Source organism: Lacerta agilis, chromosome 9, assembly GCF_009819535.1.
Source record: "Lacerta agilis isolate rLacAgi1 chromosome 9, rLacAgi1.pri, whole genome shotgun sequence".
NCBI lineage: Eukaryota > Metazoa > Chordata > Lepidosauria > Squamata > Lacertidae > Lacerta > Lacerta agilis.
Genome location: NC_046320.1, coordinates 46,779,222 through 46,923,400, shown reverse-complemented (window position 1 = coordinate 46,923,400; position 144,179 = coordinate 46,779,222). Strand labels below are relative to the sequence as shown.

Here is a 144,179-nt window from a genome sequence, read left to right as displayed (position 1 = left end):
AGACAAATTGTTTCTTTGGTGGTTACAGCATATGGAGATCTTTTTGTGAACTGATATTTTCTTTGGTCACCAAAGGCTAACATCGCTTTGCATTTTCATTAAGTGAGGGATATCAAAAGCCCCAAAATAAACAAGGTGAAATGTTGCAAAGCAATAGAGGCTTCTTTGGGAGAGGATAATTTGAAAATAAAATCAGAATGTAATAGCTCCGCAGGCAAGAGGGATGGTGGTGGAATCAAGCTGGTGTTTTTGCAAAAATGATTTTTTTTTTTAAAAAAAAATCCCTTCCTTCTTCCTCTCTACTGATGTAGCTTATTATTTTCTTGAAGAGCAGTCGCTAGGGAAGTTCTCACATTCTCTCAATGAGGTTGCTGCACACTTAGCTGTGGGAGCACTCCTGAGTTGTTTGTTTCATTAAACAGGAGAAGGTACTCCTGTTTAATCTGCGTCCCACATGCTGACAAAGAATTGTGCTGTATTTTGATTCTTTCCAGAATAACAGGCAGGCTTATATTAAGAAAATATATGGCGATAAATCTTAGAGAGAACGTTAGCCAACGCCTGTGACATCCTCAGAACCTGACCAGACTGAGATTTGAATCTTACAGTGCCCCACACCACACTTGAAGGCAGAAGGTTAGCTTAGGCATGCAGAGATAGGCATCATGGCACACAATTTTGTCCTCCATCATCTGACTGCGCCCCTAGTACCTGTCACCTGAAGCAGTTGCCTCATTATTCCTAATGCAGGGCAGACCTGTCCGTACTGTAGATTGGCCACCCAAGTTTTAGATCAATTTTTAGCCTAAACAGAACTAGAAAACTAGAATTCATATGGTCAGTTTCTCTAGAGCAGGCACATCCAACAGGTAGATCGTGATCTACCGGTAGATCACTGGATGTCTGTGGTAGATCACTGGTAGATCACTGGCTCCCCCCAAAGAAGCTCAACAACTTTGGCTCCCCTAAAAAATGCTAAACATTTTAGCCCTTCTCCCTCCCCCCAAAAAGGGCTTTCCCCCCATGTTAGAAAAGCTCAACAACTCTGACCTGAACCCCTAAAAAATGGGCCTTCCTCCTTCTTAAAAGAATCTCAACAACTCTGACCTGAACCCCACAAAAGGGGGTAGATCACTGCCAGTTTTTAACTCTGTGAGTAGATCGCAGTCTTTTTGGAGTTGGCCACCCCTGCTCTAGAGTGTGTGCCAATTCAAAGTTGAAACTTACTTTTGCATAATACAATTGTCTTTTGAAGCAATGCAAATACCCAGAGGCAACACAGTTTTTATCGCGCAGAAGCACGATAGGTCTCTCTCTCTCTCCTCCCCTCCCTTTCTCGCATGCCACTTTCAACAGCCAGACATTATTTCTCTGGATCTTTTTTAATATAAACCCACAAGACCCCTTCAGATCCTGAGCCCTCAGTGACTGCATTTTGCCCATTATTTCTTGAGGTACATTAGCATCTGAGTGAAAATTTGGTAAAATGAGTTGCAGATTTATTTGCCTGAAGGAATACTAGTGCTTTCAAATGTCAAAGGGATGTCTTTGTTCTTGACACACATTAAACGCCCATCTGATATTGGGTGTCATCAAAATATTACTCACATCTGAAACTATTTTGGAACTGGGTTAGGGATGGTGATGTTTGATAAATGGAGCTGAATGATGAAAAATTTCAGCCTTTTTGGAACGTAGCAAAAATATGACAGCAGATAAGTCTTCAAAGAGATTTATTTTGCTCTTAGCTGCTGGGTGTCCAGAGCTTGCTGTTTGGGGAGGAATCCAAGAAACTTTTGTGATTGCTGGAACTATGACTGACTAATGGCTCAGGCCACAACAGTTAAACCAGAGTATTTAGATTTTGTCTCATTTTCCACTGCTTTCAAAGGGAATGAATTATCTAAAAATGTAGCTGGGGTGTACAATTCCACTCTTCCCGACACTGTGCTGCACAGTGTGCTATCACATGTGAAGCAAGCAGCTGGATCATTTGGTCCTCATGATGGAGGAGAAATTTGATTCAGTTCAGAACATTTAAAGGTGAGCCCCTCTGATCTGCACTTTCCAGAACAATATGCAAACTGAAACATGGCCAGCCTTCCAAATATTTGCAGTGCAATTCTCCAGCCATGTAATGTGTACAAAATTGCATATACTAGTGTATTTTAATATGCATTAAAATACAAAAAATGCTTATTAAAGGAAATTGCTATGTGGAAATGTACATATTAGCCATAAATGCATACAAAAATGTTTCTCTTAAGAGAAATTGACAATTATCTGGTGATGAATTTTCATGAAGATCTTTAAAATTGCAAACTGATGTAGAAAAATGAGGGACAGTGGGAAACTGAAAGTGATTGTAACCCAGCCCTGTTTGGTGTAAATAATTCATTTCAGCTCACCTTCTTGTAGGGACAATGATGTGAAATGTCCAAGGCTGGTTCCATGTAGGAGTGGCCCTATGATGAGGCAAGGTGAAGCAACTGCCTCAGGCTGAACACTGTTTGGGGCAATAGGGTACTCTCACAATTTGATCTCCTGTGTCTTTATTTTTTAATTAAGTTACCTCCTTTTCTCTTGGCATTGCAGTCTGTTCTGATGCAACTGAGTCAGGCCCCTGTGACTGCTTTTTAGATGGTTTTAAGGATCAGGGACCCTAATTTGGTTCTCAGATAGAGCTGAGATTTACCTGCATGCATTGAAAGGAACAGGTGGCTTATAGCCATTTCAATGATTGGGCCCTATTTTAATTAGTGGGAGGTGAGGCTGATGCCTCGGGCTGCCAAATGTCTTGAGTGAGTGAGCCAGCTGTTGTATTTGAGGCTGTGGGCACCTCCACCCCCACTTTGAAGAAACAGCTTGCTGAGTACAAGAAAAAATATTATTGCAAATGCTTTTGCCCAGGGCCAGCAACACTGACAAAGTTGTTGCCACCAGCTGAGGATCTTAATTGGCAAAGTTGGCCATTTGAACTAATCTGCAGAATTGTGTGTTGCCTCTTACACTTGGCCATTTGAACTAATCTGCAGAATTGTGTGTTGCCTCTTACACTTGGCATGCTAAACAATAAGTGGCACACTTTATTTGTTCAATCTTTCTGTGGACAGAAGCTGGTAGCAAAGAAATCTGGTAATCATTTGCCACAGGCCACTGCTTAGATCATATTCCAAAAAGGATTTGCACCCATATAAATAAGAACACTGGGAATGTACAGAAGGCTAGCAAGATGATGTGATAATGTGCCATTTCCTCAACAATCAAGGGCATCTTCCCCCAATGGAGGAGGTATAGCAGCTGAACAAGTAGATAAAGCAGGTAAAGTTAAAGAAATCAATACACAGCCTTCCATCTTCCGTTCTCTGATTGACCTAGTTTTAAAGATGCTGTGGCTTAGGATCCATCTTTCCCTTGAGAATGCCCTGTCACCTTTTAAATGTCTTGGATCAAATTACTACTTGTAATAAATCACCTTTCTGCTATAGGCAAGCTCATTAATCTAGTTGACATATGAGCAGAAACTGGCTTGATCCTTAGCATTGTTCAATAGATATACACATCCAATCCAAAAAGTTTAATGATCCCTTTTTCGCCGGGGTATTTTAGGCAGGACTATAGTAGTTGTGAATCACTCCCTAGGAACAGGGAGTTTTGAAATCATCTGAACTGATTATTAATATGTAAAGTTTTTATTGTCTAGGATATCTTTTAAAAACTACATGCATTTTTTTAAAGGTTGTGGTCCATACTGAATTACTCTGAAATATACCAAATGTTTAAACAAATCTATTTTCATCATTTCTTTATTTATTCATCCCTCTAGAGATAAAGGCAAGATAATATATATCCTGCCAAGTACTAATGTAAGCAACAAACAGGCATAGGTCACAGGAGGATTCTTCCAATGATATAGTAGAGGCTCAGATGGTTGTAAGCCAAGATCTAATCAGGTCCCAGACACTCCATCCTCCCCATCTGGGTTTGGGCAGTTGTTTTTTTTATTATCCCTGTATATACCTTGGGCCCTGAACACATGCTTTAGGATTTCAGCTCCATATCCTCCAAATATTCCTATTACCAAGAACCACCCTTATTTTCTGAATTCAGTCCCAGGTAAATCACTGTCTCCATTTTGTCCCGTTTGGGGATTTTTGAGGCTGCCTTGCTCAAATTTGGTTAGTGTGGGTGAGTGCCATGCTCTTGGGTTCAGCTTTTTCTCCAAAGTTTTCTAGAAGTTAAATCCCTGAGTGGAGAATGTACACGCCTCGTCTGTCCAGTACATTTGGGCAAATGCTTGTGCAGGACACAAAGGTGAAATGCAGTAAGCAGGCCTGTGATTTCACTTACCTTCAGCTGCTGAGTTCTCTTTTTAACCTGCTGTAGAACAATGAAATATTTCAAGTATATCTCTAATCAAAAGAGCAGGTGCCTCTCTTGGCTCCTAAATTAGTGCTGTAGAGACTATGGTATAGTTAATGAGTACAAGCTTCAAAGGAGAGCCCTCAGCCATTTGTTGGGGAGTATGGGTTGGTGGTGATCCTCGGTATGACATCTGAGTGCTACAGCTGTGAAATCTTGGAATTTATGGAACTAGGAACTATAAGACTATGGCAGGTGTTGTTTAGAACTCTTGGAGAAGGGCTGCAAGTCAGTAGCAGATTATCTGCTTTATAAGCTGGTACTCAGGTTTAGTCCTCTGTGGCATCTCCAGGTATGACTGGGAAGATTCCCTAAACTGCAGAGACACTGCCTGAAGAGCAAGGAGATGCTTTGTGGCCTCGTTCCCTTCATCGGAATCCCAATTGTCCATTACTCCACCTTTCATATGTTTGATAGGGGAGTTCTAAGGAAGCTGCCTTAATACCATATCAGACCACTCTAGCTCAGATTTGTTTCTACTGACTGGCAGCAACTCTTCAGGGTTCCAGATAGGGATCTCTCTCAGTCCTACATAGAGATGCTAGAGATTGAATCTGGCACCTGCATGCAAAACAGATGAGCTAACACCCTTCTCCATGAGTTACAACTATTCCCACATATTCTTACATTGTGGGATAAATCAGCCTCATAAAACCAACATGCTTAACTCTAATTAATGATGGGGGTTGAGACCATTAACATTGGGAGAAAGGGTTACCAAATTATTTGCTTTCTCATTTTGACCATGTGAGCCCTACCTGTTAAGGAGGTCTAAGCTGGATGCTCCAAGCTTAGGCCGCATGGCTTCATTCCATCTTTGTTTTCTATACAAATAACTTAGAAACATTTACTATTCATGAACCTAAGTTACACTGCCTGTCTTTCATTGCTGCTGTATGGAAAAGCACATGAATCTGACTTTTGAAGTGTTTGTAAGTAAACCATTTTTAACTTACCAAAGGTCTGGTCTCTTTCTATGTTAAGGGAAGTGGGGAACGTTGGGAACAATTTGGATGTGGGTATTTTAAAGACAATCAAGTTTTCTTCAGAACAAGAAGAACAAAGTATATAACATGGAAATCTAGTAGCAGCCACATTGTGGAGTTGAAATTGATAGCTCTATGTAAGGGAGTTCACCTTACCTCTGTACAAGGGATGTGGAACCTGTGGTAATACAGAAGTTGTTGGACTCTAAGTCTCATCAGCCCCAGCCAGCATTGTCAAGGATCAGGAGCTATGGGAATTTTAGTTCCACAACACCTGGAGGGCCACAAGTTCACAATTTCCCCCCTGTGCAGTGACAATGATTTTCTTTGTACAGGTGCACTGAGGAAGGTTTTTAAAATATTTTCCTTTGTGGAAGGAAAAAAAATGTGTAATTTATAATTTCTCTTTCCCAATAGAGCTTGCTCTGCTCACTGTAAAATCACATATTTCAGAAGGGCTAAAATGGACATCTGCTTCTTGTGGAGTAATTTGCACCTTAACTCAAGCAAAATCAGTTTTGAAATAATCTCAGATCGCATGACACCTGTATCCTATTAGAAGTGACACATGGAAACACCTTCAACTTGCTGAGTTTAGCTCTGTGTCAACAGTTGAAAAGTAATAGGAGCAAAATACTAAAACCATTGCTTCCCTTAGGGCATTTGCAGATGATTCTAACCACAGGGATTGGAAGATCTGTTTCTGAACTCCACAGGGATACTTCTGTAGGATGCTTTTGATTGCCCTGATCCTGTCAGTCAACACAGGTGGGTCTTACAACATCCAACCAGGGATGCAGGAAGTTGACACTCATAGGACCAATTTGGACTTTTACATTTATAGATGCAGGTATCACTCGTGCCTCTATATAACATGTACATAAGCCAAAACATATTATTTCAACTTTGGTCAGATGTGTGTGTGTTGACTTGAATTCTGTATACGGAGCTGTTTACAGGCCAGAATTGTGTTGCTGGTTCATATATTACATTTTAGACATAAACAAGCATTGGTGATGCTACTGACCACAAGCCCCGCAGGCTCTCCCCTTTGCTAACACTGAACCAGTTCTCTCATTTTGTTTCTCAGCCACAGGTCGGCTTGATATAAATGATTGCTTCAGTTTAACAAATATGCTTTGAGTCCACAACCCTTTTGAAATCTTTTTTAGTTTACACAGAGAGGGGAGTTAAATCCAGAAGAGTACAGAAGTACAGATTTTCCTTTAAAGATAAGTAACATCCAAATGTTTGTGTGAATTTCTCATGTGAGTGCTAGATGAGAAGGGTCTGCTCTTCTTTGCAAAGCTCCCCTGACAATTGACAGCTCTCTGATTAGGCAGTGGACTCCTCCAGCCTTCCTTTTTGTTGTGCATTCATGAATAACTTTTGCTCGTGATGCCATTGGGATGATGACATGAGATCTCACTTTCCTGTGTGCACCTGGAAAAGGTTTGGGACAGTCACATGACTTCATTTCCACTCCGTGCATCCACCTATCCAGTGGTCAAGGTCAAGTGTCTGGGGTATTTTAAATTTTCAGTAGTATACAACAGTGTGCAATGTTTTCCATGTTAATGGGGATTTCATTGGTTAAGTGTTATTGACCTAAGCTATTTGAATAAAGCTTGGTAGATTACTTAAAAAAAATGAAACTCCAAACTATGACCAATATTTTAAATTTACAGGAAATGACTAGGTTGATTAGAATCTGAATATAGGGTTGACATGCAATTTCCAGGGGGAATTTCCAAAAGGCGGCATTTTGTCCTGGATCTCAGGCAATTCAATCGTTTTGGTGTTTTGGTTAAAAAAAAAAAATCAACAATTTTGGGGTCTTTCTAAAAAAGGTGCAACAACTTTTGGGGGTGTCCTGCTTTTTACTTTTTGAAATATGGCAACCCTATCTGAATACAGATGCTTTGGACCTTCTTAGCAAGAGGAGCCTGCTGATGTTTCCTTTTTGACCTCTCCATCAGTATCTTTTCCAGTCTAGTTTTTTTTTTATAAAGACTAACTAACAATAATTCCAATTCTGTGTTTGATATCCACAAAGCATTCTCCACATTTCCAGACATCTGGCCTTGCAGATTCTGCTTTGAAAAAAGGTATGCAATGTTGGCAAAAGCCAGTAAACCTTACAGAGTAGGACAAAAAGATGTTATTTGATTTATAAACCATAAAGAACACTGAGCAGACAACGTGTGTTTGCTACTATTTCATTCTCCATTTCCTTGAGATACTGTAAGGGAAAGGTGATTCTTTCCCCTACTCCCTACCATGGCAGTGGCCCAACAAAATATGTAGGAGCCAACCTATTGAATCATTGACCACAAGGATCACAGAGACTCCATTTCAAAGTAAATCCACAACAGTTCCCCATAATAATCAACACAGATAGAGGGGCAAAAATTGTCATAATTAGATAGTAATGAGATAGTGTAATGTGCCTCTTTCTTTGTTTAAGACAAATTAATTTCATGTAAAGTGGCATGGGGAAAACAGTGGCCCCTCAATAGCTGCCTGAGGTTGCCACCTTCTGACTTAGAGCTTGAGGACTAGTGAAGGGGTCAGACTCTTCAGCCAAATAACTTACAAATCCTGGGCCTTTGCCTGAAGACTGCAATAATATATGCTTTGACTGTGCCAGTTGCCTACTAGTGACTGGGGCGGGGAGTACTCATGTGTTGAGATACAGAGTAGTAGCTTACTTTAAAAATAGTTTGAACCAAGTATATAGATGAAATAAGGACTTTTTATAAATGCAAATGCTGTTTAGCCCAGAGGCCAGAAAATCAGGTGCCTCTGCTGCTGTTGAGATGTGAAATACAATAGTAGGGAGAAGGACTATAAAATATGTGTCCAGGGCCATGTGTATTTTTACCGTTAACAAACAATAAAACCTAACTCCTCATTTATACATTTAGTAAGAAATATATGGGTTAAGGTCAAAGTCGTTTAAAAAACCTTAAAATCCAGGATTGATCTATGTCTCTCTTCCATCATCTTAACAATGTAATATATCAAAATCAGTTTAACAACATCCCCAGATGTCTTCTAACATATTTTTGCGTGTGGACTTTCTGCCAGCCTTCTGCCAGAAAGAAAGGGAAAGAAGAGAACTGTGATCATTTTACATCAGAAGGAAATAATTAAATTAAATGTGTATTAAACAAGTGAATTGTTGTGGAGTGGGGAAACATAAAAGTGGTGTTTATCCAGCAACAACAATGATATTGCATACAAAACACACACACAATTTTTAAGAACTCAAAGCTGGATATAAAACAAATTCTAGGTAGAATTAAACAGAGATAAAATTGTGACTAATGCGGAAAAGCGTTATTTAGCATCTTTCTATATCATATTTTCCTCTTCTCTTCCTAGAAAATATATTTTTGTGTTATTATAAGGCCGATCAACTAGAAAGTGACTCCAGCCCTCCATGACCTAGCCTTTGATTTCAGCGGGACTTAAGTATCCTAGCAGTGTGTTGGATTGTCTATAAGACGGAAATGCTCAGTGTGCAAAATACATGCACAAATTCTCTTCATCTCAGAAGTAAATAGAAAGCACATTCAATTGGGTTCTGGATCACACCCAAATTGCATTTTGAAGACCAATCTGAAAACAAAGAAATGCAGATAAAGTAATAAATCTATTCACTTTGAAAGTTGCATAGATTAATAGAAACTGGAACTTACGAAATATGAGGAACTCCATCTACTTAGACTGTGATCTATGAACTCTTAAGCTCGCTTTGGCCTATTGACTTCAAGCGATGTGAAAAGTGACCGGTGAGAAGTTGCTGGTTTGAGACTGCAATTCTAAACACTGTTAGTAGAAACTGAATGACCCCAATGGACTGACTTAAAACACGCTTAGAACTGCACATGTTAAATTCACATTCCAAAGCTCTAGTAGATGTGTAATTGATTTTTCATATGTAAGTGTATGGCTTTAATTAATTATTTGAATGGGATGTTAAGATGTAACCATTCATTTTGGAATTGCAACTGAGAATGTGGCTTGGGGCAACACAGACTTGATCTATCTGTGTATATTCTGATAGAAAATAATTCTTTTCCTGATGGTTTTAATTGTAGTAGTCCTTCCTTTCTCATACTATAGCAGCTTGAAGACAATTTCCAGTTAAATCCCAGTTCCAAAGCTATCACTTTCTCTGTCTGCTTGTCAGACCTCATGGTGAGATAATGGATTGACATCATTAATGTTCACGCCTACAAACTGTTGGAAGAGTGTTCAAGGTTATCATGACTTGCTTTGGTGTCTGTGGGGAGATAGTAATGTGCAATTGCACTGATGGGTACATTGTTCTTATAAGGCAGTGACCAAAGCTAAACAGCTGGCTGTGAAACTGTTTCATCTTGGTGGGGAATAATGCCTGCCCTGATAGACAAACTACCCCTGAGAAGATTTATAGGTAAATATACAACTAAGTCTGGCCTCCATTGTGTTCTCTGAGGCAGCCTATGTAAGTTCCTATATATTGTTTTACAGATAACTGTAACAATCGTCAATCAAAATCACTTTAAATCTGAAGCTACTTCATGTATTAAGTCATGAGCTGCACAATTCTAAGCATATTTATTAAGAAGAAAGTTCCCTTAAGTTTAATGAAATTTACTCCAAGCATTTGCTTGAGATCCTGCTTTGGTATAGCTTTCTTGAATACAGCTGCACCCAGAACTTTTGCTGGTGGCAGAATATATATATTTAACTAAAGCTAGAATTGGATGGTGAGGCCTTCTATTCTGGAAGACTTTCCCCTGAAGCCCAGCTATGTGGGGTCCAGTTGTTGTTAATTAGTGGTGCAAGAAAGACACTCTTTATATATACCAGTCTAGGATTAAACTCTGGGGACCTTTAAAAGTCATTTAGCGGATTGCCTGAAGGGAAACACAAAACATTTCCAGCGTTTATGCAGAAACCATTATAGATCACCTTGCACACACATGACTGGAGAGAATGAAAAACAAGTTTTAAAATAAATGCTTTATTTATATAGTATTTATCCTGTTTTTCATCCAATGAAACCAGGAGCGTACATGATTCAGTCTCCACAATTCCTCACTCACGATCACATGTGGGAAGTTAAGCTGAGATCCTTCACCCAAGTTCATTCAGTGAGAGCTTCATGGCTAAGTGGGCATATGAACCTGGATCTTAGCATCCCAAACCTGGAATTCTGTTTAATGTACTGCACTGGCTCTCTCTCTCTCTCTCTCTGCTGAAATAAATGTGTGCAGCACTGGAAAGTTGCTTGTGGCTTAGCTGTGTTTAAGGACTAGCACCTTTAACAACTAGTGCCCATTTTTGTATTTGGGAAGACCTAACCCAGGACAAAATGCATGCACAATCCATCAAATGTGAATGCAGGATGAATTAGAAACCCATCTCTTTTATTTTATTTTTTAAAAAACCCTCACAGATATGAGACTACTTCGATAAACTGCTTTTCAGAATTGATACCATGCACATACATACTATGTAATCAAAATTCAAGTGAAAATACACCCTATGTGTGACACTACAAATGTAGGTCAATGGATTTGTCAAAAATACATGTTTTTTCTGGCTTTTGGGGGCTGAAAAGATGATTGGCTGTGCCTTCTCTACAGCTCTTATTTTGTAATGGAACTGAAATAAACTAATGATTGCACTGTTGATTTTATGTTGTAATACATTATTGTATTATTTTTACTGCCCTTGAGAAATCTGGCAGAAGGGCAATCTAAGAATATAAACAATAAATTGGTAGGATAACAATATTCTGTCAAAAAATGAAATACGAGGCCTGTCAGGAAAGTTCAGGTGGCTCCACAAGATCACTTTTGTAGGAGTGTGTTCTCTGCTGCAGGCTGACAACCCAACTGGAATCGCAAGGAGGCACTACTGTACTTGGTAATTTTGACAATGGGGGTCAAACTGGACCCAGAGTGCTTAATGGGATGGAGTGTTTCACTGGTTTCAAGGCTTGGGCAAATGCAGTCCCTGAAGATTGTAATAATCTTTGGGATTCTCTGTAATTCATTAATTTATGGAGGGAGGGTGTTACTCTTATTTAAAATGAGGTAGCAGAGGGTGTTGTGTTGTCTCCTCTTCTCAATGACCCAGTAGGAGAAATTCTATGTAATGATGTAGCATAATTTCTAGGACATTCTTAGAGGAGAGAGAAATGGATGGCTGTCATTATGGTGCATTAACTAAAGGTGTTCATATAAATCTTTGGGGGTCTAAGGCTGCAGTCAGATGTGCACTTACTTGCCTGGAACTAAAACCCATCAAATTCAGTGGGGTCTACTTCTGAGTAAATAAGCATAGGCATGATCTGGTAGATATTATACTTGAAGTTCAATCCTATCTTCATCTTTCTTGAGTCCTCAAAGAATTTGGGTGGTGAGACTTTCCTTTGCAAGAAAGATTATTGATTTTCAAGACCTACATATTTAAGTATCTATAATACTTTCTACCAATTTATGTGGAACAGAAATTACCAAGGGGCCTGTAATTTCAGTTGACGCAACCCTAGAATTCTATGATAAGGCTTTGTGAAAAGTTGTGCTCATGTTCCCTTGATTGATTTGCTGAATAGCCAAGCTAAGATTTACAGTTGCTAACACCATATATATTCAAGAAGGTGAGTTTTAGGCACACAGTTTTCACACAAGCAGATGTGTAATTAATAGACTCTAATGAATAGTCGGTGTCGGAGGGAAGTTGGAGTCAATTAGTGTCACTCCAATAAAGGAATTCAATCAAGTAATTCCAGCTTATTTTTCATTATTATTGAAATAAAATTCAGGGCACTGTCACAAAACAGCAGCAGAGATTATGAGTTTAGCATACAATTACAGGTCCACTAAATCAACACATCACTTTGTGCTTTGTCACTTTGTGGCTATAGAAATCAGATTGTGAAACACTTCTGCAAATAAAAGAAAGAGCTCATTTATTATAGCTGAGATGTTAGGGAGAGGGAAGCAGACTAGATAAATAAATGGTCCAGAATTAATTGTATGTAAATGAGAACAAAGAAAAGATAACGTCTTTCATACTTTACATGAATTATTTTAACTGTTAAGTTATATAATTGACTACTGGAGATTTAAGAAAGGTCTATTCCATGTCAATAATAACAAAATGTTGTTTTAGTGCAAAAGAGGGAGTACTAATGACATCTTAAGAATGGTTATTATGAAAAGCACTTATCAGCCAAAAAAACATGCACATATTTCAGCCAGCTCTCTTCCACCATGAATGCTTTGAATTCTATGCTGAAGGATGAAGTCTGAATGTGTTTCTGTTAGCTAAGAATTAAATACCTACATGGTGACAAAGGCCTAATTATTCATGTTTATTTTGACAGCTAGGTCTTTTAAACAGGAGATACTTTTGCAATATGTGTCTAGGTAAGGGGGAGAAATTTTACTCTGTTCACATTTTAATGAAAAGCTACCTAATTCACACTTCTCAAAGCAATATGCAAGCCAAACAGCTATCCTTTGAAAGGTGTACTTCTCCAAATTTTGCAGTTCTGCAACAGAAGTGTACAAAAACGCATATCTATTGGAAAACTGCATTTAAAAAATAATTATTAGTGAAAATAACGTGCCAAAATGCAATGTATTATGGGGAACATGTTTTCGAAATGCTTGTGTTAGTCAAAACTGCATACACAAATGTGTTTGTTAGAAGAATTCACACTAAAATGCTGGTGAATTTTCATGAGGATTATAGATACTTAAATATGTAGGTCTTGAGGAAAGAAATCAATAATGTTCTGCAAATTAACATGCAATTGTGGAGTACTGAATTTAAGATTGGGAGACTGAGATACAGTGAAATCAATTATTTGTCCATCTCTACAAGTTTCCTATTTCTGAAGCTGTTTTTCAAATAAATGTTACAGCAAAAGATAAATGTTACAAACAATCTCTATAGTTCCAGGTTCTGCTGATTTTTTTTTTTTACAGGTACATCATTCCAGTGTTTCTGTTTCACCATGACTGGAAGAACAGCCAGACTCTATTTTAAGTGCCAATCTTAAATAAACAAAGACTCTTCTAACTTGGTTAATGGCTACCATTAACAAGATGTTGACCCCCAACCTCGCCAGTGTTGTACGACAGCAGTATCCCCCTTAAAAGACAATGAATGCTTCACCTCATTAACTTGTGACTTACTTCTTTATAGAACTGTCAGAAAGCGTTTGCATTTTATACATCACATGACACGTGGCATTAAAACATACAGATGGAGATTATGTGCAGTTTTAGCTCAGGGAAGTAATGCTACTGAAGACCTGAGGGACTGGGGTGAATTTGAAAGGGTAGTGTGCAGAAGCTTGAGCTCTTCTGTCAGGTTTTTGTTGTTGTTGTTGTTGGTAAGAATTTCGCCAGAACTTGTATTGGAATTAAAAATCAGACTTTGGATAGTTGCTGTATGAAAAGAAATTTACATCAAGTGTGAGATCCCAGAGACCTTACTTCAGGATAAGTTAAGTATTAGACCAGGAGTAGTCAATATGGTGCCCTCCTAATGTTTTGGACCACAGCTCCCATCATCTTTGACTATTGGCAACAGTCAAACAAAATCTAGAGGGCACCATATTGGCTACTTCCGTGTTAGAGGAAGTCCAGTTTGAAATTTGTTTCAGTATCCTTTCCTTTAAAACAGTCTTTAATTGAAACGCATAGCATTTTAATGGGGAATGTGCAGTAGTAAGAAACCAAAAATAGATTTTCTGTAGCAGAATAAAGGAGCCCCCCCCTACAACTAACTGTCCCTGAATGACATAAACCCATTGCCTTCAAAGTGGGTCTTATGTAGAACTAGAAAGAGTAAAACCAGAGACTAGCAATCAAAGCAGATAATAGAACCCTAAAATGAGTGTGGAAACTAATTGTGTTAATGCACAATATCAGCCCCTCTGTGGCTAATCAGCTAGCATGTTGTGAGTACTACAGAGGGTAAATTCATAAACACATCTGGCCACATCTGCTGTACAGGTATTTCCTTCACACTTTTTCCTAGATGGCAAAATCTTGAAATTTAAACAGGGATGGAAAAAATAGAAGGCAAATTTGCTACGGAGTAGGGTAAATATTACATCAGTGCCCCTAAACTTCAGCAATGTGTTCAGAGTCTCAACTACACCTAGTCTTAAATTTTCTCTTAAAATTATTACAAAACTCTCACTATTTAAATCTGGTTGGGCTTAGAAAGGCAAGTTTATGTCTGTCATTGACCCCTTTCTTCTTAGTACCTGCTGGATGTCCTGTTAGGAATGTAGGAAACAGTCTTGTTGTTGTTTAGTCATTTAGTTGTGTCCGACGATTCGTGACCCCATGGACCAGAGCATGCCAGGCACTCCTGTCTTCCACTGCCTCCCGCAGTTTAGTCAGACTCATGTTGGTAGCTTCGAGAAAACTGTCCAACCATCTCATCCTCTGTCATCCCCTTCTCCTTGTGCCCTCCACCTTTCCCAATCTTTTCCAGGGAGTCTTCTCTTCTCATGAGGTGGCCAAAGTATTGGAGCCTCAGCTTCAGGATCTGTCCTTCCAGTGAGCACTCAGGGCTGATTTCCTTAAGAATGGATAGGTTTGATCTTCTTGCAGTCCATGGAACTCTTATACTGAGTCAATGGTCCACCTAGCTCAGTATTGTTCGTCTACACTAATTGTCTGATGCTCTGCAGGATTTCAGACAGGAGGTTCATCCAGCCCTACCTGGAGCTGCTGGAAATTAAACATGCAAACCTGGAACCTTTGGCATCCAAAGTAGATGCTCAGCCACTGAGCTTCATAACTTTCTGTTGCTGCTGCTACATGCAGTTTCACTTCCATTGAATTATTTTTAATAGCAAAGAACTCCACACATCTCCTGTATTGTAGGTTAATATATAATCAGCCCTTCTCCAAAATGGCAAAAGAACAATGACTCTTTTTCTTTTTCTTGTTTTTGTTTTTTTTTCTTTTTGTTAAGAAGCCCTGCATCTCACATATTTAATATTTGAACCAGCTGAAAGTACCAAGTATTTCCAAAGTTTTGGGGGCAAATGTGAAATTAATGCTGAAACCCAAAATCACTTCAGAAAGTCGGGGCTTCCGGTTTGGTGCCGGATAATGGCGGAGCGGAGCTGAGTCAGTTCCAGTCCCCGGGGGTTTTAGGGGTCTCCTTGTCTGCGCCAAGGGCCCCTTAAAGCCACGGGAAGAGCGTCCCGTGGACCGCGGCCTCGTGGGTCCCAGACGTGCCGTCTCTGCTCTTGATTGACCCTCGTAAGGGGGAAAATCAAGCGAGCGGAGCTACCGACACGGGACTGGAGAGGCGGATGCACCCCCCCGGGAGATCAAAGCAGCAATTCTGCCAGACCTGAGCACCAAGCTTTTCCTGCTAACTTCAAAGAAAAAGAAGAACCCCGGCTGCTGTAAGTGTGGGACTAATTGGATTTACATTTGAATAATTGACAACCGGGAGGGATGTTAAAAGGAAGCCCGTCCCTCTCCTTTGTTGTGCAGAGGAGGTAATTAAGCTCCAAGCGGCTGCAGCTGCATTACTAGACACAATGTTGCTACGAAGCACTTTGACAGAGAAGATGGATTAAATCCCAATTTGAGGGATTGAAGATTTTGGAAATATCTCTTCTGTGGCTTTTGGAATTAATTTTGGCACCCTGTCTCAGGGAAAATGGCGCTGGAAAACTAATACGCAGGATGGAAAATTACTGACATTTGACACCCTTTGTCTTCTCCAACCATGCTTGCTTTCGCTTTTAAACTGATTCTAGATCCGGGTATTACCCAGGAACAAAGAACAATCCTTCTGCAATTGGAGTTTGTGAATCGGAAAATGGACTGGTTAGGTCGTAATTTCAAAGAAATTTGTGGGAGCAGGAGAGACCAGCCAGATCTGGGAAAATTTTGATAATTTGGAAGCAGACTTCTTCAGGGAATTGGGGGAGGTGCTGGAGAAATGGGACGAATTGATTCAGCAACCCCAAGTAAATGGACGGCCCTGGTGTAGTGAGAAACATAGGGCTGATGTTTTGACTGGAGCTACGAGATTCAGTCTCTGGAGTGGGAGTCCAGAGATGAAGCTGAGAAGATTTTTGAAGACACAAGTGGAAGGAAACCAAAATTGCGAAATGGAGTTGCGGGGAGAGGAGCTGGTGCCTCTTGAGGCGCCCAAGGAGGAGATTTATAAATTTTAAGATGATACTGAACAAGGACAACAGAGGGAAATGTAAAGATGAATGGTGGGGGGGCATGGGAAGAGCAGAAAAATGGTGAGAAGGGGAATAGGGTGAAAATGATAAAAATTGAATTAGGATGGATTTATGGTACCCTGAAGATAGTGTGTTAAGATTTTAGGATTTTGATGTTAAGTTTTAAGATTTTGATGTTACGATTTTGGGAATTTTGAATTAGTGAAGAGATATGTAACTGATTAATAGCAGCAGCTTAAGTGAAAAGAAGTATAAGATTGATTTAAGAATTATTTCATGATACTATAAGATGTTAAGTTTTTATGATATTATAAAAGGTTGGATAATGAATTGTAATGTTAAAAATGGATGTTACCAAAGTATATTAGTATTGAAGGCAGAGGAGGGAAAGCGGGGGAGGTCCCTTTAGAAGATCAGAAACTAGATTTTGTTAAGTAGTAAGAGAAAGATTGGTGTTCCAGTTTAGGTATGTATTGGTTTTGGTTTTGTTTTAATTGTTTTCTTTGTTGATTGTATTTATGTGTTTTTTATTGTGTTAATGTTGGTGTTTATGTTATGTTATGTGTTTCTCTTGTTTTATTGGAAAATAATAAAAATCTTATATATAAAAAAAAAAAAATCACTTCAGAAAGTCATGTAAGCTGAATCTCTTAAAATATTTTGAGAAAGTTTACGGCTCTGAAGCAGAAATTGGAACCAACCTCACACTCCAGGGGTTAGAGTAATAAGGCATTGAGGTTATGAATTAAAAAACTCAGTTGTTAGATTACTGTATCAGTCATCTGTGGTCAAATACACCTAATATTCATTCCTAAGAGGGTATTAAATACATTCTTGAAAAACCTCTCAAGTTTTTAAATGATCAATTAGGGTCTAATAATGTGCTACTAAAACCAAGAAGTAGGAGCAAGGAACAGATTAAACCTTGACCGTTTTAAAAACAAGGACACATTTAATACATTGTCATGGACAATAACTGAGATAAATAACAGGCTTACAGTTTCTGATATTCCACAAGCACTAATGATCCATTTATAAATTTATCCTGATGCTTAAAAAAAAACAACCATGTGAAAATGAGGACTAATGAATCAATTAGCTGGTTTAGAAAAGATGATGGCTTAGGTCTCTTCACTACATTCTTCAAAGCTGCAGCTGTAATCCAACACTGGTTGGGCTCCTGGAGAACAAGAAAGGCATCCTAACTAGAGTAACCCGAAGCTTAGACCCGGGGAACTGAGGAGTAGCGGCCTGAGATGTGAGGTTGGAACCCAGTAGGTTGGGGGGAAGTTTATCAGGCATGGTGCCTTAAGGGGACCCTGATAGACATGGATTGATGGCATAAGTAAAAAAAGGTAAAGGTAAAGGACCCCTAGACAGTTAAGTCCAGTCAAAGGCGACTATGGGGTTGTGGCACTCATCTCACTTTCAGGCCGAGGGAGCTGGTGTTTGTCCACAGACAGCTTTCCAGGTCATGTGGCCAGCATGACGAAACCGCTTCTGGCGCAACAAAACACTGTGATGGAAGCCAAAGCACACGGAAATACCATTGACCTTCCGGCTGCAGCGGTACCTATTTAGCTGCTTGCACTTTGACATGCTTTTGAACTGCTAGGTTGGCTGGAGTTGGAACAGAACAATGGGAGCTCACCCCGCTGCGGGGATTCGAACCGCTGACCTTCTGATTGGCAAGCCCAAGAGGCTCAGTGGTTTAGACCACAGCGCCACCCACGCTCAACCAAAGCACAAAGCAGCATGACCTCTTGTTTCTGGCACCACCCTGAGAAGGTATGCCTTCCCCTGGAAGTCATAAGAAAATCGAGCTCCAGGCCTTGGCAGAATAATATGTAAATTTGTCATCAAAATATGGCTTCAGATGACTATTTTAGATGGTGACCAAAGTAGCAAAGCTATCACAGAGTGATTTTGGGATGTATTTTGACCATTTCATTTGAATGGCCTCATTTATTTTAGGGTGTGTACACTTTACCGTTTCCTCTGGCTTCAGTGCACTCTCACCACAGGTGTTTGAAGTGGAGTGCGCAGGGCGTTAGCTAGAAACCGTTTGTATCCTGTAGTTCCTTGCTATTTGATGTGTTTCCCTCAAACCATTTCCCCATCCAGTTTGAAAAGCAATGCTGCAGTTAAGCCAAGGTGTTTATATTTGAGAAGGCACCTTAGCACATAGAAGTCAACTCCTGGGGGCCGCAGGGGTTTTGGCCCCTGAAATAAAACATTGAGGGGGCTGGACTCCCCCCCCCCCAAGTTCATGGGCATTGCCATCCAAATGGTGTGTGTGCAGTGTGTCATGTGATTGATGCAGGGCGGGCTTACTTGGCCCCCCACAATATTTTATTCAAGTTGGCACCCTTGCATGTGCAGACGACAGTTTCATTGGAGTTTGGGAGGGTTGCAGGCACATGGAAACAAATCAGGGGATGTGCTTTGGGTGAAGACAGCCCTGCCCTTTCTCTCTCTTTTTTTACAGCAATATAAAAAATGCAATTTGAAACAGTGCATTGTCATGGTGGGGATGAACTCACTGTGTTTTAAGCTGCTAATATGTACATAGCCTTAGATGTGCCAAAAAGCTTAGTCTGTTGATTTGTGGAAAACTTTAAACAAGAGCATTCACATGATCAGTTAGCTATATTATTATTTTAAAATCCCATTGTCACATCACCACAGTTACATGACCACAGAAAGTGTATTTCAGCAGGAGAAAATAGTACATGGTAGGTGTTCCTCAAGGGATAAGTCCTCCACAGAATGGCACTGAGGTCAAAGTGTTTTCTCAAATTTAAACTGAATTGGAATTGTGATTACATAAAGGAGTATGTGGTCGTAGTGCTAATAAAATCTGTGTTCTTGGCAGCTGGGTCTCAAATTTGGCTGGTGTTCCCCTTTCACTGGTATTGCCCATGTGCTGCCAGATGCTGCCAGAAAGCACAACTCTTTCTTCAAAGGGAACCACCCAGGGAGTTGGAGAGGACTGAAATCTACCGTTTATTTGTTGTACAAGAGCTAAAACTCCTAGCAGTATGGCCTCCTCCCTTCTGAGTGGTTGAAACTAACACTGCACGACAAGAAGGGCTTCTTCCCATCACCCTCATCATCAGTCTCTCTCACCTCATTACGTTCCCAATTGCACAATCATATACTTAAGGAGTTTCAAAAGAAGATGATTGTTGCACAGTGGTTGCAGACAGAGGTAATGCAGTTGAGGCATTTCTTTCCCTTTTAACTTCAGAGGCCAACAGTAGAGACTGTCCTAGGGGATAACAGTCTTTCCATGTCCTCTTACATATGCCATACCACATGTGAATCCAACACCTGTCCCACAGGCCCACAAAATCCTCACTTCTTGTCACTGAATAAAGCACATAAGGTCTTCACTTGGTGCTTGAAAGCAGGCAAGTCTCTCTGTGGGTTGGGAGGTCATTCCATAAATAGGGTGCCACCATGGAAAAGACCCTTTCTTTACTAACCACCCCACAGCAACCTGGAGAAGCTATTTTAGTTCACTCCTTGCCCTAAAACAAGTGTCAGTTTTCTCTCTCTCTCTCTCTCTCTCTCTCTCTCCTCTCTCTCTCTCCCTCTCTCTCTCTCCTATAATTTCTTTAGTTTATTCTTCCACTGAGCTTTCAACCTAATTAGGAAATTCTCAAGACCATTTAACCCCACTCTTAACTTCCTGTTAATTGCATTCATTGCATCTTGTCCCATTATCACCAGATTGGGAATAAGTCTTTTCTGTCTGGGTTCCTTTAAGTAACTGAAAATTCTCTTCTGAATCCTAATTCATTTAGGCTAAAAATACTCACTTCCTTCAGCTGTCCCATCTTGTTTGACCAAAGGGATTGTGGGAGGGTACTTGGAGTAGGTAGGCAGAATTGGCAATAGTTTTTAAAGAAACATTCTATGCACCGATAGCAGAGCCAGGTCAGGAGCAGCTACACAACTTTAACAAAAAGGTAATATATCAAGTAATGCAAAGAAGGACATTTTCACTTCTTAAAGACAAAATGCTATTTTAGGTGTCAGGGTACTGTAGCTTTGTGCCTCAGCAGATCAAAACAGTCCACAGAGCTGCATGGTGTCTTTCTAAGTTAGTCACATTGATTAATTTCAGTGGGTTTACTCTGGGTAGGACTAGAATGCATCTCATATATTCTAGCTTGGTGGAAACTTCATGAAATCCATTTAGAGGAAGAGAATATTCAAGCAGAAATAGACAAGTTACGTATGAGACTTAAAGGATTGCTATTTTTATTTCCTGGGAGAGCATCTTGAAAGGGTTGTGTTTATTTGTCTGTACCAAAGAAGGGTTATTAGACTCTTAACCTTTCAATCAAATTGGTATTCTTCCTACCAAGTCCAGCATGGTATCCTTTAGCTGTAACATGATTATCTTAAGAAATAAAACTCACCCCCTGGGGGGGAAAATACAATCTAGTTGGTAATACACTGAACCAAAATCTTGGATATTTAAATTCTATTGTGTTTGTGTACAATAATAGCCAAGGATGAAGTCTCTCTGAAATGTCAGGCCAACGCTAGTTTTCTTTTATTTCAGAGGAATACGTCAGTGCAGATCTCACCTCTCTTATTTATCCATTGTGGCTACTTTCAGTACAGAAGAGGCAAGTTGTTTAACATTAGCTCTCCAATTTGGCCAGTTTTCTGATCTATTCCCTGACAAAGCTGAATTCTCTGTCGCTTGGAATTGCTATTATATACAATGGATTTCATTCTGGTTGGCTCAGAACCAGCCCGTATCTTCAGAGAACGTGGGAATTGGAAACTCTGTTAAGCAACTAGTTGCCCTCTTCTTTGGTGTTCGGCCGGTGTTCACATCATGATTCGCTGGTTGTCATCCTTCCTGGATTAGATCACAGCTTTGCTGGCTGGGACTGATGGGAGTTAAGGTCCAGAACATCTGGAGGCAGCTATAAAAGCTCCACCATGAGAGCAGCTTATGGCATTATTCAAAAGGTTTGAAGTTGCACAGCCAATCTGAGACATTTTAGGATAATGGGCTGTTGTGTGTAATAAATGTGATAGCTCACTGCAATGTTTGTTGGTTTGATCAGAAATGAATATTTCCATTCGCTTCTGATCAAACCAAAACCTACTGAAGGGAAATGATACACTGTGGAGTACTGTACTATGTTTATATGCTCTACCATTTTATTTTTTATCTAATTTGTATACCTTTCTATAGCACATCTCCGAATGGTTTACAATAAAGCACAAAGCAGCAGAACAAGGAATAAAATTGAGGAAATGCCATGTCATATCAAAACAAAGAAGAACAAGGTCAAAAACTCCAGTTTAAAAGTTAACTTGGTTAAAAGTTTTTGGGGGGAGCAGATCACCTTCTGCTTACAAGTCAGTAGGGATGGAACTGGTTGTTTTATTTATTTATTTTTTGCATTTGTGGACTGTTGGGGCACTGCCACTGAGAAGGCTTTAGATCAGCAGTGGCTAACCCCCAGTTTGGGAGCCTAATCTAGTTCTCACAAGTAAATTTCTGATTTTCCCAGGACCCCACTGATTTTGGTAGTGGAAGCAAAAAGAATAAAAAAAACAATAGACACTGCCCAGCATCCTGATAAAAATGTGTCAAAATGGCAGGGTTTTTGCAGTGCGTAGTCAACTGCCTCATCGTGACACTCTCAAAAGAATATGGTTTATTGGAATAAAATTGACATAGGCATGATATTGACTGCAGTTTTCTCTGACTGATTCTGTTGTATAGGCTGTGGGTTGTTAGCTACTAAAGACTCAACAGAGTACGCTTCAAAACAGGAGTCCCTCCCAGGACACTGCTGTAATACTTAAATAACAGACCTTATTTGGCAAAGAGCACATTAGAAAGTTTAACTTGGCATAGCTTCCCATAGATGGCTGGACATTAAAAAGGACAGATACATTATTTTCCTTGCCTTGATCTGCATGCATTCCCCTTTGGCAAAGATTATGTATTTATGACTTAAATGAGAAAAGAGGCAATACTGTGCAGTTTCAGTACGTCCAACTGGGTATTTAAAACACTCAGCAATGCTTTCGATATTATTGCCAACATTCATGCAGTGCAACTGATGCATACAAACCCCAACATTGCCTCAGATTTGGAGGAGGTCATTTATTACTGCCCCCACTTCCAAATACTGAAGCAGTCGAGCCTTGAGTAATGAAAGTGGGTCACAAAAATAATGACCACTGAAGTTGAAGAAACCTGGCTTTCACTTATCTGAGAAACTGGATTTGGAGTGCAGTTTGCAAACTGATTTTGAACCAGTCCCTGCTGACTTTGTCAAGACTTTCCTGAAATAAACAGATCGTGGATTAGAGCAATTTGCATGTGCTAGGCGATGTGTGCAAATTTTAGACAGTAATTTCTAAAAATGGAAAAGCTAGGTCTCAACTTTACACACACACCCCTAATCCTAGGAGCATGGAAACCAATCAGGATTGGCTGCTAGGTAGCCACACTGTACATGCTCAGAAAAACTTTTTTAATATTAGTACAGTATTACTTTGCATGCTCCTTTGTAGCTCAAGCTAATTTCTGAGGCTGAGGCTTAGCTCTGATCAAGAGCTGCCTTTAGTTTATACAGTGGTACCTCGGGTTACATACGCTTCAGGTTACAGACTCTGCTAACCCAGAAATAACGCTTCAGGTTAAGAACTTTGCTTCAGGATAAGAAAGAAATTGTGCTCTGGCGGCACAGCGGCAGCAGGAGGTCCTATTAGCTAAAGTGGTGCTTCAAGTTAAGAACAGTTTCAGGTTAAGAACGGACCTCCGGAATGAATTAAGTACGTAACCCGAGGTACCACTGTATTCATCCTTCAGTAGGATGTCTGGAAAGCTTCACTATGATTATATTATTGTGTTAATTTTTGTATTAATATCTTCTATTAACAACCTGGGTGCAAGATACATCAGGGAACACCTGATCTGGTTGCTCTATCAACGAGGTATCTAGGATTGTCACTGTTAGTAATCTGCCATGGTTCAAATTCATTGACTGTATGCACAAGAAGCCACACATTCAGTATCTGTGGAACTCCCTGCCAGTTGAGGGCAGGCACACTCCTTCCAGTTGGACTTAACAGTGCTTATTTGGGACTTTCTTTTGTTCTAGCAGGCTTTGTACGTGAATTCTGGTCTTATAGTTTAAACTCATGTGTGCACATTTTTGCAAGGAATATCCTCTAATATAATGACTTTTTCCTATTATATTTTCACTAATATCTTCATTTTTATGCACGCTTTCCCCTATTTATTTTTTTAATCATTGGTTGGAGAACTGCATTGAAAAATTCTGAAACCGAAGGATAACTGTGTTGTGGTTCAGGGTTCCCTGTTAAAGGGGTATTTGGGGGAGGCATTGTCCATATGCTGAGAGGTTGTCATTGCTCTCCCCCCCAGTAGCGGCAAATGGGGGGCGGGCTATCTGCTTCAACATGTGTTCTCCAGAGCTAGTCCAATCCCCACACATTCTGGATAACCCTGAAGTTTCCCAGATCCCTGGATGGGGGCTAGGAAGGATAAATGCCCAATGCCTGAGCCAAGGTCTCCCTACATCTGAATCTTAATAACGTTGTGGCCAATTTTAATCCCATAGCATGTTGTCTTGTGTCATTCTTCCGCTAGGGGGTCACCTGGGGTTTGGGGGACTCCACCTGTCTACGCAATGTGTACTAAATCAAAGCTTTCCTCCAGTCCTACATTTTTTGGGGGAAATGCTTTCAATGTGCATTGAATGTGCTTTAAATGAATGGCATGTACCTGCCTAAGCCTAATTTGAAATCCTTTGGGTCCATAGTTCCCCTATTTGGGCTAAAATATCTTATCTGGTTTTGGTTCCAATCCTGATAACAGTGTTCTGGCTCTGAATAAGCTCTGTTGAAAGTTCTTGGAGCCTGGTCCTGTTTCCTCTCTGCTTCATCCAGGCCCAATTCAACATCCATTTCTGCAGTACAGCCTCCGTTCATTTTAATCATTCATTTAATCATTCATTATAGCAGCAGTGGTTTAAGGGTTGCACCCTATATTATTGAAAGGCAGTGGCGCACAGTAACATATCTAAAGCACACTGAAAGATTTATGACATACTGACTTTTTATTTTATTTTGTGAAAAGGTCACTTTTTCCAAGGAACATGAGTAGGATTTTATACTACATATAAAAGGAGTTTATTACCATTTTGGCTGGCCTCTGCTGCCCCTTTTAATTAGCACAAGTCACAATGCACCACAGTGGAAATGTAACGCTGAACCTTTGGCTCCACTCACACGCATAATTTCCATCTCTCTAGTGTTAGTTTTAGGTGGCAGATTTCCCCAGACTAATTCCCCTCTTTTTTTAAAAAAATCCCATGTTTTTATAGGTGGATGAAATTCCACGCCCCATTTTCACCTGTTATTTCTTCCAGAATGGATGGCAGCTTTTGCTAGCCTGGTGCCCCGATACACTGCCGTGATGGCTGGGGCTGATTGGAGCCAGAGTCCAAATAATCGGGAGGGGGGAGCACGGACCAGGTTGGCGATGGCTGATCTGCGGTATAAGCCCTGCTCTAAGTAAGCAGTGAAGGAGGAGGACTTCAGCAGCATAATTAACTGCACACAGGTACATTGAATCAGCGAAAGGTTTACAAGTTTCATAAAAAGCAGGGGTTGTTAAATAATGAAATAATTTTTAAAGGGAAATGGAGTAATGTTTAAGCCAGCTGAATGTACAGTACAGTGAATATATTATGTTGCTGAAAAAAAGCCAAATGACTGGCACTCATAGTTCTTGGGTCTATTCACTTCAACACTGCTCTGTTGGGTACCACTGATGTAAAAGCTACTCCCCCTTTCTTAATTGAAAGGACTTGCTAAGTAGCTCCACGTGAAATTGGATGGAGTTCATACTTGTGGGCTGCCCACACATGTGGCTTGTTATGACCAAGAGAGGTTCCATGGCCTTCCTCAAACTCAAGGGCTATATAAAGGAACTCAGATCTTCCATTAATACCGAATGCACTGTAGACTGTTGTAAATCAAAATGGTTCCTGTGTGTCCATGAATGGGTTTATGACCCTAAGCATGTAGCCTGCTATCTTCTATATAACACGAGCAATTTCTTTTAGGAGTCCTGGATCCTCTGTGAATTTTCTCAGTGGATTGGCATGAAGCTATTTAACCCAGATGTTTCTGTAATTCATATGCATTGGGAGGTTTGTGGCGCATTGGCCAAGTGTTAACATTGTGAGCTGTAATGTAAAACATGTTAGGACTGGAGACTGGCTGTGAAAATGCTTAGAAGGTCTTTCTTGTATTAACTAAATGTCCAGATAGATTTCTGTTAGACCTGTATTTCTATCGCAGCACAGCTCACTTCATATAGGTAAGTGCCACTGAATGATTTTGGACACTCAGAGAATACTCTGTAAAAGGTGGAATGAGGGGAAGTACCTGCCTGAGCAGCAAGGCGAGCCTTCAGGTCGAATGACCTTGCTGGGGTGTGCCAGCAATCCGCACAGGTGGAGGCCACATGAGCAGGTGAAAATTGTGCTTGTGAAAAGTTTGCTGACAATTTTGTGTGGCTAATATTGCTCCATGAGCGGCAGGGCTAACCTGTGCATCTGTTATGCATTTAACCACTTTAATGGTAGTTTTAAGGATATTTAAGCAAGTGCCATATCTTACATTTAAAGAATCTAATAAAAGTAGGAAGGTAGGTAAAAGGACCACAAGACCAAAATGTTTCTCATATATTTTATTTCAGGGTCCAACCCCCCCCCCCATTGCCTTCAAATAATGTTAGCCAGTTTTCCTTTCTGAATGTACCTCCTTTTTGTCAATGTCCTTTTCCCCTTACATGGATACCATTCATTTAGTCCATTGGTGATGCATTGACCATCCTTCTTGACAAAGATGATGATAGCAACAACACATATTTTTTCAGTGTAGTTTGCTACAAATTCAATTTTTCACCTTTTTGCAGATGTTGCACATTAGCTTCAAGAGTCTGAACCATGTTTTTCTCTTTCTATAAAGTATGTCCAGCATCCTTTCATACTGGTTTTTATATTATTTCACATCCTTAGTACCCCCTTGAAGTCCCAAGTCTGCATTCCACCACAAGGGGAATTAGCCAACAGTTTAATAGTAAGATACCGGTACCGTATTTCTGCTTGGCTAATACATTTTTCTCTAAAAATAAATGTTTTCCTTCTAACATTCACATTCTTTGATTACAGAAGAAAGTACTTCTTCACACAGCACATAGTCAAACCATGGAGCTCATCATTCTCATAAGATACAGTGTTACCCACTAACTTGGATGGCTTCAAAAGAGAATTAGACAGATTCGTGGAGGAGAGGGCTACAACAATGTTTTCCCTCCCCTGTCAAAGGCAACCAGTTGTTGGGAATCACAAGTGGGGACTCCTGCTTGCAGGCCTTTCGTAGGCATCTGATTGGCCTCTGCAAGAACAGGAAGCTGGTTAGATGGGCCTTTGGCCTAATGCGTCAGGGCTGTTTTTAAATATATGGAAAATACAAATAGATTGTTGTGATGTGCTGAGGAGTGATGTTAAAGGCTCAGCAAGTTCATTCCTATCAAATGCCTACTAAGCATGACATAATGTGGTTGAGATAATAGGGCAATCTTTTTTTCTTTTAAAAAATTATTAAAGATTTTCATGAAATACAAAAGAACGTGCAACCTCTCTCTTTTTTTGTACAGAGGTAGGGAGAGGGAGTAGTGGGTGGACGATAAGCTTACTGTTTCTTCATTTTTTCCAACTTGGTATATGTGTGAGGGCAGTCTTTTTTCATGTTTCACATGTGCCTAAGAGGCCCCACATGCACACCAGAATGTTGGCTTCAGAATAAATAGCAGTTGCTATTTGTGGCAATCCCACCCCCACCCCACCCCGGCCCAATTTTGCACAAATTTATCCATCCATTTCAGCTTCATTGTTGCTATAATCTCTCCTTTTTGCTATCCATATTTTATTAAGTTTTAAAGGGTGGTTAATAAATATGTTCCCAGTCAGAAACTGGAGAAGAGAAAGGTTTGGTTGTCTGTCAAGTTAGCAAATAGTATGCCACTGGGATAGCTTTTGCCAATCAGTGCAGCCAATGAAAAACAGGGTTACAGTATAATTATTTCAAGAAAAAGATAGGCCATATTCATCAAAGCTGTCACATCAACCTCTACATATAAATATTGTATCCCCATTGTGGAGGCATTTGCAAGATGGGGATCACATATTAGGGCTTAGCAGCCTGGAGGTATATGAAAAAGTTCATATAATAGAGTTTTACAAATTATGGCACTGAAAGCATGAACGTGCTGTAACAGCTAGACTCAAATTAATACGGTACTACATGAATTAGAAATAAATACCACTTGAAAGATATATCCATTAATTTTGTTCATGTAATTTTTTTTTTATGGACAGAATGTGAGTATTACTATCTATTCATTGTTTTAAATTAACATTGTGAAAAACGACCTAGAATAAATAAAACAAACAGCACAAAAATGAAAAAAGGACTGCAAGAGCTGATGGATTCTGCTGGCAATTTTGTCCTCCACAATTCTCTATCACTCCCAGAATAGCATGTAATTCTTCCACCTTTGAGAAGCAATTCAGGCTGGCACTTGTTAGTATTTGTACTGCCACCAGCCATTTTTTATAGAGCGCCCAAGATTATTTTTTGATGGATTAGCTGTAATATTAAATTATCACCGGAATAAGCGAAGTTTACAAAACCACAATTCCGCTGTGGTTCTACTGCAGACTTGTTACAATTATGGCTTTCAGTTCCATTAGGGAGCTGAGATTATGATCTACTAGTGATTAGAAGTGGGAATAAATGTTTGAAAGGCAGCATTTGACCAATTTATTTTTCCCACGTGCACTTGCTGACAGAGCAGTGTGATAAAGTAGCTTTTCTCCCCCTTAACAAATCTATAATGTTTTCTTTAAAGAAAAACATCAGAACGTAAAATATGGGGCTCTCCGTTGAATGTGAATGCCAAATATGTAAATGTTTTCTTTTGTCCATCACATTCTCTCATTTCTGCTCCTCAAACTACAAGAGAGCTAGGTAGATCCCTGAAGAATCTATTAGCGAATCCATGAGCAAATCCATACCCATGAAAACTGGATGATTATGGGAAAACCTAAAAGCAGAACAAGCTGTACATGACCCTTCACTTTAGATGTTATCTTTTTCCTACAGGGATATTATTGTTCTTGTTAAGAACAGCATGTACAAAGTATGAATTGATAGATTCCATTCAATGGATGGATTCCTTATTAAAGGCACACTAAATGTGCATAATGTTTACTTGCAGAAAATAACCTAACCTTCTTTACATGTTACAGTGCATATGTGCTAGGGCAGGCTTCCTCAAACTTGGCCCTCCAGATGTTTTTAGCCTACAACTCCCATGATCCCTAGCGAGCAGGATCAGCGTGGTGTAACGGGTTAAGAGTCGTGGACTCGTATCTGGTGAAACGGGTTCGCGTCCCTGCTCCTCCACATGCAGCTGCTGGGTGACCTTGGGCTAGTCACACTTCTCTCTGAAGTCTCTCAGCCTCACTCACCACACAGAGTGTTTGTTGTGGGGGGAGGAAGGGAAAGGAGAATGTTAGCCGCTTTGAGACTCCTTAGGGTAGTGATAAAGAAGGATATCAAATCCAAACTCCTCTTCTTCTTCTTCTTCTTCTCTTCTTTTCTTCTTCTTCTTCTTCTATAATGGGAATTGTAGTCTCAAAACATCTGGAGGGCTGAGTTTTAGGAAGTCTGTGCTAGGGATTGACAAATCTGCCAATTTCAATATCTTTGTTTCTCATCTTTCATTTCTTAGATTTAGTTCTCTGCATTTCCACATCAATTTGCTATTTTTTCTATTTTAAAAAAATCCTCATAAAAATTCATCAGAATTTCAGCACAAATTTCTCCCAGTATAACTATTTCTGCAAGCAATTTGCTGTAATAAAATGTAGTGTGTGTGTGTGTGTGTTCTTTTCAGTCAAATACGCATCCCCCTGATATATGTATGCATTTTGGTAAAGTCCGTGGGCTGGAGAACTGCATCACAAAATTTGGAGACATGGATTTTGATGCTTAAATTGTACTTGGATTTTGTATTGGTTTGAGAACTGTGGATTAGGTAGTTTCTCATAAAAATACATAGAAACCTGAATTTATTCCTAATATGCACACACTTTCATGGTTTTCATAGGAGAAAAATGCAGTGTCCTCACACAGTGCTCTTAAAAATGCACTGCCCTGATTATCAAGTAGATATTCTCACAAGTACTTCTTATTTCATTTCAGTATCTGCCTGAATCTGCATGTCAGGCCCTACATTTTTCTGCTACAAATATTTGTGTTTTACTTATGGATATTTATGTTTACTTACTGGGGTGTATGGTGTGTTAGGGGAGGGGCAGGGCAAGGGACACGCCATGCTCCTTCTGGGGTAGTTTGTCCATCTTTGGTCCCCACCCTGCACTCTCACCTGTGGCTCCTAGAAGCTGTCAGCATGTGACAGTGGCCACACATCGGACTGGCTTTGACAGGCCAGCTAAACCAAGTGAGGTAGCCGATAGGTCTCAAACCCTCTGTGAATTAGGGACTTTCCCTGCATGAGAAGGCAATAGTGGGTCCAAGAAGGCAGTTTCTGCATGTGCTGTAGAGGGGCAGATGGGGCTCATAAATCTGTGAAGGTAGATCACCTAGCAGAAGGAAAACTCGGTTCTAAACATCTGCAGCCTTACAGGATATCTTTGGGAGAAGAAAAGGCCTAAGGAGTAGACCTTACACAAATTTGGAGTAGAATCCCTCAGATGGTTGGATGGCACCTTATATGCCTCCTTTTGGCAACTTCTGCAGCCAAGCTGGTGCCAGACGTCTTGCTATGCTTTCCTCTGGACCACATCAGTGAGGTCGACTGGGGGGGGGGTCTTGTCGTCTGGGCAGCCCAGGACCTCCATAACACTACCTAGGTTTGTGCCCTAGGGAGATCACTATGGTGCTGCTAACACTGCAGTTTGACTTCATCCCAAAGGCACACTCCATTGTCTCTCAAGATCGATGGATGCCAACAATTTATGGATAGCCTCCTTTCTGAAGGAGGCTCTGATTTTTAAAATTCTAGTAAGTAATATTGGATTTGCGGCACTCCACTCATGCCTATAGTTATAAAAGGAGATAAATACTATCTGTCAATCTTCAACTACATATTGGCACAAAGGGTTTTATGTTTTAGATAGGAATTGTTTAGGTCAAAAAAGGGGGGTGAATAAAGAAAATGACTGCTCTCACAAATTCATCAAATTTGATAAATTATCCCTACTGGGAATCGTTTGCCTTTGCAAAATTACTTCTATGTGACATTTGTCTCTCTAAAACTGTGTACTTTATTTATGGTAGATTACATTTTTAAAATGCTAATGGCATAAATCCTATTTTAATAACCAAAAGTTCTGAATGCTTGTGGGCATCATAAGGAATGTAAGCAGGAGGCCAAACGGTCAAATCAATGATACATAATCTCTGAGTAGCATTTATTTAAATGAATATTTACCACTGCTCTATTTAAACATAGATAGCCACTGTAGCAAGTCATGTAGCGAAACACACAAACAATGTCTGTGTAAGGTTGCATTCAGTAGCTCCATGTAAGGTTGCATTCAGTAGCTCCAGTAGGGCCTAGGGCCCTTTCTTTTCTTTATAGCTTGTACTTTCTGAACCTTGACTTCAATTTCCAGTAAACTTGCTAAGCATATTGCACAAGCATTTATGCAGTATGTTGGAAAAGTCAGAACAATGGTTTATTACTGCTCATTGCAATGCAATTCCATTAGCCATTCCATCAACTTTGGCAGTTTATTGTTAAATGTGACATTTTTGGACACAGTAAACAATCAGTTATGACCTTTAAAGCTGGTGTTTCTAGGTAAGGTAACATAATTAGGGGTTAATGAAATGTGGTATTTCGGGATGAGAACTCAAGCTTCCATGTCCAATGGCAACATACTTCTGTAATAGCCTGGTCATAGGACTACTACAGCATTCACCTTTTGTTAAACAACCATAGTTTGGAAATTTCCCTGGGAATAAGACCCATTGAACTCATGCTTACTGTTGAGTAAGCATGTGGCATATGGACTGCACACAAGCATTCATTTAATACTAGGAGCGTTTCACCCAACTTTGCTTGGGGATTCTAAGAAATCAAAAGAACAGTACTGTACACTTTTGAAATCCATTGTTAAAACAGGTGCTGTTTTGAAAGATTCAGGCTGCCATCTTGATTCAAAATGGCATTCAGTTGTCTCCAGACACAGATCAAAACAACAACAACAACCCTGCTTTGATCTCAGGAACCACCATGCAAAACTTGGTTATGATATCTCAAGAGCTCTGCAAATGTATAGCAAACAGAGAAACACGTTTTCAAAATATATAGCAGGCTAGATATTTACATATATTGCTTGAGAATGTTAATCAGTGTAGTTTTGAAAGGTTCGGTCCACCATATTGATTCATAGTGGCATACAATTGTATCCAAACAAAGACCAAAAAAAAAAAAAAACCCTCTACAGTCTCAGGAACCGTTGTGCAAAATTTAGTTACTATTCTGCTTCAGATGAAACCAAATCCAGCAGTCCCAAGTCCACTCACAGAGGCATCTCCTCCCCAAAAAAATGTGCAAAAAAGAACTCAGAACTTGGCCTCAGTCCAAATTGGATTGGAGTCAAAATATGCAAAGTTATTTGGGAGGAAGTAGCTTAGCCTATTTCTGTGTCAATCCTATGTGAACTGTGTGGAGTTCACCCTTTACTATATAGTAGAATTCTCCAATTGGTGCTGCGGCCCTCCACGTTGAGAGCATGTGCCCCTGAATTTATGTATTTCCTTTCAACACCTTGGCATATTTAGGTATTCTAACATGCACTTGTTTTCATGGAGGGCTTACAAAGTCTTTAAAGGCGCTGAGCACATACTCTAGGCTGCACAAGACTTTCAGAGGTGATGGTGACGAAAAAATGAATGTCACAGGAACTGTTATCAGTTGCAGGTGTAGGTATATTCCAAACTTTTTTTAAAAAAAATTAAGTTCTCACAGCACATAAAACATTAGTCGTGGAAACTTTTTCTGTTCCAGTGTCTTAATCTGTTGGAAAATCTCCCTTTGTTTTAACCTTGTAGCATTTGAGGCTGGTTGGATCTTCAAGGCCTGGTAACATTTCCAATTCCATGTGACTAGAAAGGAACCCACTTTTATGGCCAATCGGAAGCTATTGTCTCACATTCCTTCAAGCATGGACATCAATTGGTTGTTTGGCTTATCTCTGCTTTGGGTGCTTAATGCTTCTAGGACCCACAATTTGACATCATGTTTTGGGTTGAGTTTCTGAATGGATGTCTACATTCTTCAGGAGTTAGAATTCTACTCCTGACTACAGTAGTTACTATCAGTAGTTTTCCGGAGGCAACATAAAGGGTTTGGGCGCATATGTGATAGAAAAGGCAGGGAACACAGAAGGGGACTGTGGCCTTTAAGTGACACAATGGGATCAATAATAGGTACCTTGCAAACAATTGTGCCACAGGCTACGCCTCTTAGTAAACTATGTCTGTGTTTAGACCACTGGGTTTTGACCACTGAGCCTCTTGGGCTTGCTGATCAGAAGGTTGGTGGTTCGAATCTATGCAATGGGGTGAGCTTCCGTTGCTCTGTCCCAGCTTCTGACAATCTAGCGGTTCAAAAGCATGCCAGTGCAAGTAGATAAATAGGTACCACTGTGGCAGGAAGGTAAACGGCGTTTCTCTGCACTCTGGCTTCCGTCATGGTGTTCTGTTGCACCAGAAGTAGTTTAGTTGTGCTGGCCACATGACCTGGAAAGCTGTCTGTAGACAAACGCTGGCTCAGTTTACATGGAAATTGTTCGATTTGGTTGTGTACTTTCTAATGTTTTATTTGTTGTTTGTGGCTACTTTTGTTATGTTTGTAATTATGTAATTTTTTATATGTTGTAAGCTGCCTTGAGCATGGTTTTAACTTTGGAAAGCCGGTGTACAAATAAAATGATTGAATGATTGATGTTTCAGAATTGTAGTCTAATATAGCAATATAGCCACATTCATGTTTCTATCTCTCTCCCCCCTCACAAATGTGATGCTATGTAAAATGTTTCTATAATTCATTTGCCAGATTTTTTTATTCTTTGCAGGTGTAAAATACTTTGCACTTGTAAAAATTATCTGTCACATGATAAGAAAAAGAGAGCATATATTACCTAGGGCTGGTCAAAGAGTTTGTGTAAATATTATTTACACCAACTGTTTCTGGTTAATGGAAATCCAGACTTTATATACAATCTTTTAAAATGTTTGGTGCTTCAATTTTACTGGAAGTAAGGGAAGGATAATTGATGCCAAATGCTCTTTTATTGTCTCCCACATGGCAGAATCAAGCTATTCAGTGGATCATTGAAGTGTGCCCAGGCATTGCGCCAGATCATCAGGAAGCAAGGTCATATGCGATGAACACACAGTGCTTGAAACAGGAATAGCATGTATCAGGACTTTGAAAATGGCTTTCATTCCAGTTTCATCAGATTAAATCAAGAAACTGGATTTTCATTGGGGGGTGGGTGGGTGCTGAGCCTCCAAAATATATACAAATCTCTCCATCCTTGCAAAGAACACAAATGAGATTTATGAATATGCAGCACTAGATAACATGATTACAGGCTGGTATCATTTCAAAGAGCTTCCCAGCTCTTGTATAAACCAAAGATTATCGCAAGCACCAGCTCAGCTATTTGATTCCCCGTGGAGCACTAATGTCATTTATACATGTCAGATTCCAGGAAGAACCTAGCCATTATAGAAGAAACTGTATCTTTTGCACCTTAACTACATCAACTCTTGTCATATTATTTTCTGGTCAGTAAATCCAGACCAGTAACCTATTATTCAGCTTTCACAAACATCTGCTTTGCAAAGCCAATGTTGAAAGATTTTAAGATGGGGGGGGGGGAATGGCCACTATTGCAATAGCCGAAGCATGGGATTGGGAAAAGAACATGCCAATGGTCCATCTAGTCCAGCATCTTCTTCTCACAGTGGCCACCAGATGCCTGTGGGTAACCCACTAAGCAGGATTTGAGCACAAGAGCCCCATCTGTTGGTTTCCAGCAACTGGTTTTCAGAAGCATTACTGTCTCTGATCATGGAGGCAAATAATGGCCACCATGGCTAGTAGCCATTGATAGTCCTCTCCTCCATGAATCTGTTTAATCTTCTTTTAAAGCCATCTAGGTTGGTGGCCCATCACTGCCTCCTTTGGGGACGTGTTCCATAGTTTGACTATGTGCTGCATGAAGATTTACTGTAGGTGCTTTCATGCTTCTATGAATTTTATGAATTATTGTTATCTGTGCCACACTGATAATATGAAACTACTTTGTGGTGTTAAGAGTTTTTATAGGCACTATGTGATGCATGTTTCAGAACAACTGGGGATTTAGAATGAGCAGGTGGCATTTGTTTCCACCAATTGCTATTGTTTCCTTCCATCAAAACACCCACAAAAGAATCTCCCAAGCAAAGTATTTATACTTTTGCCATGGTGTTCCATTTGCAAGCTCTTTAAAACAATTGCTGCAAAGATTTTATGAATGGAGACCATTTGTCGAATCACCAAAGTCATTTGTCAGAACCATGTCACTTATATAATTGTGACACATTTCTCCTTTCTCCAGGCTTCGGGGAATGAGGACAGTATACTGGAATGCACTGGGTGGTTGCATCTTAGCCCCCTAGCAATTACGCTGTGGGGTACAAAAGGCCCCATCTTGTCTGCAAGTCTCTGTAACATCTTGCTAAAGTCATTGAGAGTAAGCTATTAAGGGATTCAGAGTATAGTGTTGTCAATATGCTGATGGCACCCAGGTCTACTTCACTGATAGATCTAAATCAGGTGTGGCTGTGCAATTCCTGGATCAGTGCCTGATAGCAGTGGAGGGATGATGAGGGCTAGCATTGCATGTTGACAAGATGGATGCTCTGTGGTCATTTCCTGATTCCAGGACTTAAGCAGCCTGCTTGTTCTGGGTGCTTCTCTGCATTCCTTCTGAAGGATCGGGTGGGGTGTTGTTGGAGGAGCAGGTAGCTGCATTGGCCAAGGGTGTCTATTAGCATTTGCCTAATACCTTATGGCTGTTTCTGGACAGGGAGAGTCTGGCCATAGCAGCCCCAGGCACTGGTGACCTTGAAACTGGACTACTGTAATGCACTCTATGTGGAGTTTCCTTTGAAGTTGGTCCAGAAATTTCAGCTGATGCACAATTCAGTCGCTACGTTGTTGAGTGGTGCAACTTATCACAATCACGCCACCTCTTTGCTGAAACAGCTGCACTGACTGCCCATAGGATAAGAGACTGCATGTAGTATCATATCAAGTCCATTCTGCACAAGACAGGAATCAAGGCTTTCCGTGTTGTAGCACCTACCCTTTGGAATTCCCTCCTGTTAAAATATCAGAAGGCAGTGACTCTGCCTCCCTTTTCAGCATCTACTGAAGACCTTCCACTTGCAGCAAGTTTTCTAAGTAGAGCTTTTTCTTAATCTGCATCTGTATTAGAATTGTGTTTTTAGGTGTTTCAACTGTTTTATTGCTTGTGTGTTTGTCACCCTCGGCTCCTTTGGGAGAAGGATGATGTATATATTTAAATAATATATATTTTTAAAGGAATATGAACAAAACAACTTGGGATGCGGTTACCTGAGGGAGCACTTTCCCCCCATACTAAGCTACCCACTCATTCAGATTTCAAAGAAGGCTGTCTTCGTTTTCCATAGCTTGCTGAAATTCATTTTGCAAAAACCAAGGAAAGGGCATTTTCTGTTGCAGCAACCAGCCTTTAGAATCATCTCCCCTCTGAAACAAGGGCAAGTGCCAAACCTGGTGTGTTTTTACTCCTGTTAAGGATTTGCCTTTTCACCCAAGCATTTGCCAAGCTTTTACTAATTATTCTGCCTTACTGTGGATGTTGCATTTAGTTTTCAATGTATTAATTTTTATTTAGAATTCATTATATTGTGTGAACCAGCCTGGATGATGATGATGATTTCAAAATGATGCTTTTAGAGTTAATGATGTTGTAGAGTTGTTTGCTGAGATGCTTACAATGATTTGAATTGCTTTGAATGCTCTAGAATGCTGCACAAATGGTCAAGATCATTCATGACATTTGATTCTACATATAGGCTGCAATCCTACACACACTCGGTCAGGGGTCCCTTTACATTTATCTTTTACCTATACACACTTACTTGGGAGGAAGTCACAATGAACTCAGCTGGGCTGAGGACAGATGTGCACAGAAATGATTTGTTAGTCAAGAGAGGCAATATATTACTTCAAATAATTTTGTGGGTGTGGAGTGTTATTTTCTTCACTACAACTCTCTTTCCACAACCCCTAAAGCTAGTGATAATATATTATTGCTTTTAATTTCATTGCAGTTCCTGCTTCCCAGTCACAGGCGTTGTCAAACACTTGTCACTTTGCACTAAGGCAGCAGAAAACATTCAAAGCACATCTTGAATCCAATCAGCTTTCGTTGTTGAAAGGTTCTGCACACATGGACACAGGATATTTATACAGGTGCAAATTTTACAAATGTGCTGCTTCCTCACCCAGAAGGAAGCCATTAGGGTTCAGAAGAAGGAGGCCAGACTTACTCTTGCACACATAAGTGGGGTTCTTTTTTTCTTTTTTAAAAAAGGGGGGGTTTGACATAATCCAGTCATAATAGTTGAGCACATTGAAGATACAGTGATTCAGTAGTAAAGTTAAGTGCATCAATGGACTTCGCAGTGTTTAACTTTTGCTAGGTGGTGCCCAGCTTCTTTAGGGATAGCTATATCGTATTTTATGACAAATTATAATCTGTAGCCTAGAAAAGTTGTTTTCTTGCTCTGTGGAATACAAAATAAATTTGTACCTTGTATTGCAACAGATGACGTGTAGACACACACACACACACACTGCTTTTAATAGGAAAAGCAGAAATGCTATTTTCTCATTTCTTACTTCTTTTACAAATACATGATGTTTATGTACTCAGGTATGGCAAAAGCATGACAATTATGACTCCAGTAAAGTCAGCGGCTGATGTGTGCGTTCTTGCTAATACAGTGGTACCTCGGGTTACAGACGCTTCAGGTTACAGACTCTGCTAACCCAGAAATAGTACCTTGGGTTAAGAACTTTGCTTCAGGATAAGAACAGAAATCGTGCAGCGGCAGCGGGATGCCCCATTAGCTAAAGTGGTGCTTCAGGTTAAGAACAGTTTCAGGTTAAGAACGGACCTCCAGAACGAATTAAGTTCTTAACCCGAGGTACCACTGTTGTCTGTTTGTAGCCCCACCTCCCCCATCCCGATCAAAACATATGTGGGCATTTCAGACTTTGGGATAGACATTCTTAAAACTTTCAGACAGTCACTGCTTTTCTCAGGGAAGACATTTATATTCAAGATCTATTCTGCTTTACATTTTTTCTGTTTATCTAACCAAGTATGTCTGGATGTTTAAGTAAACAGAATGTTAGGGATTTGTCAGTTCTGGAAAATTAAAAAATAGACTTTTATATTTAAGCAGGACATTTTGCTATGGAACAAACAGGTCTGGTAGGCCTCTGAAACACTTAAGCCCATTTAAATTTAATTCCATGATGTGAGATTAGCTGCTGCTTACAGTCACTGATCCAGTTATATCCTGCCTTTTTGGTGGTATTTGCATGTGTGTTAAATGCCACAAAAATATAGTGTGCTTATTCTATAAATGCAAAATTATCACATGAAACAGACTTTCAATGTTATGAATGCATAGACTGGAAAAAGTTGCTCAGACACTTGATCTAATTTTCAGAAATGAAAATGATGTAGTAATAATATTAGTTGTAAACACATTTTTTAAAATAATCATGGAACCATTGCTAGTGAGTGATGTTGGTTTGCGGGGGGGGGGGGAAGCAAAACATGTGCAGCATATAGATATGAAGCCATGGATGGTACAAAATCCCCTCCAGGAAGCTTGTGGAGCCAATATCCCAGGAATTCCTTTTGAAGCTAGGAATGTTCAATAATACCCTTTGTCTGGGGGCTTATAGCTCTAAATATCTCAGATTTAACTTAAGCAAAGAATAAAGATCACCCCTGCTAAAGGAACTCTTTCCATGTGATTTGGAAAGTGATGTCTTTCGTTTTGCCCACTATCCCTCGGCAAAGGATGGGTGGAACAATGATGGCAGCCAATATGTCTGAGATTGGAAGAGCTAATGAATATGTGGAATGTGTCGTTCCCCTTTTGTGCCATGTTAGATGGGCTCATCCAGTTGTTGTTGTTGTTGTTAATAATAATACCCCACCCATAAGACTGGGTTTGCCCAGCCACTCTGGGCGACTCCCAACAGATTAAAAACATAATAAAACATCAAATATTAAGAACTTCCCTAAGCAAGGGTTCTTCTCTCAGATAGTTGCATTCTGCAACAGGGCACAGTTTGGGTGGGCCACTTATGCTATTAGCATAAAGTTCAATTCAGTTCTGCAGCTTACCTAACCCCCACTGATTCTTACCAAGTGAGCAGTGCTGTTGCAATATAGTCCCTTTTTACCCTTTAATATGGGTGCATCTGGACAAATGCTTAAGCGCTGTGACATTTGCACTCCACATATGGCCAAATATCTCAATGGAAAAGAGATCACAAGGCTCCAAAGGTCAGTAAGGTGCTTGCCAGTAAATACCTATCATAGTAACTCGCACTGTTATCCAACTGATTCCCAAATTGCTCTCCTTGACACTCCCTCCAGTACAGCCCATGGTAAAAATTCCCACAATTTGGCAGTAATGCAGCAAAGCAGTAACAAGGACAGCAGCCATTCCTCAACAGCGAGGCCAAGTGGGAGGGTCTTCTTGTCTGTACAGCCAGGACCTCCATACACCCTGCCCAGCCTTGCACTCACTTCATTGCTGATATTGCAGCGGCTAGACGTCACCCCCAGAAGTGCACTCCATTGCCACTTGAGGCAGATGGATGCCAACAGCAACAGACACCCATTTTAATTTTTCATACTTAACTCGTGCCATTCAATTCAGCTAAAGAATTCGCATTTCAGTTACTGTTTTCATGCTCTTCTGTTTATTTTACCGATAGCCCACATTCTATTAATTGACACTTTGCGTACCCGGCACCACTTATACGAGTGATTCCATGAACTTGACCAGGTTATTCAGGAGTTCCAGAGGATTAGCAGCATTTGCATTACATTCCTTTGAACTTCCTTTGAATAAAGGATGGGCTGCTAAACAGGAGTTAGTATTCTAGTAAAAGTAATGAAAAAGGTGGACCAGGGATCTGCAAAAGTCATGTGAAACCAGATGGCAGCCTTCTGTTACAACAGGGAATTACTGTTGATAATGCCCAGGGCTCGGATCACTTTGGTATGCATTCATCTTGATTGTCTTATTCATTTCCAGTTGCTAAAGTGGCTTCGAATTCAATTATTGTTATCTCATTCTGACAGATCACAGAATAAAGCAGTTATGGTATTATTCTGCATCTGCTGCTAAAACACACAGGAAGAGTATGCCTTTGAGTTACCATCTGATAGAATCAAAGAATTGTATAGTTGGAACAAACACCAAACTACAACTAATCCAGAATGTGACAGCTAGACAGGTGACTGGGAGTGGCCGCCAGGACCACATAACACCGGTCCTGAAAGACCTGTACCAGTATGTTTCTGAGCACAATTCAAAGTATTGGTGCTGACCTTTAAAGCCCTAAACGGCTTCAGCCCAGTAACCTTAAGGAGCATCACCACCATCGTTCAGCCCAGACACTAAGGTCCACCTCCAAGGATTCTCTCCCTGCGAGAAGTGAGGTTACAGGGAACCAGGCAGAGGGCCTTCTCGGTAGTTGCTCCCACCCTGTGGAATGCCCTCACTTCAGATGTCAAGGAATAAACAACTATCTGACATTAGAAGACATCTGAGGTCAGCCCTGTTTAAGGAAGTTTTTAATATTTGATGTTTATTGTGCTTTTAATATTCTGCTGGGAGCCACCCAGAGTGGCTGAGGAAACCCAACCAGATGGCAGGGTATATATAATAAATTATTATTATGATGATTATGACTATACAAAGGTCACCTAAAGCACCCCACCTCCAAAACCCTTGGACCTGACATGGTATGTCTCAGACAAAAATGAATTATTCCTTTCCGACCACAATTAGTTTGACAAATATGTGTTTGAGAAATCTGAGCTCTCTTCCCCTACTCTAAACAAATACAAATGGCATTCAAGATTCATGCTGTATTTTATGAGCCTACTGAATCAAAGAGAAGTATGGCCAAATTGCTTTGCACTATAAATGCTTTTTTTAAAAAAGTATGCATAAATTGTGTGTTAACACAGAACACTCGAGTCTCATAAGGCTGTTTTTTTTCCTGCTGTTTCACAACACGATGGGCACTTGCAGACCAGCAACTGCTGAGGTTACATAACATGCAACTTATTGTATGAATTACATTTCAATCCAACATTATTATTATTTTTAAAAAAAGTGCAAAAAAGAACCACATTCACATACATTGTTAAAAGAGCCACTGAGCGGGTAGCTCATGTGAATTCTCATGAGCAAATAACACATTCAGTTCAGATAATGAACACAAAAAGATCCCTGCTGGATCACTTCCACTGCGCCCATCCAGTCCAGTATCGTGTTTCTGCAATGGCCAATGAGATGCTTCTGAGAAGCCCACAAGCGGGTATAAAGGCTCTTACTCCCTACTGTGGTTGCTCCCAGAAGCTGCTATCCATAGATATACTGCCTCTGAAACCTGGCCTAGTCAACTGCATACCATTAAAAGGGCCCAATCCCTTGCAATGGACTGTTCAGCAGTTAGCATGACAAGGCGGTAGGATGGCACTCGCCAATTCCACACAGTCAATTCAGCAGTATGTTTTTCACTGACACTGCCCTCTAATATGGTGCAGTTGGAAATCAGTTAAGCAAGGCAGCTATTCGCCACTCGCATGCCAACGGATAGATTTTCCTCGGATACAGGAGATCCAGATTGCATCTCAAGAGGCACATTCATTACTGTCACTTGTTTGTCAGCAGTCTCCTATGATAAATGGGCAAGATCCTCCACATTCAACTACAAACAGCCCTGTTTCTTCCATCTGTTTTCATTGGTGCTGCAGACCCAACTGTTCCACTTTGTGTACCTTGTCAGGCGGGGGGGGGGGGGCTTTATTAACACGCTTCTGCATGAGCTCCAGTTAGAACAATACCGAAACCTTTCAGACTACCTAAGCGTGATGAAAATGAAGATGTAAAAAGAAGCAGCTGAAAGGATGATTGAGTGGAAATGCAATATGAGACACACGAGGAGGTAAGTGAAGTGAAGTGTGATGCAGTTACAGAAAAGACCCTTTGCTCTTATGACTCATCCATTGAGAAAGTCTGTCACACTGTCTTTCTGCACAGTGACCACATGCTTCATCCTCAATGGGCCAGGCAGTGAAAGGAGATCAAGGAAGCACTGGGAAACTCTAGGATTTTGACCTTCTGTAAGGCATTTTGAAGAACATGAATTTACCACAATTATGCCTAAATCACTGAGAAATGTGGAACATGAGCAGCATGCCCATTTCCTATCATATTTGAGGACAGGCTGTCAACTGGGCAAAGTCCTTCGATAACTTCCAAGCCACTGCACTCCCTGCTGGCTACCACATCCTTGTTCCAAATGCCACCTCGATTCAGCTGCTGATTGGTTTGGCTTCACGTTTTACAGCCTGAGGCAAAGGACAAGATCATGGCTGCTGTCAGTATCATCTATAGAGGTGGACTGGACAGGCAGCTATGTCGGAATACGTTTCACGGATCCGCCATGGATTCATATTTATTTGGTTATTTTATAGTTTTTCGAGGTCTACTTTTAGTATAACTGCGCGTAAAAGTGAAAGTGAAAGCATGAATGAATAGTGTGGTTCACTTATGAGATTAATCCGCCTTTATTTTATAGTTCCGGTCATGTTCAAAGTTGTTAATGAGCGTTAAACTTGCTTCCCGCCTTTTTGGAGGGCAGCAACAGTGATTTTATTGGTTAAGGCATTAATGATGATGTCACGTTTGTTCCCTAATAAAAGGCAGAGGCACCCCGCTTAGGCGCGGTTAGTTCGTTCATGTTCAGTTTGGGTTTTAGTTTAAGTCAAGTTTAGTTTTAGGGATTAGGAGCGGGCTGGATGGGTTGGATGGGTTTTTCTTTAGTTAGAGTTAGGTCGCGGAAGATCATTCGGTTTTAGTTTTAGATAGGTTTCTTTTAGGTTAGCCTAGGGTTAGGCCCGCGGAAGATATTTCGGTTTTAGTTTATTTAGTTAGCCTCGCGGAAGATTGGGCGCGCAGGGACTTTAAGCTTAGGAGAACTTAGCTTAGGGGACGAGCCTATGCGGGTTCTGCCGAAGCCACTAAAGATACAACCGGTGTCTGTCTTCCTTTGGGGTTAAAAGGGGGAGTAAAGTAAAAATTTTAATTTCTTTAAGCTGGTCCGCCTATTCAGAGTCAGGGTATATATTTTATTTCACGAGGCAACTTTTCATTAAAGAAGGCAATTAGGAACTCACACTTCATCGGAGTCATCAATTGGCTTACTCAACATCCTTCAGACTGTGAGACTTGGCCGGCGACCGTGCTCAAAAGCACGCGGAACGCTGGCCGTTTTCCCCGCAACTGGTACCTCGTGCATAACCAGTCCAAGGCCGTGCACGAGGAGCTCCAGCACCCAAACCCCGACACAGCTAAGTCTTAGTTCAATGCTGGTGATGGGATAGCATCCTCCAGCACACCTGAAGCAGCAAGGCCAGATTAGGTGGCTCAAAAGAGGTCATGTGGCAGAGTAGCGAGAGACAGCCACAGCTGTCCCTGAACTATCAGTCTTTTGAAACAATTGCCTCACTCTACCTTTTATAGGGCAGGCCCTGCGTGGCTATTGTGCAGTTTTACACACTGCAGTGCTGGACAACAGGAAGCACATTATCCCAGGCACAATCTCAACCATCAATAGGAGGGCACAGTTCTGGAAGCCTGGTTCACATTTTTCTGTAGTCAAGATTGAGAGAGCCTTCCAATGAACCATGTAGAAAACAGCAAGACAGAATGAAGTGTTCTATCAGGAATATACTACAGATCACCCAAACAATCACAGACTTATTTTCAGCAAAAGCTTCTTGAATGGTGAATTGGTAAGAGAACATTTTCTAATTAGGAAAATGAAGAAAGATTTAAGTACTTTTGTAAATCATCCTAATAGATGAACATAAAACAAAATGAAATCATTCATTTTTTTTCAGATGGGTACCCTAAAAGATACAGCCTCAGATATAAAATGCATTCATGAGGGGCAAGGGATCTGTTCTTATGTATGTAAAAAAATCCAAGGCTATGTAATGTGTATATATTTTCTAACTTCTTGAACGGAGCTTGAGCTGTGCTTATCAATTTAGTCACAAAATCAACAACAGCTGTGGATTCACCTACAGCAACTCAGAATGAGAATATATAAACCCAAGGAGCCATCTGTGATGCATTTTTTTGGCTTCAGGGGGAAAGTATATTTTTGTGGTTCTGGTTTTTCTCAAAATGTTATCAAGGAGGGATAGTGGGTGGAGAAAGATCAGCCAAGGCCAGCTGCATTATCTAGCTTTCCTTTTTTCAATAAGCACAGTCTGTTACCACAACCATTTGGAGCAAACACAGGAGCTGCACAAGTCCAGCCTGGCCCTGTTCCGAACTGGTTTTGGGAAGACATGCCTGACTACAGAGGTTCCTCCTTCTTTTTCGCAGAAAGCTTTTGAACCATGACAGCCAATTTGATGGGAAAAGGTAGACTTAATATATCCTCTCCAGCTTTAATGAGCACCTAGTTCAAAACAACAAAACAAGGAAGTAAATACATATTTCAGGCCTTGACTTGAGTGTCCACGGAAAAGACTAAAAAGAATAATGAAAGGTATTGCACGAACTCACATATGAAAACAAAGGAGTTGGAAATGTATTATCAGGCCTTGTTGAAATCATCTCCATTTCCAGAGAGAGGAAAGAGAAGAGGAATGTGAACTCTTCATTTTTTTTCATTGCTGTGCAATGCAGGTGAGGTGCTGCTTCAAACATATCTTTGCCTTGGTCTCTCAGCTAACTTTCACACCTCAGGCCACCACAAGCTGGTTTTGCTTGACCCTTGACTCAGGCTTCACAATGAAATTCAGAAGGTCCTTTGAGGGCAGTGTGCTTTCAAACTGCTGCCATATCCTGACTGAGGTGGGGTAGTAGATCCCTTTTAATTTCTTGCAGAGGAGGAGAATAAAGTTGCTAGCCTCTGGTGGTTGTGGCATTCACTAACATGAATCAGCTTTAAAAGGAAAGTGAGAAGAATGATCACAAGACCCAGTTTCCCTGCAGAGCTCTCCACTGGCCATTAAGCTCCAAAATATAAAAGGGCAGGAATTTTCATCACATTCCTTCCCACCATTGAAGGAATTATTGACAGGAGAAAGAGTGCCTACACTGCATTTATTTTCAACAAGAGTGGGAAGCAGGGATGGGAGACTAGGGACTAGGAGACTGGTGACAATATCCACAGGAATGCCCACCTTTGAGGAGAGACGATGGCTTAAGCAAAGGTAGGCCAGAATTCCTGATTCCCCAGCCACTTGACCAGGCAGGGCAAAACCAGCACCTTGCAGAGATCAGAATGTGGGTTCAGTACCACAGATGGTGTTCGTGCAAAGACCAAACATCCAAATTGTATCAACAAAGCTCAGGGTTAGTTGACTGAGTTCTATGGATAGGCAGTTATTCAAATGGAGTTCCTACCCTGAGAGCTGCCTCCTGTACATTTAAAGGGCTGGGGCCTTCTTCTGCTCCTGTTGGCTCCTTCAAGTTAATGCAAGTTTCCAGCTGAGGTGTGCTGTTCTTTTGTTCATGAGTCTTCTAGATCAGCCATCAATGTCTGGTGGCAGAAGTGTCTCCTTGGGACTCAAGGGAGGTGGGTTTGGGTTCTCACAAAGGCTTCAGTGACTCATAAAGTCACCCCTTTTGCTTTGGCAGCCAAAAATATCAGAAAGAAGACCCTGGACAATTATAGCAGTGAACTGCAAGGGAGACGCAGAGATCTAAATAGAGACCATTATTTGTGGCATGGCACCCCTTTTGCTTGTATTTATTTTTGTTTCAGATTTGACATGGCCAATGGCTAGTACAATAAAGTTATTTGGATTGGATTGATTGGGGAGTCCAGGTTCAGTACAAGTGGCTGAAGAACAACCTGACCATGCATTCAGGGTTATTAAAAGGGCTACACTGGAAATCTTGCTGAAACCATGGAGAGGTGGCTAATACTGAACTAAATGGGATAATGGTTTGACTTGGAATATGGCGAATTCCTATGTTAAGATCCAGAAGGACTGCCAGAACAAGATGATTACTGGACCTGAAAGGTGATCCCTTCTACAAAATCCCTGCTACATATGTATATTGATATTATGATCACTGATGGACTGAGGCTTCTTTATTCTCATATGTTATCTTTACAAGCTGCAGCATGCATGTGACACAGGAAACAAAGGTAAAACTCCCAAGCCTGACACCAGAATGTTTCACTCCACTTATGGTTGCTGCAACTTTTAAATTATTCTGTTCCCAAACAGATATATTTCAGGCTGCAATATTTGTCTGTTCAGTTTATTGGAAAAATAGAACTGAGGGAGTTAAAAGTGATCAAGGTCCACAGAAACCTGTTAATCCTGACAAAATGCTGCTACAGAACCTGCTTCAAATTTTCCTCCAGTTGTGTTTGAACAGCTGTTTAAACTGGAAATGAGATTGTGGATTTGAAAACACACAGCCTCTTTCCTCAGAGAAGAAAAACAATCCCATTATTCAAGAACCTTCTTTGAGGAAAGTCCACAGTCTCTGCCTACTGATTTTTGATCTTTGGATTTTTGCAAATAGCACGGGCATATTTCCACTTTTCAGTGTCCAAAGGGAATTTATAGCCCCCTTTCTCTCAGTATATAACTATAGTGTGGTATCCAATGTTAGTCAGACTCAGAGCAAACCCTGTGAAATCAATGGACTTTAATTACCTGTCTGTCAATTTCATTGGGGCTACTGTATGACTACCGGTAACTTGAAATATCACCCACAGATATGTCAATGTGACATGAACAAAGTCAGCACCGTTTATTTAGTTAGTTCTTTCCACAGTGGACTCATTTCTGAATTTTATTCAGTTCTTTACCGAATGAACACATTCCCTTTTGTGCCACTCGAGTACTTGCGGGCAGCACGGAAGAAAGACAACACTCCAAGCTGTAGCAGTGCCCTGCCACATAATAAAATAGTTTTCTTTGAATAAAAATGTGAAGCCTCTGCACTTAAGCATTCACTGGTTTGCCTTATGAAGCAAGGCCTTCTCACACACAGTGCTGCTCTTTCCAACACCCATTTGACAGTTGTGATGCTTGCTTGCTGCCACCTACTCAAGTCTCTTCAGCGTCAGTAAAAAGTTTTATTTTTCCAGGCCCTAACTCAATGGCAGAACCCATCCTTTACACACAGAAGAACTCAGGTTCATTCCCCGGCATCTTCATGTAGGGCTGGGAGAAGAACCCTGTTTGAAATCCTGCTGAGATTATCCCAGCCAGTGAAGATAAAACCTGCATTAGATGGGCCAATAGTCTGACTTCTATAAGGCACCTTCCTAAATGTTGGCTGGGGTGAGTTTTTATCTTGTGGTTTTAGCTTATCTGTTTCACATCTTGCTGGTTTTAATCCTACTATTTACTGCTTTTGATTTTATGTTACTAATTGCTTTATCATGTGTTGTTGGCTGCCCTGAAAGCAATTCTTACTGGCAGGATATTTTTAAAAAGAAAAGAAAAGAAATGAATGAATGAATGAATGCCTGCATGCATAAAATATCATGTTACCAATTATCCCATTAACTGTGCTGGACCAATGCTCTTGTAAAGGAATCAATTAAAGTGGGAAGTTATCCCGTTGCTGCTACAAAATTGTTATATGACGAGCCCTGCGTGTACCCAAATGATTGTATTCAGTGTTAAGTTTATAAAGAAGCTGTAGTTGTGTTTAAAATTATGAAAGATTTGGAGTACAAAAGTATACAGTCTCCCATGGATGCAGTCCTATGAAGGAAGGATTCTCATCAGCAAGTCTGCCCTCACTGACAGATGCTGCTTTCGGGCAATGATTGGTGTGATCATGGCACATTTTTCAGCTGGCTTGTTTGCATGAAACGTTGCAGGCACAGTGACTGTAGAAGAAGAAGAGTTTGGATTTGATATCCCATTTTATCACTACCTGAAGGAGTCTCAAAGCGGCTAACATTCTCCTTTCCCTTCCTCCCCCACAACAAACACTCTGTGAGGTGAGTGGGGCTGAGAGACTTCAGAAAAGTGTGACTAGCGCAAGGTCACCCAGCATGTGGAGGAGCGGAGACGCGAACCCGGTTCCCCAGATTACGAGTCTACAGCTCTTAACCACTACACCACACTGGCCGGTGATCATGGCTGGTGATGTACTTCTTCCTCGATAACGGTTATATCCATAGAGCTACTTAAAGCATTTTGGAGAACTGGTCCTCAAAGGGACAAAAGAAACAAATAAGTGTCCCATGTTCCATAGATATGTCCCCTTTTAAAAATGCTTCATTTCAGCCCAGGCAAACCTAGTCTTTTGCCTGGCTTCTTTCAGCTGCAGTCTCTGGTGTGGCCTCAAAACTTCACACACTATAAATCTCTTTGAAAGGAAATATGCATCAAAGCAGTTCACTCAGTTGTCTCTTCATGTTAGCCATTTCCCCAAACATTAAATGCATCCAGGTTTTCACTTTGCCTCCTTCCTCTCCCCCATACTGTTGGTGCCTTGCTGATCTCAGGGTAGCTAATCTCATGCCAGAGCCAGATCATGAGGCACAGGAATGTAGTGTCACCTACTTCAGATTGAATCTGCAGTGGGAACTGGGAGTATCTGGGCCTCTCTCTCTGTCTGTCATTCTAGGTGGCTGTTCCCTTCCTGTGTTCTTTTGTCGCTGAAGGGTGATGATAAGAGTTCATGTCATGCAAAGTCTCTGAGCTCACTTTTTTGTAACCCGAGACATAACCAAGGGTTAACCATCACCTCAATTGCCTGAAAGATGAATGTCACATGAGCAGAACTAACAAGAAACAGGGAAAGTGACACTGAATGTGTCACTTAACACTCAATACTGCATTAACTACTGAGTTGTAAGACGTGGGGGAGGAGGAGAGAAAAGTGCCCTTGTTTGCTTCTCCTGCATTTGAAATTAAAAGGCCAAGTAAAAAGGGGGCATTTTGATTTGCAATAAATTCTAATTCATGAAGGTGACCTTCTCATGGCAGAAAGTGGGGAAAACTGACTATGCCAAAGGCATCCTTGCTTTATTAAACCACATCTGGGAGCATACCTTCAACCTCTAGCATCATTTAATGAAATAGAGAGGACAATAAAGGAACATCAAACCAGACTCTGCCACAAATTCAATGATAACAGGTTAGAATTTACTGAGAGAGGCCTGGCCACCACTTAAGCCAAAGTGTGTAAGTTGTTCTATTAGTACTGGTACTTGCAGGGTTGTTAATTTATGGTAAACCAGAATTTCCCTTTGGAACTGGACATCTCTAGGGTATTAGAAAGGTTCCTCCTGAATGCTGTCTCTATGGAGGAGTGGCCAGCCTTGGAACAATCAGTGCAGGGGTAGTCAAGGGGTGGTGTCGTTCTACCAGCCCCAGCCAAATGACCAATGGTCATGAATGATACGAGTTATAGTCCACAATATCTAGAGAGTATCACATTGGCTACCATTGGTTTAGTGAAAAAAAATCAAAGAAAACCCCACTGAAGGACTTTGTGTTCTTTTTCTTTCAGAGTCTACGAGTTGTACTACCTCCAGTATCAAGACGCTGCATGCCTCTGAGCACCAGTCGGAAGATTGCTATGGTCCTCATGTCCTGCTTGTGGTCTTCCCACCAGTATATGGTTGACCAGTATGAGAACATGATGCTGAACTAAATGGGCATAGCATCTTTCTTATATTCTTAAATAAACCTTTTTAAAGCATTTGTCAATTACACTTTTAATTAGTGATGCATACTCTTTGTGGAACATCTTGATTGTGTGTATGTGTTTGTTTCTTGTGATTTTTATTTCCACGTTTACAAAACACACACACATATTTTACTGTAAGAGCAACTTATGCAGTATACAACATACAATCTCTTCCTTTCTCTGGCTTTCTGTCTGAATAGTCCATTTGGTTGTGTTCATTGTACAGCCGCAGAACTGATACTTCAGGCTTCATGGAGCTCCATGGCTTTTCACTAGCAAAACTGATTGGGCTATTCTTGACACAGCCATATGCTTGAGTGAGTGATAGCTGCTAAATACAAATGACATGATTCAATAAAGTCAGTTACTATAAGCCTTTTAAACTAGAAATCCCATGTGTGCCTGTCAGTACAATTGACAGCTGAAAGTTCGTTTATGAAGATCTCAAACTAGACTTGACAGAACAATGAATCTCAAATTACATCTACACAGAAGCAGCAACTTGTAAAATATGTCTGACCTACCTTACAGTAGTCTATATCACTTACAGAAGGGACACAAAAATACCTCCTGATTGTGTCTGTGACAGCTCAAAAATCTTTTGTAGCCTATTGGTTGGTGTACAAGCAGCTAACTCCAAAGAGGATGCTGTAGTGTAGACAAAACTGTTGAAAGAATATCAACCTAGAACCAAATTTATTTTAAAAAACCTTTTGTTTCCTACGAAGATGACACCTTGGTGCATTATTTGCTTCCTTGAACATTAACTGGCTTATCCAAGTAAGAGAATTTACAGGCTTTCCATTAATAATTATGACAAACTACTTGCTGAAAAAGTTATGTAGTTAGCAAATTATTCATACCCCAGTCTTGGTCTTTATAATAAGAATATAAAAAAATGAATATGAATGACAGATTCATTGCACAAGCTGCAATTGCATAAACTGTGCAGAATTCCATGGGGTAAAAATTCATCCTAGCAATTTAATTACATGTTCCTAGACTTAATCAGATGTTGAATACCATTCTGAGATTTTGTTTCCTCTGGCACTGGCATTTACAAATATTGCATTAGTGCTAACGTAGCATTTCAACAAAAATTACTCACATTGCTTGCTTTTGATTTGCCTTCCACACTAGCAACCCAAAGTAATAAACCATGCTGAAGCAGTTGAGACAGCATGTCCCCATATCTCATTCTCCACAGCACAGTGGCACTTGAAAAATATTCTAGTACTGTATTTCAATATCAGTTCTGAATTTAATCAAAACGTTTATAAATCAGAATAAACTTTGCTTGCAAGAGCCATGCTGGTTAACAGAATTGAAGTCAATTTACTGGGTTAATAAAAATCTAGCCACTATTATAATATTACTAAAGCGTAATAAAGTGCTGCACAGGCTTAGCAATATCTCAGTTAGCAGTACAGGGTACTTACTTTATTGTCCCAGGGTGACATTTGCTGAGGCCCAATGCTTTCTATGGAACCTAATCATGTGTAATTATGAGGTGGATTAAGGTAATTCAAAGCACCATCCTCAAAATGTAAAATTTCAAACTAGACTGTGAGAATGTCTGAGGAATGAGATACAGTGAGTTTATACTATTATTTCAGAGGGCAGCAACTCACAGATTGTTTCCTTAGAGAAACCAACTATTTCCCCATATCCTGGCAACAAAACATTTACACCCTGTGCAGTGCAAAGCTAAGCATGTCTACTCAGAAGTAAGCAGACTGGAATTTACACCCAGTAAGTGCGCTTTGGATTGCAGTTTTAGTTAACTATCTACTTCACCACATGATAGCACATTCAGAAAGAACTCTTACCTATAACAGAATGGCAATGGATTTGGGTGACAATTTGCCCTTCTAAAATGTTCTTATAAATCCACCCGCAGTATGTAAACTTATATTGATTCTAGCCTCATGTAATTTAGGGTACCTCTTTTTTTTGTCTGAACAGAAATACAAGACACCATGAAAAAAGTGATTATGTGAACACATTAGAGTTTTGTGTGTGTGTCTTGTGTTCACTAATCAGGTGAGAAGTCTGGAGTTTATACTCCTACAAAGGAAACACTAGACACTGTTTCGTGCAAGCCAAAATTAGCTGTCAGTTTCTCCATGGACATTTTCCATGTGTACTTTGAGGTAGTCGTTTCTTGTAAACTTTTTGTGGCATAGCTGGCATTCCGCCATGGGGCGATTGGGATTGTGAGTCAGTTTGTGCCGGATCAGCATTTTCTTCAGACTGAACGACAAGTCACAAACCTAAAGCAATGATAAAAAGACAAAAAGGAAACCAGTGGATTGTTGATGATTCAGAAGAATATTTCATAAGTACACATTTGGGCACCCAACATTATGCACAACCCAGATTAAACAATAGGGTAACATCCACCAATTCTGAACCAGAGAAATGCTGGTAACTTTAGAAATCTTTTATCTAATCATATAAGAAGGCTTTAGCTATATCTCTGGATTGCACCACTGCAGAGCTGCCTCCTTTTTTCCTGGAGAACACAGCAAGGCTGTGTGGCTTTATGAGATCACACAATTTGGATATAAAGAAGGTAACCACTCCTTCACTATTTTGCTGCTTATCCTCTCTAACGTTAAGCAAGTGACTATCTCTCATCTTCAACTCCCCATCTGTAAAATGATAACAGTAAGTATAAGGCACTGGGAAGGTGTTGTTCACAAACCAGGGCCTCTACCTGTTATCCTGTTACCTTAGGTCACTCAGTCAACCAGCCTGACTTGGCCTTGATGTCAAGGTTGCCCACTAAGCCGTAGAACTATGTACTGTCAGCCTGAAGATGGACGGCTGACTTCATAAGTCAATGGAGACATGTCACCGAATATAAAACTTTGTTGCAAAAAGATTATCTCACTTGCCCAGTCTGGTATGTGACCATCAGCCTGACTATCTTGCCATTGTTAGCCTGATCTGGTGCTGACCTTCCCATTTGTCCCTGGTTCACTTGACTCTCTCCTACCTGAATCAGAATTGGATCCTAGCTGCAGCTTTCTGTAAAGGTAGCTTTCACATGCTGCAGAATATTCCTTTTAAGAAGCCAGGTGTTTTTCCCTAAGAGAAGCAAACTCCAAAGAGAGGGGGAAATGTTTTATTGGCTTCTTTGAAACAGCACTATTATCAAGATGAACCAAGTTTTAAGACACAAAAAAAGATTTCCCAGACAAAAAACCAGCAGGTAGTGATAAAACTAGTACAGCAATGCATGGATGAAAAATCATCACTCCACAAGCCAGTAACCAGGGGTGGACCAATAGCAGCCACAGAATAAGACCAAGCCAGCCATAGTTGTCTCTACTGTCTCTACTGAAACACTTAAGAACCTGGTAAATTGCTCATCTGTGTTCACTAAGGGAAGTATGAAGAACAGGAAGTGGAAGTCACTTCCACTAGGCTTGACAACATTTGAACTGGCCCTGAAGTTGTCCTTTGAAAAGTATTTGATCTTCAGCATAAGCAGATGGTCATATTTACCTCCATGCTGCTGATTTCTGTATCTCAAACCTCTGATAAAGAGAGAGAACAAGGCTAGGCTGTTATTTTTCTGGTCAGTTGGTAGCAATATCTGTACTTCCTGCTCCCTCCCAAAGTAATTTTCTGGTCTAAGGGTTTAATTTAATTTAACAATAATATAACTACTTGTGCTTATGATTCAGGCCTCACCATGGGACTGAAACCGCCTTGGTCGCGCTGGTCGATGATCTCCGGCGGGCTAGGGACAAAGGTGAGAGCTGTTTCCTAGTTCTGCTGGATCTCTCAGCGGCCTTTGACACCATCGACCATAACATCCTTCTAGACCGGCTAGAGGGGTTGGGAGCTGGAGGCACTGTTATACAGTGGTTCCGCTCCTTCCTCCTGGGCCGTGTTCAGAAAGTGGTGGTGGGGGATGAGTGTTCAGACCCCTGGGCTCTCACTTGTGGGGTGCCTCAGGGTTCTGTCCTCTCCCCCATGCTTTTTAATATCTATATGAAGCCGCTGGGAGAGATCATCAGGGGGTTTGGGCTGGGTGTTCATCAGTATGCAGATGATACCCAGCTCTACCTCTCTTTCAAATCAGAACCAGTGAAGGCCGTGAAGGTCCTGTGTGAGTGCCTGGAGGCGGTTGGAGGATGGATGGCGGCTAACAGATTGAGGTTGAATCCTGACAAGACAGAAGTACTGTTTTTGGGGGACAGGAGGAGGGCAGGTGTGGAGGATTCCCTGGTCCTGAATGGGGTAACTGTGCCCCTGAAGGACCAGGTGCGCAGCCTGGGAGTCATTTTGGACTCACAGCTGTCCATGGAAGCGCAGGTTAATTCTGTATCCAGGGCAGCTGTCTACCAGCTCCACCTGGTACGCAGGCTGAGACCCTACCTGCCCGCGGACTGTCTCACCAAGGTGGTGCTTGCTCTGGTTATCTCCCGCTTGGACTACTGCAATGCGCTCTATGTGGGGCTACCTTTGAAGGTGACCCGGAAACTGCAATTAATCCAAAATGCGGCAGCTAGACTGGTGACTGGGAGTGGCCGCCGGGACCACATAACACCGGTCCTGAGAGATCTGCATTGGCTCCCAGTACGTTTCCGAGCACAATTCAAAGTGTTGGTGCTGACCTTTAAAGCCCTAAACGGCCTCGGTCCTGTATACCTGAAGGAGCGTCTCCACCCCCATCATTCAGCCCGGACACTGAGATCCAGCGCCGAGGGCCTTCTGTCGGTTCCCTCACTGCGAGAAGCAAAACTACAGGGAACCAGGCAGAGGGCCTTCTCGGTAGTGGCGCCCGCCCTGTGGAACGCCCTCCCATCACAGGTCAGGGAAATAAACAACTACCTGACATTCAGAAAAAACCTGAAGGCAGCCCTTTTTAGGGAAGTTTTTAATGTTTGATATTTTTGTATTTGATTTCTGTTGGAAGCCGCCCAGAGTGGCTGGGGAAATCCAGCCAGATGGGCGGGGTACAAATAATAAATATTATTATTATTATTATTATTATTATTATTGAACTGCATGAGAAGTAAAACTCAGGTGAGGCTGATGTTTGAACAGTGTCTCCCTACTGGGGAGTTAAGCAGTGTTCTATCTTCCCAAGGATATCTAGTATTATTCATTGTGCAAGCAAAAACAATACAATGACATACTGAATGAGAAAACATACAACGCATCCTGACTGCTGAGTCTTTCTCTGTAAGACCAATGATTAATGAACTGCTTTCCCTAACCCTTTGGAAAAAGTACCATCATATTTCTGTCAAGGAATAAGAATGCTGGATCAGCATCATTTACAGGTATAATTTTAAGGAGTGCTATTTAAACACTGGAAAAAAAGAGTATTTGCCCTAAAAGGAATTTGTCCCAGAAACTCTTATTCTTTCCTCACTATGTTCAATGACTGTCCAATGGTCAGTTCTGCTCTAAACAGGCCTATTTTAGTACATTACGAGTTTGAATATAGAGGCTTAATGCATTCCCAGTTATCAGAAGACCTAAGGATAAGTGCAATGCAATCAGAAGATCATAACCCACATCTAGGAAAAGCCGTTGTGTGCAACCTCTACAGTGCACCATTAAATTAAGCAACCACAGACCCAAGTATTCCCTGGTACCAGACCGGAATTTTCAAAATGGCTAGGGCTTTCTCTCTTTAATAGGTGTCAAGGGCTGGGGAAGAACAAGCAACGAGACAAATCCTCTATTTCCTAACACACTACTGCAAAGGGCCAGAGAAGGCAAGGCACTATTGCAGCTCCTTCTGCCATGCAAATGGCAGTAGCCATATTAGTCTTTTGCAGCAAAAACATCAAGACTTAAGACTTTCAGGTAAATTCATACTTTCAACTATGAATTTGGTAGCTCTGCTTGGAACAAACTAGTTTTAATGACGGCAAGGAGATGGAGGATCCAGTGCCCTGTGAATCGTCTCTATGGAAATGAGGGTGATCACCATAGAATCATGGAATTGGGACTCAATGGTCACCCAGTCCAGTTGCCTGCAATGCAGGCCATACATGGGTGTGGAACTTGTGGCTCTCCAGGTGTTGCTAGACTACAGCTCCCATCATTTGTGATCCTTCGCCTTACCAGCTAATAGCAGTTAGAGGCCCACAACATCTGGAGGTACAGATGTTCCCAACCCTGATTTATAGCATGCAGTAGACTTTATGGTCCCATACACTTTAGCAAAATCAGTTCCTTTTTTATATTGGATCCTATTTTTGCCTTTCAGTGGCCTCTTGTACAAATGTTGGTAGTGTGACATAACGTAATTCTCTTAAGTGTGTATGTGGGATGTTTGTGTGGATGCAGCTTGCCATTAATGTACAGGCATGTAAATAGATGTGCATGAACGCTAAGGCAGCATGCAGCGCGCAGCCAGCCGTTTTACAGACTGCAGCAGCTGTACTGTATTTTGAACTGCTGATAAAGATATAATTAAAACAAAACACAAGTTAAACAAAAAGAACAAACACTGTCTTGGGTTCTAAATCAGTGAAGGGCAGGCAATTTCAGAGTAAACAAATACAGCTGGGTGACTAGAGCCTTCAGCACTGTGTGATAATAGGCTCAGTCAGTGATCCTTACTATGGTTCCCCATTTTCACCTGGGACATGTTGAAGGGCCTGCAATCTCTGCCTTCCCTATGTTATTATAACATGGTCAAATGGAATCATGTGGACCACTGGACCACACTGATTAAATACTGACTGTGACTTTTGCACACTTAAATGGCAACTAAAAAATGCCTCTTTTACCAATATCATGAAATCTCTAGCAGATGTAGATGCTACAAATAAACAAATTAATCCAGTAAGTACTACCGATGACCACATTTGCAAGAATGTATATGCTTATGCAGCATCATAGACACATTGTTCATCTTCCTGGAAATAAATTCTAGGAATATCATCTTCAGCAGATGTGCTGTGTCAAATTCTGCTACCAGTAAGTAGTTCTTAATGAGTCTCAATCATACAAGTGATGACAGTTTAACAATGGCACATTATCTTTGCAAAATGAGAAGAATAAACTGCTTACAGATGCACACTTAATACCTATCCCTCGCTGAGCAGTAAATTCTCCTTGATATGCTATAACTGTAACATTTCAAAAGCCTGCAAATAAATAAAGAAGTGTGCACTGCCAAGGTTAAAACAAAACCAAGAAACAGTACAAAGAGTTTGCAAAGTGATAGCTGGAATGCATGAAGGAAATCGTAAGATGGGTTGCCTCAAATAGGAAAGGTGAGTCATGCAAAATACAACTTTTCTGTGACATTCTGAAAAACTGAAGTTTGAAAGTAGTTTTTTATTAGCTAAGATGCTGTACTAGATTATAGAATCTAGCATCAAAAGCTGAAAGAAAAGGCTTTTGAAACATGCTGAGAAAGAATTTAATGTAGCTAATTTAATGTTAAATGGGTTTAAATGTTTAGTGTGAGAATTTAAACGGGCAGTTTAAGTATATGTATGCTAAAAGCTGGACAGAACAAGGAAGGATCTCAGTATGAGAAATGTACACTCAAGAGTTGAATTGAACGTTCAGAAATATCACATGGCACAGCCTTTCCTTGTGCTGTACCAGTTCAGACAGCAAGTTGAGGATCATATGTTTGAATGATCATCCTCCCTATGCAAAAATCTTTTTGTGAAGGGAAAGGGTTCTAGCTTTCTGCCAAGTGTGTCGGCTTCCCCCAGTTTTGAAATATGTCATTCTTAGAAGTGGCTCATTGGGTGGAGCAGAGCTGCCATACTACATTCCTGGTAGATAGGCTGCTATTGCTTCTCAGGAAGGAGGGGGCAAGGCAGCAGTGTAAATGCAACAGCAAAATCAAAGTTTGACCTCCCTGCCGTCTCTTCTCTCTAAGTAAGCAACCCACCTGCCAGGAAGCTAGTGCAATGGCTCTGCCTAGGGCTGGCCCAAGACATTTTGTTGCCTGAAGCAAACAGTTCCCCATGGCCACCAGGGAAGAAGGGTTAAGTGTACATCTACATCAGGAACACGGGGGCAGGATAAAGATCTACATTAGACACAAGGGTGGGGGGAGACCAGCAGGGCCTCCTACTCCCCAAGAGGCCGCTCTAGAGGTTGAGGGGTGCCAAGGAGATGTGAGATCCAGTCTCCAAGGAGCATGTCATAGCTGTTGCTGCTACCACAGTGGCAGCAGCAGGCAATGCATTCCTTGGGGGCTGGATCTGTTGCCCCTGTGGATCTCGCTGCCTGAAGTTGTTGCTTCACCTTGCCTCATGGGTGGGCCAGCCCTGTCTCCCTGTAGCATGGAGAAGGAGAAGAAGAGGAGGAGGAGGGGGAGTTTGGACTTGATATCCCACCTTTCACTCCCCTTAAGGAGTCTCAAAGTGGCTAACAATCTTCTATCCCTTCCTCCCCCACAACAAACACTTTGTGAGGTGAGCGAGGCTGAGAGACTGCAGAGAAGTGTGACTAGCCCAAGGTCACCCAGCAGCTGCTTGTGGAGGAGTGGAGACGCGAACCTGGTTCCCCAGATTATGAGTCCACCGGTCTTAAGCACTACACCACGCTGGCTCTACACACAGGCGTGGAGGAAGCCTCTTGGCCACCCAGGGTGGCACGCAGAGGCACCCCCCTGGGGGCAGGGCGCCGTGATGCATGCGCCATGACGTCGCAATGCACATTGGATGGGCTGCGCATGCGTGGGAATGCTGCACATGCGCAGTCCATCCAGCCTGGCACTGCTGCGACCGGGCGACCTGCTGAGTGGGCAGCGGGTCATGGGGCTGCCCCGTCTGTGATGCTTTACGGATGGGGCAGCCCCACAAGCTGCTGCTCGCTCAGCAGTTCGCTCAGTCACTGCGGGAGCAATGGCACTGACTCGGATGCACTGCACATGCCCAGAATTTCCGGGCATGCGCAGTGCATCTGGCCCGGCGCTGCTGCTCCTGTGGCGGCCGGGGGAGCCACCGGGTGAGCAGCGGCTCGTGGGGCTGTCCCGGCCATCCGTGGAGCAGCACGGACAGGGTGCCAGGCAGCGGGGAGTGGCAGGAGGGGCCGCCGAGTGTCACCTCCCTCCCCTGGAACCCAGGGTGCCCCGCCCCTATCGCCCCTCCCTTGCTACGCCACTGTCTACACCCACATTAGAAGGGGAAGAGGAGCAGAAAGTATATTTTTTAAATGCCCTATGGGGTCTTCTGTCCAAGAAGCATGTTTAAAAATGTGGTGGAAGAAGGATACAGAGGCACCTCAATGGAGAGATGGAGCACACATACACAACGTGGTGATGTCACCAAAAACAGCAACCCTGGGTGAATTCTACTAAAACACCTATCACTAAGTAATACCTAGAATAGCTTACCTCATAGATTGCTGCTATCATATCTACATGGCCCACAGGACATTCTTGGCAGCTATGCCAAGATGTGGAAATGTTCCATGTGTGGCAGTAATAGATTATCCTGCCTCTAAGGCATGTTGTATGCTACAGCAGCTGGTGCAAGCAGAAAATTCATCACAGGGATGCCTTTTTCAGTGGCATCCCTGTGGGCAGTGCAAGGTCTGTTATATTACCAAAGGGGCTGGCGCACATTTTGATTCTTAAAGCACTCTAAATGAAGCCTATGTGTGTTGAGTCCTTTAAGAATCAAATATTTTCAAGCAAAAAGCTACTATTTGCTCAGTCATACACACAACTTTTATTGGAACAAACCTATTTTTATACCAGGTTTTTTAAATTAAAAAAAACTGAGCAGTATTGAACAAAGTTTTACTCAGAGTAGTCTCACTGAAATTAATGAACATGACCAAGTTAGGTCTGTTAATTTCAGTTGGTCTACTCTGAGTAAAAAATTTATGAAAAACTATCCATCAGGTGTCAACTGTTACAGACTGTTAAATACAACAGTGGTAATGTTCAGGATTTTGAAAACTTCTTGCAAACCAAACAAAATATGGAACAGCTATTGAAATTTCAATGAGATCTTCACCCATACCCCTGCAAACTTTTATTATGCATTTTGTTGGTGATTTTTTATGATCTGCTTTTCAAATACTCTAATAAAAACCTGCAATTCATAAATTTATCCTGTTCGAACACACAAATGTTCAACGAGTTGTGCAATCTGAAGTCACAAAATCCATGATCATAAAACATATTACATTTAAACATACCGTACAATATTCCAGCTAACATTAGGATTATACACACACAGGACACTTTTCTTGCTACTGCTGTTTTGACCGTGCAATCTTATACAGGCTTGCACAGAGCGAAGTCCTGCTGAGTTCAATGGCTTTTATTTGTAGGTAAGTGTGCACAGGGCAAAAATGTTGCAATAGTTCAAGTGAGCCATCATGCCAAATCATGATCTTTGCAGACCATAGTTCAGAATCCAGACCATGAATTGAGCTTCCAGGCCTAGGGTTGTATTCAAAATCAGTCATACTCAGAGCAGACCCACTGAAAATTAACAAATATGGCTACCTAAGGTTCACTAGAAGGTGAGTGCTCACTAGAAGGACAGATCCTGAAGTTGAGGCTCCAGTACTTTGGCCACCTCATGAGAAGAGAAGACTCCCTAGAAAAGACCCTGATGTTGGGAAAGATGGAGGGCACAAGGAGAAGGGGACGACAGAGGATGAGATGGTTGGACAGTGTTCTCGAAGCTACTAACATGAGTTTGGCCAAACTGCGAGAGGCAGTGAAGGATAGGCGTGCCTGGCGTGCTCTGGTCCATGGGGTCACGAAGAGTCGGACACGACTGAACGACTGAACAACAACAAGGTTCATTAATTTGAATGTGTTTGAGTAAACTTTGGTGTTCCTCTGTTTCAGCTATGATCTATTCATAAATTCAGTACCATCTGCATGGTGCAACAACCTTTTTAGGCACAGCAATGGCCCTAGCAGTGGTTTGTCCATGATGAATTCAGGCTGTGGTTTGCAAATCAGCTTTGGTTCAAACATAATGCCAACGCCTGGTTAGGCTTTCCAAATCATGGTTTTGCATTATTCTGAACGCAACCAATTTTTAAATCTGGGTAGACATTATAGAAGCTAGTATGAAAAAAAGGGGCGGGGACAAAACAAAAAAAACAAAGCACACACAGTCTCCACACACTGCATTTGGATGAGAATGGAGAAAAGCAGAGTGGGAAAGAATTGCCCCTACATTTAATTCTAATTATGGAAGGAAAGGAATATTTACATTTTAAAAGGATCTTTTTCCTAATGCACTGGAGTCTCGGTGCTTTGTTACTGCAGAATTCTCCTGAGGCACATAAAAGTGTTTTACTGCAATAAGCGAAACCTGAGCTCATTTAAATCTTTGTCACTAAAGGCATTTCTCAATGCTAATTGCTGAATTAATATTAACAACAGAAACGCCTCGTGTTACCCATGGTGTCTGTTTCTCACAGAATTATGCTAGTTGCTAGAGTTCAGTGAACCTTTCAGATTCTCTTACAAATCAGTGGAAATAGAAAAAAAAGTTAATAATAATCTCACTGGGCCTCTAAGAGCTAAATATCTGAATGTGGAATGAGAACATGTCCAGAGAATGGCAACAAAGATGGTGAGGGACCTGGAGACTATGAGGAAAAGTTGAAGGAGGTATGTATGCCATGCATGGAGAAGAGACAATTAAGAGGTCACCTGATAGGTAAAGGGACGCCTGACCATTAGGTCCAGTTGCAGATGACTCTGGGAGTTGTGGCGCTCATCTCGCTCTATAGGCCGAGGGCGCCGGCATACAGCTCCCGGGACGTGTGGCCAGCATGACTAAGCCGCTTCTGCCGAACCAGAGCAGTGCACGGAAATGCCGTTTACCTTCCCGCCGGGAAGTATTTATCTACTTGCACTTTGATGTGCTTTCAAACTGCTAGGTGGGCAGGAGCTGGGACCGAGCAACGGGCGCTCACCCCATCACGGGGATTCAAACCGCCGACCTTCTGATCAGCAAGCCCTAGGCTCTGTGGTTTAACCCACAGCGCCACCCAATAACCATCTTCAAATATTCGGTCACCTGATAACCATCTTCAAATATTTGGTTGACACTTAGCAGATGGAGCAAATTTGATCACCCTAGGCTTGAGCTGCTTGTCTGTGAGGTCACCCAGTGTCTTGGCCAAAAGCCAGTGGTCAGTGTGTTGGCATGTGATCCAAAGTAGTAGGTCCAAATCAGCATTGTTCAACCTTGGGTCTCCAGATGTTGCTAGTCTACAGCTCACATCATCCCCAAACAACTTAGCCAATGGTCAAGGATGAAGTGAGTTGTAGTCCAACAACATGTGGGGACTCAAAGTTGAAGAGCACTGGTCCAAATGACAAGAAAGGGGATTTCAACTAAAGTTAGGAAGCACTTTTTGAAGTTACAAGCTATTTAACGGTATGAGCTGGATCAGCCTGCCTAGGAAGCTGGGGAACTCTCCTTTAGTGACAGAGGCTGATGGTCAACTATCAGAAATGCCTTAACAGCAGATTTCATGCATCTGCAAAGGGTTGATCTAGATGACTTTGAGGCCTTTTCCAACTCATATGATTCTGTGGGTTGAGAAGATATATGCTTTCACTGGTGAGCATGCAAGTACAGAAATACTTTAGTTTGTGAGGTCCATATTGAGGACAGGGTATGTCCTGTGGATAGCAAGCTGTTGAAAGATAAATGATTGCACTATACAGTAGATGGAGAAGATACTTCAGCAGTAATGTGTAATAGTAGGTGAGTAAATGATGCACTGGCCATGATCCTTACGGTGCAATACTATGCATATTCACTCAGAAGTAAGTCCCATTGTGTTCAATGAGATTTATTCCCAGCCAGTTGTGCATAGGATTTCAGCCACAATGTGAAAGTGGAGATGTCAGCAGTACACAAAAGCATGCCTATGAAATGCTTGAGAGTATGCAGTCTGTCCCTGTTCTAAGTTCTCCTTGCTCATCTGAGCATGAAATCCTTGTCAAGAAAGCATGTAATCAAATGATCTAGGCAGGATCTTGAATAAAACTGGCATGCAGGCACATATCCTTTCTAGCCAAAATTCTAGATAAAACTCATATTAACACAAATGGAATTTATTACAGAGAAAAAATGAATGTCTTCTTCTCAGACTGGTACAGGTACTGCTTCCCCCTATGTGTTTAGGCATCTTTTAAAAGTGCCATATTTTATGGTGCTAGATAATCATAATTTGATTAAGAACCTAGTAGAATTAAACTCCAGAGAATGGTACTTTAACAATTCCTTATCCCTTTAGACCAGGGGTCAGCAACCTTTTTCAGCGGTGGGCTGGTCCACTGTCCCTCAGACCATGTGGGGGGCCAGACTATATATATATATATATTTGGGGGGATGAACGAATTCCTATGCCCCACAAATAACCCAGAGATGCATTTTAAATAAAAGAACACATTCTACTCATGTAAAAACACGCTGATTCCCAGACCATCTGTGGGCCAGATTGAGAAGGCGATTGGGCCGCATCCGGCCCCCGGGCCTTAGGTTGCCTACCGCTGCTTTAGACAATTACTCAAAGGGAAAAAAGGAATGTCCAAAAATGAAAAGCCACTATCCTAATTTTTTATGCTAACTTTTCTAATGAAACCAAGCATTTTTACTAGGTATTTTAAGAGCCATAAACTTGGCAGTAATTTCCTCTAGCTGATATCACTTCCCTAACCAGAAGGAAACAGGGTCAAACAAAAAAAGATGTGGTCTCAGAAACATTTCCCTAAATAGACATTCTTGATGTGTGCATGGAGTCTACACATGTAATTATGGACACTAACATTAGGAAAAATTGCTATGGGGAAAATGACACAGGCATCGCAAGCAGTTTCGAAACTAAAGCTTGCAGTCCTACTTACTTAAAGGACCAAACTGGACATTATGAGAAATGCATGACTGCATTTCAGGTATCGATGTGTTTTTAAATATAATTGAAGAGCAATGTCAACAAGAAGGAGATCAGACACCAATAGCAGCTTCCAGTGGCAGTGGGAATACCAGCTTCCGGGGTGGCAATTTTGAACAGAACCTTAGTGTGGGATGAAAGGGTTAGCGTGCCAGGTTGAACTAGGAGGCCTCAAGGTTGGTACCGCTGTGGCGGGAAGGTAAACTGCGTTCCGTTGCACCAGAAGCGGTTTAGTAATGATGACCTGGAAAGCTGTCTGTGGACAAATGCCTGCTCCCTCGACCGGAAAGCAAGATTTGCTCCACGACCCCATAATTGCCTTTGACGGGACTTAACCGTCCAGGGGTCCTTTACCTAGGTTGGCATTTAAATGTTTAAAAAGCCGTATGTATTTATGTATCTCATATATCATCTACTTTGTTCTTTACTCGGGTGTAAGCTCTATACAGCACAATGTTGCTTATTTTGCATACTTTTGCCTAGGAGTAAGTCCCACAGAACTCAATGGAGTTTCTTGTTAATGGATAACCATAGGGTTATCCTGTTAATATGTATTGCAGCAACTGCAATAAAATAAATTATAATCCCAGACGAGTTAACCACCAAGTCTAAACTGTCAAAAGAACAGACGCAAAAGAACAAAACAGAGGAATTGCTATGGTGCAAAAACAATTCTTAAATGATGTGGATAGCTCAGTCGGTAGAGCATGAGGGCTGTGGGTTGAAGCCCCACGGTGGGCAAAAGATTCCTGCTTTGCTTACCCTGTTTCTCCTAAAATAAGACATAGCCATAAAATAAGCCATAGCAGGATTTCTATGCATTTGTGAAATATAAGCCGTTCCCCAAAAATAAGCCATACCCCGAAAATAAGCCATAGTGACGTGGTACCTCCCATTAAAACAGCCTGGGGAGGCGTGGCTATGCAGCGTACCGATGCGACATGGTTAAAATAAGACATCCCCTGAAAATAAGCCATACTGTGTTTTTTTGAGCAAAAAAAATATAAGACGGTGTCTTATTTTAGGAGAAACACGGTAAATGATCCTTTTAGTCCCCTCCAACTCTGTGATTCTATGTACACCATACAATCAGTAAACATACTAGGATGTCCTTAGCAAAGCAAGCAACAAAAAGCAAAGATGATGATAATAATAATAATAATAATAATAATAATAATAATATTTGTCTGAGTGAAATTTCACTAGCTACTCCATCTTTAATTAATCAAAGATTGAGAAAGACTGAGAACCTTGTATGCAAATGTTTCTTGAACATACATTTATTCACAAGTAAGTCCCATTCAGTTAGACTTACTCACAGGTAAGTGTGCAGCAGCAGTCGGTGGAAAGTACAGGCAGAGCTGCTCACCTGGCTTCCCAACACTGAGGGTCGCTGCCAATTACCGAGGAAAGAGGCATGAGGAGCGCAACATGAGGTGAGTGGGGTGGCAGGTGCATGGAACTGGCTCTGCTGCATCTGAAATGCCCTCAGCTCCCACACCTTGCCCCTTCCCCGATCTGAAGCTGGCAATGGCACTTGGCCTTGGGAAGCCAGGTGAGAAATGCCTCCCTACCTGTGCCACCCCACTGACCGCTGCTGTTGGCGTGGGTATGGTTGCACCCTTTGGGGTTTATCTTTGGATTAAACGCAAATAGACCAAAAGGAAACCCAACTCACGTCACACTGGAAAGGCTTCTCCCCTGTGTGGGTTCTCATGTGCTCGTCTAGGCCTCGTTTCTGACTGAAGGCTTTGTTGCACTCGGAGCACTGATAAGGCTTTTCCTGTAACACAGTGAGCAAGAGAAGGAATTAAAAGTGACTAGGTGTAGAGAGCAGGCTATTAACAGGAAAGCATTCCATACTGGATGGTGAGAGGGCTTTGTATTAGTTTCATGAGACAAGGTTCAGTGCAGACACCAGCAAAATGAGTCTTCATAGCTGGTGGGAAAGCTCTAGACTGCCACCTTGTACTGCACTGGAAGCCTGGCCATGCCCTCTCTCATCATATCATTTGTTTATCAAACTATGAAATCTATACAATCCAGTGTAACTGTTCCTACAATTATCATTCGTCATCATCGAGACAAAATTACAAATGCAAAATCACACCTAAAAACAATTCCATCCAGTTATTTAGCTATTGTAACAACTTCAAAGAAACCTGTTAAGTTCCATGTCTCCATCTTCAGCTTTCCTCCTTGCCTAAATCTTAAAATTTATACCATTTCAATAAAATCCAACAGGTACAGTACAACGCTACACTCACTATAAATTGAGCTCAATGGTGCTTACTCTAGGATAAGTAGGTATATGATTGCAGCCCTTATCTCTCACTCCTTCCATTTTGGGGCTATCTACATTTTTGTAACAAAAATTTACTGAATACCCCCTCAAAATATTTCAGCAGCAATATGAGCTGTCTTCCACTTTAACAATTAGGAATCTTTCTCTGTCTTTCATAACCAGTGTTTTTCAGGGAAGTAGGTGTGTCTGTTTTTCCATAACTTTTAATATGAATAACTAAAAAACACAATGTCTCAGAAAGCTTGATTTACAACCCATTTTCAAAAGAAGCATTTTGATTGAAGCCATTTTAATTCTGTCAACCATAATACCAATGACCACAAGTGCTAGCGTTTTCCAGAATCATACAATTAAAAGTAGTTATCTGTGCATACGATATGGAAAGAAATTGAGAGGCTGTGGACGTGTTCTTCAGTTTAACTGACAATGCTGGACAGATATTCCTGTCAAGAACCCCTCCCATCCCCACACATCAACTATATAAATAATATTAATATTTCTAAAATACTTCAGTGTTAGTTTTAAACTCACCAAATGCATGATGAAATGACCCCTCTGAATAAGAACTCCTCAATGTAGTCTCAACATACTCCTGATGATGGAGCTCTTTTGTGTAAGTTTTTCCTTTCAGAGAAATGTTTATCCACTTTTGTGGCTTTTTAATATTTATTTTACTTTGGGTAACCAGCATTTTTTTTAAAAAAAAATAATACATCAGAATAGGTCTATTTCCTAGCAAACAAGATATTTAGAAAAGAATCTTGCGGGTCCTGTCTTCAGGCTTTTGCGTCAACAGGATTTTTTCCCCTCCCTGACTACAGATTGAGTAAATATTCCACAGACAGGCCCCTGTAATTTTTACAGAAGTATATGTCTCAGGCATATGAAAAACAGGCATCACCAACATAGCCTTAATTTGTTTTGTATTGTAGTTAATGCAAACCACATTTGGTGTAAGCCCTCTGAAAATCCATTTTATTATCTGCATGTGCTGCTCAGTAAAAAGCTCAAAATAAAGTGTAGTAAGCAGTTCCATATCTGAGATGCAAAGAAATGCAGATAAGTATACAGAACAATCACAGCTATGGGATTACTGATCATGCCTTACAAATGTTTTGTTTATCGTTTGCCTGCACTGTGATTTGAAGATGCTGTCTCGTCCACTCTGGGTGAATGTCTCACTCCAACTCTGAAAGTGACTCATAAGAAGAGGACATTTGAAGGAGGAAACCCTTTTAAAAAAAAATTCTGAGAAAAAAACACTCCATTCCAGGAAAACAATTATCTGGGCTGAGGCCATCAGGAGCAAGCATTTTCATTGTCTTGTTTTCTGAGTTTAATGTACTTAAACCTATTTCTGTCAGAGACGCTGCTTCAACTGCAGTAGCTGGCAACTTCACTGGTAGCAGGGCAAACAGACAGAGCGGCCACAAAGGAAAAGGAACCTATCACAGTGTAATGAGATTTTTTTCTAGTGCTACTCAACTCATCTGGCAAGCTGAGAGGACCAAAAATCTACCTGGCTTCTCTCCAGATATCTTTCTAATGTAACCTCAGCCCAACCCATGGCTGCAATTTGTGAAAGAAGGCTGCCCCTTAAGTCTCCCATAACCTAGTATGAAATAAGCTTGTCATTTCTTTACCCTTTCCTACATAGGGCTGGTTCACACATCTTTCAGTGAATGTACATTATGTGGTTGGATAGGGATGGAGTATGGTTCAAGGAAGGAGCGAAGAAAGAAAGACTGGTGGCAAGATAATTTTTGAAACCTAAAGTTTTAATATATGGCCAAGAGATGTGTTTTCAATGTGTTGGTTCACATAAAAGAGACAGGTTATAGAATTTCCTTTATTACATATGGTTTGATTTATGATTGGCATATTTTATATTTACTAAGCTACTTAGCAACAGTGACAATGATCCATACCCACAACCCATTTTTATATTCCTGTCATCAATAAACGCAAACACATGACATTATTTTACTTTGGTGAGTGGAAGTAGTTGCTTCTATAATCTGATAGATGCTCCATAAACAGTTGGAATTTACAGTCCTAGCAGCCATTCAGTGCCTGTGAAATCCGTTTTTTATTATCTTCCAGATGACCTTCTGTTTGTTGACAGTTAAGCCATCCCTCCCTTTCTTTTTCTGTGCTTTTAGATCTTTTCATCTTTCTTTTAATGTCTTCGGTGTCCCCATTGTCCTTCCTAATGGCTTTAATTCTCTTCCCAAATTGTTGCTATAGTTTTTATCTTTATGTTTTGTATAGATTTACTAGTGTGGAGAACTTGCCAGGCGACATCTTTTTCCACATTGTTAATGTTCTCTTGGTGCCTGAAGTATCAGTTACTTGTAATAGAAACTTGGAGGGTTGTTATTATTTAGCTACAGTCCTTGCTTTTGTTTAGTGGAACATTTTCTTTAGAAGAGGAGAGGTTTGCAGAAATAAAAGTTGTTTGCTTGGGCTTGCTCCAAGACGGCTAAAATGTTCATACAGGCACGCAGTACCATCCTCTCAAGATATCATACCAGCACCTCAGAATGCATAAGCTTGTTTGTAAGTATCCCCACATGAAAATCTTCCTGCATGCAGAAAACTAAGGCCAAGTTTTCACAAGTGAAGTGGTAAACCTCTATCTGGTCTATACCAGTTCAGAATGCAGATTGCAGATGGCTGTCATGACTGAAAATTATAAGATACCACATAGAAAGTCCGGTGTCAAGCCCAGGTGTCTAGCACAGCCTTAGCCCTTGAGGAGTAAGTCCTCAATTGTGGTAGGCAATGGCACTGTCCAGACACAGGAAAATCAGAAGCCACTTTCCAATATGGATACCAACCCTAGAGCATAACATTTTGCAACCTAAAATTTCAAAGCCAGCACTTCTTATTAAAAGAAGAAACAACTGGTTTCTAATAATCCCCCCCCCAAACACAAATGCTTTAATATTTCACTTTTTCCAAAAATCTGACTAGTCATAATATGGGCTCAAGGTGCTTGATGGGACTGTGTGATAGGAAAAAGTTCACATATACGTGTGGTCAAAAATGACAAATCCCAGATGAAATTTTGGAATTATGCTAATGCTTTCCAAGGTTAAAAAAAAATCATGCACTTTCCTCACAGAGTTCCTGTAAATAATAGCTGCCTTTTGCTTTTAGTTTGGGGAATAAAACTCCATTGGCAGCCAATGTAATACAGCCCATGTATACAGCAGAGTAATAACATCAGCATCCACACATTGCATGGTTGGTCTACCCACAAGAGCACAGTTAACAGCAAACTGCCATGGAGTTAGGCAGGCCACCAACCAAAAAAGAAACAAGAACCTATGAAATTCTTACAACCCTCTTTGGTCTGGAAACCGACTATGGACTTCATGAAATGAGGCAGAGTGGGAAAAGTCCTTCCTTTTGGATTGCAATTTAAAGAAATTATTTGTGTAACAGTTGTGGTAGCAGACCAATGCTCCAAAGCCGTAACGTAGCCTTTAAAAAAAAGTGAATAAAAATGGGGGTGGGGAGTTATTTTATTGCTAGGTGAATCTCCCACTCCATAAACCACATAGCCCTTCAGAAATCCTGGTGATGTCAAGCTGTAGGCAAGGACCTTGAGGACTGCCAACCAGATCCATTGCTTTTCAGTTTTCCATAGAAGCATAACAGTGACGTGTAAAAAATTTTTTGTGGAACTACAATAGATTTGTGAGAAAATAAACCTGAAATCTTAATGAACCCTAGGATTTATTGGAAATTGGTTTAGACAGGAGGGGCCTAGAGATATTTTGTTCCATTCTTAGCAGCAAACTTCTAAAATGCATTTCCCTCTACTGGAAAATCTGGTGATTATTCATCTTCAGTAGAGAGAAACCTCTAACCTATAAAGCTAGACCCCAAAAATATGTCAAATACAAACCCACAGCAGTAGTAAAAGCTGTGGGTAGTAAAAGCCATGGCTGCAATCTAGTACACAGGTAAGCGTTCTTAAATTCTACTGATTTCAAAGGAAGTTCAGAATACATAATTATGCTGGATTGTGGCCAATGTCCTTAAGTCAACAAGAGACTGGAAGATTTTCTCTGAACATGCCAAAGGGTAACAAGAATTATGTATCTTTTTAGAATAGCAACAACATTATTCAGCATTCAGTTAGCAATCTAATTCAGTCCTTTACTTATTCTGAATTACATTTTGTTTTGTTACATTTCTGTGACGAAAACAATAATGCTGCTAACACATCCCGTTTCATTCCAGCAGGTTAAGCCTATAGTAAATGAAACCATTAATCAAACACTGAACGACAGCATAGTGTGCAGTCGACATGTTACTGAAGCCACCAATTTGGGCCCCTCCATATAATAATCGCAAATTTGTACAAAGTATTATCTCTAGATGAGTAGATATTCACAGGCTCCCCAATTCCTATAAACACACATTTCCAGGCTGGTGCCATTATGAATCTTTGGCCAGAAACAGATCCAGTACCCATGGGGAAGTGATGCCCATGTACATTCCACACCAGATTCAAATCCCAAAAGCAATGGTGCACAACTCTGCATGGCAACCATGCATGTGGATGTATACATCGGCTCATAGTATTTAATATGTTTGAAGTATTTCTTGACATTGTTTTACATACTCTGTTCATTTTATTCTTCTGATCTCCTGCTTTTAGCCATTCATTGACCTGAATGAACTGAGAGAATATCCCAAAGCAGAACAATGTGGGATTCTGCAAGAGATCATATGCAATCCACAGGCTGAGCTGGCATTTTTGCATTTAAACCACTACGCATCCAGGTTCTAAGAGTAGCTTGCTGCATCCTAGAGCTGACAATAAAAACTCACCTATATGCTATTAACTACTCAACATCTGAAGCTCAGAGCTTTGTGAAAGTTCCAAATAAGCCCTAGGTAAAGGTAAAGGGACCCCTGACCATTAGGTCCAGTCACGGACAACTCTGGGGTTGTGGCGCTCATCTCGCTTTACTGGCCGAGGGAGCCAGCATTTGTCCGCAGACAGCTTCTGGGTCATGTGGCCAGCATGACTAAGCCGCTTCTGGTGAACAAGAGCAGTGCATGGAAATGCTGTTTACCTTCCCACCGGAGCGGTACTTATTTATCTACTTGCACTTGGTGTGCTTTTGAACTGCTAGGTTGGCAGGAGCAAGGACCAAGCAATGGGAGTTCACCCCGTCGTGGGGATTCAAACCGCCGACATTCTGATCGGCAAGCCCTAGGGTCTGTGGTTTATACCACAGCGCCACCTGCATCCCTAAAAAGCCCTTATTGTGCTTCCAGTCAAGAACTGTGGAAACGTCTTTTCTACGAAGATGTAATAACTGATCTAGCAATCACGTGCTCAAGCCTAGACTGCTGAATGTTAGCCTCATTAACTTCAATGAAAGCAAGAGACAGTAAAAGCAGCATGAAGTTCGGACACCATGCTAAACCATAGCTAGTGTGATGAAAATCAGCCTAAGCAAAGCTGAGCCTCCCTTATTCTACTCCTGCTTGGCCATGAAGAGGTCTTGCACATTCAAATCCAGGGTTGGGATGGGAATTCCAGCAAAACAGTTGAAATGTGGAAGAAATTGAAATGTGCCAACATTTCAGCAACCAGATAAGCAAATTAAAAAAAAAAAATCATAGTTTATATATTGTATATAAATAACCATCTTTAGCAAATTTAAAGATGGTGACAACTATCAGCATACAACCAAGCCCACTGTCAAGTAAATTGCAGCCAATAACTTCTGCATTGTTTTGCTGCATTTGGCTTGTGGGGCGACCAATAAACATGTGATTATATTTTAAACTTTAGCAGCACAATCCTAGGCACATGAGCTCAGAAACAGGTCTCACAGAATTCAATGGGCCTTACTTGCACCCTAAGCATTTTTAATTTCTATTTGCATGTTAATAATTTCTTAGCTACATGAAGAGAAATTAAGTTAAAATGTATTAATAAGCCTGTGATTACAAATGAAGAAAAGTTTATGTTCAGACTAGCTCCCTCCCTTTGAAAGTAAAAATGAGGAGTTCGGGAGGCACCACTTTGCTTCTTTTCTTTAAATGCTGAGAATTTTAATCTGGAGAGCATGCATCTAAGCATTAAAATAAAAGGCAGGTTTAAAACTTTTCCTTGGAGCAGTAAAACGGATGTTCAATTAGTAATAATTCATAATCTTGTTTAAATTTCCAAACTTAAAAGGGGGGAAATGAACACCCCAGTTCTATAGACTTCATGTGCTTTTGCTTAAAGTTTTAAAGGATATCATTAAACATTAAAGATAACAACCATAACTAAAGAGCAATCGGTCAAAACATCAGATGCTGTCAGATTCTGTAGTCGTTGGATATGGAAACTATTGCAACATTCTCAGGAAACCTAGAACTTGGATCACTGGTAGAGCACATGCATTGTATCTAGAAGGCTCCAAGCTCAGACCCCCAAATCTCAGTTTAAAAGACCACGACTATGAAGGCTTAGTGCTCTGCCTGAACTAGATAGACCAATAGTCTGACTCTGGGCCAAACTAGACATGATGCTAGGTGTGTCATTATAAAGACTATCCATTTTAAAAAAGAATTAAAAGCAGGTGGGAATTTTCATCAGGATCATAATACATGGGGAGGGGAGGTGTTTTCTGCTATGATGCTGATGAATCCCCCACAATGCTGCTTATTAGCTGGGGAGATGGGTGAGAGAGAGACTAGTCTATACCATACATTTAAAGCACTCTTAAACCACTTCAACAGTCATGACAGTAAAAAGTATACCATATTAATCAAGTAAACTTGGGGGGGGGTGTAATTTGTTAAGGATGCTCAGAGATATCAGGAGATCCCTCACAGAGCTACAGTTCCCATCTACCTTAATAAACTACAGTTCCCAGGATACCTCATGGGAAGCCATTACTTTTAAAGGGGTGTGAGTGTGTTTTACACATTTGGTGTGAATACGACCACTGACTAAAACCAAGGAACAGTGTGGTATGCTGATATAGTGAACATTTCAAAATAATTTACATTTCTTTAGTGTGTCCATGTATGAAAAGCAACCATGGAAAACATATTATCCATGTGCATATATCTTTTAGGCTTTAAAAGGGAAAAAAGATGCTCAGAATCCCATCCTTCATAGGTCTCATGGTACAATGAACTGTGGCTTACTGGGACTGCATAAATATGGTAGCCCCAGAGAGGAGCTTGCCCTCACTTTGCTCTTCTCCAGTCATTTAAGTACAGTGTATCACGGCAGCTAAAGCAAGGTTTTATCTTATACAAAGCCAGGATCAATTATCTTATGATAAACACGTCAAATATTCATCTATTCACTCAGATACTCAAAGAGCAGACTCTATGTTGTGTTCTTGCTTGGTGTGAAGTGGAGGTGGTTTATTTGCATCACTGAAAACTCCTTGCAAGCTCCTATTATTTTGCAATGAAAGATCCATAAACTGGCAAGAAGTTACATAAAATCTCAGTGGATTATAAACAAGAAAGACTTTCAGATTTTAGAAACAGAGTGTGTAAACAACATGACGGGACTAAACTTGGAGGGTTCAAACAGACTTTTTGTCTCTGCTTTCTGGATTTGCAAATCACACTTAGCATGGCTGCAGGGATTTCCAATAGTGTTGTTTGTCACAGGCAATGAGGTACGTGACATTTCATCTTCTTATCTGACCATCAGTCATGATGTCTCAAACTTATTTAAACCATCATGCCACACATGGCTTGAGTTAAATGACTGTGGAAATGCTCTGTTTTCTGTTTTAGAAATACAAGGGTATTTGGATTAAATACGAAGGTTTGTTATGCAACAAAAAGTTTGCCACACCACCCTTTACCACGAAATACGTAATCATACAACGCAGATAGAAAAACGACTTTGCAATTCCACAGAATCTGATAAGGATTCTGACATTCAAGTTGAAAAGTTTTATGAATATACATCTTGCTGCAATGTTTCCTTTTGAAATTTGCCTTTTTATTGAGGAAAAGATTTCCTACTACACAATATATTTTTATTTCCATGGTCCACTTTAGGTTGTCAAACAAACAGCTATAACACAAGGTAACAGAGCCATACTTACCCTTGTGTGGGTGCGAATGTGCATTTTTAACCCATCATTCTTGCTGAAAGCTTTGTCACAGTAAGGACACTGGTACGGACGCTCACCTGAAAATAAGGTAAACACCAGATTTTAAAAAGAATTATTACTATTACTTATATCACACTTTTCTGCCACTGAGTTCAAAACAGCACAGACAGGATTTTCAGATGATATTCCTCAAAGCAGGGTTTACCAGTGTTCTCCTATCCAGGCAATGACCAGATCCAGACATGCTTCGCATCAGAAATGGTGCTGCAATGTGTGCCTTCAAACCATGACCTGGGTCTAAAAAAATTGTGGCCCAGGAAAAAGAACGTACTGTCTTAGAAGATCAAAGAAGCACAGCGTGTATGTCTGTCAAAGGCATATTTCTGTGGTCAAATGTTAATGTTCACTTCATACAAATGAGGGCCTCGTTCCCAGTAGGCTACTGATTGCATGGGAAAGATCCACACAATTGGCACAGTCCGTATGGTTATAATAGACACACACACACACACACACACACACACAGCCCTGCAATGAGCAACTGTGCCACACTGAAACTATTCCCATGACACTGTTTCTGTGTGTGAAGGAGGCCAGAAAGGCTGGGGCATCTATGCTTTAAAGTGACTGCGCACTTAAGAACAAAAGAACACTAAGTTCTGCATCAAGCAGGGCAACATCAAAGTACAGCTGCTTGATGTTGTCTTAACAAGATATGAATATGACAATCCACCCCCCGTACTCCTGGTGACAACAGTGCTGACTGCGGGAGGGGGGGGGGCCTTCTATAATGGTCACTTTATGGCCATTTTTATGGATAGTCATTAATTGTATTCAAAAGTACAGTATGTTTTCCTGACCTCACAGCTGTTCATCATTAGAGCCATCTGGGTGTCACCATCCAATTTAATTACCTCAACCCATTCTATTCATGTATCTTATTTAACTAAAAGCAGATCCACTGGATTGCTCCTGCTGTGACTCCTGCTGCACAACTTCTAGTTAGATGCCTTCAGTGGGTCATAGCCTACCGTTTTCCGTCCTCCTTGCAAAAATCAGGGCTATCATGCAAAACAAACAACGAAATGCAAAACATACAATATTTCACTTTCATGCATGGCTGATAATATTACAGAACTTTCACCCCACATTTTCAAAAGCAAAAGGAAGTTGTATAGTGCTGTGATACAACTGTTCTTTAAAAGGTTCATCAAAAGGAGCTACCCTGATTACACAATTGATCCCATTGATTTTCAGTGCCACACATTTAACTGATTTTGGCAGCCACTGGGTTTCAGAAATAAAACTGTCTTGGCATATGACAGAGCAAGGTTGAATTCTCTCTCTTCACAGGAACGTTTGGATGGATGTTGGTCCCTCTGATCATGGTATTCTTGTCTAGAATGACCATGCTTCAGTAGTTCCCCTCATACTTTGGCAGCGTTACTAAACCGTTAGTCTGATTTCCAGAATCTTTGAACCAGGCCACAGCCATCTTATGATGTGGAGCCATATCATGAACACTCCATCTTTACACCCACACCATACATTTGAAGCAGTGTGTGATACTACTTTATGGGTCTTAGTAGATTAGCTATGTATGCTTTAACACTGTTAGGAATAAAGTCACCTGAAGAATCAAGTGTGGGGGAACAGTAGTGCACTTGTAAAATGTGATTGCCTCTCTCTTTTCCCACTATCCCATCACCCTGCCTTAGCTCATTAACTCTGAATAAAAGGATTTGAGCAAATATTTTTTAACAAAGCCCGAAAGCTGTCCCAAGTGCTCCGATTTACCCATTTCACATCTGTTTGAAACGTGACACTATCTCTTGTGACCCTTGATGTCACTAATCCATGCTGTCATCCTTTGGACACTGCAGGAGCTGTTGGGACTCAAACATTTAATTAATCCAGTTGACATTTTAATGTTCTGAGGCTTTTTGCATTTCAAGGGGAAAGTTTGGAAAGATTCATAAGCAGATGACTGCTGACAGGCCAGTGCTGAGATCCCCCCCTTTCATTCTTTGTTTACAGAGAAGAGCTTTGATTTAATGGGGTGGCTTTAGGGCTGATAGGAACACTGTTCTCAATGTCCTTTGTAACCTTAGCATTTGTAGCTTTTGAAGAATATGGCTCACATGAGGAGAGACCATCTCAACCAACAACCCACTCCACTGCAGTCCCCTTACACAATATCCTACAGAATTCCAAAGGGTCTCCCAACCCCCAAATTCTGAGGAGCTGCGCGGGAAAGATGAAGGTGAGAATTCCCCATTCAATGAATGTGACAGTTAGGATACAATCAACTGTCAGTAGAAGGCAACACTGGAATCTGATAACAAAATGTTATTCCTGCTTTGACCTGCCTTGGATCATCCATCATGTACAGTTGATGTGTCCTCATTCTTTTGTTGCTTAGCTGAGGACCCCATACAACAGACAATTTTAGCTTTTACATCTAAATCGTAGCCCTCAGGATTAATTAGTGGATTAATGAAATACTGCTATGACTGATGGAAGTGGTGTTTGTGTTTATGTATCAACTGCAAGTCTTTGTGGGTTTTTTTCTGGACACTGCTACATGTTGCTCAGGATGGTCACAATCTTATTCCTACCGCAGCTGCACTGAAATGAAATTCATCCTCCCAAGCAGCAATTAGCATTAGGGTCCCATTTTACACCAATGATAACTTTTTTTTACTGCATCAGGGAGCAAATTTTACAGAGAAAGAAGCTGGGGAGAGAAAACTTAAACCTCCACTTTGCATGAGCTATGATATTTATAACCACCCCCAGCCCCCTGGTGAGCAGTATTTAAGTTTAAAAAAACAGGCAGACAATGTGATTGCTCAGTCATGCAATTTATGAAGTACACAGAGATGCTTCAGAATAATAAGAATCTGTTGTGGTAGCACAGGATACAACAACCGCAGCCATAGGAATGCACAATGCTGACAATAAGAGCTGGAGATTTTGTAAAAAAAATGTTGGTTCCAGTTATATTCAGTTTTCATAAGCAAAAGTTAACATTATTTCACAGTTGTTGAATATTTCTGCAGCTTACTTTGTTATGGTCTGACAAAGGAGCTTTACAAAGAGCTTAAAATATTCCTTCGTATTTCAATCCCTATGTTTAAGTAAGTACCATTAATTTCAGTGCTTTCAAAGCACTTTGAAATTACATTCTTAGGCCCATTTAAAATATTACTTTCAAGGTGCATAAACAATTCATTTAACTTTTTAAAAACTAGATTTTTTAAATTCCAATTGTAACAATTGTCTGTTGTTGGATTTTTAAAAACTAGGTTTTTAATTAAATCTCAGTATTAACATAGTAAATTTTACACTTATATTGGTTTATAAAAATGAATCATGAGCACCCATCAGATTATCTTAAAATCTGTTTAACAATTAAAAAATATATACATTATGGCAATAAATATCTAACAGAGCAATCCTATCAGACCCACATCACACTGACTAGTGGCCAGGGCTTATTCAAGTTGTAATTCAACATCACCTGGAGGGCACCATGTTGCCTAATCCAAACATAAAGGATCAATCATTGATGCGTTTGTATTTTTCACAAACCAAAATATGTTGTGAAATAAGCAATAAACCTAAATTAACAGAAGTAGGCTTTGCAATGCCTATGAGCTGCATCTAGTTAGCCGTGGCTTTTCCATTTCTGTATATTTCTCAAGAAAAGCAATGACAAACCTAGACAGCATCTTAAAAAGCAGAGACATCACCTTGCCAACAAAGGTCTGTATAGTTAAAGCTATGGTTTTCCCAGTAGTAATGTATGGAAGTGAGAGCTGGACCATAAAGAAGGCTGATCGCCGAAGAATTGATGCTTTTGAATTATGGTGCTGGAGGAGACTCTTGAGAGTCCCATGGACTGCAAGAAGATCAAAGCTATCCATTTTTTAGGAAATCAGCCCTGAGTGCTCAGTGGAAGGACAGATCCTGAAGCTGAGGCTCCAATACTTTGGCCACCTCATGAGAAGAGAAGACTCCCTGGAAAAGACCCTGATGTTGGGAAAGATGGAGGGCACAAGGAGAAGGGGACGACAGAGGACAAGATGGTTGGACAGTGTTCTCGAAGCTACCAACATGAGCCTGACCAAACTGCGGGAGGCAGTGGAAGACAGGAGTGCCTGGCGTGCTCTGGTCCATGGGGTCACGAAGAGTCGGACACGACTAAACGACTAAACAACAACAACAAAAGAATAGGTAGTTTCCAACATGAAGCTGTTTTGCATGCAATGGTAAAGTTAGCCATGGCTTAGCATTATGACCGCAAACTGCAGCAAGCTTTGGACTCATGTGTTCCCTGCCCATCCTCCAGCACTGCAACAAAGTGTTCAGAAGCATCCAATCCCACTTTAGATCAACCACAGTTTAGCATTATGTCCAGTCTCCCAATGGTGCCTAAGCTTAACTATCTTAAAACTATTGCTTGAAGTTGGCTTTTTTCAAAAAACTATAAGGAAGGTTCAGCACAGTTTGCCGGGTTCAGATGGTACTCTAAAATGAAAAAAATGCTTCTAGATCTTCATGGCTGGGCCAGAGAAAGAGAGGTGAGAAGGAAGCACATGAACACTAGTCTTGCTCTTGTAAAACTGGTGGTGAGTCTGATACAGCACATTGTGTTAAAACAGATTTTATTTATAGAACTCAAACAGATTGGGTTTCACCAGACTTCTTTTTATTTCATCACTCCCATACTACATCCTTGCTGATAAAAAGAGAAATCCTGAATATTAATCCTGAATTCTGACCGTTTTATTTAAGTATATCCTAGATCAGATAACAGGAGAAAGAGAAGCATCAGCAATCCAGCACTACAATACCAAACCATGACCACAGCCTATCTGCAAAATCAAGGTAATTCTCCTGGGCAGGAGGTCATGGGAGGTGAAGGAGACGGGGCCATCTGGATCACACATTCAACACCCCCTGCCAGGTGATCAATAGAGCAGTCCAGAAAGGAAGCTGTAAGAGAGCTTTTCTAATCAGAGATAGTGTGAGGTGACGACAGCAGGCAATAACAAGTATGAATGGACAAAAGGTTAAGGTAACGGAGAACAGCATAAGTTTGTTAGATGCTTAGAGAATGTTGTACAAAAGTATTTGTTTACACTTTTCGCTAATTTAGAAAAGTCAACTGCAGCAATAGAGCTCTTGTTGCAATCACTGAAAAATTTTACTTTGTCTAATTGCATAGGATAGATGTTTATTTTATTTTTTTTCTTGTCAGGAGAAAAAAAAACAACACTACACAAAGCTTTTCATTGAAGACAATAGCCGAGTTCTTACTGGCAAGTAAACCAATAGGAATCTGTACCAGTATGTTAGCGCTGCACGTGCACAACTCATTGGCCTGTGCTTTCAATAAATTTATAATACAGTACAACCCAGCTATCCAAACAGACCAAGAAACATCAAAAATAGGGGTGATGTTTTTCTAAGCACACATAGGATATGAGAGATGCACTTTGTTGACAGATAGCCAAGCGATTGAAATAAATGAGGCTGGGAAAGGACTTTTTGCTTATTTCGTTATGTAAACCTTTTGTTTATGAAATGTTCAGTGAGGAAACAAAACCAGAACATTCAAATAACGCTCAAATTTTGCAAACCAAATAGATATAAATAATCCAAATCAGCTCCAGCTCAATATTGAGCTTGAAATATATTCTGGCTCAGAAAAATGGGTTTGGGGAAAGCTTTCATGAATTTGCGAAGTACTGGCAGTAAGATGTCTTAAAAAGAAACATCAGATGGTAGTATAAGACAAATCTTGAGTTATGGCAACAAACAAACAAACATAATGAATTCAACTGTAATATAATCCTGGTTCCATCTATGTATGGTTACTGTAATAGAAACAGCACTACATACTTAGGATGTCTTCAGGAAATAAATAAACTTGACAAAGCCACTTAAATATATTTATTTGGAAATAAGTCACACTTTCTTTAGTAATACCTTCCCCCTTAGGACTCCAATTTATATTTTGAAGTACAATAAAAAAAATTAAGTTACATTTGATCCCATTGATTTCAATGAAATTTAGCATGTTTTCTTTGTTGGATTTGAGGGCCCTTGGGTTTTTAATGGGATGGAATCAGTATTTCTGACCACCCCCTCTTTAAAAAAACACGAAGGAAGGAAGGAAGATTAAAATCTCTGACCCCTGTGAACCCAGTGCTGGTTCTTTTTCCAGCTCCTCACAATATTCAACCTATTGGGTGTTGTAATTCATTTGATCTAAAGAAGTCACTAGCAATCTAGCCAAGCATCCTTTGAAAGAATGTGACTCTCTCATCCACTAGTAGCAAACCAACAGGAGGCTGACAGCTGCCTGAGACTTTACAGGTACTTTTGAAGATTTAACTGTCGCAGGAAGATAAAATAGACAATGATGTACAACCCCAAAGTGCTAGGAATGCAGAACTCTTTAACTTTGTGGCTTATTAGAATGAAAGTATTTTTATAGACAACAGATTCTTTCTTTTAAGAGGAAAGAAAAATCACCCAAGTGTTTGTTATAAAGCAAGGCTGCAGTAAGATCAAGGAAATTTACTATGTGGCAGTGTCCAAGATGAAGGATACTGTGACTTTAGGGAACCCAGAAAAAAGAAGAAGAAATGAGAATATTTATTATTGCTATCATTATTTATTAGATTTCTTGCCTGCCCATCACAGTGAAGTTCTAGGGCAGGTTACAATTTTAAAATACAATATTAAAATCAGTTTAAAACAAATTAGAGTCCAAGACCACAAGTGCGCATAAAACATACAGTACTACAAAAACTGCATAATGATGGGGAGAGGCAAATCCACAGCTTAGGGGCTGCCAGAGACAACAACTTATCCTGGACCACCAGTCCCCAAACTTCTGAAGGTGATGGAACTATCAAGAGGGCCAATTCTGCTGGAACTCCAGCTACTAATGTGATTCCTGCACTTCAGAATGATTTCTGAATCTTGTTCAAGGGCAGTTTCCATGTAGAGTGCATTGCAGTAATCTAGTCTGTGAGTTACTAGAGTTGCTAAATTGTCTCTGCTCAAAAGAGGCCAAAGCTGGCGAACCAGCCGATGAAGGAAATAGGCACTCCTAGGCACTGGGACCATCTGAGTCCCCAGTGGCAATGTTGTTTCTCTTCTCCTGGAGTCAGTGTCAGAAATATTAAACACGTTTTTATTTCAGTAGGATAATTTTACTCCTTTAAAATTTTGATAAAGTCAATAGGGATTCAGGACGGGAAGGAAATTTACCACACTATTGCCTATTTTGATAGGTGTCCGCTTTCTAAAACTCTTTCCATCCTTTATTATACCATTCAGGAGAGTCAGGAAATAGTACCTGCTGCAGACTGCAGCCACATGTATTGTGAGGGATAAGGCAAGAAATAACACATGAATGCTATGCGAACTTCACTGGCTATTTACTACTGGGCTGCATTGAACGCATTAACTCTAACGTGTGAAGTCCTGAACAATTTAGGACCCAAATACTTGATGGAGAACCTCTCCCCTTATTTGTCCTGCAGTCCACAGGGGAAACCCATCTCATGGTTCCTTCTGCAAACATTTCTTGTAAGATAGGGCCTCTTTGGTGGTGACCCCCTTGTCTATGAAACTTGTTCACTATGGAGATAAGGATGCCACACTCACATACCAATGTCAGTTTATGATACATCTGCTGACACAAGTCTTTGGGCAAGGTTAGTGAATTAGCATGGCTATTTGCAGTGCTGCTACTTAATTGCTTTGTCTACTGCCGCCCCAATATGCTGATCGTTTCAGTGGAATTTAACCATAGTTGCTGATTTGATGTTTTCCTACGTTTGAAGTTTTCCTTTGTTTTTATTGGGTAAACCACTCTGGGATTTTGTGTGTGTGAAGACTGGTATGTAAATTGAATTTAGAAATAATAATAATAATCAACATCAATGCAATATACCAGTATGTAAGGAGATTAATTAGCCAAGATGCAAAGTACATATCTAAGGTAGCTAAATGAGTTTTGAAGAGTCCAATCTCAAGTTTGTTCATCAGAAAAACAAGGGATTTCAGACTTCTTCGGTCATAACCCCTTGCAGATTATCTTGGGTCATTCACATTTCACTTTGTTTGCCTAACCAGGATAACTCTGTTATTGTTTACACAATTACTTATCAGCAAGGTGATTCAAGGGTTCTTTTTTTTGGTTGCTTTCTTCACATTGAACTCAATTAACTTGCCTCTGGGATAGACCCTGAATTGTGTAAACAACTCGGAGATTTAAGTGTGTTGGGGAGCAACTGCTTATAAGAACCCCCTATTGTAAACAAGACCTATGTTAGAAACAATAAAATACTAAATTTCGCTTTCCTTACTAAAGCACGTTAAACATAAGGATTGTTTGGGAATATATGAATTAAGGTCCTCCTAATACATCAATGCTACTTCATTTCTACTGCTGAATCCAGCTCAAGCCTCTTCAAAGCCACCCATGACCCTGTCCTCCCGTATATCTATGCTCTTATATCTCAGTGCATCACTGTTCATGGTTATTACTCCAATAATAATAATAATAATAATAATAATAATAATAATAATAATAATAATAATAATAATTTTATTTATACTCCGCCCATCTGGCTGGGTTTCCCCAGCCACTCTGGGTGGCTCACAGCATATATTGAAACATAATAAAACATCAAACATTGAAAACTTCCCTAAATAGGGCTGCCTTCAGATGTCTTCCAAAAGTAAAATAGTTGTTTATTTCCTTGACATGTGAAGGGAGGGCACCACTACCAAGACGGCCCTCTGCCTGGTTCTCTAGCTCCACTGCTGAAATATTTGGGCCATTTGCCACATGCTGAAACATTTGGGCTGGTTCATTGGAGTTACGCCCTTGATGGGAATCCCAAGAAACAGTTACAATATCTAGGAAGCCAATCTGCTGTTCACGGTAACAAAGAGAGGTGATACAGAATGTAATATTCTGCAAACATTTTGATGGCAGTTAGTTTACTGTTATGTTCCTTTAAGCCAGGCCTGCTTTAGTTGGGACCCATAAAGTGGAACACAATATGCCACCTCTGTCCTGCTGAGGGCTTGACAGCCATCATTTTTGCAAACCCAAGGGAAAAATACATTTAACTGAGCTGCAGTTGGGTTGACATATGTGGATGGAGGAATCCGTTTGGCTTAAGGGGTCACACGTTGTGCATGTCTGCTTTATGGTCACAACCTTCTACTCTGCAAATTAATACTGGGACAAACCACTCTATAATGAGCAAACCTGAAGCTAGCTGTGTGGTGGCCTGTGGGCAAAATGAATGTTAGCCCCTTTTACAAAACCACAACCTAATCCTACAGACACCCAGCTGTTGACAGGATGGTGCAGACAGCAAAGCATTGCTAGCCGGCTTCCTACCACCAAGCATCATCAAGAGGTGAGGAACATCAGATTGGCTCCACTGCTGCGCCCACTTTGAGCTTCCCACAACTGAACCTTCCCCCCTCTCAATAACTGGCAGCAAGGCTTGGCTCTGGGAAAGCAGGTGAGAAACACTGCTATGCCCCATCCCTCACTGCACACAGGTAGAAAAGGTTACAACAGGAGGACAAGATTAAAGCACAACACCCACATGTTTGGTGCAATGCTCAAGTCTCGGGATTGTCAACACATAATTCATTGCACTTTATTCTGGAGATATGAAACTTAATCCTACACCAGTCATGATATGAAGATGCTACTGCCCTGATGGATCATACCAGGGTCCACCATTTAGTACAACGTTACTAGCTTCCTATACTGCAAATGTGTTAATGTGCAGCTACATACAGAGGGTCAGATAATATCCTCTTACAAAACTTTTGTCCCAGGATTATTCGCCTGCATCACAGTGACCAGCAAAAAAGGATTCTGTGACCATCTGCTGAGTCCTTACCCTCCAGTTAGGAACTACAATTTCAGCCCTTTCCAAGAAGTAGATTCTGTTTCAGCTACACAATCTAAATTTTCATTGGAATAATCAGTATTCAGCCCTTGTTACAGTCAGAATTACAAACAAGACCAAACAAGTAAACAGCTTTAATCTTAACAGGTGGCCGTGAGAGATGGAAGTGATTAAGACTTATCAAACATATTAGGAAGCCAAGTGATTAAGTGCACATGTTCTGTCATCTTCCAGCAAGCCAAATTTGTTTATGCAAAACCGAACAGAATGTCATAAGAAGACTATTTGTTAACAAGCGCTTTGCATGTCAAACACCAATCCTCACCCTTTTAAGTTGGAAACCAAACATCACAAAAACACTCTGCAGCTTGCCAATTACGTGAATACGTAGTCTGTGGTAAACAGAACGCTCTAGGGCATCTACTTTGTTTTCAAAATTTGTGTCTTCTATGTACTGTCAGATCTATAGATAAGTAGAACTACTTCATATTAGGTGACAGAGACACGTACAGCCAGTTGTAAGAACATGATGGCACTGAGGGATTGCCAGCAAAACTTACAAGTAGGGAACTGGAGCTGGGACCAGTGTGTGGCAGCAGGGAGAAAGGCAAATTTCATGTTAGGGACCACTAGGAAGGGAGCTGAAAGGCAAACTGCAAATATCAAAATGCTACCATACAAATCTATGGTGCAATCGCATTTGGAATACTATATACAGTTCTGGTCACCTCACCTCAAGAAAGGATATTGTGGAGTTGGAGAAAGATCAGAAAAGGACAACCAAAATGTTCAAAGGTATGCAGCAACTCCCTTATGAGAAAAAGTTACAACAATCGGGGCATTTTAGTTTAGAGAAAAGACGAATAAGAGGAGGCCTATATAAAATGATGCACAGTATGGAGAAAGTGGACAGATAAAAGTTTTTATCCCTCATGTTATTTTTTGTGACTGTAAGGTTTTTTACAATATTGTATTTTAATGTATTTTAATTGTTGTAGCACACCCTGGGACCTTAGGAGGAAGGGCAAATAACAACAACAACTACCTTGAGGAACTATTTTTATTGATCATTTTAATATTTTTTGTAAACCACTTAGAAGTATTGTAAGAATCAAGCAGCATATAATGTTTGTTAAACAAATATATTATTTTGTTATTATTATCATTATTATTTCTGTGTGCTGCTCTGGTTTGCCAGAAGCGGCTTAGTCATGCTGGCCACATGACCCGGAAGCTGTCTGCAGACAAACGCTGGCTCCCTCAGCCTATAGAGCGAGATGAGCGTGCAACCCCAGAGTCGTCCGCAACCGGACTTATCGGTCAGGGGTACATTTTATGTCATGAATCTTCCAACTTTTAGCTACATTGGATGTCCACTCAGTAATTAATCATTTCCTTGAAGAGTTACAAATTCAACCAGGCAGAGGGCCTTCTCGGTAGTGGCACCCGCCCTGTGGAATACCGTCCCATCAGATGTCAAGGCGATAAACAACTATCTGACTTTTAGAAGACACCTGAAGGCAGCCCTGTTCAGGGAAGTTTTTAAAGTCTGATGTTTTATCACCTCATCATCATCATCATCAGTTGTGTTTGGAGCTGCATAACAACAAACAACAACAACAACAACAACACAGACTAGGGCAGAAGTTCTCCAGAATTTGGAGATTTTAATGTATCTCTGAAAGTCAGTGCAACATCAACGTGCATCAGTATGTGTAATATAGTGTTGTTCTCCAACCACATGCGTCACAGTGTCATGCATCACAACATGTACCTTGCTTACTACAACTGAGTGACATACCTCTCTCACCACCAAAGGAACACAAGTGAACAACAGAGAACCTGCACAAACAACTCTGACACCAAACCCTACATATGTTAAGTAAAATAGAAACATTGTCACCCCACCCCACCCATCTCCCCATCCCGCCCACCTCTTTCCCCCTTTTCTTCCTTATGTCTCAGCAAATGAAATTGACTTGTAAAAAATGTTACATGGAAAAAATACAAGAGAGACATTGCACTACCTTTGTAAATAAAAAAAGTCTTTAATAAAAAAATATTTTTTTAAAAAAAACTGAGCGACATACAGCCACTGCAGGCTGCAACACAAGCAGAAGAACAGGGAGCAGCAGCAATGTGCATAATGCAGGTCTAAAACAGAAGGACCCATGTAGCTGTTCCTTGCGAAGAACTTTTACGCAGGAAAAAAAGCTTTTGCCTGGCATTCAAGAGAAACAGTGGCGAAAAGCCAACTAGCTAAATCAGAAATGAGCACCCAACCATGAGTGAGAAAGATATGTTGAACAAGGGAATAAACTACATAGATGTTTCTTAAAGCATGGTTGGCGTTTGCATGGTTTCAAATGTGAACGTTTAAACTGATCAGCACCTTTGGTAAAGAGGAACTAAAGGGTTAAAGTAAAATTCCAGGAGTACATGCACTGCAAACTGTATTGTAAAAATATTAAAGTATGGTGAGTGGTAGTTAGGGTTCTCTATAACAATTATCCTATTAGATTTCATTTTTTAAGCAACTAATTCCAAATTTCGGCACCAGTGATTTTTACAGGGGAGTTATGGCAACTGTCCTTCAATACAAATAGGCAAGTCTACACTATGAAATGGTGCAATTCAAGTGCCTAGGAAATGTTATTTGTTTCTTACAAAGTATTGTTGTACCTGTATGACTTCGAATATGTACTCTCAGTGTTCCATTGCTTGCAAACTTCTGTCCACAGTATGGACAGATTTTCTCCTTTTCACCCGTGTGAGTCTACCGGGAAGAAGGGGGAAGGAGGGAAAAGAGAAAGAGTTAACTTAGCTGCGATTGAAAATACAAATTATTAATGTTTATTATTCTTATTGCTCCAAGAGTCTAATTTCTTCAGCTTCCATTACATATCACACTATAATATCAAACTCAGGTTTTAAGAGTTTAATAATGGTTACACTTTTAAGATTACAATTACTCTTTAGGACAACACCACAAAATGCCTGAATGAATACTACTACTCATTGCAAAACAAACCAGGTTATCTAACTTAACTACAGGCCAAATTAGTTTTTTATTTCTCAAATGGTTTGGCTCATAAAAATTCAATTAATCTTTATTGGTTCTTGAAACTGCTTGCGGCAGAAGAAAAAAGTCCTTGTTACTTCCATATTTGCACTACAGTTTTTATAGCAAACACTGGCTTGATTTCTTAATGATAACCTTAAGTTCACTTAAAACTTCTGTTTGTGTCCAGTTCTACTAATGCTATTGTTCAATAAAATTGTTAAAGAGACTTTGGCCCACAAAACACTTTTACTATAGTTGGAAAAAAAGATTTCGAGCATTATAAAAACTATTGTGAGAAAGATGACTAATTGAAAGATTCATTGCAACTGGATAGTAATGAGAAAGTACATTTTTTATACAACTTTGACTGTAGTTTATGTTCACTGCAAAGGGACTTAATCCAGCAATCTTGTTTAAAAGAACATTTTGGAATTTTAGTGAATATGAGTTGGAATGCTGAACCTAGCCACAGTAAAATACAATGGGAATAAGTCAGCCAAGGAAATTTAAGTTGATTTATTTAAATAGGAAACCTAAGGTTTTTTGACGTCCCCAAAATATAGCTTGCCCAGGTGACACCACAGAATCATAGAATTGTATAGTTGGAAGGGACTGTGAGGGTCATCTAATCCAACCCTCTGCAATACCCAATGTGAGGCTTGAACCCATGACCCTGAGATTAAGAGTCTCATGGTCTACCAACTCAGTTATATATTTAAGACTCCAACAGCCTCTGCCAGTGAAATAAAGTGGTGAGAAATTAAAAGAGGCCACCACTGCTGGGTGACAACTGTGAGGGGAGAGCAACACCACACTCTTGGGATTCCCTTTAAAACTCTAAACAGCTTAGGTCCAGTATACCTTATGAATCGCCTCCTCCCTTAATACCCTGCCCACTCCTATAGATCAGAAGGACATCACCACCAAGGGTGGAAACTCAGCTGCCTGGGACAAGAGCAAAGGCCTTCTCAATGACTGCACTCAGATTGTGGAACACTCCTGCCCCACAAACTAGATTTGGCACCTTTTTATTTGGATAGAGTTTGAAGGGCTGATTATGAAAGCTCTAATAAATAGAGATCAAAGCCAAGGACAGCACAGTGCAGACACTGGGTGCTTCTGGCCACTCAAATGGGTACTGTCTTGCAAAGTTCAGGCAGACTGTGTTTGTTTGAATGCAGAATCTTCCAGTTCTTTCCACAATAAGGACCAATGAAGAAGAATGAGAGGGCAAAAACTCAACATGTATTCCTGATCTCTCCATGGATACAACTGTAAGAAGAAATATCCTCTGAATGGAAGTTTAGGCTTATTAGTTCAGGATTTTATTTTATTTTTAAAATCAATATAGTTAACTTTTTTCCATTACAAAACATGTAACTGTTAAGAGTTTAATCAAAACCATAACTTTACCTGCCAGTTAGGTAAGGTGGCAGAGGATATGACCTTCTAGGTACTTCTTTTAATCCTAATAAATCCTGCCACTAACTCCTGCATCCCTAGTGGATAAACAATGTCAATATTTACTCTGTTCATCGAAAGTCAGGATTTACAGAGTGAGGGGGAGACAGTGTTGGCTTAGCTCATCTTATCAAATGCAACAGCACAAAACAATAATGAAATCAAAGTGAAGACAAATACAAACCCGTCAATACTTCAAACTCAAGACCACAGCCTTGGCCCTAAGAGGGCATACAATGTGCAATGGCTTAACAAAGAAGGGAAGAGTTTAGCATTTCCCCCAAGAAGTTATGTACTTTGAGTCATTGGGCTTTTTCAATAGCTGTCAGCAGGTATACGAAGGCAAGGGAAGAAGAAATGTCGAAAGAATGATTTATTCCAGCCTTTCATACCCTTCTGGGGCCCTGATTCAGAGACACAGTTAACTACATGCTCAATTTTAATGTAATGCTGAAGTTCTTAGTCCCGACACTGCAGTGTTTTTCGGAGCTTTTAAATAACTGCATAATAAATGTATTCTCCAAAGCTAATTCCTTAATGAGATGGTTCCTACTGGGACATCAAGACATACCAGCTTTCAAGTAAGACTTCTACTCAAAATAATAAATTTACATTGCATAAGTCAAGTGATTTACTCTATTTGTGTTGTCAAACCACTGCATTAGCAGCATTGAAGTGATATCCACCTGGGTGCTTGGCCCAGATGACAAAACACCTCTCTCAGCCTTGCTGGTGTGGTCCAAAGGAAAGCAGGACAATACATTTGGCACTAGCTTGGCTGCAGGAGTTACCGGTAGGAGGTAAACAAGGCACTGTCAGGGGCGAAGGAAGGCGGTGTGACACCCAGGGAGGGCATCACTACGAAGGGCGCATGTGTGGCATCGCTATGTATCACACATACACCGTACATAGCGACACCGCACATGCACTGTATAGTGGTTTGCAGCTGGTGCTGCTCCAGCACTTTACGGATGGTGCCAGGATCCTCCGTTTGTGGCTGTAGCGGTGACGGAGGGATCCCGGCACCATCCGTACGGTCCTGGAGCACCGGAGGCGGCAAACCGCTATACAGCGCATGCACAACGTTGCTACATACAGTGCATGTGTGCAACGCCACACATGCACTGTACTTAGCGGTTTTCCGCCGGCACCGGGATCCTCTGCTCGCGGCTGCAGCCACAAATGGGCGATCCTCCACATGCGGCTGCTGTGGCATGCTGGCTGCTCATGCCGCCACAAGCTCCTGCGGGGTGACGTCTTGTCACCCCTGCAGAGATGAAACCCGGGGCGTACCGCCCCCCCTTGCGACGCTACTGGGCACTGTCCAACTGCTGTCCAATCCACTCTGGATTTGTGTAGGGTTTACTTTTTAGCTCCCCCCCCCCCAAGATACCGCTCAAGGCAGCAGAGGTTTAGGATCAGAGTTTTCCTTCTCCTAGATGAGCTACCTTCCCAGGTCGATGAGCCCCACCTGCCCTTCACTTCTCTCTACACAGCATGTGCAGAAAGCACTTTCTTGACCCTTGGACCCACTATCGGTCGCGTCAATTAATGAGAAACTAAACTGCTCTTAGTGCTGTGTCATCTTGCTTGCTAGTGGCATCTCTAATGCATGTTCCCCAAAGGAAATTTGGACTTGCCTTTCCCCCACAGGAAGCCCTCCACCAGACTTCATGGTAAACTACTTTTGAAGTCAATGTTACATCATGCCCAAGCCTTCCAAAAGATTCCAGCAACTCTGCCAAGTTGCATGCAACAATTCTTTAGGAATTTGTTTGAAAATATACATCACTAGGATTTATAAAGATTTAAAACAGGATATCATGGGATAAGATTATTAAATTACCATTGACAATTTTTGAACTTCACCTGTACTCCTATATGGAAAAGGCTTCAATTCTCATTTTGACTGGAAAATGTCTACTCAAATGTAAGACCCATTGAGTTCAATGGAACTTAGTCCCAGATACTGTATATATTGTACTGCAGCATGTTATAAAGTTACACCTTCATTAACCCACAGTGAGACACCTTAACTTACATAGTGCACATGATAGATGCCTTTATGGTTCTGTAAATGGTATACAATTTCAGAATGTAGCAGACCAATATAACTTTCACTCCATGACACTAGGGAAATAAATGCTAAATTCTTGTGAATTAAGAGAAGTTGGTTTAGAAATATTATATACTGGTTAATGATAATGCTAGAGAAAACTACTAACATACTCTGTACATCCACATTTGCAATGTTTCCCAAACCAATCAATTAAAATAATACAAGTTCTTGCATATATTTTTCTCTGAAGCAAATGAACAATCCTATTGTTATCAGAATAAGGAATGAGATTGAGATATGAGAAAAAAAATTGTAGTAAGTCGCAGTCAAAGGAACAAAGATTGTTGGGGAGTCTTAAAACAGCTCCACTGATTCATAAATAAGATTGGACCACACCAATAAGATTGAAGTTCTTCATTGCTTGCATTTGAAAAATGTGTTTACAGCTACCTTAATTCTAATATTTACATATGCTATCACTTTTCTCTGTTGTTATGGACAATACTCTGTTGTCTCTGTTGGTATGGACAATACTCACATACTCTGTTGGTATGGACAATCCACAGCTGAAAGTATTTACCTTAAAATAAATTTCATTATCTGTAAAGTCAAAGGTAAGCATAGTAAACAATGAACGAAATTTAACCTATTACAATGACCTCAGTTTTTACAAGCTATGGGTTATACTTACTTTTTTATGACTCTTAAGCACAGACGGTGTCACAAAGGCTTTGTCACACAAATCACATTTGTATTTCTTATGGCCATCATGAACTACTTGTATGTGAACATTCAATGTGTCCTTCCTTTTGAATGTTGCATCACAGTGATCACACTTAAAGGTTCTTTCACCTTGCAGAGCGGAAAAAGGAATAAAGCTATGTTAGTAGTAGACTTAGCTTAACTTCCACTATCATACTAAGGGGTGTTTATAAAACTACTGTTTCTAAAAGTATCCTAACTTCATGCGGCATACAGTCATAACTTGGTTTTTTAACCGCCTTGTGACTTGAACGTTTTGGCTCCCGAGCGCACAAACTTCAAAGTGAGTGTTTCGGTTTATGAACTTTTTTTGGAAGCCGAACATCCGATGTGGCTTCCGCGGCTTCCGGTTGAGTGTAGGAAGTTCCTGCAGCCAATCGGAAGCTGCACCTTGGTTTTCAAATGTTTTCAGAAGTCAAACAGACTTCCTGAACGGATTCCATTTGAGAACTAACTTATGACTGTACAATCCTCCTGCTACAGTTCCTTGAGAGATGTCCAAGAAAGCACATTTTTCAGGCATCCACTTTAGAAATCTACCGGTACACTCAATGTGCATTCCAGGTATATCTTGGAGGTACTTTCCTATTCTACAAATTACTCAAATGAAGACAAATTTGCACATTTCTCAGGAATGAGAAAGTTAAGGCAGCTTACAGCTAAAACAGAAACAGCCAAAAGCGTAGATAGGAACTGTTGGTCATCACCATTCATATATTTGGGCCTGCTTGACCTTTCTGAAACCAATGAAAAATGTAAACTCACAAAAACTAATGCAAGCTGCAGACAGCCAAATACTATTGTAAATACAACAAAACATAAAAAGCAAGCAGATATACTAATTTTATTGTATTGCATAGTATTTTTTTTAAAATATTGTTATTAAAGATTTCTTAGTTTACAAAAATACGTGCATTGTCTCTTTTTTCAAGTTGTGTTTTCTACAGATCAGTTTATTGTATTGCATAGTATTGTGTTGGTTTTGTTTTATTGACAGTTGGGCATTAGACATTTAATTTTTTTATATAGAGAAACGAAAGCTATAAAATTTTGAAGTGAATGAATAATTAACTGCTTCAGCACAATATTGGACCAGGGGTAGTGTTTGGCATTTTACAGCATTTCGCTTACTCTATAGAAGGTCACCCTAGTAAACAAGAGAATCATTCAATACCTTCAGAAACTTGTTACAAGCACAATTATGCTGTACAAACATGGCACATTTTCTTCATTTCTGTACACGTCACCTTTGAGTCTCAAAGGATTATCTAAGAATCTCAGGTCTTCTAGGAGTCATACAAAAGATACACAACCAAATCTCAACTCGCATGCTTGGGCACTAGAGGAACAACGATCAAGATGATCAGGCATCAAGGAGATTTTTAAAATGCCTAATGGAGTTCAAGGTGAAGAAACAGATTTTGAAGTCTATAGGGAATGCTTTGACTTTTGCAGCCACAACTTTTAGTTTTGTGTGAATTGCTTCTTAGTAGTAGCAGTGGGAAATGGTACTGAAATGTTTTTGTTTGTTGAATAGACCCCCAAATTCACATGGGATACTGCAGTACTCTAGCTGTTTTTATATATGCTGTAAGCCTCCCAGAGTGGCTGGGAAAACCCAGCCAGAAGGACAGGGTATGAATATTATTATTATTATTATTATTATTATTATTATTATTGGCTAAAGCTTGTTATGTAACACAGGCATGTGGAGAGCAACATCACATACAAAATGTATCATGTTACAATAATAATACTTAGCATTTATATAATGCTTTTAAAGTGTTCACAATGCTTTATGTATCAAGTTGTAATCCTTCCCGCAATTCTTTAAGGCAGATCATCTGAGGCTACCATTCTTGAGGAGCTAACTTACGACTAAGGCAACCAAGTTCAGGACACAGATGATATTTGAATCATGAGGTAAATTTCTGCATAAGGACTTTAATTCTTCCGCAATGACTTCACCTTCTATATCACCCTCAAATATCCATGAATACAATTATATTCCCCTTCATATGTGCTAACACAGGAAACTGCCTTATCCCAAGCCATACCATTGGTTCATCTAGCTCAGTATTTTCCACTCTGACTGGCAACAGCTCTCAGGGATTTCAGACAGGAGCTTTTCCTGCCCTACCTGGAGACTCCAGGGATCAAACCATCTGACCTATGGCCCATCCCTATGCTAATCACAGGCAGCACAAAAGACTGAATTGGAATATAAATCACACTCTCTGTAGAGATCCACATTCCTAGGGTGAATGTCCTAGGCTGCCTGTGTATCATTTACCAGCATTCACCACATGAATTATGGTCATTAGGAGTTTACCAACCATTGCCTGCCAATGACATACCTTGAAAAAAGAGAAGCTCATTACAAAATGGGCAGGATTTGCTGGTGAATGGTACTAAGCAATAAGGTCAGGAGGGGCAGGATACTCACCACTGGGGTTTTATACAAGAGAGATAAAGTGTGCTGTACAAATTTGGCTATTCCTGGGTAAGGAGTAGATGGAAGAGCTGAGAAAACAGGCACGTCAATTTTGAGCATTGAATCAGGATTATATCTTCTGAAGAACTCATTCATATTGCCCACATTGACAGAAGGACTCATCACCCAGGGGTGTTTGTTAAATAATAAACACATTTGTCTTTCTGTAGCTCTCAGCCTAATGGTATATTAAAGTTAATTTTCCTATTGAATCAAACAGACAAAGACTCCGTTCCCTGCCAAAGATAGAATGCATCACTAGTTTGTTGATAAACTACATGCCACTTTGCTAGTCATCGTTAGAGTTTTAAAATCAGCTATCTAAATCTCCCTCTCCCTCCCTCCCTCCCCCTTCTCTCTGTGTGCATTTAGTGAAAAGACCCTGATACTAACCTACACCAGACAGTCTTCTAAACTAACAGTGCACTTACTCTCACAGATTACAAGACAGCAATGATATGTGGGAACCTCTTGATCTTCTATATTAGAACTTACTGTTATGTATTAGAAGGTGTCTCTGCAGAGAGAATGGCGTTCGGAACAGTGCTTTGCATTCCTCACATTGAAATGGTCTCTCCTCAGAATGGGTCTGTAGATGAAAGACAACGTATTTAGAGGGGAAAGGCTCGTAGAGATCAATTAGAAGTCATTACAATAATTATGGCTAACCTTGCTGGCTGAGTTCAGAAGAGATATTGCCTCGGTCCACCAAAAAAGCAACAAAGGTTTAAAACCACATGCTCCTGTGATGGGGAAGCTTATGTTTGGTTGGTGTCAAGCAGATGAACACCAAACAGAGAAATGTACATGTAAACGTGGCCATAGAGATAAAAACCGCACTCAATATTTTTTGTGTGGTTCAGATGCCGAACATAAAAGAATGACATTTCCTCGCATAATTGCAGCCTACTTTTCTGCCAGCTGCTTAGCTCTATTTTCTGAAGCTTAAAAATGAAGTTAGATCTCAAATCCTGTCTCTCAGTTCAACCTTGTTTATTATTTTGAAACTGAGATCAGTAGTATCGAAATTTTGGTGAGTAGATTTTGTTGTTGTTGCCACATTTGAAGTGCTTCGTGGATGAAATAAGCTTCAAATCATAAATAAAACATAAAGCCTGAAAGGACACCCCCACCCCAACCCCCATCAGATATCTTCTTGGATTTCCTCCTGGAAAATGTATAATACACTGGAATAATCAGGCTGTTAAGATATTTCTGTGTTTTTAATTTTCTCTCATTTACAGATACATGAAAGAGGTTTGTTGTTGTTTGATGCTCTTGGGTAGATCTAGAACTGTACTTACTTTAACCAAAAGTCACTAGATTTCTGTTAACTGGGAGGACAGTGAGAATTGTTTCATTATAGCTCAGAATGCATGGCCACTACACAAATTTATATTCAAAAGCAGTATTTTGCTTAAGGTAAAAATGAATGTGCAACACAAATTCTATATATCTACACATAGGGAGGGGTGGGAGAGATGTCAAATTCCGTAAAATGCAAAATTATTTTAAGGTATTGCTCATTACTTAGACCAGTACCAGAACCTGTTACACCAAAGTTTTGTAGTCACTTTCACCGATATCCTCCCAAGGATTTCTGAAGTTGACCAAGGTTAACATACAGCTCAAACAAGAACTTCTTGCCCTACTAGAATACAGCTGCTTTCCCTCATGTTTGCCTCACTTACACAATTAACCAATCAACAAGCTTTTTCAGACATAATTTATTATAAAAAATATGAAGCCAAAACACCACCTGCAGCTCTGAAATTATTATAAAAATGAAGTAGTTTTGCAGTATCACAGAGTTCCTTCAGAAAAATTCAGCTACATAAAAATTAATGGGTTGTATCTATTGGAGTAGAAGGGGTCTTTCAATTCCTGAAAGTGCTGCACCCTGCAATACTTCTTACACTGGCTAGAGAACCCCCAACCCTCCAGAACAGAATTTAAGGGAACTGGGAGCTGCAGGATGAAGAGATAAGTGGTGAAAATTGCCTCCCTTGCTTTCTGTTCATGGATGCAAAAGCCCTTCCGTAACTGGAAAAGGACCATTGGATACAACCCAATGAATAGGCCGTAAGTGAACTGAACAGGCATGAGTTGTGTCCTGGGTTTGTTGCTGTTATTATGTTTACACTTTTGTATCTGGATACATCTACTTTATTTATTAAATATATATATACCTGGCTTTTTTATAAAATAAACTCAAAGCAGCTCACAAGAAACAGCAGTTCAAAATTAATAAAACCAGTTTCATACAATAAAGCCAAGAGAAATATAAAACAATTCAGCACTGAAACAGGGAGACAAAGCTCTGGTTACAAACACCCCAGGTTACAAACACTTCGGGTTACAGACTCTGCTAACCCAGAAATAGTACCTCGGGTTGAGAACTTTGCTACAGGATGAGAACAGAAATTGTGCTCCAGCGGTGTGGCGTCAGTGGGAGGCCCCATTAGCTAAAGTGGTGCCTCAGGTTAAGAACAGTTTCAGGTTAAGAATGGAGCTCCGGAACGAATTAAGTTCTTAACCTGAGGTACCACTGTGCAAAATAATAATAATACAGATTAAAACATGAAGCTAAACTATCCCAATAAGCATCTCTTAAATAAAAGAAGTTTAACATTGCATCTGGACTTTGACAAACTTTAAGGAGGGGGATATTTCATAGCTAGAGAACAGCCACTAGAAACATTATGTGCCTTGCTGTTCTTACTTAATGCACTAAGAACACCTTCAAAGAGAAACCCTGGCAGATCATGGGAATTGTGACTGATAATAGGTTGCTACTGTAGAACAAGGCATGGAAACAGAGACAAGAGCATCTTTCACATATAATGCACCGTCTGCCCATAGGTTTTGCTGCAAAGTAACTGTTGCCTTTCGCCCATTACAGATATGCATTCTAGACTAGCTGCAGAAGGACAGAAAGGAAAGGCAGAGGGGGACTTTCTGCTCAAGTGCATCTGGAACTACTTCCCACGCCATTTGCCCACCCTGAGCTCCTTTGGGAGGAAGGTCAGGATATAAATTTTAAAAATAAAACAAGTTAAAAACCACAACATCGTTCTTCACTTTGCATTCAGCCCCCCACCCTCCGCAAACAATTCTGGAAAATGCTCAGTGGGGAAGGGGGACTTGAGTTGCTTTAGGTTTTCCCGAGAGAGCTCAAGCAAATGAGTGAAGTGTGCCCCAACAGTTTTCCATCTCCTTCTCAAGCTTTCATTGTGAAAGAGATGGTTGAAACCAGCAGTGGGGGACAAAAGAAACCTTTCCTTTCCCCCCTTTAACCAGAAACAGCATGCCTTCTGCATGTACAGCAGCTTAATTTCCTGCTGAGAAGCATAGCATTTGTTTTCTCGGCCTCTTCACAATAATCAGGAGGCAGAAGAAACTAAAATGGCCATGCTCCCCTGTTGTCATTTTCTGATAATCTATGGCAGGTGATGTGAAAAATCTTCATCCAGAAAAATCATTGAGCCATATTTTCAAAGTTGTTCCTCCATTGCATAGAACAAAATATTGTGTTATCAGTTAACAACACTTTTTTTTTTAATGGATGTGGCCTGGACACAAAAGGCTGGATGCTTTTCTCCAAAGACCACATCCTTGTTAGGGCTATTGGTGTGGCTCTTTAACAGCAGTTGCTACAGAAAAGCCATGGACATAAAGAGACTGAACTACCTTCTCACCTCAACAGGTGGTTCCTCCAGAACAGGGTTGAGACATTTGGTTGATACTTTGCTGTGGGGAAGCTTGCATGGCTGCTGCCTGTGCTGTACCTGTTCTGTGGATAAATAGAAGGCTTCAGTCTCTAGGGCTGTTAATCTGGCACCATGCATGAGTGAAAAATCCCCCGCCCTCATTTAAAAACACACTCGGGGCTTGCTTAGGTGATCAGCTATCTGGCTTTTTGAACGTCTTATATAGATTTAACTTCTGATTTCTTTTAATGTGATCAGAAGCTAAATCAAACTGAGAGCATAGAAAGTATCCCCCAGGTAATCAGAAGTATTTGGTATTGCCTTGCCTCTTGTGCAAAGAATAAAGGGGGGAAACTGTAGACCTTGAACCTGAAAGTATGACTATATCACTCTGGGATTTATTTCCTGCATGAAGAATGGTTAATTCAGCTGTATCAACTCTGCTTTCCTTATATGGTATCCAGATGCAAAAGAGGGCAGGATTCCTACACCTTTAGAAAAATGAATTTCAGCATGTGTAGTTTGCACTCTACACCTGCTGAAATTCCCTCTCCAGTGCCACTATTAAAAGGTGCAGGAATCTTGTCTTCATTGGCATCTGGTCACCCTCTTCCTAGATCATGTAAACAAGCCCTTAAGTTTCATTTGGAATAGCTGCAGAGTTTCTCTTGCTTTGCCACTTAACAGCCCTTTGTCGGCTTTTCCAAACCACTATCCTGAACACCAAAACCACTGTCACTCCCTTACAAGAATTATCAGGCCAATTTAAAATGTTACAGACTCCCAAAAGCATTGTGAGTAGCATTTAAAAGCTTGTCATTCCTTCCATTTACCAAAATGTGCACAGTGTTTTCACACCAGTAACAGCAATGCACATCCCAAGCAATTGCTGGCCCTTGTACAAATTTTAGCCAGTACATAGTGTAAGAGGCTTTTAAATGTTATGCCTAGCATACAAAGCATGAGGATAAACACTTTTTAATCAGCCTTCACATGGGAGCTATAATGTTTCAATTGGCTCTCAGGCAGAACTTTGTTGACTGTGCTCACATTTGAAGGAACTATATGTATCAAGAGTTTTGACTAATTTCTCTTTCTAACAGAAGCCCACATGAGTGAAATCCATAGCTGTCAACTTTTCCCTTTTCTTGCGAGGAATCCTATTTGGAATAAGGGAATTTCCCTTAAAAAAAGGGAAAAGTTGACAGCTATGGTGAAATCATGTAGAATTTCCAAAGCCATTTGCAGTGCTGATCGACTGCTATTTGAAGACACATATCTAGGTTATAAGTGAAGCAGCTTGTTCTACAACACTGGAAGACCGAACAGTTCCTCATAGTAGAGTAGACCAGTAGACAGAGTACATAGTAATAAATGTAAAGATGGTTGAACTGCATTCATTTGGTGACTCTTTTGGGAGCTATACAGAGTTTGGAACATCAATAGAATTAGAGGCTCAGTACTGCAATTCATTTATTAGGAAATGGTTTTATTAATTTACATTTCTAAGCAGTGTTTATTTTCTTTCAGATTTTATCAGCTTCGTGTAATTTCAATTCTATTTTTGCTCCTTTTCAATTACTTTCAACATTATAAATATGCAATAACAAGGGATGCTTAAAAAAATGCACCCAGTATTAAAAATGCAAATGATTCTCACTATGTACCTCCCTCTTGATTGCTGTCAATGACAATATTGACCCTGCCACCTCTTGGGCAGATCAAGAGGAGATCTCCAGACTATGACCTCTTTCTAGCTCTTTTTGCCCAGAGTGAAGATGCCATATCAGAGGATGGGAGTTCATCAGGGGTCTCTTATACAGCTCAACCACGCTTCCACAACTCTTAGAGAATCAAATATGCAAACTATCCTGAAGTATTCTAGTCATATTCTGTACTAAACCAATTCAACATGCACAGTGATATAAAGCAGCTCTCAAAGAAATAAAAAGAATTTATGATGCCCAAGCACACACATGGTCCTCTTCCTCTTCCTCCACTACCCAAATATTACAAATGAGTAGCATGTTATATGTGTGGAAACATGATCCATGAAACCATTGTGAAGATCTCAAACGTCTTCTAAAGCCTATCCGTAATGTGAAGCTGTGGCTTGATATATTAGAAAACCTTTAAGGCTATATACAGGTAGCCTTTAGATCAAGTTTCTTAAAGAGAGTCTCCTCTCCTGCATCAGGTAGAGGCACCCAGTCTCATTAGGGGTTTCTCAGATAACTGACCTCTCTGCATGCAGCAGGGTTTTTAAGCTGTTTTGATAGGGAGTGGTTGTCAAGACTGCATATGTTTTTATTAGACACTCTGTCTTATGCATGTGGAGTGTTCAATAAAGCACTTCTTTTTATGGCAAATCTGTAGGGACACTGTGCTTTCCTCTCTGCCTTGCATACCCATGCCCCCTTTAATCAGGGTCTGCTAATGTCTCCACAGTTACTAGTTAAACATAAAAGGCATCTGCCAGGGTGTTGGGGCAATGGATCAGGAAAGCAAAGCTGGAAACATTTATTGTACAAAACTAGCTTGTTATCCTATGCCACAAATCAGTGCAACCCACATGCCTCCCCACCTGTTATTGTCGCAAAAACCCTGTGGGGTAGGATTAGGCTGAGAGAGTGGGGCTGACCTAGTCACTTATAAAGCAATCCAAACGATAGGAAGCCAGGGCAAATTTTTTCCAAACTTGGTTTAGGAGTGGAGCTACTGCCAGCTGCTTCAGCTTACACCACCCTTGACTCACACCAACCTCTCTGCTCAAGTAAATTCTATTGGGTTAATAGGTCACATGACTGAGCTAAACTAAGTTTGGAGTGGGGTAAGTCACACCCCAGAATCCTCCTTTTATAGGACTTACCCGGGATTTGGATGAGCCCTTAGCCCAGGATGTAAACAAAAGCACATAGCCAGCCAAATATAAATGTTCGGGAAACCATTTTTAATGTGATTGGTTTGTGTAATTTTCTGGTTTTGTGCAAATCTGAAGGAGCAAAATTAAGAAATGTCTTAAGGCTACACTCCGTTCAGGAGCATGCCAGAAATAGCTACAAGAATGTACATAAAAGGAAATGAAAGCACTAGGGAAGTAGTGGTCATGCAAAGGAGAAGAGCAGAAAGAGGTGATTCACTGACCCGAAAGCACTGCAACAAATAGTCTGTGACCCCGAGTGAAGCAGTTTGAGGGCAATTTTCCCCCAGTTCATTAGATTATCCCTGTATGGCTAAACCCACATTTACAAGGGGAAAGCATCAGGGTTGGTGTTGTTGGAAGGTAGCGTCATGTAGATTGTGCAAATTGAATAGGAATGTTAACGGGTGCAGACACACAGTAAACATCATTGTAGACAAGCCCTGCACTATACAAAGTGACATAATGAAAATGTGTACAATCAAGATGCTATTGTTAGCCATTTTATAATCTGAGGTGATAAGCACCATTGCAGTGCAAGTGTTTTATATGCTACACATGGACGACTGGGCCACCTCAAAATGAAATCAAGTCCTTGTTGTGAAAAGACTATGTTAAACCACATCAGTTACAGCACTGGGTAAACTTGGAAAATAGTCAAACACACACTTCGAGTCAGCCAAGTTTGTTCTGATACTCCCGCACACTACCAGATTATGTATCCATAAAAAATTATCCATAGGCGTCAAGGCAACCTCTGCCCAAAGCGTATAATAAAACCCTCCCAGAGGGCACAATCCCCATGTCCTGTTTTTCATTAAATATTCTTAAGAGAAATGGTTATAATACCAATTCAGTGCAAAGACCACAAGATTATCATGGATTTATATTTGACGGTATCAAATTTGAAAAACATGTTTTTTGTTATAGGAGTTGGATTTTGCTCTTCTGACCAAGCCATGCCTGTTGCAGACAAATAATAAAGCACCAAAGTTGGTGCTTTGATATGATTTGTGAGATGTGTTTTGGAATTTTTGGTAACTACTGGATCAAATCAGGCTAGCGGATCAAGAGATGTCTGCTACTAAGCAGGCCTTTGATATGGTTCATCATTCTAGCCCAGTATTCTGCATATTCTGAAAGCCACTGCCTCTCCAAAGTCACCAAAGGAGCTCTTTCCCAATTCAGCTAAAAATCAATTAACCTGAGCACAGGAGCTGAACTGTGTATGCTGTCACTAAGCTATGGCTTTTCCCTTCTTAAAACCACACAGAAACAGAGCTTCATTTGACTAGGTCTTATCTCTAATGCACAGTTCTGTTAACTATACAAATATTTTTATTTGTAGAACTCACTGACAAGGTCCAAAACACGTTGGCCACTAAACTACACTTTTGCTTCCTGCATTTCCCTCCCATTTATTCCCCCCCCAAAGCAGGTGCCCTCCAAATGGAATGCAATCTCCACCATCCCTGACTATTGGGAGTAGTGGTCTAAAACACCCAAGGGTTGGAGAAGGCTGCTATAATATAACCTGTTTTCTGGAAGAAGCACAGGAATAAACAGGTTCAACAGATTTTTATAATGTCTTTACTGTATTCCCATTTCTGTTTTGTAACATTTTATGACACCTTGTAAGCCACTCTATAGAGAATTTGCTTTTTTTAAAAAAGGCCAGTAGTGTATACATTTCCTAAATCAGATAAATAAAACAAATGTGCACAATTACTCCAGGTAAATCCATAGAGAATATTTCCAGATAAACCTGTTTATATGACTCAGAACCACACTTGAACCCCAGCCCCTGATGTTTTACAAATGAAGCACTACTCAGAGTAGCACAAAATACATACAAATAGAGATTACAAGTGGGTACTTCAGATGTAGATTTCCCTGAGGTAGTGTCAAACCTTCACCTAGACAGTACCATTTCAAATGGCAGGTGGGGGTTCACAGAATGCTCTTCCATTAAAAAAAAACCCCACCCCAAACAAAACCTGCATAGAGAAAGCTAGATATGAGGGGGGGGGTATTGTTGCCCAGCCCCTGACATGCTATTTCTCTATACTTAGTGATTTGTTATTGTTATGAAGGAAGGTTCAAACATGGGAGCCCCCACATATAGCCTGAAATACTACACTCTGTGAAGTAGACATGAGGGCAAAAATAGAATTACTGGGGTCCATTCATATTCCTTTAATCACACAGAGAGTCATAGGTTAATACTTTATTCATCTTTTAAGGGAGGGGTAGAGTCTACTTTTTACAACAAAAGTTGTACATAGGTGAGATGAGATAAATTTGTCTGCTTCCCAGCTGACCTAGTTGCAGAAACTTTTCTCCTCAACTCAACTCACTTTTGGTGGTGGAGCCAGACTGCGAGAAAAGTCAGTCTGTTTTGGACCACAGTCACAAACTGCTCATGAACCACATGAACCCTAACTGCTACAGCTCACTGGTATATTTAATTGTACATAGCCATAGCCAATATAATTAGCAGGTATTTTCATATCAAATGCTGTGTCTCAGGCACTAGCGTGGATAGCTTCTTACTACAGAATTATCTTCAAATGCTAAAAATTTGAAAACTTGAAATGTTTCAGTTCTGAGCTTAAAACTAAGAACTTTAGTAAACTTACGGAAAATGAATGAATCACAGTTCCTTTTCACTTGCCATCTGGTTTCTGAGCTTCCAGCCCAAACTGCTATCATGTTTCCCAGTCTTATCTTTGAAACCGTAAGGGTTTAAAAGAGAAAAAAGAAAGCTGAGATTCACGAGCTTCTGTAATAGCCACTGTAGCTCATTTAGTGTAGTTTATGCCAATTTTTACTTGCTGTTTTAATGATGTGAAACAATTGAATGGTTTTGAGGGAGCACTGCTTGCTCTTTTAAGGTTTCACCCCTTAAAGTTGTACAAATAGGGCTGAAAACTCTCTGAGCCTGTCTATAGCTGGGGCAGAATTTCCAGTTGTTGGAGGCAACTTAGCTTTCTACCTTCTACCCTAACCCACAGATGCAGAATTAACTATGCAGAATATACACATTAGCTTAATCAGTATAATTCATGCAAATTGAGTCAACTATTCTTATTAATGCAGCATTCAGGTTTTTATCTTTTTTAGCACTGAATATTCTCAGACTTGTTTCTACTCATTCAGACCAATGGTCTGCCATAGGAATGGGCAGGAAGGGGGTCCCAATCCCTTGGTGAACAACAAGCCAATGTGCTGGGGGCCATCTTGTGTCTGCTGTTTACAGCAGTACTTGCAAACACAGAAGCCAACTCTTAGGAGCTGAGGGGGCTTTTGCCCCACCCTCATAAAATATCTGAGGGCTGGTGTGCATGCACCACATCATGTGATCGATTATGCAAGGTGGGGCTCAGCCTGGCCCCTTCAATATCTTGTTCACATTGACACCCCTGCTTGCGAATGTAGGACTTGATTTATCTTGCTTTGAATCAAGCTAGGCACTTCTTAAGCAAACATGCATATTCCTGATCACTCAACGAGTATCAGTGATACCCAGCTTTGTAAAAGCACACTGTTGGGCCAGGATTATTCAAGGAAGATAGAAAGAAAGCATACCATGCAAACTGAAGCAAGTCCATCCCTGATCTACTTGGTCCAATATTGTTAATGAGCTTCAATGAGAGCCAGTGTGGTGTAGTGGTTAAGAGTGGTAGACTCGTAATCTGGGGAACCGGGTTCGTGTCTCCACTCCTCCACATGCAGCTGCTGAGTGACCTTGGGCTCTCAGCCCCACTCACCTCACAGAGTGTTTGTTGTGGGGGAGGAAGGGAAAGGAGAATGTTAGCCGCTTTGAGACTCCTTCGGGTAGTGAAAAGCGGGATATCAAATCCAAACTCTTCTTCTTCTTCTTCTTCTTCTTCTTCTTCAACCCCAGGGGTTCAGAGACTGAGGCTGGGGCCCATCCCAGCTCTGCCGCTTGAGCTTTCCAAAATGGAAATGCCATAATTCACTCTTCACACCTCATACATAAAAATACACCGATGTGGACATATTTCCATGACTCTCAATGCAATTTCAGGGGCAAGGTCCACACTAGGTTTTCAATATTTATTGAATAAATAATGCTTCAGGACACAGAGATTACTTGGGGGACGGGACATGTTTCCCCCTCCTTTCTCTCTCCCTCTCTTTTTAATTTAAAGTTGACTACTCAGAATAGCTTTCATTCACTTTGCTCTCAATGTAGCCAGTTTGTAAGTTGTATTTTTAAAAGGTCATTACATATGTAAGCTATGATCCTGATATGCAAGCTCTTCTGTCTTTCAACGGGCTCATGCATCCTGTCTGCCTTAGAAAGAACAGTCATCGTTGTTTCACCCTGTTAGGAGTATTCTGGTTGTTATTATTATTACTTTCATATGATTTATGGTTGAAAACACAAAAGATGGTGCAAAGATCCGGTGCCAGATTCCCAGATGGCATATAACATGAGCCAAACTGTGAAAAATATGTAAGTATTGGTATATCTATTTCATCAAAGTGTAGGCGCAAGGGGCGGGTGGAGGGAAGGAGCAATAGGGTTTCAAAGACTAAGCAGGAAACCAGCCAGATAATTTTTTACAGTCTTGCAGTTCTGAAGCAGCAGCAGCAGTCAAGGGTGCAGCCGTGCTATTGAAAATGTAACCCAGGGTCAAAAGTAATGACAGGCATTATCAAAATTAGGGCAGGCAGATTGGAGCTTAAAACACACAGTCAGGAGTCGTTTAGTGGAGCCTGAATGTGAGGTCCCTCTGTACTTTGGGGGAAGAGTTTTCTTCTGTTGCTGAAATCGTGTCTAACTGAAATGTCGTCAGTGCAAACTTTAACGGCTCTCCTGATAATGTCTGCCACAAAGATAAAAAAAATGACTGCAACATCACGATAGATAGATATAGTTAAGAAGTTACTCTTTTTTATAAAAAAAATTCCTAAAGGAACAAAATCAAAACAAGTATGCAATCAGCTGAACTAGTTTGGACTGATTAAAAGGAAAGAAACAATCACAAAGGACCCGTTTATTATCTAGATATCTAGGCTATCGCAAAGGAACGCTAGCTAATATATTTTGCAAGATTTGAAGCTCATGTTTCTAAGCATGCCAAAGCGCACTGATCCATCACTAAAATGAGCAACAGCTGCAAATCTAAGCCTGGCAGAGCTGTAAACAACAACAGCAGAGTGTTTTTTTGTTTTTGTTTTTGTTTTTACCTTCTTGTGATTCTTGTAAACATTTCTGTGGGCAAATCCCTTTCCACAAAGCTTGCATTTATAGGGTTTATCTTCACTGTGTATTATTTTGTGTGCAGTCACTTGATCAAGTCGTTTGAAGGACTTATTGCAAACCTCGCAGGTGTAGGGGCGTTTTTCTGCAGAAAATGAGTGGGGGGACATTTAATCTCCTGTTTATATAGGGGTAGAAGATGAAAGGCAGAGACAGCCATCTCGTTGGAGAGATTTCTGCAATGAAGTCAACCCAATTAAGATTAAACCAATTAGAAAGACATCTAATGCCCTTTATGTTACACAGTTAAGTCGCTTCGTAAAAGATGAGCCATGGCGCATCTCGAGAAATTGGCACGTTCTTTGCAACAATCATGGCTAAAACTAAACTCTGATTAATTAGCTTAAATCAAAAGAGAATGACTTCAAAGAGGCAAAGCCTGTTGCCAGACTACAAATGTGAAAGAGGGCATGATAGTTTAAATGTTTTAAAACTTAATTAACAATATACATAGCAGATTCGTTTTTAAAACAACCAGAGTTGGTGTGTATACGGTTTTTGTGTTTCAGTTGCTAGATGAAGCCTATTACTACAATGTATAATATTCTAATCCAGAATCTCAAAACTCAGCTAAATGCCCCTGAGATACAGTCCTTTTTGTTTGCTTGTTTAAACAAATGCACTTCAAGCATGCAATGAAATGGAGATAGCAGCTAAACATCAACCGTTTTAGCAATGTTGAAACCCTGTTTTAAAGCATTTAGGAAGGGAACAGAAATTCAGGTTTTGATTGCACCTTTTTCCAATTATTGGATGAAAGATGTGGAAATGCCAGAGCTTAATGAACAGAAATAAGTGGCAAAGTCCAATCAGACCAAACAGGGTTTCTTGAAAATTCTACACGGCTACTCCTCTGACAGTTCCATCAAGATCCAGGCAGGATGAAGTATTGATAAGGGGTGCCTGCTCAGGCTATTGCCTAAAGGTTTATATGGTCTGCTTTAGAAACAATGGAAGCATCTTGTTGATACCTAGAGACCAATAGATAATTTAAATACCTTCCCATTTATTTCAGCCCAAGGAAACGTCCAGGAAAAAAGCCATTTCCTCAAGCCATCTCTGCAGCACTTACATTATTTTCTACATACAATGAGCCTACTAGATTTTTAAAAAAATAACTATTAGATCAAGTTTCAAGGCAAATATCATGATGCAAGCGTGTCCAAGAAAGAAAAAAAAGATATGTGGAAGCAGGAGCCTATATAATAAACTTGGGGTTTTCTAAAAGGAAATGCTCAACCTATTAATTGTAAAATATTAGGATTATATGCGTTGGCTGAAATTCTCAATCCAATTAAAGCAGTCCTATGAGCTAATCATTTTTAGGCTGCCAAAACTCCAAACACACTTACAACGGAAGCAAGAGTAACAATCAAGTGTTCAGAGCTGCAGTATATGTCTTATTCATGTGAATAGCCATCTTAAATCAGGGATGAATAAATTGAAACTCTCCAGATGTTGGGACTACAATAAGGTTACCAGAATTTTTTTTCAATGAATCTGGGGACACTTTTCAACTTCAATTGATTTTGTATGGGGACTGATTTGTAAATCCAGGGACTACCCCCGGGAAACGGGGAAGTCTGGTAACCTTAGACTACAAATCCCATTATTCCTGACCTGAAGGCAGTAGAATCTAACAACATCTGGAGGGCCACAGATTTCCCGCCACTGTCTTAAATTGACAAAACTAGGTTATGGAACCAACTACCAAGGTGCCTCATTATTAGGGTTTATCTGTTTGTTAATGCAAAGCCCTATACAACAACAAAAATCTAAACAATAGCAATTCAAGGTACTATATGAAGCTTGATTTAATAAAAAAAAGAAAAAGGTTTTTACCTGAGTGAGTAATCATATGGCGTTTTAGCTGGTTAGCTGAAATAAATTTCTTGTCACATTCCTGACACTCAAAGATCTCATGAACCTGCAATATGAGTATTTAATGATAATTAAGTATGTGTCTTACACAAGATCACACATCTTAAGCTAATAAAAGAACATCTCAAATAGACTGTAATTATTCCTTAGCTCGGAGCTATGCTAATACTCGTGGATATACTTCCTTCCTTAACTCCTTTGCTTAACAACCACATTTCCAAAATTAAAAAGTTCATTCCAGTGAACAAAAATTACCTCACAGTCCACAATCCATAACCCACTCTTAAAAAAATTAAAAATCAACATTTCTAGGACTACTGAAGGATACGTGTTCATCCCCCAAAATAATACTCTCAGAATAGTCAATTTTTATACATAACCTTTTTTCTTCTAGCATAAAGCCTGAAAATACAGAGAACATTTCAATAATGTTCACTGACTTCCAAGAATATTATAATTATAGTCTAATGTACTCATAAACACAAGACATACTTAACAGAGAGTAAGCCCCATTGAATATAGTGGCAGTCATTTCTTAGTAAACTTGCATAAGAATTGCACTGGAAATCATTCTCTTGGCAACTATCATATTTTCCAAAATAGCAATGATTTTAAAATTGTAAATATAACTCTATATTACCATTCTTTGAGTACCAAGCTTCTGGACAAAGATGTTGGGACAAAAAACCCTAATTGTCTGAATTGCTTGAGCCTAACCAAGGTCTGTGTAGCCTGAAATGAACATATTTCTTCATTTTTTAAAAGTGACAGTTTCAGAAATCTTCATTTGTCTTATTAAAAAGGACAAAGATTAATTTGCCAAACTTTCCAAAGGTGAACTTGACATAGATTAACTTTGCATGATAACCAACTAGGCAATAACCACAGTATGGATTTTAGCACCTTAGTTCCAGTAATTTCAATGGGGGTACTCTGAGTATGACTAAATTCAAAACTAGGTGATATATTTGACCTCTTTCTCTACATTTGCTTTTCTTCTCTGCTTTCCAAGAAACCTGTTGTTCCAAATGTTGCTGCAGACATAATTTTTATGTGGTTTTGATATTTCTATGAAAAGCTTCCTTACATTTAATGATTTGTTCCAGATAGACCTTTGTGGAACTTGAAACTCATCAAATCCCAATTTGTTTAATGTAATCACGAGTCTGCTCCAAATTCCCACCTCAGTGTTAGGGCTGGGGTCAGAAGGAAAGCTACAGCACCATAAATATTGCATGGTGTCATAATCTGGCTACAGCATCATGCCTCGATAGAGGATTCTTTTTAAATTCTCAAAAATGTAGGCCTGTGCATTATGAGAATGAGCTACAGCAAAATCCAGACATGTATTGTCCCCCTCCTCCTCTGTGTGCAGCTACAGTGATAAATTCAGAATTTTTTCCTTCTGTTTTAGATGAACCACCACTTGTTGTAAAATCAAAACCCGAACTGTGGTTATTCTTAACTGTGTTAGCCAGATTTAGGAATTGGACATAATAGGAAACTGAGGGTTATCTAAAGTGGATGTGGAAATTTCTAATCTCCTCAAAGAGGAAAATAGAAGACAAAACATTATGTTTAAATATTTTGCTGTTTGCTGACCTGGGCTCTTTTGGGAGGAATGATGGGGTACAAATTTAACCAGGGAACTGCAAAATGTGCCCAGAGCACCAGGGTTCAGGAGTTCTTTCCTATTTGCTTTTTTATTGTTGAGTTAAGATTCTCCCTTGCTCTTTAGGCAAAGGAGACAGACACATTAAAAGCTGCTGCCATCACACCTGGTTTGTCCTTTAATCTACTGATTTGGTGAATAGAAAGGTGTCCTTTGCCTTTCAAAAAACCCCAAACCAAAAAAACCTTATGTGTGCAGCAGCAACATGAAAATCAACCAAAAAAAAACAGTTGGAAGAATACCAAGAGGAAAGAATAATTACAGAACAAGCAACACTCTCTGAAATACTTGCATAGCAATGTTTAGGGATACCCCTCAGATTGGGTAATTCCTGACAGACTTTGACTTACAGTCCATAAATCTGCCTGATTGTTTTTCCTTAGAACTCAGCTAATACTATAAGCCCCTGAAGAGATTCACTAATCCAAGCAATGTGATCTGACCTTTCAAACTTTTAAGACAATTCGAAATAGCTGGCTAGTTCTAGGCTTTATGCAGGAATTAACTTCACAAATATATGTCTGTGAAAGAGATTTCTCATTCTGTATCACTACCCTCCAAAAACTGTTCCTGGATTTGGATCAGTTTTTTGCCTTTGAAGGTAGCTATTAAACAAACAGCTTAGAAATAATATTAAATATTTGAAGGACAGGTAAATTAGTATGCAGGTAAACTAGAGTCTGCGCTGGAAACAAAAGAATCATCATAGGTCTGAATTTTAAGGGATGTTTTCAGTTGGCATTTTGTTTTCAAGTCACAGGAACCCATTAATACAGTGATAGGACACATGCTTTGTATAACCAAAGTCCTAAACCAATTAAAAGGATCCTGGTCAGCAGAGCTGGTACAACTGTGCCTGAGACCTTGAAGACTTCTGTTGTTAGTCTAAGTAGATCATATTGCTGGGCTGGGGAACCTTTGGAGCTCCAGATATTGTTGGACTCTCGGTTCCCATCAGTTCCAGCCAATACCAGGGATAATGTGCGTTGTAGTCCAACAACATTTGGAGGGTCAAAGTTTACCCGAGACTATAGCACTGGCTAGATCAGACTACAACTCCCATCATCTCCAGCCAGTTTAACCAATGGTTAGGCATAATGTGAGTTGTAATCTAATATCAGGATCCAAGGTTGAAAAAGACTAGGCTAGATGGCCCAATGATAAGGCCGGTCCTTGTTTCATATGCCTAAGATCACTAAATTTTATAATAACTTAGTGGAGTATTGAACCTTGTTTACCACTATGTCATACTTGATCTTCAACCAGTCAGAACAACAGGCCTAAAGGCCTATCCAAACTGCCATATCTTTCACGGGTGCATCTGAATTAGCATGAACCAAATGCGGTTAAACTGTAAAGGATACAGTACCCCAAAGAACAAGCTGGTTGTGAAAGGCAGGTGCCACAAAATGAAGTGGAATTTTTGTATGCTGATGCAGACCTGCATTTAGGTGAACTTGCTCAGACATAGAGTCTGTATTTGGCATGATTCTCCCAGCAACAGATGCTTACAATGGTGGAACCCTAGGTGGTCGTCGATGCAGCTGGTTCACCACATAATCTCAATGCCATAAATTTAAGTAGAACTTAATTGTACAGCTCAAAGGAATGATTTTCCAGTTTATGGCTTTTTGTACAGCTTTCTGGGATATTTGTAAAATAAAGAGGGAAACACAACCACCTTTCTTCTTATAAGACCAGATCTTAAACCAGGTTTTACAAGCAATGAGCTCCTCCTACCCCTGATGTGATACTCAGCTAGACACAAAGTAAAAAATCTTCAAACATTCCTTTCTGAAGACTGTCTTCAGCTAAAAGGTGAGAAGAAGATTAATGCAAACAATATATTTTAGAGAGTTTTAAAAAGAAAATCTACAGAATATTTTCATCTCCCTTTCCAGTACTGTACTGTAATACATGCAGCCTAATAATAGAATCTGTCTTACCAGCTGTGCCATATAAACCCTCAAAACTCTCACTAAAGCTATTTTACGTAAATAAAAGATACCCAAAATCTCCCCTGCCCCCCCCAAACCCTTTATATGGTACTAGCATACAGTGGCTTAGAGTAAGCATGGGAGCAACATTGCTGAGTTGCAGAGACACTGGTTATTTATGCTACTGCTGGGATTCTTATAATAGGTCCTATGACTTAGTGTTGCTGCAAAACAAGATATAAAGTCTGGCAATTAATAATACTGGCAAAGAAGAAGGGCAGGCAGCAATAGAAACCTGACAAAAACCCAAGCAAACTGAAGTGAAATTCAGGCGGGTTTATTAACGGAATTAAAGGGTGCTTATTAATGCAATTAAATTGCCCTATGAATTTTCAGCAAGTGTCTTTGTGTCTTCAGTGTCCTCATGAGCAACAACTGCAAGTTCTTCCACACATCAAAAGGATGCGCCAAAAATGTGATTTAGTTTAGGTCAACTAAAAATGGTTTAGATGCACTTTTTGAATAGAAAATACAGTGGTACCCCGCTAGACGAATGCCTCGCTAGGCGAAAAACTCGCTAGACAAAAGGCATTCACTAGCGGAAGGCTGTCTTGCAAGACGAATTTTTCAATGGGCTTGCCTCGCAAGATGATCCCCCCCCCCGTCAAACCGCTATTCTCCCGTTGGTGCTTCGCAAGACGAAAAATTCGCTATACAACAGCACTTGCAGAACGAATTAATTTTGTCTTGCGAGGCACCACTGTATTTATCTGTATAAGTGCGGAATTTGGTATTAGACAGAAAAGTTGGGAATGTCACTTTTCATTTTAAAAATCTGTTTCTAACAATTAAAAGTACCTGATTGGCTTGCAGGTGTGTGGCTGGTACCTAGAAAAATCTCAAAATGCCAGAGGTATTTTGAACAAGATTTTCAGGATCAGGGCTATTGTGTCCCCTCAATCTGTCAGAAGCAGAAGCAAAGTGCATTTTGCATACTAGGTAAATAGATACCTATTTGCAGAGATACCTGTTTGCTTTGTTTCCATAATTTGTGAAGGTTAGAGCAGTAAACTTTTCTTTTTTCTTTTCTTTTAAACTGATTATTTTTGTTGCACGCTACTTACTGCTTTGACTCTTAGCATTATTTGCCTTTAGCAGTACAAACAACATGCTATGGGCTTCTGTTAAAAGAAATTAATTCCTTATGTGGATTTGCCAGTTATCCAATTATTCTTTTAGGGTGTTTTATGTTTAATGCGTTCATAATATATTCAGTGTTCTACATGGAATTTGACTGAAAAGTGAAAACGTAATAGAAAGATAAAGTACTGATCACAGCAAACGAAAGAAGGGAAACAAAATAACATTTTCTTTTAATTTACTGTGTAGTTGTGAAAATAAAAATCTCAGGATCTAAGCAGACTACTGTCTTTGTGAACATGAGAAAAATGATAGTCTGAATTTCAGCAGCTCTCTAGCGACCCTACTCTATGGCCTTCTACCTCGGCAGAGTCACAACCTGCTGGGGGTCAGCCTTCATTTTACTGACCTTTCGATGCTCTTGAAGATTTGTTGCTGAAGAACACCTCTTATTGCACACTGAGCACATCAGCCTCTTCCTAGAGTTTCCTAAGCCAGAAACAAAAATACCACCAACAGCTTTAATAAAGAAGTACAAAGGAAGAGGCCAAATGTTTTCACTGCCTGTGCCATTTTTCACAGGCCATTTGATGGACACAATAATTTTACACTTTTACCCCACCTCAAATGTATTATGTTACAGGACAGCTCTGTGGGTGCCCTACAGAAGTTTTTGCCTGTGGAATGTAGCTCCAAGAAAGTTTTGGCTGCTTAAAAAATAAATAAATAAAGCAATCCAATTATATTATATCACCTAATCTAATCAAGTGAGAACATATCCATTTATTAGCCTCCAGTTCAGAATGCAATAACAGTTTAGTTATTAATTACTGATTATTTTCTTTAAAATGCTGTGTTTACAATAAGCAATTATGAGGAATAAATCCATAGTTTAGCTTTCACCAACCTTCTGCCCTCCAAATGTTTTAGACTACAACTCCCAAACATCTGAAGGGAACCAGGTTGGTGAAGGCAGCCATAGTCCATAGTTTACAATGATTTTGTCCCATAGGCTTAAATGGGTCTCAGTGAATTCAGGCAATGCTGTGGAAGAGTTGAAACAGTGCCCAGAGTCAGTAATAGACTGGATGAGGGCCAATAAACTGAAGATGGTTTCAGACTTCAGACAGTGGTACTGTGGTTCTTGCAAGTATCTCCACAGAAGATGAATAAAAATGTACTGTGCTTTCTCTACCCCTGCTCCCAATACTGTTTATTTTAAAAGTTATGTTTTTATTATGACTTTTTTTGTATTGGATCATATTGTTATTAGGTGTGTGATCTTTGCTGTCTATTTCGTTGTTTCTTCAGCTTGCAAACTGCCTTGTGTATAGTAATATGGAAAGGCAGTATACAAATTAAGAATGAAATGAAATGGAAAATGTTTCCTTGCCAACTTCTCCCCAGAAACTCCCTCAGCTCTCGGCATCGTACCTTTGCCACCAGAGATGGCAGAAGACATACCACCTTGACCTAAGTTCAGTCAAGAAAAAGAGGGTGACCTCTTTAATCAAAGTTACACCCTGGAACAGATGTGTCCTGCAGGGCTATTTCAGCCTTCAACAAGTTTCAGACCAGCACTGGAGCCACCATATCATAAACTTTTTTTTGGCCACATTCACACCATTTAAATAAATTTCATACCACTTGAAACAGTCATGGCTTCCCATAGAATCCTGGGAATTGTAGTTAGTTAGGGATGCTGAGAGTTGTTAGGAGACCCCATATTTCCTTCCGAAAGCTGTTGTTGTTGTTGTTGTTGTTGTTGTTGTTGTTTCTACCCCACCCATCTGGCTGGGTTTCCCCAGCCACCCTGGGTGGCTTTCAACAGAACATTAAAAACAGAATAAAACTTCAAACATTAAAAACTTCCCTAAACAGGGCTGCCTTCAGATGTCTTCTAAAAGTCTTTATTTCCTTGACATCTTATGGGAGGGTGTTCCACAGGGTGGGCGCCACTACCAAGAAGGCCCTCTGCAATTACCAGAGTTCCCTGGGATGAGGATCTAACTGTTAAGCCACTCTGAGAACTGTAGCTCTGTCAGGGAGATAGGTGTCTCTTAACAACTCTCAGCACCCTTGACAAACTGCTGTTCTGAGGATTCTTTGGGAGAAGTCATGAGTGTTTAAAATGGTATGATACCCCTTTAAACATGTAGAGCAGATGGGGCCTCAGTCTTGCATCCAGCTCAAAGTGCTACTGTCCCAGGTTCTGGTGCTAAACTACTATTTGTGTCACTGTTGTATTTTCCCCCTGCCAAGTTCTACAAGCCAAGTAAGAGTTAATGGCTTCTTCTGGAGGTTCAGACATGAGCAGGAAACAAGGTTTCCAATTCCATTAGTTTCTACTACTTAGTTTCTGAAAGTTTACACATATCTCTTAGATTTTCCTGTCATAAATAAATTGAAAGCACAGCAAAACCTCTTCTGATTTGAATCTGTAATACATGTTTCCCTCTGCCCTTTGACGTAATTAACTAATACCAAGAAAAGTTTCCACTCATCCCAATTATGCTTCAGGCTAATCTGTGAGCCTCTGCCAAGATTACATGTCTGTTCTATGTCTTAAAAGCAAGACGGTGGCCAAAATTATGCATCTTTATAATGCTGGAAAAGTCGATCGTGCAAGTATTCTTATGAAGCTTTTTAAAAACTCCCTCAAAAATCCACAGTAAGAAGAAAACCAATTAATTTTTTTATTACCCTTAGCACAACTTGAGCTAAGGTCCAGTATGAGGAGTGCTAAGACTGGATTAGTCGGCAAGGGTTGTTTAGAATTAATAACAGAAACAACTGTGAAAACATTGATCCAGAATTTTTGAAAAATAATGCACTTCCACCATACATGCATAGAATATCCAGGCTTCCGAGATCCTTTCCAGCACAGAAGGAAAGACAGCCTGTGGTTTATTTTAGCTAGTCTTATTGGTGTCTAATACCAGTGGAAGATGATTTTGAGGGAGGCTTCCTCTAGGCATGCAGATACCATATTTAAAGGGTGGCGTAGCCAGATTGTGTCGCACCTGTGAGTCTCTTATCTTTTCTCTTAACTCTGCCTGCCACATCTGCTTTAAACTTTCATAATTTCCCATACTATGGTTCAATATTACACTATAGATTAGGAGACTGCCCCTTTCAAGTCCTAGTTTGATTTAAAGCATAGAGACTCAAATGTAGTGAAGGATCATTAGCTCTCCCCTGTGCACTCCGGGTAGCATGCAGAAGTGTAACCTTGTAATGCTCTGAACCATGTCTGTCAAACAGTTTCAAAACAGAAGCACATAAGGATATTCAGTTTCATCTAGTCCAGCACTCTGTCTTCAACAATAGCTAACCAGTTGTTCTTAGGAAGCCCACAATGATTGTCAGAGGGTTTTTTTCGGGGGGGGGGGGCAAAATGGTCATCTGTGAACATGGCTAGTCAGTGCCTCAGAGGCTACAGGCTCACCTGGCAGCAATGGCTGGATCTGTGAAAACTGCACATCATGTTAAAATTCCTACACCACTGCCACTCAGGTAAGCCCAGCACACAACCAGGTGAATAGATGGAAGAACCAAACTGGCAAGGACATCAGTTCTGGTCATCCTGCTATGATGCAACTACCCAAGAACATGAGAAGAGCCCTGCTAGATCAGGCCAAAGGTCCATCTTTGGCCAACATCCTGTTTTCACAGTGGCCAATCAGATGTCCATGGAAAGCCCACAAGCAGGATCTGAATGCAACAGTGTACTGTACTCCCCAATTGTAAACCCCAGCATACTGCCTCTGAGAAGGGTACTCTGGGATGACAGCAGCCCAGATGACAGTGATAAAACATGTGCTTGTGTTTCTTTCCACAAACTGGTACTCAAGGGTCCTGCTTCTGAACATCGATCTCTCATTCTCTTCCTCTGAACACTTTTGTTTTCTCAGTTAATAGCCACGGATAGGCCGAAATTTTCTTGAATCCAGATTCAGGTCAGGACACTTGAACACCTAAACACTGTTGATTTCAACATTTTATGCTTACCAGTGTGCACATTTTCCTTGTGTTTTTTCAGAGCATCCTTGCTCCTGAACCTCTTCCCGCAGCTGTCAGCCTTGCATACGAACCTGGCATCCCCTCGGCATGCTTCTTTGTGTTGCTCGTAGCTGATGTTGGAGAGTTGGAGAGTGGGGAAAAAATAATACATCAAGAAATAAGATACTTCCCCCCTCTCCAAAAAGAATCAGCCTCTCAGCAGGCATTTTGAGTGCGCTTAACACATGCTGCGCAGAAGACTTCTGGGGTCACTTCATGCATAACCTACTTCAGGTAGGCATGAAAGCATTTCTCGTCTTGCACAGTTAGGGTTCAGAAAACAACTAAGAAACTTGAAAAGCAAGCAAGCATGCAAAAGGGAGGTCAGCAGCAGGATGAGAGCAGTCCAGTAATTCTGACATGGAACCTCAATTCTGAGCTGAAGGACGTGTTGCAAACAGAACACTGAAAACTTCTTGAACGATCTCCCGGGTTGACATTCTCTGTGCACTGGAGAACACTATCAGGAAAGACAAAAGAAAATACATGCATTTGCTTAAATTGTGTGGGCGTTTGATGCCATCCACATTTATGCTATGTTTGTTTGTTTTCCAAAATAAAACAGAAGCCAAACATTCCAAGGTCAAGGTCACTTAGATTTCAGGGATTGACTGGCTTCCCACAAATCCTGGGATATTTGTCCAAGGGGAAAGCATATATGCATTATTAAAGGAAAGTGTAAGTATTACGACCAGCCACTTAATTTGTAGTTTAGCCATCTTAATACAATAATGTATGGTCTTAGTAATCTTAGTAGTCTTTAGTAATCTGATTTTCAGAGTTTATAGTTAAATTATATACTGGTACTTTTTATTGAAGTTTTTAACTTACTAGGTGTCTTGAAGGGGGGACATGATCACAACACAAATCAACGTTCATGTTATAGGGCTAGATCAGCAAAATCTATTTTGGACTACAACTCCCATCAGCCCAGTCAAAACAATATTTTCTTTTTTGGGTGGTTTCCATATTTTTAAGGCTGCAGAATGCAATAGTATTTTTCTGTGGTATTCTGACCAAAAAAAAAATTGCCCCTGAAGAAGGAAAACTATTTCTGAAACATCTTGGGATTAACAACTACAATATAAACCTCTGAAAACCCTTCGTTCTTTTCCTCTTCCACAAACATTAAGACACCCAGAACAACTCATTCACAATGGATCTCTATAGATACACTGCATTCCAGTGATCTACTTACATATACATTGTTTATAATACACACCAATATACAGAAAACTTCTAAAATTCCTGCTTTGGTGTGAAATCATGCCCATTTTATTTAAGCTGTTGCCTTTTACAAAGATTGTATCTCTGAATGCAAATCAATGGGGGAGAAAATGTTCCATTTCTGCTGGAAAGAGGAACTGTGTGTTGTACGCCCTGCATAATTTCCAGTGGTCTGCTGCAGCTCCAATGTACAATATTTACTTAAGAAATTTTCCTCTGCACTTCAAACACATTCCCAGGGTTGCTTTTTCAAAAACAAAATACACAATTAAAATATGGAATATTTTCACATGCTGAATCCTCTGAAGAGAAACAAAATGTATCTCTCTCTCTCTATATATATATATGGCAGACTTAATAACCTCTCACAAACTGTCTTCCTATAGCTGTTTTACGTATACCTTTAAAACATAGTATCTTTTCTTATTTTAATATGTTACAAACAGGCTGCAAGTTTGTTATGCGATTTCATTTGCTATTAATTCAATTTTAATAGTTCTCTTATGTTTTCATAGAAGCATAGAATTGGAAGGGACTGTGAGGGTCATCTAGTCCAACCCCCTGCAATGCAGGAATCCTTTGTTCAATGTGAGACTCGAACCCACAACCTTGATATTAAGAGTCTCATGCTCTACCAACTGAGCTATCAAGCTTTGGCCGTATGCAATTTCTATGTACAATAAGTATTATGTGACATCATGGGGTTTGGTGTTTTGGGTTTTTTGCATTTTGGGGAGAAATAATTACAGCTGAAACTTATCTGAGGTGCCAACTCCTTATGAGTGTTCATAACTTATTTGGGCTTATTTGGGTTTATACTAGTTAGCGCAATCAATGTGCTGTGCTTTCAGTGGAGTTGTCTTGATTCCATGCTGCATTCAAAGAAGTTGTGGAGCTAAGTCTACGGCACCCACAATATTAGAGAACATTGGAAGGAGAGGTGAGGGTGAACTAGTAGTGGAGTTTGTGGTGGGAGACAGATGCTCTCCCAAAACTTGGACTTAACCGTCCAGGGGTCCTTTACCTTTACCTTTACTGGCTTTGCTGTTCTTACCTGGACCAGGTCTTCAAGAGTCAAGGTGGTGGCAAGGTTGGGACTGTGTAGAGACACCGGTGGGGCCACCACTCTCTAGTTGGTGACCCCAACTTTGCTGTCTCTCTGTCCCACCCCATCTGCTTCCAGGTAAGCAGCAGTGATGTCATTGTCAGGAAGATGGCTTCACCCAACCCATACAGAACCCATACATTCATAGCTATGATGATGTTCCCCCAAGCTTGTTGCATTATCTAAAATGTTCAGCGAAAACAGCCAACATGGGCTGTGGTACCTGGAAGGAATGCTTGGAGACTAACATAGAAGCCTACCAAGAAGAAAACCCCTCCTCCAAAACTTCTGTTTCATAGACAACACAGGACAAACCCAGGTTTCTCACTGAGGGAACATTCAGCAGGAACTCAAAGCCAATCCTGACTTCTCTGAGAAGTGTACCTGCTGCGGTGCATCTGTCTGCACACAACTTCTGTCATATTCCAGGTATAAGATGTTTTCAGTGTGCGCTGAAAAAATTACATTTTAAAGTAGTCTAAAAATATTTGCTAACTTTGCAATTCATCCATCCCCAAAGAAGAGAAAATCAAGTTAATGATCTGAGTGACATGGAATCATAGTTTATGATGTTATAAACTTACTGCCTCTGCAGAGCTTGCTTAACTGGGAATTTCTTCCCACAATTCCTGCATTTGAATTCCTTTTCCTCACTGGGTTTTTGGTGCAATGTCTGAAGGTGTTCAGCTAGGATTTCCTGGCTGGCAAAACTGGATTCACAGTTAGGGCAGGCATGGTCCTCTTTGCAACTAAAAGAATCTGCGCGACGAAGAAGGAAAAATTCAGAAAAATCATTTCCTGCATATAACATGTTTGGAAGATTATATTCTAAGAAAATGCTCTAATGAAGGAGGATCCACAATGTTTCCAAAGCTGTGGTGAGTTCATATTACTGCAGCAAGAAACATGATTAATTCAGCTGACATCTGAAAACAGCAAAGAAATCTAATTATGTTTGTTCATTTCTGTGCAACTTATTTTTCTGCATTGCTTTGACTTGGTGTAACCCTCTAGCATACATCGCTATAATAATTCTGCACACAGTTGGAAAGAGAGCTAGTGCTCTTTATATTATAAAGGGCTGGAAGTTTCCATTTCCTAAGTGGCAACTCTTTTGAGAAGACTGCTGTGTTGCTGAGATGACTGAGATGAGGCAATGTTCCTTTCAGCCAACAGAAAGATCAACTTTCAAGGAAGAAGTTTTGTGGTGACACAACCTAAAAGAAAGAACTTGGGGGAGAGGGACGGTGCTCTGTTTTATTATACTGCATCATATATGTAAATTCTATCACTTATATAAAGTCCTTATTTATGTACTGCTGTTTGAATTTTTGGAGTTTTATGTTATTTCATTAAACAAAGATAAATCTTTTGCTGTGAGTGCCTTCTAAGATGCTTAAGAAAGAACCTTAAATATATATTTTAAAACTGAAATAATCTTATAAAAGAGTCACATAGAGAGGTGTGATTTTTTTTCAGTAATGTGTAAGAACAGAATCCTGTTTTGTAGTTATTGGGGCAGAAAGGTACGAAGTCTGAAGTAGTCTTGATAGCTTGCAAAGGTTGCAATTTGTAAACTGTTCAGAAAACTGAAATTACAGTCATACCTCAGGTTGCATTTGCTGTGGGTTGTATTCACTACAGGATACGAACATGCTGAACCCGGAAGTACTGGAACAAGTTACTTCTGGGTTCGGCGCTTCACGCATGTGCAAAAGTACTAAATCACGTTTCGTGCATGTGCAGAAGCACAGAATCGCAACCACACGTGTGCAGACGTGGCACTGCGGGTTGCGAACGCACCTCCCACACGGATCGCGTTCGCAACCCAAGCGTCCACTGTACCAAAATCCTCAACTATATAGAAAAGGTGCCCCTCGTTTTCCTAAATTGAGAAATGACTGCGTGCTTTTCAACAGATGTGCATCATTTCCATTCAGCTTAATTTCATCCATACCTTTCTCACTAGTTTGTTGCAATTCCTTATGGTTGCTGTTACCATTGTTGCTGAGGATGCTGTCATCTTCTTCCTGGTTAGTAATTACTTCCTCCTCTTCTTCCTCTACTTCTTCCATGTCGCTGTCAAGGTAACCAATCAGCAATTCTGTATCTGTTTCAATATCCTCAACAGCTAAGTAGAAAATATTTTCTCCTTCCTGTTGGGGAAAGCAAGAGATTGGACAGTCCCTTTCTGCAATTCAATTGTACAATTAATAGTCCATAAAATGTCTGAGTCACATTTTAGGAAAAGCCTTCTTAAACAAAAATGTCTTCAACTGCTGCCTAAATATCAGAATACTAGCTGTGTGCCTAATTTCAGTTGGTAACTGATTTCCAGACGGCTGGAATCATGTATCCTGTGGAAGCCCACCTACTAATTTTGCATGCTTTTGAAGACATAATGATGTTTGTTTTGCAGTACTGTATATGAAGCTCAGCACCAGCACCCTAGGCAGCTAGTAGGTCCCTTGGGATGTCAGGACACTGTCTGCAAGCTACCCACTGACATTTTTCAGGATGCCATGGAGTTGCACTATGGAACTGTGGGAGCTTACAATGGACTACTCCTGCTGCTTCCAGCACCATGACCAGGTATTTCCAATGTGACCTATATCTACATAAGAGGAGGTCCATGAGAGGACACTTAGCCCAGGGTCCTCTCAAAACATGGAGCCAGTGCTGCAGTGTGCTTTGTGCTCTGTCTCTATAGCTTTATTGGAATTTGCAAGGCTCTTGCTTCTGCCCACCTCTCATTTACATGGGCCTGCTTTCATATGGTTCAGTCAACGGTTTTATGGTAATGCAGACTTGGGCAACCGTTATCAGATGAGCAAAGTACTTTGGGTTCTACCAAAGGAAACAAAAGGAGAATCACATTTACCTAGCAAATGCTGCCAAGTGCTGTCGTAAATCATAATTCTTATCTGATCAACATCCAGTAAAGTTAATTGAGCCTTGCTTACGGTGTACATAGCCATATATTTTGTGACAAGCTTTGCGAGGCTACAGCAAGATAATGATTTTTAATTTGCAATATGCTAAGATTCATTGAAACTGCCAACAGGGGATATCTTACTTCTAAAGCTTAGATAGGTCTGTAATGGATTAAAATGACTTATTTATGAAATGGAAAAGTCAATTTAATTTGAAAAACTTGTCAAAAGCAACAGTGTTCAAGGACCAGACACATTTTTTGCTCTTACATCAGTGGATGGAATGGGGAGAAGAAAATTAATTACATATTTTCTTCAAGATGTGTATTTCACAGTGGAGTTCAGATAGCTATCAGGATATCTTGCCTTCATCAAAGAGTTACTTTTTCCTCTTATAGCACTGTTGCATGTTCCAGGGAATTTTAATTTACCACAATAAAAACTTAAAATAAATCAAGTTATAGGACATTCCCCCCTCCCTCCTAATGTAAAAAGATTTGGCTCTTACTTTTTCTTGTTTCAAGGAAACATATGTCCAGGCAAACAAAGGCCCTGATACACAAAGGCTAAATCATGATTTGTTTTAACAAACCGTTAGTTAACCACAAGTTGCCCCACAGACAATCAAACAAACCATGGCTAGCTTCTCCAAAGCTGGACTTGTTTTCCAGCTCCTCTTGAGTCAAAGCTTTTGCAGTTTGTTGAGCATTTGCGGTTGGGAGCTCAAACAAACCATGGTTAAGGAAGCAGGGTAGAGTGTATGGTAACACCAAACCACACTCAAACAAACCAAGGCTCATAAAACTATGACTTCATTTATAAAACCAAGCACTGCTTCAGTTACAATCTTTGTATGAAATCCATACCTCTGCTATTAGAAGAGCATGAAGGGAAGGGCAGAAGGCTGCAAAAATCCAGAAGTGTATGGTAACACCAAACCACACTGAAACCAAACCAAAGGCTCATAAAACTATGACTTCGTTTATAAAAACCAAGCACTGCGTCAGTTACAATCTTTGTATGAAATCCATACCTCTGCTATTAGAAGAGCATGAAGGGAAGGGCAGAAGGCTGCAAAAATCCAGAAGGAGGACATGAGTTGATAAAAGTTTGAGAGAGTGTCATTTCTAAGATTACCAAGACAGTGGCATCGCAAGGGGGAGTGAGGGCAGTGCGCCCTGTGTGCCATGTCTGCAGGGGTGACAAGAAGGCACCCCGTGGGGTGGGATGCTCGCCCCTCCGCACCCTGGGCACGGCGGCGTGAGCAGCCATCACGCTGCCGCAGCCGCATGTGGAGGATCTTCCATTCGTGGCTGCAGCTGCAAGCAGAGGATCCTGCCACCGTCCGTACAGCACTCGAGCGGCGCCAGCAGCAAACCACTATGTACAAAGCATTGCGGTGTCACATGCATGCGCTGTACGTAGTGATGCCGCACATGCACCCTACGTAGCAACGCCATCCATGCGTCGTGCATAGCGACGCCACACATGCATCGTACGTAGCGGCGCAATGCATGGGCAGCTGGCGGTTTGCCCCACCCCAGGTGTCAGTTAGCCTTCATTCATCCCTGTACCAAGATTCTAAGACTACTGCTGAAGGTTCATGCTCAAATACGTGCGATCTTTCTCACATCTGCTGCAGCCACCACTTCCTGCTTATAATCACCCTGGGTTGGCTGACCCAACCATAATGACCCTATGACCCTACATTGTTAGAAATTTAAATGGTGGCTCAGAGCAAAGTGTCCAACGCTGATTACAACACTACTGCTGCCAGGACTGTCATGCCAACAAACAACTTGGAACCAGGGCATCTATGGGACCATCTCTCCCACAGTATCTCTGTCTAGCAGATGGGTGTGCTTAGCCTGTACTATGAATTGGGCTTTTACTTCTGTAGCTCCAGTTCTCGGACTAGCCACTCAAAATCAGACAGATGTCTGGCACAATGATGTTTAGGTGCCTACTGAAGGTTTATGGCGGTTCAAGTTTTACAACCAATGAAATGGTTTTGCTTTTTAGATTTTGCATGGGTGGTTTTATCATTTTTGGAGTTTACTGAACTTATTTTATTGTTTTTGAAACCTGTGCTTGTTTTTTTTTTAGTCTTCTTTGATGGCTTTATACTGTGTTGTGGTCTGTATATTTGAATGAGGGTGGTGATATAGGATGACCACTGATAAAGGGAGTGCAGTCTGGCATGGGTCTCCTAAAACAAGGAGGTGGTCCTGCTTTCTTATAAAAGTCAAACACTATGTATTTGGGCATTAACTTTTTGTTAATATGATTGCTTATGGGCTGCACAAGAAATGAACAGAAAACCTCAAGCTTGCCTTATGATAAGTAAATATTTGCAAAAGGTAAATATATAAAATCACAAGCAGGATCATAAGCAGAAGAGGACTATTATGCTCATGTCTCACTTATGGGCTTGCCATAGTCATGTGTTTGGCCAATGCGAGAACAGAATCCTGGACCAGATAGGGTTTTGGTTTCAGCCAGCAGGACTCCCCTTGTCTTCTTATAATAAGATGCATTTGCCTTGGATTTCTTTGTGGCTTACCTCCTCTCCCAAATTCCCGCCTGCCTTTTAGGCTGAGAGGCAGACCAGTTGTGCCATATTTATTACAGTGTTGACTGATTCTCAAATACTAATCTTCCATTATTACATTTGTTAAGTATGACTTTAAACCACTCTACTGCATCACAGTAAATACCTCTTTTCCCATTAACCTTTGCCATTTCATTATTCTAGTTTGCTGAGCTTGTCCAGACCACCAGAATGTCTGGTGGCTAATGAACAGAGTTCTTGAATAGAAAGGGTTGGCTGTGATCCTGTTTATAAAGGGTTTTGACATTAACAGCTAAGGGGCCCTCGCCATACAGTAGTCACCAGCAGACACCATTGTTTAAAAAAAAAGTATAAAAATGTAATTGGCAAACACAGGAGCAAATGCAGGCCTTTTTATTCAACCAGGTTACTCGAAACGGGATTAAGGTACAGGAAAGCAAGCACAAAACACATTTAGCTTTGAGAGGCATTGTGAATTTTATATGTTCATTGATCAGTTGAATGACAGGAGAAAAGACTGAAGGTTTATTGTTGCTGTCACACTGATTACAACTTCCAACAAAAGGCCAATGACTTCATAGCTATATGTCATACATGGCCTTACAAGTCCTCATTCGATCTGGCAGTATTCCAAAAACTTTGATTAACCATTTCCTTCCACTGGGGGAAGGCGTCAAAAAGTATATCATGCATCTGGGGGGGGGGGGAGAGAGTTGACGCTCCCTACAACTCTTAGCATTCTTTTCTGCTTAACAAAGCATACTCACACAACTGACTTCAGATTCTAAATAGTTTTTACAGTTCTTTAGAATTTCCATAGTTCAGGCACAGCATACACATGGATGTATGATTAGCCACTATTTTTAATTTCTTATACACAGTGCTTTTTTTCTTTAAAAAATGTTTAGAGGTACTCTCATTTTGACTCAAGGAAATCACCATTTTATAGTTGAAATCGGGAAGAATAAATACAGTAAATGGACAAAAGTACAAATATTCACAAAATGTTTAGGGGTATGCATACCCCTGAGTACCCCCAGAAAAAAGCACTGCTTATATTTATAAGGCATGGTTTTGGGATATTTGTAAAATTATTCTTGCCTAGCTTTTACTCTAATTTCATAGACTCTGATCTAAAGGCAGAAGCAAGTCAAAGCTAAAGCAAATGCATGAGCATCATTGTATTCACACATGACATCCTCTCCTCTCCCCAAGCTTCTGGAGCAGGTTTGGGCAGCCGGGTGGGGTGGCTCTGAAGAAGTGAGGACAGAGTAGTTCTGTTGCACAAGTGGAAGAGCAGTATTAGATACAACCCAAGCTATCTAAATTACCAATGATATCAGTGGTAGAGTTAAGTATGCCCTTAAATCTTTTGTTTGAATCCAATAGAAAGTGTTTTGGGAGGGAATATTAGTTGGAGGCGGGGGGCGCTGTGGTCTAAACCACAGAGCTTAGGGCTTGCCAATTGGAAGGTTGGCGGTTCAAATCCCCGCGACGGGGTGAGCTCCCGTTACTCGGTCCTAGCTCCTGCCAACCAAGCAGTTCGAAAGCACATCAAAGTGCAAATATTCCAGCGGGAAGGTAAATGGCGTTTTTGTGTGTTGCTCTGGTTTACCAGAGGTGGCTTAGTCATGCTGGCCACATGACCCGGAAAAACTGCGGACAAATGCCAGCTCCCTCGGCCTGTAAAGCAGGATGAGCGCCGTAACCCCAGAGTCATTCGCGACTGGACTTAACTGTCAGGGGTCCTTTACCTTTACCTTTACCTTTATTAGTTGGGATAAAAATTAACTGAATATGAACTACTGATTTGGTGTAATTGTGAAGGGGACAAATTCATGGAAGAATGGGTTTTATTGGGACATGGACTTAATTGCTACCTATAGCTTTCATTTGTCTTTGGCAGAAAGTTTCCGAGTAGCTGCCTGAGAAATTACGCACTTTCAAAAAACGGAGGAATTGCCACTATTGTTTCTTTATCCCAGCAGTCCTTTGATGCAACTTGGCATCTGTTTTGCATACAGGAGAGACTAACCAAATTAAGTCTGTCTACCACCTCTTGCACTCAGTTTTAACACGGATACAAACCACAGTCTTTTGGCCTCTAACACCCTGCCCAGCGTTTTCTCTACTTCTCACGCCACTCCTCAGATTTTGTTTAAAATCCTACCTAGAGAAGAGTTCTGGAGAACACAAAACACATTCACTATTTTGGGGATGTTTTAGTTGTTACAAATAAATATATCTATATCTATCGATCCAGTTACAGGTAGGTAGCCGTGTTGGTCTGCCATAGTCAAAACAAAATTAAAAATTAAAAAATCCTTCTAGTAGCACCTTAGAGACCAATTAAGTTTGTGCATGCACACGAAAGCTCATACCAAGAACAAACTTAGTTGGTCTCTAAGGTGCTACTGGAAGGATTTTTTTATTTTTTATTTTGTTTTGACTGTATCCATCGATATTGTCTAGTATTTTAATTTTGTGTTTTTCAGCTGTATTCATGTGCATGTTTATACATTTTATCAAGTGTAATTGTCAAGTGCTACAAAATGTTTCAATGGTCTGTGGACTGCCAATAAAGAAAGTGCAAAGGTATCACCCTGTGAATTTTGAAATTTTTCATACAGTGTTTCCAGGCTGGCACAGGGGAATAAATAAACAAATAAGCAATCCTTTACGGGGATTAAGGATAATAAGCAGTTACCAAATTTACCTGGATAGCAGCCAGGTTCTTCTGCTCCTGGGATGGTGCTTCATGTACAAAGCGGAGCCAGTTGGAATGCCTTGGGCTGCTGGCATCCAGGATATAAAGCACCTCACCTTTGTTCCCACGCACCTGCAATGGCAAGAACCATTATGCAAAACTAAAACTTTGCGGAACAATTAAAATATTCCACTGTAAATCACCAGGGTTCACCCCCCCCCAGCCTATCTTCCGATGTCAGACAGAAGAAGCAAATCTGTCACTTTCCCAAGAATTTATCATGTCTCCCATCCTTGGCCCATGTACCTCTATCAACAGCTGGCCCTTCTCTTTTGTTAACTCTCGTCAAATTGACAGTCTATGCCCCCCCCCTCAGGGCTCATATTCATTAATAAGCTCCATCATATGTCAAATAGCCCCACTGGATAACCAACAACCTTCACTAATTCAGACAGGACAAAAGGTTAACTATGGAACTCAAGCATCTTATACAGTCCACACGAGGGGGGGCAAGTGAAAACCTGTGCTATAAGTTACCTATAGAAGGAATTGCTTCCCACACTTTTGGTTTTGTCCAAAGCACAAAACTAGATTGTTTCCAAATCCCACTTCCAAACCCATACCTGCTACTATTTTATCTTGGTCTACAGCAGGCATAGGGAATCTTGACCACCCCCTGGTGTTGGACTACAACTCCTACAGGCACAAGTCTGATTGTTGTCAGTTTCTAGTGAGGTGGAGGTGGGCTTTTTTTCACTGGCAGCACCAGTACAGTATTATGGAATGCATTCCTCTGGGCTGGCATTATGCTGGTTGCAACTGATGGGAGATGGCTTCTCATAACATCTCTCTGGTTCCCCGTCTCTGGTCCACTTTAATAAACGACTTCTTTAGCTGAGCTGCCAAGTCCAATAAAAATATATAAACTAGTGACTCTCACTGCTGTATTATTTATTTATATTTGCCACCTCATAATAAAGGTTATGTGATAATAAGCTAAATGAGAATAACTCTGGAGTAGAAGAATAATACAAATTCACACCAAAACCTGAACAAAAGAGTAAAACAAGGCCAGGCACATCTCATTTTACACAACAGAAGAGCTACAACTGCATTGAAAAGATTAAAACCAACCAACCACTGTCAAACAGCAGAGAAAATACTAAAAATTATGATGAATAATATCTGAAGATTTTTTTAAAAAAAGTTTTATTAAAAGACCTTCAAAATATAATGGATGCGCCAGAGATAATAATTGCAATGGGCTACCCAAAGAAATGTTCTGGACAAAATTATTTAAGAGCCCCTGGCAATCTGCCCAGGTATAAGCTATAGGTTGGGAAAAGGTAAACACATCTGTGCTCTCCTTAGCACTTTCAACTCCAACCATTCTTCCTCATTTGCCTTTCAAAACCCACATCTGTACTGCTCCTCATCGCATGTGGTTGCAGCATTTTCCCAATTCCAATAAGAAAATGTTTTCATATTACAAAACAGTAATGAACCCTCTTCCAGGGTCTCTGAAGAGGAAAGGCCATACTTTAATAGCATTAACCAAAGCAGTTTATTCAATACATCACATATATTTTCCTTTTCCATCTTTTAACTTGAGCCTCTAGGACCCTGGACCTGGAAAATAAAAGAACAAACTAGCAAACTGTTCACCATTGTGCCAAAAGGGACTGTAACTGATCATTGTTCCTGAGTGATATTACAATATACTTCTTTAGCATTGTGTACTCACATTGCACAGAAACAGGGAAATTCTGGGGAGAAAATATTATTCCGTTGAAACCACACTTTTCAAAAGGTTAGGTGGATCTCTTCCAAAAGGAATGAGAAACTGTTAGGAAAAGCACTGGTTCCAAATTTCAAGGGTAAGATTCAATCCATCACCCAAAATTCTTATGCACTTAATTGCTAACATGAGTGGTCTGGTCTACTCATGCTAGCAACGCAATGGAGGTCACATTCTCCATCCCCATAAAGCAACAGGTTGAATTTTAAGGTGATATAGTAGTTTAACATCCTGGTAATATGTGATTTCATTTTCTACATCACCTGGCTACCCACAGCTTCTGGAGGTAATACTGTACATTGAAAACCTTTGGTTCATGTAAGCCATCATGACTAGCAGCCATTGATGGCCTTGTTTTCTAACATGTATGGTTATCTCTCTCTTCCACAATATTATTTTCACAACAATCCTGAGAGGTTTGTCAGACTAAGAGTGTGACAGCCCCAGGGTCACCCAGTAAGCTTCATTGCTGGATGAGGATTTTAAGCTGAGTCTCTCAGGTCCTCGTCTAACACGATACCCACTGCGCCATACAAGCTTTTTGTCTTAGTTACCCTCGGGAAGGGGCATCCTATTTCCTCACTGGCAGACACAGGTAGCCTTATTATGAGAAAGCTTAGCAAAAGCCACATGAGAGTGAGCATTCTTGACACTGTTCTTATTTTCTTTATTTAACTGCTCCCGAGATTCTGCAAAACAATATAAAAGTCTCTCCAATTTACTACTCTTTTTCCAAGGAGAGATTTTGTTCCCCAAAGAGACAGAGATGTGAATATAAGTTGTTTCTGAAGATAACAGGATTTGTATGTGCCTCTGAAAAAACAAAATCTGCTCCAAAAGTTTTATTTATATGTATTTGACTTTGTTTGGGACAGACAAGCAAGGCCAGTGTTAATTCTTGCATGAATATGGATGAAATTAAAGCTATCATGTTTCAAACAGGCTGACATTTCCACAATAGCACAAGTTTATGCAGTGTCTTCAACATGAAAGGGTTGAAAGCCTGAATGGACCACTGCCGTACACAAAACTGTACATTAAAATAAGCAAACAAGTAATGCAGTCGGGAAAATTGGAGCTTTCCTTTTGGACAATACTATGACTGCAATCATGTACACAGTTAGATTGTTTTAAAGTATATTGACCTCAGTGGAATTTAGAAAACCTAACTATGTGAGTTTTGTGCAATTGGGCTTACTCCAAGGTAAATGGGTATAGGATTGAAGCCTTTAATCACTTATACAGTGATGGGAAAAAACACCAAAATCAGTCATGATTTCTAGCCATTTGCAGTTGATGTGAACATTATTTCTATTCTTAGCTAAAGGGAGTTTTGCTATTTTGTCTGTTGATTCCCATTAAACAGACAGAAGTCACACCCACACTTTACATTTAAAGCACTATTATACCACCTTAAACAGTCATGGTTTCCCCACAATGAATTATGGAAACTGTAGTTTGTTAGGAGAACCATAGAATCATAGAATCATAGAGTTGGAAGAGACCACAAGGGCCATCCAGTCCAACCCCCTGCTAAGCAGGAAACACCATCAAAGCATTCCTGACAGAGGGCTGTCAAGCCTCTGCTTAAAGACCTCCAAAGAAGGAGACTCCACCACACTCCTTGGCAGCAAATTCCATTGTCGAACAGCTCTTACTGTCAGGAAGTTCTTCCTAATGTTTAGGTGGAATCTTCTTTCTTCTAGTTTGAATCCTGTGTCCGCTTCTCTGGAGCAGCAGAGTTACTAACCAGAGAACTAACCAGAGTTTGTTCCTTGGAAAGAGGACCAGTTCTGAAACCACTCTGGAAACTGTAGCTCTGTGAGGTACAACAGATTGTTTAATTTGGGAAAAGACAGTAATTGGAGAACTAACAACTCCTTTGAACACACTTTACCACAAGCTAGGAGACAAGAGATGACAACTTTCAGGAACTTGGAGGCATTGGTTTGTATACAGCAGTGAAATGCAGATTCAAACACCTTCAGTGAATACTACCCACCGATGTGAATGGTGGCCTTGAAGGATGCAAGCCAATAGTGCAAGTTGGTAAAAAACAAACAAAACAAAAAACCAGCACTCTAGGGAAGGCTATTGGTGAATGGCAAAAAAAAAAATTGTAGAAAGCTTATGTTGGCATATGTGGCTCAGGCAACTTGCTAAATGACTCTCTCAAGTCTGAAATGAAATCATGTTGCGTTTGGCCAAAAGGATTAAGCAGCGGGATGTATGCTGTTGCACTACATAAGCATGGCTGTGAGCTGAAGTCAAATACTTTACAGCCAGTGAGGGGAAAATGTCAGCACAGCAATGATAACAAACAGATGGCTTCTGCTACAGCACTCAGTAAACATATTGCTTGCAATTTTGGAGGCCATTTGGTGGATTGTTATTAAATAAGAAAGGCAAGAAACTACATTCCCATATAAACAGCAAGGGGGGGAGGGATGTTCCGTGACTAGACTCTAATTTAATTTTGAAACAGAACACATGAGACCTGGTATGGGATGCTCTTAGAAGCTAAATGTTAGCCTTGCATTGATCTTGAAGCTGCTGGGTTAGAGCAATGCCATTCAGAGACTCTATCTAATGGAGTACAGCCCCTCCAAAGGCAAGTTGCATCTATCTTTTTGAAATTTGCCAATGTCATTCCCTCAAAAGAGGCAACCATACCTGCAATTTGCTTCCAATTCTGGCAGGAAAATTTAAAAGATGAAGATTTTTCCACAGTCGATCGAACAAACAAACTATAGTTTGGTTTTATAAAGTTTGGTTTGCTTTCCAGCTGCTCTTGCCTTGTAACTTTGCAACTTGATGTGCATCTGGAGTGCAATGGCCAAACAAACCATGGTTAAGAGTATTGGGTTTACATGTAACATCAGGCCACAGTTAAAACAAATCAAGGTTCATAAACCAACCACAAACCATGGCTTCAAATTGTGGTTTGTTGGCGATAAACAAACCACAGTTAAGTTGATTCAGATGAGCAAACAAACTATGGTTTAATAAAACATGGTTTAGCGTTAGGTGTGAACCAGGACAGCACTTAGGATACTTTATCCAGATACTATCAGTAGAAAGGAATATATAGAAATTAATTGCTGTTTATTATTCTGGGACCTTTAGTCCTCCGCAGAATATTGTAGATGATGGCAAATATTTTAAATGGTATTTTAGGGGACTTATCCAGAGAGGTAAAGCCCAATAAATGTTCTGCCAAACCCAGTGTTGATTTGCATTAGTCATGTGGTCTTTAGCGAAGCTACTTCAATGAGGTAACTTCAGAGCAAGTGGTCTGTGGCTTACAGATAAAATGTTTGCATACCCTATTACTTCATGCCATGGTTCTTAATTTGGCAACTCTCTTAAGAATACTGTTATTTGTTTCAACCCTCAGAAGCCCATCAGCTGAGGTTGTATTGATGCCTAATTTCATCAAAAGCAGACAGCTGCAAGAGCATTGCAGGCAGAGCAATGATGTCACTTGATTACAAATACTGTCACTCTATGAGCACAAAATATTTCATTTAGGAACTGTTTTTACAAAGCAAAACACCAAACCACCCAGCAGGGCTCCCTTAAGACGCCCTCCAAGAATACTAGTCTCATCAGAGATCAAGCAATAGCTCTGTCATATAAGACCACACATCCACAGGATATGGGCTGTAATCCCAAATGCACTGAGCATCCCCAAAGCCTTAATGAAATCAACAGAACTTTGAAGGTCCAAGTATACTAAGAGCTATAGTAAGCTTCAACAAAGGCTCAGAAGGGCTCAATCCCAGATCTGAACTGCACATTTATAAAATGCACTTGATACAGCCCTCCTGTATCATTTCATAATATGAAGAGGGGAAAGACATGCTGGAATGCTGCAGCACATCCAAATCTCCCTGCCTACCAAAGTGTCAAGGAGAATAATCCCAGCCTAGCCTTCTATCTGATACCCTATTTTTCAATTAGCAGAATTTTATTTGTTTACATGAATGAGTATGTACTTTTGACTCCTGGCAGTGCTAGGCATGGATACTACGGGTGTGCATAAGCTCTCTGTGTAGCCCAAATTGTGAGGTAAATCATAGTGATTTGAGGAGTCTTTCACGTTACCACATTGCGCCATTAACAGGTAATGCCAGGGGAGATCAGGCAGCGCCCAACCTTCTGAATAGTTTAGTTGCCTCAGTTTTTCTGTAGCGTGAAATATATGACCCCCCATCCCGCCACCCGCCCACACAGACTGGCTTTTTGAGAAATGAAACACAGGGCTCATCCACACTTCTGCTTTTCTGGTGCCTCCAAAGTATAGGTCTGAGCAGTTTTCTGCTTGTCCCCTGTTTTCTAGGCATGTGTCAGAGCAGTTTTGTCTTTCCCCTGTTGTTTTCCCCTGGAAAACCTTTTTTTTTTTTTTTTTTTACAAAAATGTTTGATATTTTACTTTGTTTTTATATACAGCATCCTGTAAGCCACCCAGAGTGGCTGGAGAAACCCAGACAGATGGGTGGGGTATTATTATTATTATTATTATTATTATTTTATTTTATTTTATTTTATTAACTGGAACAAATGTTAATCCAGAGAAAACCTGATTGATACTTGCTCAGATTCAGCAGTAAACAGTGGGATTTCACAGGGGAAAGTGGCAGGGCCAGTGGAAGTGCGGAAGATCCCCAAGTTGATAGGGGAAACACCCAGAATTCAACTGGAAAGAGGTGGAAAGGAGAGTGGAGAGGTGGGATGATTTTTTTTTTATTTGACTGAGAGGTCTAGCATTTAAATTGGTCAGTTATTTTCCAGCTACACTCCAATCACAGTGATTGGGGGGCACAATAACCCCCCAATGGATCGTCTTTGTCCTCCAGGTCTAACAATTACAAAACATAGGGCTTTATCATTTCTTCACGGAGGGTACTTACAGGGTACTTGCCTGGTGACAAATACTTTCCAGATTTTTTAAATAACAAAAGTAAAAATAATCTGTCTGAATTTGGGCAGGTTTCTTACAATTGATCCACCCTCCCGCCCAAAAAAGCCACCCCACTAAACGATGGGTGGGAACTATATTAGGGGTCTTTCAGATTCTATGTAACCTACGAAGAATATTTCCTCATAAACTGGAGTGATCTTAATGCTATTTAGAGGGTGCAGCAATGTGGTTAATACTGCTACTACTAATCATAGACAATATATGAGCTCCAGCAAAACAGCCACTAACTTGAAGCTGCCTTCCTAATTTCTTGAATGGCTATCTATGTAATCCTGGACAGCTGCTTTTTACTTTACGTGTCCCTAGCCACAGGCTTGCAACTCAAGGCCACTTCACAGCATGATTTATAATGCACAACAACACTTGTATTCAGATCAGCGTCTGTAAACGTAAACCGCTTGGGTTCAAACATTCAGGAAGTCATAAAATGTGGTATGCAGGAATCTGTGCGAGGTTCCAAAAATAGGTCAAAAGGGGGGAAAGTTAAGAAAAAGTGTCAAAGAACCATATAAAACCTGATTTTATGGTTTGCTGTTAGAACATCTACGTGTCACTGAAACACTGTCACACTCTCAAACAAATTAATATTAAACCATTTACAGCATTTAGAAGATTATTGTGCTTCTAGGTCACTTTAATTAGACAAAAATAATCTTCGTTCTTCGTAATGAACAGGGGATCCAACTTGGGTCCCAGGTTATGGGTGTCCAGTGCACATGACGTTGTGGCATGATGTCATGGCGTCACATTGCGGTGTGATGTCATGATGTCCCTCACACTTTCCAGCCTCGGAACCTGACTTCCGGTGGCTTAAAATTTAATAGAAGCCATGCCACCATTATTTAAAAATACAGGCATTTAAACTAGATCAAGGGTCCCCAAACTAAGGCCCGGGGCCAGATGCAGCCCAAACGCCTTCTAAATGCGGCCCGCGGACGGTCCGGGAATCAGCGGGAATAAAATGAGCAGAATGTGTCATTTTATTTAAAATGCATCTCTGGGTTATTTGTGGGGCCTGCCTGGTGTTTTTACATGAGTAGAATGTGTGTTTTTATTTAATATGCATCTCTGAGTTATTTGTGGGGCATAGGAATTCTTTCATATATTTTTTTCCAAATATAGTCCGCCCCCCCCCCAAGGTCTGAGGGACAGTGGACTGGCCCCCTGCTGAAAAAGTTTGCTGTCCCCTGAACTAGAAAAAACAGCCAAACAGAAATTCCTCTCCATTCAAGAATAGACCTGTAATATATGGCCCTAACTAAGAAAAGGTCAAAATAAAAAATAAAAAATAAAAAAAATCCTTCCAGTAGCACCTTAGAGACCAACTAAGTTTGTTCTTGGTATGAGCTTTCATGTGCATGCACACTTCTTCAGATACACTGAAACAGAAGTCACCAGACCCTTATATATAGTGAGAGAGTGGGGAGGGGTATTACTCAGAAGGGTGGTGGGAATGGGTGATCAGCTGATAGGTGTGGAAAACCTGTTGACGACTGTTAACGACTTCAATTGGTCTTACAGGAAAAAGCAATGGGTGAGATGGCTAAAGATAGCTTTGTCATGTATAATGAGATAAGAATCCAATGTCTTTGTTCAGACTAGGTCTCTCCATGGTTTTAAGAAAAGGTAGTCTGGATTGGTTTTAAATTGGAAAGGTTGTGACCATTCATACCTTTGTAGAGGTTTATAATTCCCTAGGTGTCTCTCTCTCTCTCTCTCTCTCCCCTACATTTTGTCAGTCTTAGTTTCATCACAATCAGTAGCGCCCTTGTAGCGCCCTTGTACTGCCTTTGTAGTTGCCACTGCTGCTCTGCATCTTTCCACCCTGGTTGAACAGTGTATTGTATAGCATCCGCACACACCCTATGAGTTGCCCTACTCCCACCTCACGCCACTGGCAATAGGTGGTGGGGCTGAAGGGCACATGGTGTGGAGACCTCATACACTGAATGCAAGTAAATGTGATCGGGAAGAGGAGGAAGAGATACAAAGATGATACAAAGAAGAAAAAGTTTTGTATCCCATCACATCTAGTTAGACTAACAAACAATAGCAATTCTAGCCCTGGGTCACATCCACACAGTACATTTAAAGCACATCGCTTCCTTCATAGAATCATGGGAACTGTATTCCCATGCTAGGAATTGTATTCTGCATGCTAGGAATTGTACCTACATTTGGCCCCCAGTACATTTCCGAGCGGGACGCGGGTGGTGCTGTGGGTTAAACCACAGAGCCTAGGGCTTGTTGATCAGAAGGTCAGCGGTTTGAATCCCCACGACAGGATGAGCTCCCATTGCTCAGTCCCAGCTCCTGCCCACCTAGCAGTTCAAAAGCACGTCAAAGTGCAAGTAGACAAATAGGTACTGCTCCGGTGGGAAGGTCAACGGTGTTTCCGTGTGCTGCTCTGGTTCACCAGAAGCAGCTTTGTCATGCTGGCCACATGACCCGGAAGCTGTACGCCGGCTCCCTCGGCCATTAACGCGAGATGAGCGCTGCAACCCCAGAGTCAGACATGACTGGACCTAATGGTCAGGGGTCCCTTTACCTTTTTACGTTTCCGAGCACAATTTAAAGTGTTGGTGCTGACCTTTAAAGCCCTAAACGGCCTCAGCCTAGTATACCTGAAGGAGCGTCTCCACCCCCATCGTTCAGCCCGGACACTGAGGTCTAGCACCGACGGCCTTCTGGCAGTTCCCTCACTGTGAGAAGTGAAGCTACAGGGAACCAGGCATAGGGCCTTTTCCATAGCGGCTCCTGCCCTGTGGAACGCCCTCCCATTAGATGTCAAGGAAATAGACAACTATCTGACTTTTAGAAGACATCTGAAGGCAACCCTGTTTAGGGAAGTTTTTTATGTCTTGTGTTTTATCACATTTTTAATATTCTGTTGGGAGCCGCCCAGAGTGACTGGGGACACCCAGCCAGATGGGCAGGGTATAAATAAATAAATAAATAAATAAATAAATAAATAAATAAATAAATAAATATTATTATTATTAAACTACATTTCCCAGGATTCTTGGGGCGAGGGAACCATGTGCTTCAAATGTATCATGTGGGTGTGACTGCCATTCCTGCAGTCCTCACCTCCCACATCAGTCTGCAGTCTGTGTCTTCATCCAGCTCCTGAGGCATTCGCTTCTCTCCTGCAAAGGGTCCAAATTTTTCGCCCTAAGGAGTGGAAACACAAGCAAAGCAAAGCCATCAAACCCTTCCTTCTGTTCTAGGAAAATGTATTGCTTTGTTCAGTTTCACAACTTTATTGGGGTCAGCCACATATTACAGAAATGTGTGACTGCACCACCATTTCTTTAAATTACTTACATGGGGCTCAGATTTAGAGGATTCATGTCTGAACAAAGATGCGGGGGAAGGGGTTTATACCTTTCCCCCAGCACCCATCCCCAATGGAAATCAATCCTAGCACCCCACAGAAAGCTGCTTTATTCCCCAGTGGAAAAAGCCATCCAGCACAAATGCTATGTCTAGATGTTTTTTGAATCAGAAAATCAGAACTTGCGAGAAAGGTTAACTTCCCATACCCTATTTGAAAAAAAGAAAACAAGATATGGGCGAGAGGTACCCCGAATCTCTGAAGAGGGCTAATGGGTGATATTCAACTAAGTTTTACTCAAATTAATGAACATGGCTATGTTTGGTCCATTAATTTAAAGAAGTCTGCTCTGAGTAAAACTTCTTGAATATCATGCAAAGTCCTTTTAACAACTGTATTTTTTAACTGCTTAATGATACAAATTAACAGACTAATAAGAGTTGGATCAGACCAAAAGTCAATCTAGTCCAGATTTCTCTATTCACAGTGACCAAACAGATGCCTTTGGGTAGCCTGCAAGCAGGACATGAGCACAGCAGCACTCTCTCCCACTCATGATCCCCAACAACTGGTATTCAATGGCAAACTGTCTCTCATTCCAAAGGTTCTATATCACCATTATGACTAGTAGCCATTGATAGACTTATCATTGGTGAACGTGCTTAATCCTCATTTTAAAAAGTCCAGGTTGGCGGCTATCACTACATCTTGAGGGATCAAATTCAACGGCTTCAGAAGTTTGTGTGAAGAAGTGTTTCCTTTACCTGTCTTGAATCTTCCACCCTTCAGGTTTACTTTATTTTTATTTACTTATTTATATACCATTCAATTGTAAAATAACAACAGCAGCAACAACAACTTCAAAGCTGTTTCCAAAAGGATAAAACAAGAAAATCAAGAAAAAAATTATAAAACTTTAAAACATACAAGAAGTTAAAATACTAAAATGGATTGAAATTCACATCTGCTTTATTGGATATTCCCTGGTTCTAGTATTATGAGAAAGATAAAAACCTCTCATTCCCACCCCCCAATTACTTGCCTTTTTTCTAAAACTTAAAATGCCCCAGATTTTGCAACATTTCCTCACAGGCGAATTGCTCCAACCCCTGGATCCTATTGGTTATTCCCCACCCCCTAATGTGGAGAATTGGCTCATAAGGTCAGGTCACACATGTGATTCTCTGCTATGACAATAGGTATGCTGTCAAGAGACCCAACCTTCAGCAAAGTAGCCTGTCAGTTTTGTTCAGTGTACATGCTGTCAATTGGGGGGCGGGGAAGGAGGACACGGTGTCTTCTGCCGTGCTACCTGATAAACTGCAAATATGGTATTCACAGGTACCGTACATGATCCACTAAGTCAATCATCCATCCTATTATTTAATGTAAACTGCTTAGCCGCTTGTTTGTTTGTTTATAGGAACAAGGGAAGTTGCCTTATACTAAGTCCATTGGTCAATCTTGTTTAGTATTGTCTACACTGACTGGCAGCAGCTTTCCAGAGTTTCTGACTCTACCTGGACAAGCCTGCAACTGAACCTGGGGCCATGCAAGGCAGATGACCCATACTGAGCTACAGCCCAGAAAGCATAAACCAGGAACCTGTGGAGCAATTACATTAAGAAAGGACAATAACAGTTTGCTACAATTTGGCAAGCTTTGGCTACCTAAACTAGCTCTCAAGAGAGAGGCTTGGAAAAGGCACCTTTTGTTTATTCTCGTTCCCTTTGCCATTGAGGTGAAGGACTGAAAAACACAGGCTCTTCCTTTGAAACCGAAGACTGTCACGGATTTGCAAGATGCAAATTGAATCCCTGCCCCCAGGCAAATCTATTTTGGGTGAGAATCGGATTTGAGCTCACAGCTCCTTCTTTTATGTGGCTGTTGTCGAACTGATGGGGGTTCTGACTGCGCCGAGGAGAGCTCAAGCGAACAACAATGGGCTCAGGAGGCGCTGCTACTAAAAAGATAGATTGAAAAGCAAAAGTTTTGAGGCCATTTATGTAATAAATTTCCACAAGTTGCCAGACGGAAGTGAACTAAAGAGTGTCACAAGAGGAAGAGGGGGTTGGGATTAAATGGTGAAGTCTAAAGCCTTGGGATGAGAGAGAGAGAGCGAGAGAGCGCGACAGCGAGAGAGAGAGAGGAGAGAGAGAAATACGTGGCAAGCTCTCTGGGGAGAATCCAGCGGGTGGAAGGTTGAAGAAGGAAGGAAGAGCTTGCAGGAAAAGCCTGGCGGATCTCTCCCCCACCCATCCTGCCGATCCCTCACCTTAATGGTGCAACAGCAAGGATCACCCACCTTTTTTACTCTCCGGGCTGTAAAGAGCCCCATCCCGTCTTGAATGTTAGATGACTTCAGGGCAAACCTGTCCGGCACGTACATGCCCAGCATTTTGTACAATTATAGGGGGGGGGGAGTTACTAATGTAGCCTCTTAAACAGGGGAAAGGGATCCAGAGGGGCTTTCATTGCAAAGGGAAGCGGGTTGGGTAGGTGGGGTGGGGGGAGAGAGAAAGGATCGGGGGAGGGGAAGCCTTGCTGCTCGATCTCCTCCCCTGCTCTCACCCTCCGGGCCGGGCCTGCTTCTTCCCCCCGCCCCGATTCCTCGCTCGTGAAGTCTCCGCCGCTTCTGCCGAGGCTCGAGAAATGCGGCGCTCCGATTGGCTGAAAGTTTTGCCGAGAGCGAGCGAGGAAAGGCAGAGCGCGCGAGTCCTGCGAGGCGAGCGAAGGATCCCGGGAATCTTGGGCAGGGAGAAAGCGGGCAGCTTCTCTTTTCGGGAACTCGGGGACAGCACGAGAGAGCCCTTCATTCCTGCTGCAGAGCGTGGGCTCCAGGGCTTTAAAAATGCTTTGAAAATTTGGGTCTAGCATCATCATGCATGTATAGCACATTTCCCTAATTTTCATTCCCCCCCTCCCATAACTCAAAAACTATATGGCATAGGAATTTTTTTGTTCACATTAGTGACTTTGACATGTGAAATAATCCAGTGCAGAACAGCAATTTCATTCAATTTTGCAGCAGTTGATCTTTGTGAAAACATTGTGGTGATCTGTCATGGAACAACTCCATTGAAGAAGATAATACAGTGGTTACCCAGACCTCGTTGCTGGTTGCGAAGGGGCCCCAATAACAGTTCAAGCTTCAGGGCTCCAAAAATGTAGGTCTGCCACCGGTGGTATCATGGTTAGAGAGTGTTGCCCTAGGGCCTTTGAGACCTGGGTTCCAGTTCCCACTCAGCCTAATGCCTGCCTCACAGGGTTGTTGTGAGGATAAACTTTGGAGGGAGAGAACTGGGTATGTTATCCGGAGGAGCCCTTAAAAGGCTACTAACCCGAATAAACTGTGTTGTAGGAGTTAGGATGCCTGACTCACCATCCCTGGCCTGTGAAGTTCACTGAATGATGTTGGACAAATCACAATTTCTCAACCCTATCCTACCTCACAAGGCTGTTGTGATTTTTTTTAAGGAAAATAAAAACAATACTGTACACACGTTACAGTAGGGGTAAGTGTCATTGAAAACAGTGTGACTTACTTCTGAGTAAATTTACAGGGGATTCCTCTGTTACTCTTGCCATAAATGCTAACTTGGATGGCACCAGAGCAATAAAATGTTTTTAGACACAAACTGTTCCCCCCCCCCCAAAATGCAACAGCCTACTTAATTAGATACATATAAGTACACAGATTGAGCTGTAATGGCAGAATAAACAAACAAACAAACAAACGTATGTAGGTATGTATGTAAGCTGGTATATAAAGCCAACAGAAGAAGGGTCTAAATTGAACAGCCCAAAGCCAACTTCACATCTGAGCAGGGATTTTTAACATGGGACGACTATCTGTGATCGCCAGGGTTTTTGTTTTTTTGTTACATTTGTATCCCACATTTGTATCTGTTACATTTTTATCCCCATTTGTTGCATTTATATCTCAGTTGTTACATTTGCAACCCTGTATGGTACATTTGTTTTTTGTTGCATTGTATCCCACCAATTGTAGCTGGATCTAAATGCTGTAAAGGCAGCAAAGGATTGAAGTGCAAGGAACTCAAAGGAATGGTTTTGCCTCATGATAACCCTCAGTCTGTATTATTTGGGCCAAGAGACAATTGCATGTGCAGGACCACACTGCAAGCTTCCTGTAAAAGGTTTTGAAGAATTTGAATCTGGATTTCCCATCTACAAAACCGTGAAATAATAATAATAATAATAATAATAATAATAATAATAATAATAATAATAATTTCTACCCCTCCCATCTGGCTGGGTTTCCCCAGCCACTCTGGGCGGCTTCCAACTGAATATTAAAAGCACAATACAGCATTAAACATTAAACATTTTCCTACTCAGGGCTGCCTTCAGATGTCTTTTAAAAGTAAGATATTTGCTTTATTGCCTTGACATCTGATGGGAGGGCGTTCCACAGGGCTGGTGCCGCTACCGAGAAGGCCCTCTGCTTAATTAGTGTAACCTCACTTCTTTCAGCAAACCCACTTTAATGAATTCACAAGAGTGCAACTGAACCCCACCCATAAAATAATGATAGCCTGGAAGCAACCTTAGAGTCCACAAAAGCTTATGCCAAAATAAAATCTGGTAGTCTTTTAGGCACAAGACTCTTGGCTGTGTTTGTGACAACAGAGAAACATCTCTGTCTCTCTGGGAAAAGTTAGAAAGGGCACTAACCACTGTCTCTTTTCCTTTACATTGGCTGTACAGTATAGTTATCACATCAGCCCCCAAACCTACCTTAACTTTTGCATCTTTGTAGATAATATGGCATCTTACAGCGGACACATTTCAGCAGGTGTAAGCCAACAGAAAAGATACACAGACATGTTTGTCAGACCGATGCTGGAGCTTTTTAGCTTCTGTTCCTACGATATCCAGTATTCCAGATTCTTCTCTACATTCAATTTCAGCAAGGATAAAGTCTGCATATAGTCGCTGTTGCCTGAAATAGCCTTGTACATGGAGATCTCCAAAGCCAACATGTTAGAGAAAGCATTCCAATAAGTTGTCTATGATTTTAAGAGTGAGATGGCACAATCTCTGCAAAGAAGTGCGTAGTCCCTTAAAAATAAAATAAAAAATAAGACCTGTCACTTAAGTTTATTTATTGTTAATTACCCATGTACCTTAGGAAAAATGGGTCCTTTAGTTGTTATTTAAATAGAAAAGCAGACTATTAATGAATACAAGGGAAGTCAGTGCCAATTCCTTATGGGGAATGGTGGGAAAGCAAGGCTGTGGAGGCCCCTCTTAACCCTGGGGCTCTTGGCTAGTGCCCCATCCGGCCAACCACTGGTGCCAGGCCTTCATACACAGGATTGTAATCTACTAATGGATCTTGAACATGTTTATCTAAGCTATTTTGATGAATATTTCATATTCCCAAATTTGGTAAGGAAAAATATTGACAATTGTTTCCCCTCTAGCAATCATTTAAATGATTAAATTGCCAGTACATTGCAAGCTCTTTCCTTACAGGATCCTCGGCCCTTCAGTGGTGCCTTGGAACATGTACATTTTATTTCATAGAATCAAAGAACTATAGGGTTAGAAGGGACCCCCGAGGGTCATCTAGTCCAACTCCCTGCAATGCAGGAATATCTAGTAAAGCATCCATGACAGATGGCCATCCAACCTCTGCTTAAAATAGAGGGGATTTTAAGGGTCATGTCAAACCAAGTTTTATTACAACAAGAAGATGACTTGGTAAAGGTGAGCTGCATTTTTGCTCTTTGGTTGCTGAGTTGTTAAGGTTCCATTTTCCAGAAGGCATAACAGATAATCCCAGACTTCAGTGGTGTCAGAAAACATACGAGGAGGAGGAGACCCACAGAAAACCTTTTTGCCAAATACTCCTCTACATAGTAAAACTAAATACATCATTAAAGACAAAGTGCACCCAGTTGGAACATTACATTTTGAATAATACTATACCTTGTCCAAGTTTGAACACCAAGCTGTAAATCACTTTTGGTTATTTTGCTAATATTGTATAGTATCCACTAGCAGTTTTCTGAATGACAGGGGGACCTGAAAGTGAACTCACTCTATTAAACAGATTAATTTAAGATGGGAATTCAATCCAGAGTGCTTGTATTATTCCTGGGTTCATTTATACACAGTTTATCAAAGTGCAGATTGTAGCTGGCCAAAGATTGTTCTTTTCCCAGAGGGGAGATGTATTTGTTTAAATCTGATTATAAAGCTGAAAGAAAAACAATGCATTTGGGGGAAGGCAGAGAGAGAGAGAGAGAGAGAGAGAGAGAGAGAGAGAGAGAGTGAGTGGGGGAAGGGAGGTGAGGAGAAACTGACAAACCTGTAGTATTTAAAAGTCTAAATTTAATGCTGTGGGCTTACATCTTATAATTTTAATTACTAGGCTGCTCCAGATTTGTTCTTTTGGCTTATGCTTTGTTACATACGCCCTCCTTTGACATGGCTACCCTTTCAAGCACACCAAAGGGTGCAATTACTTCATTCTCTTTGCTGTCATTTTGAGACAACCGCAGATAAAGTTACGCCTGGTACAACTGGGGGGCTTGAAGAGCCTTGTAACTCCTTCTGAAGTCAAAAGATAAGGAAAAGGGCACACATGTTGGCCTTAAAATACAAACCCTTTCAGGCTTAACCAAATACAGTGGTACCTCGGGTTACAGACACTTCAGGTTACAGACTCCGCTAACCCAGAAATAGTACCTCGGGTTAAGAACTTTGCTTCAGGATGAGAACAGAAATTGTGCGGTGGTGGTGCGGTGGCAGCAGAAAGCCCCATTAGCTAAAGTGGTACCTCAGGTTAAGGGCAGTTTCAGGTTAAGAACGGACCTCCAGAATGAATTA

General features: G+C 40.6%; 1 protein-coding gene across 4 annotated transcripts; it reads right to left on the bottom strand.

Annotated features, from left to right (window-relative positions):
- Positions 1-49,932: 49,932 nt before the first annotated feature.
- On the bottom strand, positions 49,933-139,837 carry PRDM5 (PR/SET domain 5). 4 transcript variants are annotated; one of them, XM_033159871.1, is made up of 16 exons: positions 139,624-139,837; positions 137,072-137,155; positions 127,209-127,331; positions 120,945-121,143; positions 119,572-119,746; positions 117,023-117,115; positions 116,605-116,726; positions 113,003-113,082; positions 107,806-107,890; positions 105,891-106,048; positions 94,536-94,629; positions 91,476-91,636; positions 86,883-86,976; positions 74,224-74,309; positions 65,495-65,599; positions 49,933-52,193 (listed from the first exon to the last, which is right to left on the bottom strand). In XM_033159871.1, the coding sequence occupies exons 1-16, from the start codon at positions 139,714-139,716 to the stop codon at positions 52,029-52,031; spliced, it is 1,917 nt and encodes a 638-aa protein (XP_033015762.1). In that variant the 5' UTR covers positions 139,717-139,837; the 3' UTR covers positions 49,933-52,028. The 4 variants fall into 4 exon arrangements, with proteins under 4 accessions (XP_033015762.1, XP_033015764.1, XP_033015763.1 ...); XM_033159873.1 differs by lacking the exon at positions 105,891-106,048 and adding an exon at positions 97,739-97,833; XM_033159872.1 differs by having other exon boundaries at positions 120,987-121,143.
- Positions 139,838-144,179: the final 4,342 nt, after the last annotated feature.

What these genes read in the sequence shown, in the direction of transcription:
- PRDM5 (XM_033159871.1), bottom strand. Translation starts at nt 139,716, where the DNA reads ATGCTGGGCATGTACGTGCCGGACAGGTTTGCCCTGAAGTCATCTAAC. An exon ending in AAGCAAGCTCTGCAGAGGCA is followed by an intron (nt 117,116 to 119,571) that starts GTAAGTTTATAA and finishes CTTTCCTGATAG; the next exon opens with TGTTCTCCAGTGCACAGAGA. An exon ending in ACATATTCGAAGTCATACAG is followed by an intron (nt 74,310 to 86,882) that starts GTACAACAATAC and finishes CCTTATTTTCAG; the next exon opens with GTGAGCGTCCGTACCAGTGT.